Source organism: Clytia hemisphaerica, unplaced genomic scaffold (genome assembly GCF_902728285.1).
Source record: "Clytia hemisphaerica strain Z4C2 unplaced genomic scaffold, Clytia hemisphaerica genome assembly, whole genome shotgun sequence".
NCBI classification, from domain to species: domain Eukaryota; kingdom Metazoa; phylum Cnidaria; class Hydrozoa; order Leptothecata; family Clytiidae; genus Clytia; species Clytia hemisphaerica.
In genome coordinates, this window is record NW_027104525.1 from 592,835 (window position 1) to 717,410 (window position 124,576).

The 124,576-nt window shown below is 35.0% G+C and overlaps 6 protein-coding genes, 2 long non-coding RNA genes and 1 pseudogene across 8 annotated transcripts; 6 read left to right on the plus strand and 3 right to left on the minus strand.

Annotated features, from left to right (window-relative positions):
* Positions 1-12,746: 12,746 nt before the first annotated feature.
* On the plus strand, positions 12,747-23,657 carry LOC136821984 (counting factor associated protein D-like; annotated as a pseudogene).
* A 9,772-nt stretch (positions 23,658-33,429) lies between these two features.
* Positions 33,430-34,347, plus strand: LOC136822031 (adhesive plaque matrix protein-like). The gene has a single exon (XM_067078251.1). The coding sequence runs from the start codon at positions 33,430-33,432 to the stop codon at positions 34,345-34,347; it is 918 nt and encodes a 305-aa protein (XP_066934352.1).
* Positions 34,348-45,604: 11,257 nt separating this feature from the next.
* LOC136822000 (T-box protein VegT-like) lies at positions 45,605-51,504 on the plus strand. The gene is made up of 7 exons (XM_067078218.1): positions 45,605-46,360; positions 47,743-48,067; positions 48,781-49,048; positions 49,280-49,426; positions 50,122-50,189; positions 50,667-50,725; positions 51,092-51,504. The coding sequence occupies exons 1-7, from the start codon at positions 45,889-45,891 to the stop codon at positions 51,454-51,456; spliced, it is 1,704 nt and encodes a 567-aa protein (XP_066934319.1). The 5' UTR covers positions 45,605-45,888; the 3' UTR covers positions 51,457-51,504.
* A 7,238-nt stretch (positions 51,505-58,742) lies between these two features.
* LOC136821998 (uncharacterized protein DDB_G0284459-like) lies at positions 58,743-74,054 on the plus strand. Its single transcript, XM_067078215.1, has 14 exons — positions 58,743-59,058; positions 62,674-64,758; positions 65,895-65,963; positions 66,470-66,523; positions 66,720-66,884; positions 67,517-67,570; positions 67,946-68,065; positions 68,382-68,444; positions 69,259-69,441; positions 69,726-69,920; positions 70,602-70,722; positions 71,464-71,594; positions 73,330-73,614; positions 73,965-74,054. The coding sequence occupies exons 1-13, from the start codon at positions 58,992-58,994 to the stop codon at positions 73,596-73,598; spliced, it is 3,576 nt and encodes a 1,191-aa protein (XP_066934316.1). The 5' UTR covers positions 58,743-58,991; the 3' UTR covers positions 73,599-73,614; positions 73,965-74,054.
* LOC136822032 (uncharacterized) lies at positions 73,948-87,865 on the plus strand. The gene is made up of 11 exons (XM_067078252.1): positions 73,948-74,137; positions 74,626-74,760; positions 75,577-75,751; positions 76,072-76,299; positions 76,677-76,846; positions 77,459-77,556; positions 77,783-78,000; positions 78,724-78,902; positions 83,124-83,261; positions 83,944-86,283; positions 87,095-87,865. The coding sequence occupies exons 1-11, from the start codon at positions 73,948-73,950 to the stop codon at positions 87,169-87,171; spliced, it is 3,948 nt and encodes a 1,315-aa protein (XP_066934353.1). The 3' UTR covers positions 87,172-87,865.
* Positions 87,866-88,385: 520 nt separating this feature from the next.
* LOC136821999 (L-gulonolactone oxidase-like) lies at positions 88,386-95,590 on the minus strand. Its single transcript, XM_067078216.1, has 5 exons — positions 94,925-95,590; positions 93,482-93,812; positions 91,860-92,366; positions 90,245-90,666; positions 88,386-89,416 (listed from the first exon to the last, which is right to left on the minus strand). Exons 1-5 carry the CDS (start codon positions 94,949-94,951, stop codon positions 88,925-88,927), a joined length of 1,779 nt encoding a protein of 592 aa, XP_066934317.1. The 5' UTR covers positions 94,952-95,590; the 3' UTR covers positions 88,386-88,924.
* A 6,694-nt stretch (positions 95,591-102,284) lies between these two features.
* On the plus strand, positions 102,285-109,027 carry LOC136822017 (uncharacterized). The gene is made up of 4 exons (XR_010848839.1): positions 102,285-102,653; positions 105,642-105,781; positions 106,071-106,324; positions 107,801-109,027. It is a non-coding gene; the product is annotated as an uncharacterized lncRNA (long non-coding RNA).
* Positions 109,028-110,385: 1,358 nt separating this feature from the next.
* On the minus strand, positions 110,386-116,184 carry LOC136821997 (origin recognition complex subunit 5-like). Its single transcript, XM_067078214.1, has 5 exons — positions 115,919-116,184; positions 114,148-114,636; positions 113,406-113,595; positions 111,981-112,184; positions 110,386-110,922 (listed from the first exon to the last, which is right to left on the minus strand). Exons 1-5 carry the CDS (start codon positions 116,120-116,122, stop codon positions 110,672-110,674), a joined length of 1,338 nt encoding a protein of 445 aa, XP_066934315.1. The 5' UTR covers positions 116,123-116,184; the 3' UTR covers positions 110,386-110,671.
* Positions 116,185-116,419: 235 nt separating this feature from the next.
* LOC136821990 (uncharacterized) lies at positions 116,420-119,693 on the minus strand. Its single transcript, XR_010848837.1, has 2 exons — positions 119,014-119,693; positions 116,420-118,529 (listed from the first exon to the last, which is right to left on the minus strand). It is a non-coding gene; the product is annotated as an uncharacterized lncRNA (long non-coding RNA).
* Positions 119,694-124,576: the final 4,883 nt, after the last annotated feature.

The following is a 124,576-nucleotide window of genomic DNA, read 5'->3' on the forward strand; positions in this document are numbered from 1 at the left end:
TAAGTAATTGATAATGTGCTTATAAAAAAATATCGAATTTGGCCAGTTTTTCTATATAAACACGCCAAGCAACCAAAATTTCATGTCGAGACACACATATTCTTTAAAAGTATGCCCTCCTGAGCAAAAAAAACATCTATCTCATAAAAAAATTGAGTAATTTGACTAAGAACATTGATGTATGCTTATTAATAGTGATTTTTATAGATAAACATGCGTTTTTTGAGCCAACAAAACTTGTTTGCAAAAATCTGCTTAAGCCATCTTTTACCTACGATGGTACCCTACTTTCATGCAAAAAGTCAGAAAAAATTAACGACCTAATTTTTCACAAAGTCCAAAAAACCCATTTTTTAGCTGTTTTTGGCCCAATTTTGCCCAATTTTGTTTTTTTTTTGAAAATCGGGCTCCGTCACATTCGAGGGTTTATTGTTATGCATCTTTGTGCAAAAAAACAGAAAAAACTAACAAGCTAATCATGAGGAAAGCTAATAACGAACGAACGAACGAACGAACGAACGAACGAACGAACGAACGAACGAACGAACGAACGAACGAACGAACGAACGAACGAACGAACGAACGAACGAACGAACGAACGAACGAACGAACGAACGAACGAACGAACGAACGAACGAACGAACGAACGAACGAACGAACGAACGAACGAACGAACGAACGAACGAACGAACGAACGAACGAACGAACGAACGAACGAACGAACGAACGAACGAACGAACGAACGAACGAACGAACGAACGAACGAACGAACGAACGAACGAACGAACGAACGAACGAACGAACGAACGAACGAACGAACGAACGAACGAACGAACGAACGAACGAACGAACGAACGAACGAACGAACGAACGAACGACGAACGAACGAACGAACGAACGAACGACGAACGAACGAACGAACGAACGAACGAAGGTTAATTTATAGGACCTCCACCGGGGTAGGTCCAAAAATCTAATAAAGAAAATCCAGAGAAAAGCAGTTGCTATCTAACAGACACGGACGTATGGAAAAAAGTTTATTTATAAAACTTACAGGTAAGTCCGAAAATTCCCAATGATTTCAGGAATTATTAATTATTTCATAAATATTTATTATTTATAATTATCATATACTTGTTATACCATTGAATAATTTCTGATAAACCACTCCTATTGGATTTATTAACCCTCAGTGATGTTTATTCAACTCAATAACCAACTTTTACCTATTGAATATATGCTTATTATTATATACCTGTAAAAAAAAACAACCATTGAATACTTCCTTATATATCACAGCCACGGTAGATTTTTTTTTTCTTTAGATTTTGCTTTCAAATTCGTTTTTGCCTCTTGATATAGTCGAACGTCCAATTGTAGACCCCCAGATATTTACCCAATGAACAAATGTGCCAAATTTCAACCAAATCCGACCATTTTGGAGGCCTGAAGGCTGCTTCAAAGCTTTAGCCTCGTTTTGGCAAAAAACTCGTCCCCAGGCCCCAAAAATCTAAATTTTTGAAAAATGCAAAAAGCACCCCCAGATATTCACCCAAGAAACAAGTGTGCAAAATTTTAGCCAAATCGAACAATTTTTGAAGTCTCCAAGCTGCCCCAAAGTTTTAGCCTCGTTTTGGCGAAAAACTCGTCCCCAGGCCCCAAAAATCATAATTTTCAAAAAATGAAAAAAAACCCACCAGATATTCACCCGAGGAACAAGTGTGCAAAATTTCAGCCAGATCGAACAATTTTTGAAGTCTCCAGGCTGCCCCAAAATTTTAGCCTCGTTTTGGCGAAAAACTCGTCCCAGGCCCCAAAAATCAAAATTTTTGAAAAATGAAAAAAACACCCCCAGATATTCACCCAAGGAACAAGTGTGCAAAATTTCAGCCAAATCGAACAATTTTTGAAGTCTCCAGGCTGCCCCAAAGTTTTAGCCTCGTTTTGGCGAAAACTCATCCCCAGGCCCCAAAAATCAAAAATTTTGAAAAATGAAAAAAACTCCCCCAGATATTCACCCAAGGAACAAGTGTGCCAAATTTCAGCCAAATGGAACAATTTTTGAAGTCTCCAGGCTGCCCCAAAATTTTGGGACATACACACACACACATTCTCAGATTCTAACTCAACTGAAGTTGAGAATAAACATATATTCAATAGGTTTTTGTTGGTTTTAGAATAATTAATCATCGGTGATGTAGAGCCACCTGACCCCGATAATGTAGTAAAGTCAGCGAATGTAGGTTTCTCATTTGTTATCATTATAGCCCTAACGATAGTTCAACTTCATAAATAAAAAGTTGTTTCAAAGGCATAGTGTTACATATTACCATATGAACATATAAACGGCTGGACATCCATCTTCTTGTCCTTTAACAACGTTGAAACTTCGACAAAAGTCTCTGTTGTTCTACTCTTCTCAGGTCTTTTATCTATATCATAACAAAGATAACAGAGGCAAAATCATCGTCAGCTTGTCAAAACTCCGACTAATATTTCTAAATTTTGACTTAAAAGTGTCTAATAATTTTAGAGAGTGTCACATTCTAATTTCGATATTCTTATGACACGGTCTCTCAACTTTGGCAAGCTAAAGTCATAAAAAAAATTATCGGAGTGACAAAAGTGATTCAAAAGTATGCACCATAGTATAAGAAAGCCGCGGCTTTCTTATACTATGTATACACGCACTTGAAATTCTGCATTTCAGAGTTGAAAATGTTGATAAAATAAACTTGTGAAAAAATTCGAAAATAATTTTTTTGTGCATTAGGATTAATGTTCAAGCTCTATCAATCTTTTTACCTAAATAATTCAAAGAAATAAAATTATGACGGAATATTGTCGGATTTTTCATACCAATTTTGATATAAAGGCGACAACGAAGCTCGCTTCAAAGAGACAATAAAAGATAGATGTCCAGTCGTTTATATGTTTATATGTTCATGATATTACTTATTAATTATAGACATTAAAATTGAACTTGAATTAACTTTTTCCAGTGCAAATTCGAATCGAAGTTGATTGCATACAACCCGAATTGAGACATATTTTGAATGAATCTTCTGTAAATCAAAATCTATTGGTATTAAAGTTATTGTTACTCCTAATGAACCAAGAAAATGGGGGAACAGATTTCATTTCAAAATTTATTGCTCTGAGTTAGATATTTTGACTTTCATTTTATATATTTTCAAGCAAGTTATCATGTGTCATATCCTCTGTGAAATGCTAACATCATACGGTTTAGAACAACACTAGCCAAAAAACTATCCCATAGACAGATATAAGTTAAGTTCTGGCCATCCAACCAGTCCAAGCATGATTCAACATTTTAGCATGTTTACTGCCACATCAATTCTCAGCAGGGCAAAGTCTGCTAAAAAGATGAGATAAAACTAGTGGAAACTATAGCGTGCATTATTGAACTCAACCAAGACAGAATAGAATAATGAATTTTTACTCTGCTCATGACTCGATTCCAATTAGCAATAAATAACCTTTTGATAACTTAATATCAGACTTGCGAGAGTTATTAACCTTGTGATAACCAACTCTGCTATTCTTTACGATCGTCAACTAGGAGGGGGTTTATCTAAAGAATCCTGCATTACTAAAAATAGACAAAAAGAACGACAAATTTCATAAAATACGACATATTTCACCATCCACAACCCCGACCGAAAGCGAAAGTACCGCGATTCATTCCCTTTCGTTTATCACGGGAATTAACTACATGTGGTCTAAAAGAACGTCAAATTACGCATGCGTGTTACAATGCAGGATACTTTAGAGGAACAGACTGTAGATAAAAACATACTTTCTCACTTTCTTATATTCATTATTTAGTATTTTTTTAATATTGCTTATCGTTTTTAGCTGGGACGTTGCCACATCTAACTCCAATCCTTTAACGCCTTGTATCTCTTAGTCATTTTCCATCGTATTGATTAACTTATCCCTATTCCGTAGCCAGTAGCAGTAGTTATACCCCGGTCATTATTCTTTAGAGCAACTATCCCGTATTTGTTTAATTGTTTGATGTTAATTAGTTTTGAGTTATTCTAGTGATATTTTATATATTTACTACTCCTGGACATTCTGCAATTCCAAGTCATACTCTTGTGTCACTCTTACATCCCTCATCAATCGTATTTACTCTACTAATTACCTAGATCCAACAGCCTACCTAATGTCTTAGTCTGGTCGTACTTTATTTTACTGTCCATGGAGGAATTAGTTCTATTAGTTGCTATCAATAGTTATATCAATTTTATAGTATTTTATAGCTTAATCTAAATTCAAACTTTGGTTTTACACCGGTCTTGCACAAGTCACTAGTACTACGTTCACTCAGTCTACTTTTGCCAAGCTCATACTACTCTACAACGATATTTGATCGAACATACTTGCCTTTACCAACTCTTAGCCTTCTAGTCTCTAGTTACAACCGGTCTCAGTATTTTTAATGAACATCATATTTTTTATACGCTACATATATATATTTATCATACTCAATTTCCAGGTGAAGAGCCAATTGTAAAACTTTGGAGAAATTTTTTTTCCGAAAATCAGGCTCCGTCACATTTTGGGCATTGTCATTTTGCATCATTGTGCAAAAAATCAGAAAAAACTAATGAGCCAATCCCGAGAAAAGCTGGCAACAGACGAACGAACGAACGAACGAACGAACGAACGAACGAACGAACGAACGAACGAACGAACGAACGAACGAACGAACGAACGAACGAACGAACGAACGAACGAACGAACGAACGAACGAACGAACGAACGAACGAACGAACGAACAGGCGGACGGACGGACGGACGGACGGACATGGGTTAATTTAAAGGACCTCCACCGGGGTACCCGGAGGTAGGTCCAAAAAGTCCTGAACATGACCCAAACTGGTCCATGCATGTTTTGGGTGTGCTTGGGTCAAGTGTTTTCAGAGACGAAAATCCAGAATTTTGTTGCCCAAACATGGCCGCCTGAACATCAATTTTTGGGTCAAAAAAATGTTTTTATTTATCAACAAGGTTTTTTTTCTTGAAAGTTCAAAAACTTTCAAACATTTGAGACTTGCCAGAGATAGGTATGTTCCTTTTACCAAAATATCTCAGATATTTTACAGTATTCAAGAAATCATCCAAATACAGGGGATGTGTGAGAATTTTTTTTTGTTGATTTATTGAATCAAAATTTTGGAAATTTGGGCGAAGATAGCCAAATTTTATTCTCAAGTAGTATGATTTCTTTAAATCTTTAAGTTTGCACAGGATCTTTTTAACTAGAAACAGTCTTAAAATACTTAGTTTTTTACAATCAAATCAATACACGCTTTTTTATAAGAATAACTTCTATAAGAATATAAGGGTGAGTTTTCGGAGTTAGAACAATAGGCCTATTGTTAGAAAAATAGAAAAATAAGAATAATGCTCACCCTCAGCCAAAGTATACACTATTCTTATAAAAATAAGCGTGTACTTTGGAAATAGATTTGAGCCTATAAAATGATGACGTTGCAATAAACTTTTTACACGTGTGAGAAGCCCGTGAGAAGTCACCAGTGACTTATCGAAGCACTAAATGAAGTTTTTGGTACCAAAGCTCAAGGCTCATTTTTTCTTTTCCATATACAATTGCTAAATTAAGAAGCATTCATCGAAAAATGGCAAGCAAATAAGAATATAACTATTACTAATTAGGATGTCATGTTGAATAATTAAAATTGTCAGCATTAAAACTGTACTAAAGTTCCTTCGGATATACCTTTACTGATCGTATCTAGCGCCCTTCTAACGCCCAACTGCGCCTTCCACGCTCCACTGGGCAGCAACTTAGCAATTGCTGTCCAGCTCTCCTAAACTTTAGTGTTGTTTCGGCAGCGATCGGCGGCGGACCTGCTCAGGACATAGGTTTGTAAGTATCCTTTTCATATTTGTAGCACGATTGTAGAGCGTTGTCATTATTAAATATTAGTTTATTGTAACTGCATAGTACCCCGTTCCTGTCTGCAAATAGGATTAGGTTCTACTCCCCTAGGTTCCTTTAGCCCGCCCCTTTCGTAGTCTAGGCTCACTCACCCACTGCGTCTTATTCGTCTGCTAGGCCAGCACTCGGATAAGGCTCCAGTACAAAACGATTTAAACGATTTATTGATGCATAATTATTTTAAGTATGCGTTAGTTTTTCTTTTTATTGTTTTGATGCTTGAGTTTTTTATAATTCAACATGACATTCTAATTAGCAAAATGCCACCTAAAGTGAATGGACTTTAGAAATGGAAATTTGTCGTTCTTTTTGAAATTTTTGTTTTATTTAATGTTGCGTTTCTCGTCCTCATATTGATTAAATTTTCTTTTTTCGTCTTTTTTGTCATTCTATAAGTATTTACAAATTTTGTGTTCTGCTGTGCGAGTGTGGCTCGACGGATAGCGCGCTGGATTTCTGATCAGAGATTCTTTCATTTGGTGGTTCGAATCCCGGTCGGGTCGATATTTGGAGAAAGTTTGAAATATCAAATTCATAGAAAAGCTAGTAGAAATCAGAAAACAAGTCTCAGAAAGTCAGAAAATAGAAAAGGAGATAGAGAGATAGGAAGTAGAAAAACAGAAGGGAGATGTTCGGTTGACGGTCAATTTCCATCACCTTCCGCAATATACAATTCTCAGACTGGTATATACTATGAAAAAGCCCTTGCTTGCCTACACTACTCGCTACAAGATTACATTGGGTTCAACCGAGGGTTATATCTCAATCTGTATGTAAGGAACTTAACTTTAAATGTTTTGTGGCACCAGAACAACATACTTTGCACATCTCCTATCTATCACGACGGAGGATGCCAATTTTGAGAGGGCCTTTGTAAAAGAGGGACACCTAGATTTAGCTGGGAAACTAGGGGGTCAATTAACAAGGAGAATGGTGTCTTTGATCAACTTAATCATATACAAATATGTTCAGTCTGTTTTTAAGTATAAATATGTATATACAACCCAAACACGTGTATCATGTTATTAAAACACTAGTTATATTGTCAAGTATATTGCAATATTGTGAGATCGTTGGCTTGCGACTAATCATTTGTACTTTCATCACTTAAGTAGTGCCTAGAGTGAGTTACCTTAAAACAGATTTTCTAAAATTCATTGCAAAGAGAGGTAGGTATATAGGGAAATAAGTAAATACAGGCAGTTTAACCTTACAACAACCACTTCTCTCCCTCCTGCCAAGGGCAAGAGTCCAGCTCCTAGAACAAATAAGGCACATGTCTCAAAATGGGATACATATCTAAAAGGGGATCCCAAATTTCGGGGGTCTTTGTAGGGGCTACCAAGAATTTCTTATAAACTGGAGGGGATGGGAATATATAGGGGTTCAATAAGAAAGGGGGGGTCGGCAATTTTGGTCAACTTGATGATATATACAGCCTCTTTTAAGTGAAATATGAACCTTCGAATACATAGTAAAGAATAAAAATACAAGTTGTATTTTTATATTGTGAAATTATTGGCTTGTAGTTGTATACATTTTGCTATGTAGTGCATAGAGCTAGTTCCCTTCTAAACAGACTACTTACAAACAAGTGTTTTGTCTTTCCAATACTGTTAAATCTCAGTTAGTTTGAAAGAAATGTACCAAGCACAATAAACTCCCTTTTTTTTTCTTCTCCTAATAGGCTCTCATCTCTTTGCTTGCAAGGCTATCAACTTTTTAGAATTTTCTTTGTAGCCAATTTTACTTCTGTAGCTAAGCTCCTCCATCATGGTCATAGCTCTCTTCTTATTTCTCAAGAAGTTTTAGAATATCTTACCATGGGGCTTACCTTCCTCTGCTCTTATAATGGGGAATCCCTTAAGCTGAGCCCTATTGTGCCCTCACTTTCCTAGCTTTGTCTACTGACATGCCTTTTTGGGTACAGCGCGATAGAGGAAACTATTTTGGTCAAAGCGGCGAAATAACCCCAAATGCTCGAGCAGCACCGCGGTCAAAGTGAAAAGTTCTCTTATAAAAAATATCAAAATCTACGATTAAAAGAAAATTATTTGCCTTTCGATATCAACCACTGCTGCCACTTTTTGTTTGTACTTCTAGTCTTAGTGCATAACGAATCAAGCGCTCCGATTGGTTTAGAACGAAAACAATCGATCGACCGCAGACATTTCAATAGAAACAAACGATTCTATAGCTTAGGTTTCAATAGATGAATAGTGCATTTCTTATGCTCTTCTCAATCCTCTTGTTGCTAAGGTTGTCGTTGTTGCTAAGGTTGTCGTTGTTGTTGTTGTTGTTGTTGTTGTTGTTGTTGTTGTTGGCAAAGTTGTCGTTGAAACATCAGTGATGGCAGACCGCGATCGCGGCAGTGAAAAGGAAACATAGATCTTTGAGTTCTCTTTTTCAACAAAATGTTCGTCTCCAAAATCAGTCGAGTCGTAAATTTGACAGGAGTACTTGTTGTTGATGCTCAATGTTTCGACCACAACTGTACATTTTCTAAACGTTCGTAAGCAATACGTGAAGCACTTTAATTGGTTACTCGCAATTATGGTTGATTTCGGAGTAAATGAGGAGACGATAGAATGACCATTTTTCTCCAATTCAAATATTCCGGGGGAGTGATGTCCCATGGTGAAAAGAAATAGCTGAATAATTAACACATATGTTAAAACGATAGCTGGATTCATTTCAACTCCAGGATTAAGATCAATTTTAAACCAAGTATTCGGATTTACAACTCGATTATAAACGCGAGTTATTTCACCAGACTCAGTGTCATAAAAATTATTTGAAACCAAAGTTCAACCAGAAGTAGAGTCTTGTATGTAGTAATTAATTTTATCCAAGTTAAAATAATAAGGAAAAATCTTTATTTATACTGCTAATGAGTAATATAATCTCATGAAATATTCAAAGATTTATAATACCGTAAATTAAAGAAAGGAAGAAAAAATCACTTCGGAAGAGATCCCGGATATTTGGTTAGATATTTATTTACTGAGTATAGAAGGAATTTTCTTTAAGGAAGTTTGAACCACTTTATTTGGATATAATTTTAAAACTGTATTCTCTAATAAATAGTAAAATTATGATAAACATCTCTCTTCTTGTTTTTATCGAAAAAATCTTGGATATCAAAAGTCGGAAAAGCATAGCCAAACTTCACCTCTGTCTTTGTTTTTGTGTGATAAAACTTAGCTCTTGATACCATTATTGTGGCTGAATAATGTGATGAAGAGTGTTTATATAATATATTATCAATAGCAAAATTTGATTAAAGTTAAGATCCGGGAAGTGAAAAGAATAATGCCGGAATGGAGTATTGCGATCAATGTGAATGAAGCTCTGAAGTCTTTGACGATCGACAAATCATTATCTAAATAATAAGTCTAAGTAAATAATTTTTTTTTTCAAAGTAATTAGGAAAATCATTAAAAAAAAGAAAAACATTCGAACGTTAGATTCTGGGAGTGTATTATGTAAATAGTCAAAAGGTTCACATAAAACACTCACATAATTGAACGTTTGAATGTTTTTCTTTTTTTAATGATTTTCTTAATTATTTTGAGTCACAAAATTTATTCATAAAATCGGCAATAGATTCTTTGATAAACAACAAGAGCGACACAAAAAAATCAAACTTCGAAAGCAAAATTTGAAAAAAAACTCAATAATGGCTGTTTTTGCCAACAGGTGTATAATAATAAGCAGATATTCAATAGGTTTTTATTGGTTATTGGATTTATTAACTCTCGGTGATGTACAGCCAACTGACCTCGAGAATGTATTTCATTATCATTATAGTCCTAACGATAGTTCAATTTATAAAAAGTTGTTTCATAGCATATTGTTACATATTACGCTGATATTACTTATCATTTATAGACATAAAATTTCAACTTAAATTAATTGACTTGAAGTCCATTTCAAAATTTATTGCTCAGAGTTAGATATTTTGACAAACATATTTGGGGTTAGTTGGCCTAAGTCCCTACTCTCGTCTTCATAACTCGACATAAAAAGTTTGTCAAATTATATTAAACTTGTTGTACTTTCATAACATGAAAATACTGCCTGAGTAATGATTAACGACGTGTCACAACAGGCCCGCTGGGAATCAAGCCCAATCAAAAAATTTCCCTAGGCTTGGAACAATAGAGTTTCTATCCCCATCAATGCCATTGGGACTTTAGTAGAACATTTTATCCCCGTTGTAGAAAAAAGTTCCAGCGGTGCTGTGAGGCGTTGTCAAAACAACATTTTCAACCTACAAATTTGAAAACAACTTTCTTGTCTCTTCTTCTCGTCCTTTCTTTTACTTTTCCTCATTTCTAGCACAATAAAATTTATATCTTTAGGCGAAAATAAAAAAATGTAGTGTTTTCGGAATGCGGGTGAAAGAAAAAATCTCTCATGCGACCGGGCGGAAAAATCTTTTTGTTGCTATTTTTGATAAATTATAATTAAGCAAGATCATTGAAATAGAACTTTAAAGATAACTTTTATATACAAACAGTATGAAGTAAGCCCTGAATATTAATGTATCAACTACCAACATACAAAACTTGAATTACAAGCGGGAATATCTAACCAAACGACGTTTGATAGCTTGAACAGTCAACTTGATTTTCTTTATGATGAAGCATATAGATGAACCCATAGTCTGCGGCCGGGTCAGAAAAAGAATTTTTTCCACCCGGACGGTTTCCGAAAACACTAAATTTTTTTATCTTCGCCTTATTAAACCTTTGTTAGCATATATTTCTAAAGCATAAATTTCACAGAACAATTCTGGGGGTTAAAAAATCTAAAAAATCCCATTTTCAGTATAACAAAATGCATTTTAGAAAATTGTTTTGCTACAAAATATTTCTAAAATTTGCAGTTATAATTAATCAAATTGAAAAAATAGCAACATTTCACTATTATTGGATTTAAAGGCATAGAAAAAGTAAAGTATACCAAAAGTAATGAAACTAACCCCTGGGAAAAGATTTTGGGAGTTCAAAATTTCGTTGAAAACATTCAATGTTTTTTTAAATGCAATTTATCTACATCTGATTCAAACATTCTCGGATTAGTAAATCTCAATAACAAAATTTTACCTATCCGCTTATTATGCTACGGGGATAAGAATGGCAGGAAATAATCAAAATCGGCTTGATAACAAATATGTTATTTTGAGAATGAAAAACTGGAACCAAACATCTAGACAGGAGAAAAAGATAGTCACAGCTAGATTAAGGAAGGACTTTCTGTTGGAAAGGAAAGCCTTCGATAAAATAATGATACACGCTTTTAAGAAAATTAAGAATATGCTAAGAATGGAATAATTGAAATAATAGTAACCTATAGAATCTTATTTGGCAACATAGCCTAAGAATGCCCTTTTTAGAGCATTTTTTAACTGTAAATTGTCAATTATCCCCCAGAGGCTCAAATTTTTACAGAAAATGTCATTTTATGCTTCTGAGAATTTCATGTAAAATTTAGAAAATAAACTATACCGTTAAGAATAGTTTACGAAGATTTTCCTCAAAAAGTTAAAAATATTCATGATGAAATGGAAAAACACCATTCTTATAAAAGATAATTGTTTTTCAAAATAAACAGGAGATATTTTATACACCTTTCCCGAATTGTTATTTAGGCTTTTTGACTTTTTTGTTTGAATGTTTGAATGTTTCTATTTAGAGCTTCATAAAATTGTATGTTGCAAAACTAAACAAATAAAAAAAGAATTATGAAAAAAGCACTTCCGGTTCTTGAGTTATTTTGATTTGAAATTTCTTTATAAACAATAGAATTACATGGAAACGAGGCCGGGCTGTATGTTTTAGTTTTTATAAGGGATTTCACCTTGAACAAAAACAGTCATAAAAATTGATAGAAAAAAGCTTTTGAGCTCAAATTTTCAGCATGCACTTGTCTTTATAGGAGGAATACAGATATATAGTTTTCAATATAGTTTGAAGACCTTCGAAAAAAAACAAACAATTCGGGAAAGGTGTATTAACGCAATATGTAGACGAAGAGAAATATTGATATTTAACTTTCTATTTTTTACTCCTGGAAAGGACGCTGTGAGCAGGACGGATAACCCAGAAGTGGTGAACGATAAGGGAAATCAGTGTATTAAGTTTTGGCATTTGTTTATTGGCTAACCACTCCTATACAAATAATTTTGGGGATAAAATATTTCCCAACCGAATTCAGAAATAGTAGAAATAAAGTAAAAAAAAAATAGAGGGGACAAATTTTAGTTTATACAAACTAAATCCCGTAACAATAATTGTATTATCATATAACGTCTATACTACTGTATTACACGCATTATAAACGACACCAGTCTACGAAATAATGGTTTCTATCTTGTATAGAATGGATAGACGCGACACAATCATAAGAAACGAACTAACGGCCTGGTCTCAAGTTTGCCAAATATTTCTCATGTGTATGTTATGAGGAACAGAACTTAAAATATCGGCTCGAATACATGTAGGTAGGCCAGAACAATAAGAAATTTGAATACAACTTTTGGTCCACTTTTTCTTGAAATAAGTTTTAATAATTGCTTTTTAACAACTAAATCCGATTTTCCTGGATTTTTTAACTTTCCCGAAATCGTCGGTTAAATAAAAGAATCAAACATGCCGAATTATAATTAATGAATCGAACGTTGGAAATCAATCAACCATAACAAAAATAGCGCCTCACAAAAAATATTTGACCAGAGTTTAGAAATCACACGGTTTGTTTACTTTGTTCAAAAATGTTCGAAGAACAGTTTTAAACAGTTGAAACTGTAAAAAAGAAAGCTTTTTAAAAAAAATTAGGCAAATTTAAGTCCTTATGACGTCATCATATGTTTCGCTATTTGACAAGTTTACGGAATGGAGATAATGATTGTGCTGAACAGCACCGAAACGAGGCTACTCAAGATGGCGGCGAAAGGAATGGTGGAAAGCAAGGAAAATTTCAAACTTTGTGCTCGTTTGCAATCAAGAAGACATTCAAGTGGTTGTTCTTTTTCTTTCTAACTGGTAAGTTTTTGTACAACGTATTGGCCATAAAAAAGAAAACCATAGCAGAAAAAGAAATTTTTTTCCATGAGAGAAGACTAATAGTAGAGATAGCAGACAAGAAATGGCCAAGCCACCTCATTGAAGACTATGTGAAATCCAATGAAAAATCTTTCAGATCTTACTGCTTTGTTCACCTTTAAGATGGTCATACAGACAAGGCAGCAAGACTCAATTTCTCAACCATTTTCTATTTTCAAGCAGTAGTATTCCTAACTGGACAGTACATCCTAGCCGGGAAACTGATCAACAACGATATTTTTCCACCAAGAGAACAACAAGGATATTTCTATACGAAACAACGCCGAAACGTTAATTCCAATACGTCAAATGAAGGTCAAGGAATTCAAAAACTACAATTTCCATCGACTTATCATGTCTTTGGGGTATTGAAACTACCGTATGGGAACATCAATGAACCTTTTGAAGCATGGTACTCGAGAGATGAGAAGATGAGCAGAATAGATTATTATGGAGGTTTGTTTGAATACTTTTTTATCAAATACCTTATTTCTTAGGCTGGTAAAGAGATCTTCGGTAGCTTGAAAAGTTTCACCGAAAGTTTCAATGATCTTCTGAAAAATTGAGTTTTCATGAACATTAGAGAGTTTATGCATGGCTATGTGAGTTATCATATATTGATCTGTTAATACCCTGACTATAACTGAGGACGATGGTTAATCAAAGTTATTTCACCGTCCACGATCTTACCCCTTAAGATTCTAATCTACGACTCCTCCTTATGATCAACTCACCGCTTGATCTTTGAATTTCTGTGTTGTTTTTTAAGGTTTTCGGGACTATTTAGGCATTTTTTCATTTTTCAGAACCTTATAAGATTGTTTTGAATCTTTTGAGATTTTGGAGTGGATTGTTACTCGCTTTTAAACAAAAAAAAACCCAGTAAACTGGAAACATCCAAATAAACAAAACAGTTTATTACTTGGATATCCAGACTATGTTTCAGATGCAAAAAAGAAAATACATAAAAGAAAAAAAAATACATTAACAGGGTTTTAAATTTTATGAAAAAATAATCCGTTGAAAGCTTTTTCTCTCCAAAAATAACTTAAATCATTCTTCAATCAGTGATCGTAACTGGAATATTAAAATTAGAATATACCGAAAACAACATCATTATTCTTTTTGAGAACAGATGTAAAAACGTTTGTTTTCACATAAGAAATTCACGCGAAGAAAAATGAGGCACGTGTCATGGTGCTTTGTACTCGTATGTAACCAAAGGAAAAAGGAACCCATGAGTTATTAGGCGTAGGGCGTAGGGCGTAGGGCGTTAAGCATTAGGCGGGTCACATTCATGGAGTTTGCTTTGCTTTTGATAGGGCTGGCGAATTCTTAGCTATCCCATTGTATTGATTAGTGTGAATATGTACTTGAGGCGGCGAATCGAATAATTTTTATGTTTTTTTATAAGAACATCAAAATATTTTGAAGCATTCCGATGTTCAAACATATTCTTATCTTCATCATTTTGAGAGTAATTTGGCAATCTTCCCAAAAAAATTAGGTGTTTTAGAGCCCCCAAAGGATTAAGATGTTCTTAACTTGTTCTTAATATTACTGTCGTGGAAGCATTGTGTGTTCCTATATAGATCGCTCTTATAAAAAACGTGTAGGGGTGCTAACAATGTTTAGTGGGGTGACAAATTTATACTATGTTTGAATTCGAAAGGGATGGATAGGACTTACCAGCGAGAAGATTTATCCAGTTATGGATTCGGTGCAAAAGTCATCCCAGAATTTTCAGAAAAAAGAAAAAGATATTCCGTGGTTGTTTACATCACGTAGGGACCAGAAAGTTTCCAATCAAAGCACAAAGTATTATTCCAAATGAAAACGCATTTAAAGTAAGTATCTAAATTTAGTACGCATTCTTTATAATAAAAACATCCCGAATTTTTTACTGAATTGTCTTTATTTTTGAGTTTTAAATCTAAAATTTTTTTTAAAATATTCTTAATTTCATCATTTTGCCAGGATTTTTGTGCAGTTTCATACGAAATTGGGTGTTTTAGGGTCCATAAGGCCTTAAAATGCTCTTAACTTGTTCTTAATATTTTGGCCATGAAAGCCTTATGTTCTTATATAGTTTGTTTTCATAAAAAACGTGTAATTTTTTCTTTCAAAACTCCTTTTCGATTTCTCTATAATGATTTTGAAAGCAGGTATGTGAAAGAGGTTCCCAACCATTGACCATTAAACTGAAAATCAGGATAATTTCCTTAAAGTAATAACACTGGCTCGACGAGTATCTAGGAAGCCAGTGTAACACTTGAAGATTCTTATTCCACACTTCATCAATGTAGCCGCCAGGAGCGCTAGTTGACACGTCTTATTGAAATAGAGAATTTAATCTTCAAAATTCCAATTTTTCACGTTTACAGTTTAGCGGAAAATGCACATTCAACAAAACAATACCTTGCTATAAATGGAAACACACTTTCAAAGTTTTAACAAAAATCAACAGTTACACCCTTTACACCACAAGAGACCAACCGACCATCCCTCTCCGATATGATATGATGGGTTATGATACATTATTGGCATCTTACTATGATAAATACATCTTAATGTATACCAAATTTGAACCATGGAAATTCGATTTCTCAGTCTTCGAAATACCCTCCGGTAAGTTACATTACATCACAGACCCGGTAGGATCCTTCCCTGTTGAAAATCTTTCCAAAATATCGTCCCAGTGGGAAGTTTTTGTCCCCGCTGAAAATATTCAAAAACCACCTAAATGCAAAAAACTGTTTTTAGTGTACTTTCGACGACCTGATACAAGGGATTCCGGTGCAGGAACCATTCAGTTCCCAGCTGGCTCACAAGGTTGTTTCTACGTTCATCTAACGTTATATGGACATTGATACTACCAGTCCACAAATGTTGATATTTTTTTATACTGGTTGATTTTCAGAGCTCTCAATGATGATGGGTTTATTTGGAAAAATAAAGTGTAAAAAAAAAAAAATCTTTGAGTTTTTTTACCTTTTACTAGACGTCCACTGTTTCGATCTGAGCGGCGAGTCAGAAGCTAGTGAAACGACTGTATCTAGCTTCAATCCAATGCTTGAATTCATGTCAACTCATGCCCTATCCAGTGAACCGATAAACAACGACAATACAACAAAGGGGACATCAGATGTTGTAAAACCAAAAGACGATTTAAAGGATCTGATAACGAATTCAGCGGGCGTTGGCGGGAGTGGTGTTAACCATTTTGAATTTGTGGTTGAGAAGATTTTTACAGATTACAAGAACCTTTTTCAGAAGGAATATAAGAATGAGAAGGAACATGTTAAAAGGAAAGATATATTCAGACATAATTTGAGGTAAGCATGCTTCTTTTGATTGAATAAATGAAAAATATGCCTCTAAATAACGGATACGATCGAGGAAACGGGTCATTGCCCGCTAATTAGAAGTGTTCGCCTTTTAGAGACTTATGATCTAGGACCTTAGACTAATAAGGCCATGTGTCGTAAACATAATATTTCAATCTTAAGTACTATTCTAGAGGTACTAGAACATAGAAGAATGAGGTTCACTCAAGGCTACCATCGTCTTTTCTGGTATGTTTTGATATCAAAACACTATTTCAGGATGCGTGCATTCATTCTATCATTCTGTTGAAAAGCTCCGAGCCTTCTAACATAATCGGGGACATGAAACTTGGTACTCTAATATATGTTTACTCTTTATTATCAAAGCAAATGAATCGTTTCATTCTTCGTTTCTTCTCAATTTCTCTACTGTTATAGGTACATTAATCACAAGAATCGGCAAAATTTGACATATAAGTTACATCTGAACCATTTCGCGGATATCACAGACGAAGAAATGAAACAGTACAGAGGTCTTCTCAACGAGAGTTATGTTGATCATAAAGCTGAACCTTTCAAAGCACCTCAAATCAATTATCACGGCATTGCAGTGCCTAAATCCTTAGATTGGCGAAAATATGGTATGCCAGCTACTGGCCATCTCTAACAGATTAACACTCCTTTGCAGAGGTCTATGATTCAGCCTAAGAACAACTTGTCACTCTTTAAACTGTTTACCTTTTAAATAAATAGCAAATCTTCTTTCAAATGGAATAAAAAAGACATCAGTCGTCCCTACAGTAGATTTCACGGACGAGACCTAAAATCTTTTGAGGTCCGTGAAATCCCAAAAGTATGAAAGTATAATGAACTTACGACTTCACGTTTAAAGGTGCCATATCGGAGGTGAGTAGCCAGGGTATATGTGGATCATGTTATGCATATGCAGTGACAGGAGCTGTCGAAGCTGGCCATTTCATAAAGGTAGGTTGTCGGATGATAGAATGTGTGTGCCCTGAAAAATGAAATCTTGATTTAAGATTTATGTTGAGGGTGCTTACCCATGACAAATGTCCTTGAAGGTATTTAGTGGTTTTCATAAATCTAATTCTTCCTTTTTTTATGTTCTACAGGCATTGATTGGATATCTCATGAATAGTAATTAAAAGGACTAGTATTCTTGAATTCCGTCTGAGAGGCCTGAGTTCGATACCTATTCCATGTCAATGCACCTCCTCTTAAATTACACCTTTAAACCAGCTACCAGAACGAATGCATTTTTATATAGATTTAGAATTTTGTCGTATTTTATTGAATTTAAGAGTTGTCCAGTAAAATTTGACAGAATAATGAATTCTCACAGCAAATAATATTCTAACATGTTTAAGCATCAAATAGTGTCGCTAATATTGCCGAAATTTGACCAAAGTCTTACTTGGACTTTTCTTGAAAAAATCTGAATATTTGGGGTGGAGGATATAACATTTATTTTGGAAATTTACCCCCCATAGAGCAGGTCCAACTCCGCGAACAAACATTATACATGACTCGCACCCCCCCCGCCTGAGGGGGGAGCTACAAAATTTGTCATATAAGAGGTGGGAGCTGCTTGTTTTTCCCGACAGGCGGGGGGGAGCTCTATCTTGGGGGGGGGGACTGCATTAGTTTATGTAACTCTGGGGGCTAAATAACACTTCCTAAATATTTTTCTTTACTGTTGGTTTTTAATTTCTCTAAACCTTTATGTTTTCATGCAAAGTGTGATCTGATCCTAAAAAATGCAAAAATGAAGACATTCTATTGCATTCTCTAAAAGTGCACACACATGTAAATAGAGCTTTGTGAATGCCATAAAATTTTTCCCCTATACTGGGACCTAAAATTTTATCAGGCTGGGGGGGACCTTGTTCTCAGGGGGGACCTAAATTTGGCGGGGGGACCTAGAACCCCAGTCGGAGCCATGTTAGTTGACCCCCTGAACACTCAAAATTACCCTCAAACGGAACAAAATTACCCCCTAACAGAGATGTTTAACCCCCGGACAAGGAAAATTTGCAGATTTTTCTCTACACCGGAAACTATATCCTCCACCCCCCCCATGTACGAACATTTTCTGGAAGAGCCTCTTTCAACATCATCATTATTCTTTAGACGGGGAAACGTATCAAATTATCAGAACAGCAAATAGTAGATTGTTCATGGGGGTTCGGTAATCGTGGTTGTAAAGGGGGATATCCTTACCGTGCCATGCAATGGAGCATTCAACACGGTGGAATTGCAACAAGTGAAAGTTATGGAAAATATCTAGCTCAGGTAAGTTCACCACTTGGGGAGGGAGATATAACCGAAGGCTAGAGGCAAATCACTTACGTAGGATTTGAAGCCACTTAAACTTCCACTTATATTACAGGGGTGTCTCACAGCCCCGGTGAAACTTTTTCCTACAGAAGGGATAAAAATTGTGATTGAAATCTTTTTAGGGATAAAAATTCTATTACTCCAAGGTAAAATAATTCCATAGGGATGGTTTTGGAACATTGAATTTCGAATGGGGACGAAATCAAAGTCAATTTCTCAGTGGGGCTGAAATTCTAGGGTATTTTTCCAACCGGGGACAAAACTTTTGCCAAATTTTATAGTGGGGCTGGGGCCCCCAGTGGGTCTGTGACACAGAGGTGTTATATTGAACTGCCCATGTTGTTTTCACGCAGATGCTATTTTGAAAGCATACATCTCGGATTTTAACGGATATCATATAAGTTGATGCTTTCACCATATACAAGCAAAAGATTCCATTGTCTTTCTTTTTCTTCAATTAATGCTCAATTTTTTTGGAAGAATGGAGTCGTGTAAAGTAGACTTTAGAAAGAGAGAGAGAGGAAAAAATAATCTTTTGCCTGAACCCTCAGAAGAGAAAAAAGTTTCCGCAGTCTCATAACCATATGGCACAGGTTTCGAAAAAAAAAACACAAATAGGTACTCCTGGATATCTCCTAAGGAATTCTGTTTTGATAATGAGGAAACGCTTTTTGAGTTTTGTACCATCAGTTACAGATATCAATTATTTAGGTTTTTGGAGATTTACCTCTTCGGTAAACAGCATTTAAAAGACCAGTATTCTTGATTTCCGACCGAGAGGCCTAAGTTTAATCATGTCATTATAAAAAACCCCGGTCTGGCAATGTATTGTTTTACCTTTTTGTTGAATTTTCTTTTGTTACAAACAAAAGACAAGTTACGATCTGCATACTTTCTGATCACGTTACCAAAATCTCCTCTGGGGATTGGTCTATTTTCTAATCACATGATCAAAAAGTCTATAAAATAAATCGATTTAGGTACGTAAGCTCCATCCAAAGATTTATTATACACTGGATAAACGACTCATAAAACGATGGAGAGCGATCATTGTATTTTTATTGTTTCAGAAAACAATTGATGTTCAAGCTTTGTCCGCAAAGGACAACTGTCATGGTGGCTCGAAGATGTCTGATTTAAAAAAATGTTTATCAGTCTTATTTTAAAAAAGTTCTCTAGCTCTTTCTTTTTGTACATTTGCAGAAAAAAAGTTTGAAAGTAAGGCTAACATACCAAGCTGGATACATTTGTGAAATCTGGTGTGAGAAAATCATCATTAGACAAGAAATTCAGACAAAATGCTTATAGTGACACGAAATTTTCAATTGGAAATATCTTTCCAAAACTGTCCCTAGAAGAGCTGAAATTAGCATACATAAGACTTGAGTGTCTTGGCTCCACTGCGGTATGAAAATCCTTTGGAGGCACGTGGTGGCAAGGTGGTTTTTATGAGGTTGAAGTTTGAAAATTTCCGGTGTCAACATTCAATTACTTATACACAACACGTCTTTTGCATCTTTCTCACAGCTTGAAACGTCACAACGACTTATAATTATCAATTAAGTGGAAGAATCTGACTCTCACAGGAAAGTTTTAAGTCTCTTTTGGGAATTGGATGAGTGGTTTTCGATAAGAAATGCAATAAAAATGCTTCGAAAAATCATTTAATGAGGGAAGGAGAGTGAACAATAATATCATTACTGCGGACATAGCTAGTACACAAGAAATCGGCAAAAATCTGTTACTTGTATATCCAGTGTATAATAAATCCTTGCTCCATCTTTTAACAATAAAAAGAGACAAAAGCTTTCCAGACCAGTGTTTTTATAATGACTATGGTTCAATACCCGCCACGTCAATACTTTTCAGTTGGCACATCAATACACTTTTTCACCCGGGTTACCCGGTATGTCATTTGAGGAAGAGAATTGGGTATCAACTCTGACACGAGTTTATTTGCTGCAAATGTGACCTTCACATGTAATGTCTATCCATTTTATTCAAAAATAATCCCACAAAATATTACTTTTTCAATCCAGGAAGGTTATTGTCATTTCGGGAACGTGACACACGGAGCAAAAGTTGAAGGATATTATAACGTGACTAAAGGGAATGTCACGCTAACTCAAACACGCTCTTGCTTTGTATGGTCCTGTAACCGTTCTCATAAACACACGCCCGAAATCATTCAAATTCTACGATAATGGAGTTTACTACGACAAAGAATGTGGTACGTAATATCTTTGTAGCTCAAACTGGTACACAGTTCCTTAGGTCCCATTTTTAAAGGTCAAGCTCATTCCCAGTTCCTTAAAGTCTGTCTCAAAATAATTTGCAGCTGAGACAAAAATGGGTTGTAACTTTTGATAGAATTCGAATTAAGTTATGATTTTGTGCTCATTGAAAAGATATTTGTGAGTGGAATATTATCAAGCAAAAATAAATTTGAAAAAAAAAGAAAAATGAAAATGAAAAATGAAGAAGTTGATTTTTTTCTTCTTCTTTTTTTATTTTCATTTTTCTTTATTTTTCAATTTTTTTTTACAGCTATTTTTTGCCTCAGCTGCAAATTATTTTGAGACAGACTTTTTAGTTCGCATATTTATGATTCTATACTCTTTTTCCTCTATGTGTGAATTTCACCAATATTCAACCTCGCTTTTGCTATCGAAATTTTGTACATATAATGATGCATTCCCTCGTATTACTGTTTTTCCAAATATTTTTAGATGACCGTTTGGATCATGCAGCACTGGTAGTTGGATATGGGAACTTCTGATACAGGTGAAAGTTACTGGTTAATTAAGAATTCATGGTCAGTTTCTTGGGGACATAAAGGTTTTATGAAGATTGCTATGCGGAATGATAATTGTGGTGTCACTCAAAAACCTGTCGTTGTTAAAGTCAAGTGAAAGAAAAATTACTAGTGGAACAATCGAAACTCATGGTGAATACCCAAAAGCATGACCTTTCAAAATGATGATTTTGATACCCAGAGTGGGTACTTGGGCAAAAAGTTCCCTTGCGGGTACCTTTTTGGGGGAAGTTTGGGAAGAATAGTTATTAATTTTTGAGAAAATTTGTCTCACGTAGCATTTTTAGAACCTCAATGGACCACCCCACCCCATCGCTTCGGCAAAGTAATTCCCCCCCGGGTTGCGATGTCACTCAAAAATCAGTCAAAAGAAAGGAAATTTGTGGAAAGATCACAATTCGTGATCCATATCTAAAGTAGTATTGCTTCATAAAAATTATCTATCTAAAAGATAACTGTGACAACACTTAAAAACCGTTCTTGTCAAAGTCAAATATACCGGAAATTTCTGGACTGATTTAAACCCTTTCCGTGCCGATGTCGGCATATGCCGACATGAGCATTTTCAATCTCCTTGCCATTGTCGGGATTTACCGACATACGAAGTTTCGACCTATTTGCCGAAAATTTATCATTTTTTACAAAATTTTTGTATTAGGTGGTTTGAAATGAAAAAAATGAATCGTTACAAACTTTTCTATGTTGAAAAATAACTATTCTACAATGTTTAACTCAAAATTATAGTCCTTGGCTAATACTTCATATATTATTCAGAAAATTAAGTCACAATCGCTACTTTTTGCCCATGTCTTTTTTTCCCGTGGCAAATAGGTTGAACCTTAAAAAATACGCATGGCAGTTAAAGGGTTAAAGAACACTATAATCAAGAATGTCCTTGCTGAAAAGTTTCTGGAATGATCGAATTTTGGTTCTTGGAGAAATTTCCGGGCTAATCGAATTGGTAAAACCTATGCTCCGGTGAGGCTTATTTTGTTCTCCTAAAACTCATAAGATATACAAAGACTCATTCTTCCATATTCAACATAAACATAAACAGATATGGAAAGAATTACAAAATAAAGGATTAGTAAAACATCATTTTATATGTATTGACCATACGTTCGAAACAGATAAAAAATACCGGAGAGAAAGAAGAAAAAAACATCTAAAAATATTTCACTGCCGTTTGATGTTGTTTTTTCTCGAATTTTTTTCTCTTCAAGCTGCTTACGACATTTTTCCTACCTAGCCAACTCGCTAAAGAAAGTTTGTCACACATCGAATGTCATAGATGAGAGCACAATTCGTGTAGGAGTGAGAAAAAGACCAGGAGTGAAAAACCATTGTATTAATTTAATCTCAAAAAATTGAAGATTAAAATCACTTACTCAACTTCATTGTAGTTGGAAAAAGGTTTGCGAAAGTGTTTCTTAATTGACAAGAGTACTGGTGACAAACTTCTAACCTTCCCGAATAAAAAGATTTGGAAATAGTCCCCTTGTTCGTATTCTTTTCCAAAATATCATATATTTTGACACTACACTTACCCACCTACCCACGTAAAAGGTTACCGAAAATCTTTTAAAGCAGTCCATGCAAAAACTCAGAAAAAGTCCTCTTAAGTTGTCTTTGGTTCATGGTGCAGTAATCGAGCAATCGACATAAAAAATAATTTACCTCAAATTTAGATTTTCTGAATTTCGAGGGTCACTTTTATCGATATTTGCTCCGTGTTTTACACACATGGAACTCAAAATAAGAACTCGAACCCAGTCCCTTAGTATGATTTTTTTATGATTCTGTTGGAGCTCAGCTCGCTTTTATATGAATAGCTATGATAGCTCTCACAAAAGTAATAACGTCCATTAGTAGAATCATAAAGTAGTGCAAGTGGCTGTGGGTATATGAGATTGACAAGAATATTGACGTTTTTAATAAGATGTTTTTAATTTTTTTTAGGTAGATACTTATTTTGCCATTTTTGTAAATTGTAAATAATGACAAATATTTGATGAAAAAAATTATTTGTCTTGACTATTATTTTATTTGAAGAACACAGCTGTATATGTGGCTTAGAATTAGGCCTTTAAAATCTCACCTTTGCAAAGCAGAGAAAATTTAGCTAAAGTTAAGTAAATTTCGGCGAAAAATCGACCCTTACGTATTGTATTTTACTAATTTTTTTTGTCTGTTTCAAAGCAAGAAATGGTCAGATTTTCCAGAATTTCACCTAAAAAGCTTCATGTTTTACACTAGCTGGAAGCGCTAAATTTTAAGCAAATTAATAGGGTCAAATTAGTGATAATTGGGTTGGTTTAAAGCAAAACAACTTCAATTTTGTCCTAAAAGAACAATTTGAGACTAAAAAATGCCAAAAAAATAAGAACAGGTGAGCCTTCAGATTCTGATTAAGAAAGGGTGTATGAGGATGAGAGAAATGGGAAATATCTTCTTTGTTCACAATGGATGTTCTTTTTTATTGTATGCTGATTGGATTTCCAAAATATCATGAACCGTAGGAGTGAGATATTGGCCAGAAGTGAAAAGCATTATTGCACTATGTTTGAAAGAAAGCAAAAGTTTAACAGTGGGTAGAAAAACGTTTACGAAAGCAGCTTCAAATTCACATGCATATTAACGAAGTGTTGAGTACCAAGGCGGGAATTGGGATGTACCGCCTTTAAGGGTGCCCTTTTGACCATCAAAACCCCGCCAAAGGCGGTAATTTTGATTCGTGACCCAAAAAATTTCCAACTCGGACACAAGAACTACAAACAACAACAAAGGTACATTCTTAAACGGCTGAATAACCACAAACTCTAACAAAAAGACGGTTGGATTTGTATAAAGGTCCTATCATCTTCATCAAAGACAATTATTATAGTGAAGTAAATCGGTAAAATCACGACGACGAACGAAAATTTAACAGGCTAGTGAGTCCCAACCAATCAAATTTCGTACTTGCACTAGTCTATTACACTTTTCGTCCGTCGCCGTGATTATCCTGGTATGCTTAACCTCATTAGTATACAGGTTTGAAGGAATTTTGGTAGCGGCCTATATAAAGATGTGCGTGTCTTGACGGAGAATTAATAGCTCTATTTTGAGGGGATATTGATAATTCAAATCTTACATGGGGTTTACACTGGCAGCCAACGAGGACGTGCTACCATTGGAGTGTAAAAATTGGACCCTGTCAGAAAACAATTTTAGCAAAATTTAAACCCGATAAGATCAAAAATCTTTCTACACCTTTCAGCAACTTAAAATGTGGCGGGAATGGAAAAAGTCGACCCTGTCAGATACATCGAAATTTAGTGTATTTATAATCCTGTTAAATATTTTCAAACTATGAAAAGGTGACCCAGACCCCGTTTTGCCTGAGTGCTCCCCGGTAACATATGCTCAAAAGAAAAGACCTTTACTTAGATACATTAAGGTCTAAAAGTACACCAGACGGTTCAATCAGTAATCGTAGGAGTGAAAGGAAAAAAAAGTATATCCTAGGAAAATAAAATAGTCGGATAATGATAAGTTAAAGTTTTTTTTGAATGAGTTTTTTTTTTGATTTTTTCCGAAAGACAAAAATGGTAACATTGGAAAGCTTTTTTCGTATTCCATTCGGTTTATGCCCCTTCAAATAATTTGGGAAAGCGGGTTATGGCCAAAAGTCTTGAACTTAGTATTTTGAACTGTTTCGGATACATATATGCGTCTTTGGGGTCTAAGGGTTAAAAGGGTTCTTAAATTTGTGTTGGCAGTAATTTTTAAAGATTTTAATTTTAAGAAGTATAACTTATTCGTCTCACCAAAAAGCGGGAGAGCTCCAAGTCGCAGAATTTTCCCAAAAAATCCAATCTTTAAAAATCGGAAAATCCGATTTTATCGGAATTTTTTTCTCTTGGGAAATCAGGGAAATCGGGAAATTTTTCGTCCCGATTTGCCGAAATGAGGAAACTTTCCGAAACTTTCCTTTCCGTTTTTCCAAAGAAGCTTACCAAAATTTTGTGAAATTAGGAGTACTCAACAATGAAAATAAAATTGGACTCTCTAAATAAATTCTTGTTCTATTAAAATTTCTAATAAAGCCAGTCAGCAGAAGTGATTCACTCATTTGTTCTTTAGAGTGCAAAGATAATGGTTCCACACTTCTGCCGCAAGCCATAACAATGGTGATCGGTAACGAGGTGTTATTAGTCATGTTCCCTTTAAACAAATAATTAAATTGGCCTCGCTTGACTTTATTGCGAAAAAGAAGAATCCCCTCGACTAAATTCTCTTTTTCCGAGTCGAAAATATATACAAACCACGCAAACCATATCAGTGAGTAACTAAAATATAAATGTTTTTAAGGTACCACCAACGACTTTGCAATAAATTACATCATTTTAAGATATTTTGAATTTTTTGAATTTTTTGTGGGAGATTTATGTTTAAGCTTCCTCATGCAGTGTCCAGTAGAAGTTGATTTTTCCCTTGAAAAATAGTACACGCTTTTTTTTATATAAGAATAGTGTACTTTGGCTGAGGGTGAGCATTATTCTTATTTTTCTATTGTTCTAAACAATAGACCTATTGTTCTAACTCTGAAATCTCACCCTAATATTCTTATAGAAGTTATTCTTGTTTGCAAACAAGCCGATATTTTAAAACCAATTTCGACTGTTTTTATGAAAGTTGGGGTCGTTTGTAGTAACAAAGTTTATCAATTACCTTAAAAGAAGAAATTTTGGCGAATGAGCCAATTCACCAATTTTGGTGCAATTTGGTGGAATTTATTTTGGCGATTTGATAAAATAACTAAATTTGGCCTATAAATCTTAATTAGGCGGGAAGAAATTTTGGCGAATTTGGCGAAATTTTTTTCCGCTAAATTACTTCTCTTAACGTAGATTTTTGGTATTAAAGTGTTGGTGCTCCAGATAAAAAATGAGCTTATTACACAGCAAAAATCATTGATCTCTTTGGGCTGAATTTTAAGCAGATGGAAAGCTCAAACTGGTGAGAAAAGGGTACAAAGCATAAGATTAAGATCATAAAACCAATTTAAGATTAAAAGTGCTATCGAGTTAAAAATGTAAAAATCGGCAGAGCATAAGTGTAAATGGCAATCTGAAATTCTAGACTACAGAATTTGATTTTTATATTCCATAATATTTAAACAAAAAATCATAATAATTAATAGATTTTAATCTCGAATTTTCAAAATAATTACTGTTAATCGTACATAGTCAAAGAGATATCTTTAGAGTTGATAAAATCGTGACTGTATCGTTTTCTTGTTGCTGATAGCAACAGATTCGCGATAGGCAGCACAAAAGTGCGCGTGTAAAAAAACACGAAATAAATGTCATTGTTTGCAACCCCTATTTTTGAGCATTCAGCTAAGTTTAAGAGGAGCCAAGGGATTGTTGTGACCGAATATATAATATAGAGTCCGATTATTTTGTATGGTTTTTGTCGGATGAAATAATCGGTTTTTGAATTTCTCAAATCATACAACACTTTGATTACCGCGAAGATAGCCACGAAATGAGGCGCCGCTTCAAGCCAAAACCACCATGTTACAATATACACCAAATGGTCAAATGGTTTATAATATGCAGCATTTCCTTGAAAGACTATAGGGAAGGAGACAAGAAATACGACTGTTGCCAACAGACCCATTTGTTTGGTTGACGATGTTTGACGTTTGATTACAGACCAGCCTACAACACATTCTTTGAGCTGGCGGCAAACCTCCAATACAGACAATACGGTCAAACAGTTCAGAATGCCAGCACATGTTAACCAAATAACAAGCAGCGCTTTTAATACATGATTTGGAATATCCCAACGCGTGCGCGTCTGAAGTGCAAACCAAGCGACTGTCAAGCTGACTTGGATAAAAGAGCTCAGTGACAGGAAAACGATGTAAAATGATATGCTGTCCTCTGTACGGTTCCAGATGCGAAAACGTCGATAACACGCGCATGCGCATAGTATCCAAATAATGACAAAAAGAGCAGATAAAAAGTTGATTGTGTCTTTTGATAGATCAACATCCATCATGTTGGAGGAAATTCGAATCAAAAGATTGAAGTTCCCAACCTTCCTCGTTGGCTGTTTACGGTAGAACTGACAAAAATATTGTTGCCGATTGCTCTTAAGTATCTCTCTTCATCTCCTCTTTTTTTCTCTCTTCTTTTCCATAGGAAGAGTATCAAATCCTCAACAACAAATTATTAGAAGATACGTTTTGTTGTAAGAACCGGAAAGTTTAGCCTGTGCTCTATGGTTCTCATCATTGTTGCAATATTTAAGGCTAAAATTGTCTTTAATTTTCTTTGTTTAAGAGTTTAAGGTCTGCATTTCCGATTCGTTCTAGGCGTGATACGTACTTTGATTTTGATAGAAGTTAATGACCCTTAATGTTCAAAACAAAACAGCTCAATATAGAGAAGTAAGTATTCCAGTTGTGTTGGTTAAGTGTAGGAAATGAATAATTGATCTTCCTTTTCCCTATCTCACACATATTCATTATCTTCATCACAACGGATCTGGTAAAAGGCATTTCCCACTTTTCGAAAAAAAAAAAAACCACTTCTTAATCCTTAATGAACATAATGTGCACGCTTTTTTTTATTAGAACCTGTCTGAGGCTCGAATGTTCCCATTCTTCCCCGTTAAGAAATGAAAGACATACATCTTGTTAATTCGAAGTCGAACGGGGAATCTTATATGTTCGAATTACAGAGAGTATTTCATGAGGAATTCTTCTGGACGGGATTAAAACAATAAGTTCGAACTTTTTTTAGAAAGATTCCCAGGAAAGATTCAAATAATAGAAGTTCGAATAAGCGGGAGTTAACTGTGTGCCTACTTTAGTCCGTAAGCTAAGCCCCCCCCCCAAAAAAAAACTAATATTATTTGTTCATTCACGTATGAACTTTTAAGGGGTTTAAAGAATGTATTCTTAAAATCTTGGGCATCTTAACCTTTTTCTTCGTGATCTTATAAAATGATAAATAAAAAAGGTGTATAAACTGGTATAAAGAGTACTAAAAAAGGTTCGCGCTAATGCGTGAGTGGATCCTTTGCACTGCGCGCGTAAATGTATCGGAAGAAATTGGATTAAAGACGGATGGTGATTGGACCTACCAGTGGATACCCCTTAAAACCTACAACAAAAAAGGTACCCCCTATATCCTGATAGAGAAAACAGTAAGGGCTGAAACTTTTTCTGGTGAGTCTAGGCTACCTATGAATTTCTTCCCTGGGTATGGTATTTTGTAAAAGCTGCTAAGAAATTTTTTTTTACTTGGTGAAAAAATGCAATCTTAGCGATTTACCCCTTAAAACCTACAAAATGGTTTTCTTGAATAACTTTTTATAAAATAATCGTTTTGGTCTCAAATTTTGAACAGTGATTCACTGGAAAAGTTACTAATGCTACAATTAGATCAATGGTACCTAAATATTTTCAAAACTGTACGTTAAAATCAAATTAACCTTAAAACCTACACTAACACACCTTAAAACCTACAAACATTGACCCCTTGCTCACAACTTACTGAAACTGTAAAATTGCAATTCAGGTGCTGAACCGTGATTCAATTGATCAAATACTTGCTAGAAATCCATTCCCAAAACAATATTTGTATTTTTCAGGATTTCATACCCATAATACGATTGCGCCTGTTTATTTATCAAAAACGGCTTTGAAGGGTCAAAATTTTTATTGACTTCATTTTTGATGAATGTTACTAATGTTTTTCTAAATCTCCATCAAATTTGTGACATTTTGGTATGCAAATTGACCATGTTTTGAGAAAGTCGATTTTCAGATTTTATTGGCCACTACCAGCCTTACGATTTCTTTGGGGTGCAACCATGGAGAAGAAAATGATTTTTTTCGTACCTACAATAAGTATAGGTACCTAAAAAGTATCGGTTTTGTGACCTTAAATTCATTTGTGTAATCTCTAGGTCCAAAAAATATGATTTTTTGAAGGGATTTTGGTATAATTTTCAATAACTTCGAATTTTATGACAATTTGTGATAATTAAAATTTTTTAAATTAGGTACTTTATGAAAGTAGCTATATTAGAGTCTGTAAAAAAAGTGAATTATTGGCCCAGCGCGCAGCGGAATGGGCCCTTAAAATGCAACTGGTTGAAAAGATTTGACTTTGTCGGGGCCTGTGCGCGCAATTATCAATTGACGACTCCAAACTAAAAATCAGATTTTATGACTTTCTATTGTGCACATGCGTAAGAAAAACCACATATAATTAATAGTTCCGAGTGATAAAAATCTTTCTTGCGCAAAATACCTTATTACACAAATATTACTAGGGAAGTATTCAACGGCCTTGAAATACACTCTTCTCGAGATGCATAAAGTTATTGTTGTCTTCGTTTTCAAACAGATTTCATTGCTATAAAATTACATATTCACAATGATAATTGTGTTATTTACACCTCATGAGACATTTTGAATTTCAAGTAATTTTGTTTTAGAGTTAATGTTTGCCTTTTGGGAATTTAAATTGGTTTAAATGTATAATTTCATAGCAATGAAATCTGTTTGAAAACGAGGACAACAATAAATTTACGCATCTCGAGAAGAGTGTATTAACACGCCAAAAATTAACACGAATTTTAGTGCTTTTTCAAGGACACCACGGCTGGTTTTAATTAAGGGGCGTTTTTATTAACACGAAATTTTTCAATTCGTGTTAATAAAATGACTAGTAATATTCGTGTATTAAGGTATTTTGCGCAAGAAAGATTTGAACATATCACTCGGAGCTATTAATTATATGTGGTTTTTCTTACGCATGTGCACAATAGAAAGTCATAAAATTTGATTTTTAGTTTGGACTCGTCAATTGATAATTGCGCACACAGGCCCTGACAAATACTTAATTAACTTTAAAGAAGTAAAATAATTTAATTCTTTATCGTTCGCCCGACTGGAGTTGCTCCACACATCAAAAAAATTTACGCGACTATGCAACGAAAAAATATGTTGACACTACCAAACACTGCTGGATCTTTACACCGCTTAAGCTTTTCTTGTACAATATTGAATTAAGTTTGGAGGTTAAGAGAGGTCAAAACCCAACTTTGAAGGTTTTAAGGGGTATGTGGTTTTAAGAGGTATCCACTCGTAGGTCCAAAAAGATTACCGTTAACAGTTGAGAAAAAATACCCGGGTTGAGAGATGATCCTGCATCAAATTCTGCAAGGTTTTGCAAGAAAATATTTGCCATAATGGTAACTGGCTACACAAATTACGAGAAAGGTTCCCCGGGGGGTGGGGGTACTTCCCTTGTCGACCGACGGGGGTGCTCCGCTGAGTTTCGAAAAAATGGACCCTACGTGGGACTCGAAATTTGCGAAAAAAGAGACCCTGAATGGAACTGAAATTCCAAAATGTTCTCAAATGTTCTACTTTTTCATCTTGCCCTAGTAACCCCCCCCCCCCGGGAAAGGTTCTTACCGAGAAAAAAAGTATGAATTATTTGCAACAGAATATTTTAATACTCCCTTGGTCATTTTTAAACTTTTTCCGGCCATATTTTGGTTGTATTTTGCTAAATTCTGTTCAAAACAATTTTTGATCAGGTAAAACAAATTTCATCTTCCTATTTGAAGTTTTTTTGAAATGGACTTTTAATACATTCTTCTTTTCGAAGTCCCAGGCCATAGGAACACTTTTAACCTAGGTGTCGGGTTTGCTTCGTCCAAAAAGAAAGTCCCAAAGCTAAGTATAGATTTTTGGCGTTTTGGGGTTAACCAGTTTACTGGCTTTAACACCCCTGTGTCACAGACCGCTGGCAGCCTCACTGGAAAATTTCGTCCCCGGCTGGAAAATACCCTGGAATTTCAGTCGTCCCACTGGGGAATTTGACTTTGATTTCATCCCCATTCGAGATCCAATGTTTTAAAATTGCACTCCAAAACCATTCCCACTGGATTTTTTAACCTTGGGACAATAAAATTTCCATCCCCATTGAGTGTTCAATAAGAATTTTTAATCCCCACTGAGGAAAAAGCTGTGAGACAGAGGTTTTATATACCGAGGGTTGCAAAGTTTCATGTACAACCGAAATTTTATGTTCAACGGAAACTTTATGTTACTTAGGTTCAATCGAATGGGTCAATTTTGCAGGCCAAAATTACATTATGAAGGGCACATTATCTAAGTCAAATATTATATAATAATTTTCCCCGAAAAGCTATAATAATATCGAAATAGCTTTTACACGTGGTCCTGTAAAAATAAATTTGTGGTTTCCTCAAGCCCTTTTTAGTACTTCTTTTCAAGGGCATAAAAGGCACTAAAAATCAGGATTTTGTGGCTTTCTACGCAAACTTTGTAATCTGACGCTTAGGGTTGTTCTTAACCTTGTAATAAGCTTTGGCAAAATTCAAACCTTGCTTTCTTATGATTCATCAAAAACAAAGCATATCGTATGACGTATGACAAAAGTAGGACGTTGCGTGAGCTAGAGGTGGATCCGTCTTAGTTTCAAAATGACCGACTGTTACATAACTTTCAGAATGGCTTGTTTTTTATTCCGTTGAAAAATTAAGAAAAGAAGGAGAAAAAGAAGACGATTATGAAGAGTGATAAAGATTGCCCCTTTAAGATAACAATTTTATTCTGTTGTATTTTATCATTTGCTATCTAAACTCCAACAAACAGAGAAGAACTGCAATATCGTAATTAAAAACAACTGTGATTTTCTTTTCCATTTTATTGCAAACTTTGAAATTTGAACTCTTAAAAATATTGTTGTTCTTTTGTACTCTGATAATTCGAAATATCAGTTTTTCGATGCTTTTTATTCGAGTTTCTTTGGGACCAAAATTATCTGTCATAAATTTCAAAACTTCCCCAATATAGCTGAAAACTTAACACGCTATCCTGGAGTACAGATTCAGAAATTATGGAAAATTATGGAAATTAAAAAGTTTTTTACAAAGTTTTTTATAGTAAAACACCCCCTTTCCACAGACCCACTGGGAACCCTTCCCACTGGAAAATTTTCGCAAAATATCGTCCCTGGTGGAAAATTATCCTCCAATTTTTGTCCCCACTAAAATAAATAAATAAACCAATCCTCGCCACAAAATATCATGCCATTTTTCTCATTCCCACTGAATTTTCTGACTTGAAAACAAAAGAATTTGAATCCCCAGTCATAAAACAATGGGAATATCAATCCCCATCGAGTTTCGGTACGTCATCATTTTTACCCCTACTGGCTGAAATAATCCAACCAGGTCTGTAAGAAGGAGCTGTAGTAAAACCATCTTTTCGAACACATCATGGTGTCACAGACCGGGTGGGACCCCCACCTTGCTTTATACCCTACAATTTGAGCCTTAACTCTGCCAGCAGACTCTCCCAACTCCGACAAACAAATTCACAAAACTATCATACACAAGGCTATCATAACCAAATAACATAACCAGATCCACAAAACCCATCAACCATCAACACACCACCAAAAGATTAACCTAAACAGTCCATTCAACAAAAATGTTCACCAATAAACATCAACTCCACCTTAGAGATTCACCTAAACTGTTAATTCCACCTAACCATATCACCTCAACCAAAAGTTTCAAAAAAACCATCAGCTTCACACAAAGATTCTCAATAAAATTATTTAATTTACCAAAAAATTCACCTAAAAACCTTAGCTCCACAAAAAAAATCATTAAAACCATCAACTTTAAACGAAAAGTTTTATCAAGACCATCAACTCCACCAAAAGATTCAACAAAACCTTCTACTCCATCAAAACATTCACCAAAACCATCAACTCCATGAAAACATTCACCAAAACATTCACCAAAACAATTTACTCAACCAAAACATTAACCAAAACCATCTACTCCACCAAAACATTAACGAAAACCATCTACTCCACCAAAAAATTTACCAAAACCATCAACTCCACCAAAACATTCACCAAAACTATCTACTCCACCAAAACATTCACCAAAACCATAAACTCCACCAAAAGATCTACCAAAACCATCAGTTGCACAAACGTTTCAACAAAACCATCTACTCCACCAAAAGATTCAACAAAACCATCAGCTACACCAAAATATTCACCAAAGCCATTTACTCAACCTAAATATTCACCAAAACCATCAACTCTACCAAAACATTCACCAAAACCATCAACTCCACCAAAACATTCACCTAAACAATTTACTCCACCAAAACACTCACCAAAACCATCTACTCCACCAAAACATTCACCAAAACCATCAACTCCACCAAAAGATTTACCAAAACCATCAGTTGCACTAAACGTTTCACCAAATTTACTCCACCAAAAAATTTACCAAAACCATCAACTCCACCAAAACATTTACCGAAACCATCAACTCCACCAAAACATTCACCAAAACCACCAGATCCACCAAAAGATTTACCAAACCATCAACTCCACCAAAATATTCACCAAAACAATTTACTCCACCAAAACATTCACCAAAACCATCAACTCCACGAAAACATTCACCAAAACCACCAGATCCACCAAAAATTTACCAAAACCATCAACTCCACCAAAACATTCACCAAAACAATTTACACTATCGAAACATTCACCAAAACCATCTACTCCACCAAAACATTCACCAGAACCATCAACTCAACGAAAAGATTTACCAAAACCATCACTTGCACCAAACGTTTCACCAAATCCATCTACTCCACCAAAACATTGACCAAAACCATCTACTCCACCAAAACATTAACCAAAAACATCTACTCCACCAAAAAATTCACCAAAACCATCTTCTCCACCAAAACATTCACCAAAACCATCTTCTCCACCAAAACATTCACCAAAACCATCTACTCCACCAAAACATTCACCAGAACCAAAAGATTTACCAAACCATCAACTCCACCAAAATATTCACCAAAACAATTTACTCCACCAAAACATTCACCAAAACCATCAACTCCATGAAAACATTCACCAAAACATTCACCAAAACAATTTACTCAACCAAAACATTAACCAAAACCATCTACTCCACCAAAACATTAACGAAAACCATCTACTCCACCAAAAAATTTACCAAAACCATCAACTCCACCAAAACATTCACCAAAACTATCTACTCCACCAAAACATTCACCAATGGTCGACGTGCGGCCCTTAAGGGTAGGATTTTTGGACTTTGGAAAGTGCACTGTAAGGGTTGATTTGTGAGCAAGTGGGAAAAAGTGCACTGTAAAGGTGTAAAATTTAAGAAAATACCAAATTTGGGAAATTTCAAAAGATTATGCAAGAAGAAAGGAGGAAGAAAAACAAGCAAACTTCCTTCCGTCTACTTCTTTTTCGAAATTTTTTCTCGAAAACTTGTGAACGAAAAATAAATTCCGAGTTAGCTAACCCGAAAAGGTTTTTTCGAAAAAGAGAGAGATTTTCGAGTTAACCCTAACTCGAAAATCTTTTTTCGAAAATGAAAAATCGAGTTTGAGTCGAGTGACGTCATAATTTGCACTTTTATGGCGTCATAATTTAGCTAACTCTAAAATTCCAAACTCGAAAATTCCAAACTCGAAAATTGCTAACTAGAAGTTTTCTAACTCGAAGATTCCGGGCCGCTTTAAAGTTCGGGCAAGAATTGCTATTTTAGCACTCTCACTATCTTTCATAGAATATTTCGATTCTGGAGGGGTTCGGTGGCTTCTAGGCTTTATTCCAAGCCTTATTTGAGCAAATTTGAGCTTTTAAATCCTGAGATCCTAAGGTTCTAAATCTTAAGTCTAATGTAAAAACTAAGAGTTAAAACTCTACTTTCCAAACGTACTTTAACGCGCTTTGAAATCATTTGTGGTGCCGAGAAGATAAAATTCGAAATAAAAACCTTTAACTTGATGCAATAAATGTCATTCCTTCTTTAAAATACCCTCTATAATCTTACTAGTGTTCCAAGATTACTAAATATCTAAAAACATTGGTAATGTGGTTTGGATTCTTCTCAGTTTTCATAATCGTGGGGATTTCCAAACTAAGGTTTTAAAAATAATAAGCAACATGTTGAATGGACCTACCTGAAATACATAGTCGGAAACATGCTGAATGAAGATGAAAATGTTCGAAGTAAAAAGAAAAGATAACATCATAGCATAGGGATACGTAAGCTTGAAAAACATGATAAAGCTTGTTTCACATTGGCTTTCCGATGTTTTAGAGGTAAGGAGTCATGCTAAGTTTTGGGCACAAACAAAAATAATCTTTTCTTTCATGTAAAGATAAATCTACCTCTTTAAAGCTTCCATAAATCCAAAACTTGAACCAAATTTGGCTAAAACTTTTTTCTTTTAAAAAATCTTGAGGTCTTACATTTTAAGTATTATAATTTCGCACCACTGTGTAAAAATCAGAGAAAACAAATGAAGCAATTTCACAAGAAATCGAAAAACCACTTTTTGGCCCAAATTTGCCCCCAAATTTTGTTTTCAAATCAGGCTCCGTCACCTTTTGGGTACTGTCATTTTTCACCACTATGCAAAAATCAGAAAAAAATAATAGTCCAATCCCGAGAAAAGCTAGTACCAGGCGAACGAACGGAAGAACGAACATATGTTAAATTAAAAGACCTCCGAGGTAGGTCAAAAAATATACAGCAGATTACTTATTATGCAAACGTTGATTCTGGATTATCATTAAGGCAAAACATGTAAAGGCAAAACGTTTAAAGGTATATCGTATTTATCTAAATATAATCAAAATTAGTTTTTTGGAAAGAATACCTTCTAGTGAACATAAAATATTATTACGAAAAAGTCTAAAATCCTTTTTAAGAGGTCTATTAGCCAAAATTGGTATTTTTAAATTTTGCCTGTAATGTGCTGGGCACTGCGCGTACCCCAAGCTCCTCCAACCTTCGACAGGCAAAAATTGAAAATGTCAATTTTGGCCAATAAACTTTTTTTTAACGAATTTCAAACGTTTTCATAATAATATTTTATGTTCACTGGAAGGTATTCTTTCCAAAAAACTAAAATTTTTTGAATTTTGGCAAATTTTTATTTTTCGATGACGTCCTGATATTTTCATTTTCAGATGTAAGTTGTGACCTTTTTCGTTATCAGTTTTTTATGCTCTTTCGAATGGAACAAAAAATTTTCAATTTTGACGACTTTTTATTTTGGTTACCATAGTAACCAATGATGTCAGTTTCCATGGCAACGGGTGGTCACACCCGGTTCCACCTTTCAGATTTTGATATTCTACATTCAAGGAACGATATTCAATCATTAAATCCCTTTGCACAAGCTGCTGCACACGGGAAGACATAGTGGCCTCTACTATTATAAGCATTTACTTTATAAGAATCAAATCAATAACTCTTGATAGACGGTGATATACCCTTCGCTCGGTAATCAGTTCTTACAAAGTAAACAAGGGATGACACACAATATGGGCATATTTATTTTTCTTATAACCCTTCAGTTATTAGTTCTTAAGAATAAAACAACTATTGTTCTTAAATTGGTTAATTTTTTTAGCGATTTCGAGCCTCGCTGTTCTTATGAAATTGTTTCATCAAGGCTTGATGTAAAGTAGATTTCAGATTAGCTTCCATCTCTACTTCTTGTTTTTCCTATGCAGTTTAAACTTTAGGCGAAATTTTCGACTTCGGGTCGTCTTGTTTCTTTTATTACCTTGTGAAGTGAGAATAAAATTGTTGTCGTCCCTAGGATTGATCACGTAATGATTATTAAAATTTCGAAATTTCAAATTTATTTGGCACCTAAGAGTAACTCATTTTTGAGAACGCTTTTAAATTCTCAAATCTAAAATGTAAAACTTAAATATTTCTCCGTGGTGGCTTTACTGTTTCTATAACAAGAAACTTTAAATTGATGAATTAAAGTTATAAGCGCAGCCTCGGGTGAAACAAGGCATGTCCCAAATATATTTTGCGTGACGCGCACCGCTTCCCATTATTCATTAACTTTCATATATAGCTCAAAAGAATCGTATTAACGAGAGGATTTTGAAAAGTGCTGGGTCAAAAATTTACAACAAGCCAATCTCAAGATATCGGCCAAAAACTGATTTTGACGTTATAAAATACATCGAAAAAAAACGTCAAAAAGACAATTTAAATGACGTCATTATTGAAAAAAGGCGATAATTCCGATTAAATTACTACAATCAAAGCAAAATTTTGACTGGAGATGTAAATTATCGACTTTAAAATATTTCATAAAAAAAAATTGAAAAATTCATGATGACGTCAGCATTTTTTGACGTATTTTAATTTTTCCCGACAACAAATGACGTCATTCAAATTTTCTGAAAATTTTTTAACAAATATTTCAGAATCATTAATTTACAACTCCAGTCAAAATTTGGTGTTGATTGCATTATTAAAATTGAAGTTATCGCTGTTTTTCAATAATAACGTCATTTGAATCTTACTTTTGACGTATTTTTTCGATGTATTTTATAACGTCAAAATCAATTTTTGACCGATATCTTGAGATTGGCTTAATGCAAATTTTTGGCCCTGCACTTTTCGAAATCCGCTCGTTGATATGATTCTTTTGAGCTATATATGAACGTTAAGGAATAATTGGAAGCGGTGCGCGTCACGCAAAATATATTTGGGACATGCCTTGTTTCACCCGAGGCCGCGTCCTCATGTATTCAAGGCTTTATTTATGTTACTGGTGGATGCTATCAGTAAGCATGAAAAAGCTGAAAATACGACAGGGAACGAAGGCCCCAAACACTCAATGATTTGATTTAAGCTCCCTCACGATTATGAATCGATTTTGAGTGTAGACCCCAATCCCAAATTAGCTCCCAAATAAGGGTGCTAGTCCTATGACTGATGCAGTCTGAGATGAATTTAATGCCTGAGACACATTTTGGATACTAGTAAACCAACGCTTCCAACTATATTAGAGGAAGTGAGATTGTGAAAAAGAGTCAATTTTTATTGTCTGACCACTTTCCAAATATTGGATCCGTTGAAAAAGTCTGTTCTTGTACCCCGATGACCGCATCAATACCATCAGAGCTGATGGAATTTCCCAGTTTGATAGAGAGTACGAACATTGTAGGTAGAAAATATAAGAGGTGTACTAATGTATAGTCGTTTATAGTATCTGCAGTGGGCCTTTTGGTTTCCCGATGTTACTTCATAGGGTCGTTAAGAGATGCAAGAGCTCCCTTGGTTTGGATTCTTCTCAGTTTTCATAATCGTGGGGATTTGTAGAAATTATTTTTTCGATCCCCCATCTACATTAAGAAATGGATGAATGGTGTTACAAAAAGCTTATTAGGGGATGAACCAGATATCAAGGGTCCTTGAAAGTACAACTGTACCAAAAGAAAAAAAGGGTAGTCTAAAGGTTGACTCTTTTAGGTCTATGGTGTTTCGTTTTATGCCCATATGTATATTAACAGAGTTACTTTGAGAAGGGTGCGGTTCTTCATCACGCAGGACTGCCATTCGCTACGGAGACGATCATTGTGCAAAGTGTGCTGTAGAAACGTGTCACATAGCTTTGGGTACACGGAGACCAGCTGGGGACGCTACAAAACGCCATCTCCAACAGATACTACTCCTCTGCAGCACCTCGACCCCAGTAAGGGCTTGTACAGTAAAATTGAGCATTATTAGTTGCAGTGTTTTCAAAGCCTGTAAACCTTTTCGATTCGATGTATCTTGTTTACCGCCTGATCTACCTACAATCTGCGTCATATAGATCGAGAATATTAGTTATTTCCTCGTTTTTCGAAATTTGAAGTTCAGGCGAGAAAGTCGTGTGAATATCTGTTAACCCTATTCAACCTAGGGCTTTCAGGGGCGGTTCAGAATTAGGGGGGGGAGGCTTTTCCGGTACCAACCCTTAACTTTTGATCTAGTGGGTCTTATAAGTTGTGGATGAAAAGAGATGGTTGCACGTTTATTTTTTCTTTTGTAAAAAATAATTTCATTTCCCACAGCAAATCTTTTGTATTTCCTGATTTGCCTATCCTCGCTCTTTTGTTCTCTCATACATGCCCTCGACCCATGTATTAGTGGATTAGAAAATGCGTGAAAAATACAAAAGATTCAACGATTTTTCTCCTGTGTTGCTTTGGGAAATACAATATTTCTCTGAAAAGAAAAAATTAATGTGCAACCACCATCTCATCAGCCAGTTTGAGTTCCCTTACACTTTTAACAAAAAAATGTCGTTATAAAGTTGTGAATTTATTCTATCAAGAGTAATTAGCAATTTAATTACAAAAAAAGGCGTTATGAACTTTAAAAATATGTTAATGTAATGATATGTTACCTTCTTCAACCAACAAAAAATGCTAAGTTTCAATGGGTAATTAACCTTTTTCTTTCGAAAAAGTCTGTCTGTCTGTCAGCAAAAAAAACAAAGTTTTGAGAAGATTTCGAGAAATTCAATTTTAACTTACAGCCGCTATCACGGGAAAGCAAAGACCGGCCCAATTGTAAAACTGTATTTCGAAAAGTTACATACCCAAGAATTTTATGGCATGACTGAAATCTTCAAATAGTGGCATATTTTTTTCTACGCCAGTAAGTCTTAATTTGTGCTAGGATCCTGACTGACTGGGGACGCAGTAAATACACCTATTAAACCTCAGCAGTACGGTCAATTTAAATAAACATTTAGTTTCATTATGTAAAGTACACGTATATATTATGTTATAGTACCTATACGCATATACGCATATACCTATACGCAGACCAGTTTGTAAAATACCAACAAGTCACTTGAAATTTTTCGCTGACGTAATATTTAAGAATGCAAGCAATCCCAAATGTCTCAGATAAAATAAACCGATTTATGTCTTAGAAACCTGGACACTGAAAATCAGATACTGTTAGTACAGTAGCGTAGACAAGGGGGCGCAAAATTTGTGTAAGAGAGCATTTTCATGACTATGAATAGATAATTACAGTGTCAAAAAATCGGTTCTCCTACACAAAGTTTGCACCCCTCCTGTCTACACGCTACTGTAGTACTTGAAATTAGAAGATGAAGATCGCTTCTCGGATTCACATTCGTAATGTCGAAATAAGAAACCGGCTTGAAGTTACCTTTCATTGTTAGTTGGCGTTAGATAAGATGTCTCTCTTGGTTCGACCATATGGTCATATGTCATCCTTGATAATCTCGTCAAAGTGGCTTCAGGGACGACTTCCTAAAGCCCAGACTGCATGAAATGTGTAAAAGACCTTCAACAAGGTGGAAAGACCAGATAGATATTGGGCTCAACAGTTCAACTTGAAAAACATGGGCAGTTTTGGTTTAAGCTTCTTCTCCTTCTCCTTCTCTAAGTCATTTCATGAGAGCACCCGTGTTATACACATTTTATATAAGAACATCCAAAATTCTCGAAGCCTTTGGATGTTCTTAAAAGTTTTGGAGTTTTAAGCCATGTTCTTAACATTTTCTTATTTTTACCATTTTTGAGTTTTTTTTTATCCATTTTCCTAAGAAATTGGGTGTTTTCGAGTCCACTTAACATGTACCTAATATTTTGGCCATCATCAAAGCCTTATGTCCTGGCAATTTAAGGGAAGATTCTAGTTGTCATCAACGATCCTGTTGTTTTGTTTCCGCAGAAATTCTAAGTCCCGAATAGCGTGGATATTAAATTTACAGACCAGAATAATCACATGTAGTATAACCTCCAATCAGGTCTTCGTGCTCCACGCATTCCACACATGCGCTCTAAAGGGAATGGTTCTGCAAGAAGACCTGCAAAGGTTCTCGGGTTTTCTTTGATGGCTGACACTCTGAAATTTCAGAGTACTTTTCACGATTCAATCGCGGGCATTCGCATAAAATTTAATGATTTGCTCGGGCTGTCTTTGGGTGCGTGGGCTAAACAAAGCCAATTCTACTGCGACCGTGGCATTCTTGCTCCGAAGCAAATCCAAAATGGCGCCTGAAATTCACGTTTTGGCTCTTGGTCAATGTTTTTATTTTTTTTTATTTTTTTTTTTTTTTAATTTAGATTGCACTGCGGGCCCTTGCACAATCCTCAAACTTACGTCATGAGTTTATTCTGGTCTGTAAACTTAATACCCATGCTCTTCGGGACTTAGAATTTCTGCGGAAAAAAAACAACAGGATCGTTGATGACAACTAGAATTTTCCCAATTTAAGGGGCCTGTCCATCTAGCAACCATGCAAGAATTGAAGTTGGAATGGCGGATTTGCATCAGTAGACATTGTCAATAAACAACACTTCGAGCCTTTCATTTGTCGCTGACCATGGTGCTGTATGTCCATTTTTGAAGAAGTAGCGCTTGGTCAATTCAAGATCATTTTGGAAGAAACAGCGCCTTGTACGCATAGCAAACAAACATTCGACTATTGCTGAGCCTTCATACCGATTCGGCTTGTTGTTACTCTTTCACTAGCCTATCATTACGTTGCGTGCTCGACGACAAAATTTAAGGAAAAGCGTGGTATGTTAAGGAAAACTAAATCCCCTGGCTCCGCAAGAGAATCTACAAAGGTTAGAAGACTACTTTGAACTTTCGCATCCAGATTTGTGATGAATATTAAAAGAGCTTTGGAGCGAGGTGATTGGGTAAAGAAAACCAATCGCATCAAAACAAACGTCAATCATAAACATCTACATTAGAACACATTGAGATCACCACATCTATTTAGAGCAAAGCGTGGTGTGCGGAGAATGGAATAAACGTTTTTTTTTATTATTAGAACCCAGTTTATAAGAACATTGAGGCTGAAATTCGTCGAAAAATTAAGAACATCTTAAGAACATGCCCAGCCTCAACCTGACAAGAAACTACAATTGTTTCCTCTTTTCAAGCAGTTTTAACTGAACTTAGTGATGAATTTTCTAAAATCGAGAGTCAAATATTGTCCAAATTTTACCAATATTAAGTGCTCTTTATTTTGCATGATATTGTCGATTTAGAGTAGTCTTAAAAATTAAGAACGCATTTAAGAACATTTTAGGCTGAAAATTTCTAAACAAATAAGCACATCCAGGTTCAGCCAAATTTTAGGTGTTCTAATAAAAAAAAAACGTGTAAACCGTTCAGTATTGAGATAAAATATCAATGGTAAAATGGAATAAAGCATTACATCAGAAAATACTGATCTAAAAAACAAAAACAAACTTATTTTTAAATATGTGACCTTCGCACGTTAAAAATGAGAAATATTTTAGGCTATCAAGATGTTCCGTTCCCTCTTTAATATTGGAGGCTCTCAATATTAGCAGATCCTTAGATTTGGATGTGCTTATTTTTTACCGCGATTTTAAATCATATGCAGTACAGTATGCAGTGTATGCTAGTGAGTCCCAATAAAGACGAAATGCATACACATGCTCTGTCACCCAAATATCCTGAAAGAAGATAGTTGGACAGAATTCTTATTTCTTCACATATATATCAACGTTATTGAAATTGATTCACGTAAAGATGGTGACCATCAGATCATTATCTTGAAAATACACGCTTGTATTTTTATAAGAACCAGTAAATTTTGGCTGAGCCTGAGATTGCTCTTAAATTTATATTGTTTTGACGGCCTAAAACTGAGGCTCGTGTTCTTAAATAAAATTGTCCTTATAGTTAAATGAACATGTACATAGAATCATTCAGAATCTGTGTACACGTTTTTTATAAGAACAAACTCTATAAAAACATAAGGCTTCGAAGGCCAAAATGTTAAGAACAAGTTAAGAACATTTTAAGGCTTTGGAGACTCTAGAAAATCGAATTTCATAGGAAAATAGACAAAAATACTAAAAAAATGGCGAAAATAAGACCATGTTAAGAACATTTTTATGCTTTAAACTTAAAAAGTTAAGAGCATCCCCAGGCTTCAAAAATTATGGATGTTCTTATAAAAAAAAAGTGAAATAAAGTATACAAACAATTGTTAAGGGATAATATAAAGGGATATTATAAACCACAATTTGTTCCTTCAATCATTACTTTCTACTATGTCCGGATTAGTTGTCAAACATGCTAGACTGCCTTGAAAATTGACAGAGTTTGCTGTTATTTTTAGGTGAAAATTGAAAATAAAAAAATTATCGCAAATCTAAAAAAATATCCTTCTTACGTTATTCTTAAAATTAAAAGAGAGTTCATTTAATTTTTATGAAATTGGGGAGTTTTTACGCGTTAATGAAAGCTGGGGATAAAAATATGACACCTTGTAATGGCGTAGGTGTGATGGGAAAAACAAAAATATGTTTTGATTTAATATTATGAAGGCCGGCATCACACATTATAACGTAAGCAGATGGGAAATCCGACTTCATTACAATCCAGATACACGTTTTTTTTTTATATAAGAAACACGTTTATAAGGAACTCGAGGCTGAAAATGGTCCAAAAAATAGGGAATTGTTTAGGAACTGCTCAGGCTGAGAATAAGAAAACAAGTTTTAAGGAACAGTAAGAGATGGTTTTCCAAACTTAGCAGCTATGTAAATAAAAAAATCGATAAGGAACTTTGAGGCTTAAATTCTCTGTAAAAATAATATAAGGAACTCCAGGCTCAGAGCAAAGTTGAGGTTCCTTATAAAAAAGAAAACGTGTATTCTGATCTTTCTAACTTTCTGTTACGCGCCTTTTGATAAAAACAAAACTATAAAAACATAAGGCTTCCTTCGCCAAAATATTAAGAACAAGTTAAGAACATTTTAAGGCTTTGCGGTCTTTAAAACACCCTAATTTCTTAGAAAATTGTACAAAAATTCAGAGAATGGTCTCAGTTATAAATTTAATGCGTGTCCAAATTTTCAGTGATTTATCGCACATCATCATCATCAGATTTTGGCTGAAAACCCATTTTTGATGACATCATAAATCAAAAAATTGCATATCTCAAAAACTAGTCAACCAAACTTCATGAAATTTTCACCAACAGCACAAGGAGTGTTCAAGTTTAAAAATTTTCAAAGATTTTTGATTCTTTTGGTGTTTTTAGGAGGGGTCTGCATTCTAGGGGACGTTTATTAGTTAATTTATGACCAAAATCACTCTAATAAATTAAAAAGGAAACCGCTTTCGCACATTTAAGCACAATATATAGAACTGTTGTTAATTGTTCGCCATTTCTGAAAAATGAGTTGCTTTGAGTCTTTTAATCTCTTAATTTGAAACCCGTGTAATTTGTCAATTTGTCAGTGAATAAAGTAGTGAATAAAGTAGACGAAACGTTTTGACTCAAAATTTGAAAGAGACTGCAGCTGATTATTTGGAGGAGCACCGATAGACAAATTGGTCGAAAGCCAGCCCTTTACACCCTAAAATCAGAACTTTTTTGGCCATAAATCGAAAATCGGAAATCCAAATTTAAAATGAAAAGTTTTTGTGCTTGGCTACTTATTCCAAAAATGTGGAGCACCAAAAGGCCAATTTTGAAAGATTTTCTCCCCGGTTTACCCCAATTTTGGACGACTCGCCACGCTACTGTAAAATACTCATTATATTTGAAGACGAGCGTTAGGTAAACACCGGAAAAGAAAGATTAAATTTCGAAAATATTAAATAATTTACTGGACAGCTTGGATAAAAACTGGAATTAAAACAAGAAAAATTCCATTAGAGTTAAAAAAAACACAAAAAAACAAAGAAAATCTGAGAACAATAACATTCTCATAAAAATAAGTAAAAAAAAGGTTTAAAAACATTACGAAGTCCTTTTCACTCTACAAAAAAATCGAAAGAAAAATATTCAGGACAATTGGAAGGCGTTAACCATCAAAAAATATTGATGAAATGATATCAGTTAAAATGTATCTAATGTAGGCCGTATTTCCACACCAAAGGTGCAATCCCTTTGTTCTCAATTCTTTCTGTTGTGGTATAGAACCTTTCTATATCAGAATAATATTTTCATTTCATTAAAAAAAAACTCCGATTCAATCCCTATTTTTACCTTATATATTATTTTTCATCATTTCTCACGTTGGACTTGGGGTGTTTAGTCAGTCAGCACCTCCTCAAAGAACAAGCGACGAGCTGAGAAAGATTTTAACGGTAGTAAAAAAAAGAAAAATAGTAGGCAACAAGTGAGGAAAATATTCGCGTGAAATCACATCAAGAAATAAAATTTTTTCGCTAAACGCGTGTGTGTATATACCCAACACCCAACAGAGTGTAAGTGTGAGTCTTTCACTTTCGAATAAAATACTTTTGAAAAGAAAAACGTGTTGGAATTGACTACACATACGTCAATAGTAATTTTCTTTCTTCTCAACAATGAGTGATTCATGGTGTGATCCTCGTCATCAACCAGCAAGCGACTTTGTTGGCACCATACATTACACTAGTGAAGACAACAGCAACACTCCATCGTCAACAACATCACCAGATATCACATCCACACATGATCAACTATCACTGCAACAAAATACAGTATCTGTAGCATCACCACCAGCAAGCTCCGGTAAAGCTACCACCGCCAACAATATTGGTGACAAACCTACACCACCATCAGAAAGCAATACCATCACATATCATGAAACAAACCAATCGGAACCTAACACATCACATTTTTTAACAAATTCACTCAATAACAATGTTCAGTACCCAAATTATTTCTATCCATCAACTAATGGACTGGGACCAAATTCAACTGATGGGAATTTGAGCGTCACCAATGAACCAACAACCAATCAACACCCAGTGACGTCACATCACCCGCATCAACAACCAAAAGAAATAAATGAAGGTCAGTACAGTTTCATAATATGATTTTTAACCATTTGACCCTTTCCGTGCCAATGTCCAGCAAATTTGTCATTGCGGAATTTCTTAAAAAAAGCCCACGGCATGTATATAGCATTACGAAGAATTAGAATCACAATCACAAACGTCCAAAAACGGATAAGCTTCACTATTGTATTTGATTTCTACTATGTCTGAATCAGTCGTCTAGCTTGGTAGACTACATATTCTTCCAATTAAAACAACTGTCTCGCCTCAAAAAGTTTTTGTCATCTTTTGCCAATTTTTTTATTGCTGTTGACATGGAATTGGTTGAGAGGTGGGCCGAACGTACAGAATATCTGAATATATTGTGTAGTTTTTATGGTATGCAAATAAAAAGAACGCCTACCTGTGGACTGGCCAACACTTTTGTTTTTATATTGCTATTGTACGGTTCAGTAGAGGGTTGCCCACTTAAGTAAGGCTTGTTCAAATCAGGATCGAAGATGATTTATAATTGGAAATTTTCGTGTTTACTGTTGAGTGTTAGATGTTCTAATTGATGCATCATGCCTATAATGAGAAGATAGACAATTGTCGAGGTGGATAAGAATAAGCTAAGGTCAAAAATTATTTTAAAAAGAGAGAAACGATGCTGTCATCTTTTATTACTGTATTTGTATTTTGCTGCGAAATCATCTCTTAATAAGACGATTAGCTAAAACAATTTACAATTAAATATCTTGATTAATAGTATTCTTAAATAATTATAAAAGGCCAAATATAACGTAATTCGTTGATGAAATTTCAATCTCGTCTAGCTGCACCAGATGTTAGAGAGTCTAAAGAAATTAAATTTACGCTATTATAAATAGTCTTAAGATATGCAAACTCATATTATCCCGTAACAGTCATCGTATTATCGTGTAACACCTATATATTATTGTACAGCGCTTGACGTCCTTATCATCAACTGCTTCAATAGTACGCCTCTATCTCGCAGCCCCGGTGGAACTTCTTCCCAAAGCGGGTTAAAAAATTATATTGTGTTCAGGTCAAAAAAATCAGTGGGGATGGTTTCGGAGTGTAATATTTTTCAATTTAACTTCAAGGAAGGATACGAAAAACAGGTATTTTTCCCAGCAGGGACGAAATTTTAGCCAAGTTTCTCAGTGAGTAGAGGTCCATAGATTTATAAAGGCGGAAGGGCTAGATGTCGTACTTTTGCTGAAAAGTGTGTCGTGGTTAGGTGGGAAATCCTACCTAGGTCACGTGACATTACAATGGAATTTCAGCGCTTGACCAATCAGAAGCCTCGGGGGTTTTCGAAAACAATTTTCTTTCGATTTTCAATTATTTTGCTTGAAAAAGCTTAAAGCACGTCTTTTATTTTCATACATGCAGGTTATCTGGATACAGCTTACAACAACTACAGCACAAACAACAACAGCAACGACCACCCACAACTTAATAAATATGATCGATACGCCCTCTGGTCGGAGAGCGGGGCCACCCAAAACCCGTCCAACAATTTCAATACACCCTTACTACCACCACCCTACCCACCATCTCATTTCGGATATCAAAAATTCTGGCCATCATCTCGATTTAATAGGCGGACAGTGGTTACACCGAAGGATTCACCAATCAAAATGACACTGGAGAATAAAGCAATGATCGAGAGGTTTGATAAATATTGCACGGAGATGATCATCACCAAGACTGGAAGGTATAACACTTTCTTTTAAAAAGAACATGAAAAAAAGTCTTTTTAAGTCGTTCTGAAGTTTTAGAGTTTTAAGCCTAGAAATGTTCTTAACATATTCTTATTTAACTCAAGAAATAGCCTGTTTTAGAGTCCACAAAGTTTTAAAATGTTTTTAACTTGTTCTTGACATCTTAGCCATTGAAGCGTAATGTTCTTATATAGTTTGTTCTTGAAACAAAAACATGTATCATAATATTTTTGTGAAACCCAAGGAGGAATCGGGCTTCTTTCTTTAGTCGTGGTGAAGGGTTGATTTTGTAAAGTCTTTGATTTACACGTTTAACATTACCAAAATACCAAAATTTGATTCTTATATTTTCAAAAATATTTCGAGTGAAATTAACCAAATCTTGACTACAGATAAACCATATACCTCCAAACTACAACCTCTATAATTCGAATGTCTCCATAACTCGAACAAGTTAACTATGCCTTTATAAACCTTACTCCATAACTCAGAATTTTCTAAACCTGAACAAATTTGTACTCCCCGCGAGTGTTGGAGTTATAGGGGATCCACTGTATGGAGGATCTCTCAAAATCTTTTAAGTAAATATTATTTTGCTTTTTTAATGAAACTAAGAAATTGCAGCCAAACACTAGAAATTGGTTGTAGAAAAAGTGGCTAGATTGTGAATACTTGATAATTAATAATTCATTTATTGAAATTTTAGGCGAATGTTTCCTTCGCCACAGATCACACTGCAAGGTTTGGAATCAACACAAAAATATTTCGTCCTTTTTGACGTCACACCTGCTGATGACAACCGTTATAAATTCCATCATTTCAATTGGGTGATCGCCGGAAAAGCCGAACCTTTACCACCTGTCCGCTTTTATATCCATCCAGAATCACCTTTGACCGGTGCACAATGGATGAAACAACAAATTACTTTTCAAAAAGTCAAATTGACCAACAATACTTGTGATCAGCATGGGCATGTAAGGTTCTTTAAATACACGCTTTTTCACAAGAACCTTTTGGGGATTTAAGCCTTAGAATGTTCTAACATGTTCTTATTTTCATCATTTTGTGCAATTTCATAACAAATTGAGTGTTTTAGAGTCTGCGAAACGCCTTAAAATGTTTTTAACTTTTTCTTAATATTTTGGCCGTAGAACAATAGTTCTTAAAAGCATGTATATTGATAGGGTATATTTTATAATTTTTAGCTCATTTTGAACTCAATGCACCGATATCAACCTCGTATTCATGTGGTACAAGCGACTGACATTTATCAATTACAATACCAAACATTTCACACTTATGCGTTTCCGGAATGTCAGTTCATCGCTGTTACCGCATATCAAAATTCACAGGTAAGCGAGATGATAATAATGATGTTTTTGTTTACCGTAAAAGCTCTCAATTTCCAACTTGAGTTTAAAGATATTTTTGTTTCTGATATAGAAAGATATAGAAAGAAGGCGCACCTCTATGCTGACATAGCAGAATAAACCGATGAACAAAATTTTTGCTCGTATGGCGGTGAAGGGATAAAAACTTGTTCTTTCTCTGCTTAAAAATGCTGCGTAAGCAGATTGAAGGAGAAAAATGATGCCTTTTAAAGTGAATAAGACATTTTTGACATATTTGACAGTTTTCTGTTACGAATTTTTCTGGCGGGATAAAAAATCCCAACCGAATCATTGATTTCAACACCACTTGATCACGAAAAAAAATCGCAACGGAAAACTACAAAATATTCTCTTTAAAGGGGCATAAAAGTACTGACGAAATTTGTAAACAACATAAACTGCATACGGTGCAGCGGGATACAAACTAAAAACAAATGTCACATGTCAAAATAAAAATTCAAAACAAATATGGCTGATTTTAATTGTTTCAATTGTTTTACAAGTTTGTTTTGGACACGTGATTTTAATTGTTCTCTTTAATAACACCTGGTTTACCCAATATTTACACTTTACTGCTTTAATGTTCCTTTAAACTTCATTAAAGTTCATTCGTCGACTTTGAACCACAGTATAATAATTTCTCTATCATTTTCTAGATAACACAATTGAAGATTGAACATAACCCGTTCGCAAAAGGTTTTCGAAAGCAAGAAAAAGACAAAAGGTATGTTTACCAACTCCTTGAACAAGGGACACCTTCAACGCTTCAATTGCCAAGAAAGAGGGCCAAAAAAAATGATTAATTTCAATTCGACCTCTGATATGCTAAAAAAGTGAAGGTTGAACACTTTAGATTTACCAGATTAGGTGTATGAGAGCCAATAATTTCATCATTGATTTTAAAAGTGTGAGACGATGAAAAATTCTTGAAAAATTTCTATTGTTTCTACTAGAAGTAGGATCGACTTGAATACATCCCTGGTCATACTTTCAGTCATTGGAGGAATCAATAACGAATTTATTAATAACCCATAAGGACGGGAAATGTCTTATTTTCAATTTGAAAATTTAGTAGTTTGGTGGATGAACATCAAAATTTGGAGTGAATCCCAGCAAGGAAATGATATAGTAAATATAGTAATTGCTATATCATTTCCCTGATCCCAGCAATAACTTTACCTGATTCCTTTCTTTATTTTAGTAAATCACACGAAGAGGACAGACCATCAAATGGCAAAGAAAAGCGAATGGAAGACACAGGTAAGACATTAGGGATCCACTCCTACGTTTCTTCAACAAGCAATCGACTATTGTGGAAAGTTTTAAGACTAATATTAAAAAGCACTCCATGTGAATATCTTATTGTTCAAAATTTGAGTGACATTTCATGACCTAGAAACTTATAGATTCATTAAAATCGATTAAAATCAACTTTTAAGTTGATTTTGAAAGACAAAGTAAAATCGCGGAAACTTTTTCGATTCGTAATTTACACATACTAATTTGCGAGTTTCCACCAAAAAAAGTTAGATCTAAGAGATCGTTTTCTAGCCACTTTTTTCGACCTCAGCAGCGGGACTATAGGGGAGCATATCATTCTATCATATTTTTTTCTTACACTTACAGATTTTAAAAAGCCATATTGCTTCGATCCGAAATTCGCTTCCGAACGAAAATCATTGAACCATTATGACGCATCCATTGGCCGATGGAATTATCTAGATCAACAAATGAACCAATCAGGATACACGAATCGACCTATTGCTCCAATCGATTGTTGTAACAGCCAATCAAAATACGAATACAGATATCCTGCACCAATGAACACATACAACGACTTCGAAAAAACACAACAACATTTTCAAAACAATGAACTAATGAAATCATACATGGATTACAACCAGACGGAAACAGTACCACGTGCTATACCGTTCATGCCCGAGTATCCTTCGTCGACGGATTTTAAAGTTAACGGACCTTCTTTTATCTAAAGGGCTACATACATACATCCATACATACATACACTGCACAATATATTCATAGAGGTATAAAGAAAAACAGGAGTTGAATGTGTCGGTAATTGGTCGTTAAAGTCTTTTGATTTCTTTTATAAAATGTATCAAAAGAAATTCTAAGCTCGCCCGATGAAATAAGACTTTTTAGTAGAACTCAAGTTTGCTATGAACATTCTAATAATCAGTATTGAAGATTCTCGCCTTTTAATATACGAAAATTAGATAAAAATTCGTCCACGAAGCAAGTTTATGTTCCATTTCGCTATCCGTTCAATTTTGTTTTGAAAAGATATTTTCTCAAGCCAGAAAATGAAAAGTTCTTTATAAGCACACACGATTTCAGACTCAATCTGTAGACATAAAGTCGCTGGAGAATTTTGGAGGAAAGTATCAAGCAATAGAGTTCACCTTAAGGAAAACATTGATCGAAAAATCTTATCATTTGATGAAGGATTGCCAAGTTTACAGGCCTTTTTTTAGTCCAAATATTTTCTTACACTGATGTCAGAAACAATGAATCTCGTCTCATCTAATTTCTAACGCTTAAATGAGCCAATAGGATTTCACCTATGGATAAAAGAGCTCATTAAAAATGCACGATATATGAGATTATGAGCATGCATACATCGTAACTTTTTTAATCGTAGGGCGAGCTTGGTTACAATAGCATACTTCTCCTGTTTCTTTATACCTCCATGATATATTGTCAGACAATATTGATGATATATTGCTGAGTGCAAAGGTGTCCGCAATATGTTGTCAGCTCGATTTGCAATTTCCCAACAAGAATGTTTAGAAACGTTTTTGCAACCCTACCTGTAGTCTAGCATGCTAGACGACTTAACTCAGTAAAAAATAGGAAGTAGAAAACTTGACAGGAGCTTCAATATAGTTTATTTTAACCATATCCCGACATAAAAATTTCCCGCTTTCAACAAAAACGTTATAAACGACTGGATTCCCAGTCTACCCTACCTGGGACTCATGATGAAGGTGAAAAAAATTTACCCTGACCAGCGGTACATTCCCGTACCCCCCCCCCCTCCTCTGGGCAGTGTAGTGTCTGCTGAAAAAGAAAAAAACAGGATATTATGAGCCCTGTGGGAGTCTTTATTGATGTGTAAATATCATTTTCGAGTTTAATGGAATGCACTCATTGTAAATAAAAATCTTTATTTTCTAATTTTTGTTACTTATTAATTTCCGTTGGGCTAAAAAGTCTTTTGTTTTTGCATCCTCGTTTGAAAAAGCGCCAAGCCTTTTTTAACACATGAAGTGCTTAACTTTTATCGCACGAAGAAAAAACTAAAGGCAGTTTTTATTGTAACAACCATAATACTAAGTGGGCTAAAAGTGTGAAAATCTAAAAAGTCTAAAGCACCTTCAAAACAATTTAGGGGGATAAACTGGAGTTTTTACAAGATAGACAAATGCTAAACTTTGCAGAACAGCATTAATATATTCTTTATTATTATAGCGTTTAAAAATTAAAAGTTCTATCTGAAAAAAAACCCGAGGTCCCAAGTGCAAAGTCTCAAGGGTCCCGAATTAAAATATATCCAAATTCTATCTAAAAAAATGTTTCCCAAACCCGAAGTCCCGAGGTCTCGAATTGAAATTTATCAAATTCCTCAGAGCATTTATACAAACCTAAAGTCCCGAGGTCCCGAGGTCCCGAAGTCCTGAATTGAAATTTATCAAAATTCTATTAGAAAAACATTTTTTACACAAACCTAAAGTCCCGAGGTCCCGAAGTCCTGAATTGAAATTTATCAAAATTCTATCGAAATAAAAAAAATGTTACACCGTCCCGAGGTCCCGAATTGAAGTATGTCAATATTTTTTTTCAGAAATCTAATATTTCAGGACTTCGGGACTTTCCGTTAGGGTAATTCTTTTTCTGACTGAACTTTGATAAATTTTCTATTCGGGACTTACGTACCGTGAAAAGCACAGCTCAAAATCATATATTTACGCTGTGCCGACGAATCGAGATTCTATTCATCGCGCAATCAGCGAAGACAAAAGTAACCATGACGACCATCCAAGATCTTGGATGAGCGTCATAGTCGATATTTTTATTCCCGTCGTTGAAAACACAACTTACAAAAAGTCATCAATGCTTTGTAAAAAGAGTCAGTGATAGAGAATCATAACATAAAGTCTGTCTATTATTTCGATTCAATTAAATTGACATTTCCATAATTAAAAGTTTAGTAATTACTGTTATACATTTGGGGATCATGTAAAAGATTTCTTTCGAAATAAAGTCATTTCAACTACACTTGGAGGTTTCTGGGGAATTCGTAAATAGTAAACTGCATACTGATACAGTCTGCTAGACATTAATATGGTAATATTTGCTCTTCATCTTTGATTTTTTCTACAGTGATTAGATTGACACATGCGCGATAAAATTTCTATTATTTGTCTTCAGAGGTTACTATTTTCTTTGAAAACTTAACCTCTGATACTCAGGGTAGGACTTACGGGCTTCGGGTTGTTGTATTTTTTTTTACAGAAATTTGTTATATTTCAATTTGCGACGGAACTCAGGACTTCGGGACTTTTGGTTGGCGTAAATTTTTTTTTAACATAAATTTGATTATTTCAATTCGAGACCTCGGGACTTTAGTAGTGTAAAAAATTTTTCTGATAGAATTTTGACAAATTTCAATTTGGGACTTATTCGGGACTTAAATATCTAAACTAATTCTTTGATTTTGTTCTGTTAAATACACATTAGAAATCATGGCAGACTTTGTAAAAACTCCAGCTTATCCGCAATTTAGAACGCCCTTCCCTAGCGGTTTGCATGATGGCGTGATTTTCCAGTTTTGGTCTTTTTCCGTCCCCTTAATCTCTTTATTGCATAATAACTGGGCATGAAAGGAAATATTCCTAGCGAATTTCGATTTAGCACTAAAACATGAATTTTCAAAATCAAATCTATTTTAACAAAACTACAACACTGTTTGATATTTATTAAAACATACAGTAAACTAAACAAAATTGACCCCTCTAATAATCCGAGCAGACCCTGATTAGTGATTAACAGTACCAAGGTCTGGGTTCCGTTTCCATATTACGATGAATATTAAAAATGAGCTTTAGATAAGCACAGCGATTGACTCAAGATAAAAAATAGCGCCTATAATCTGCAGTCAATCAAAACATCCTTCATGTTTTCAAGACATCAAAACCTTAGAACCTTAGAACCCAGCCGTTTCACTTTCATTTCCATGATTCCTTTCGACCGTGGAATAGACTATAAATCGGCCGTACAATGTTGTCCACGTTCACTACAATCAACCTCATAAATGTTGACACTTTTTAGAAATTCAGAACATTTCTAAAGCAATCCCCCTCCCCTTGTCTACAAAGCTGAAGTATCGTCAATCTTTCACTAGAACTAACTCCAGCCGCTTTGTAGACAGGGGAAGGGTTTTCTTGGTCTTCAGCCAGTGCTATTTAAGAAAAGTGCCCAAATATTATGAACAGTATATCCCTAGAAGAGAACGTGGTGGCTAGTTAAAATACTGGTGTTTATAAGGGGTTTCCCAAAAATGAAATATATCCAGATATATATCAAAATATGCGAGTTTTGCGTTGGAAATAAGTTTATTTGAAACATTTTTTGTCAAAAAGATAGAGATAAACTAAATAAAGATAAACAGATTTTTTAAATGTAAATGAACATACGTACATAGGAAAAATCATTGATTTAAAGAGGTTCAATCAATTTTTCAACACAACAATAAACGAAAAATCCAGGGTAGTTCAAGATCATTGCTTAGTTCTAAAGTACTTTTGATCCCAAAGTCCACCATTCTGCAATTTGAGCTGAATAATGATCTGGTAGGGAGGGGGATATGTACAGGTTTTCAGGCACGACGCAACGGGTACGGCAGGTACGGCGGCGGCCGCCGTACCAGATTTTTACAAAAATACCCGAAGTTTTCCTCTTCGTCGGTAAAATCGCTATGAAATTGCTTAAATTTCCTCATTCGCCGTACCAGATATAAAAAGCTTCCGTCGTGCCTGAGTTTGACAAGTTTGACGGTGTGACGGTATTAGCCTTTTCTGCCGTCGGTGTTTCAGTCTTTGAAGGAAAAAGTGACAATATTTTTATGTCAAACTTGCCATGTGTCACAAAATATGGATTGAGCAAATTTTGTCGGTGCTCCGTCGGTATTTCGGTGTTCTCTGATCAAGATAAAGAATTGAATCATTATCATTAGAGTCATTATTATTTCACAGATTTTCAGCGAGCTAGATTATTAAGTAAAACATCAGTGGAAACCATGCCAGTCTTCCAAGCGCCCACACCGTGGTTACCCAAGAAATTGAAAGAGCCTTTCAAGTGGTTCTGCACTGCGTAAGGTGTCGGTATAAACGAGCTGCAGTGTTCAAGTGGTAAGCGAAAATATCTTTTCCATTCGGGGGCGGAAGAATGGTTCTCTGATGGATTTATAGGTACCAATTGCTGTGTAGTAAAGAACCTATGGTTTGTGGTTGTCAAAGAACGAATGGTTGCTTCGATTGATTCTTCGTCAGTACTTTCTGGTTGCAAATGTGTGTCTTCTGCGACCTCAACCTTTGCGCTGGAAGAAGCGATCAAAGGATTTGTATTGCTCGCGAGTGGTATATCTTCTTTCAATATTTCACCTTTAAGAGCATTGGATTTAGTTGCTTCGAAGTCTTCTTCTGAAGCGCCTGGTGATTCCTTTTCATTGGAATTTGTAGTGCGTGGTGATTCCTTTTCTGATGATTGGTTTTCATTAGATTCTCCATTTTTCCCTCTTTCGGATTCATCTTTGGGTGATTCCTTCTCAAAGTAGGATTTCTCTGGAGGTTCTTCTACACCATCTGGGGATTCCCTGATCATTTCAACGTCAGTAAAATTCTCTTTCCGTTCATCAGTTTCACTTAAACCTTTAATAAAGTTCTCTGCTTCCTCAGTGACATCAGTTATCTCATCCATTACGTTTCCCGATCGGTTACCGTTATTGAAAATATCCGATTCCACACTTCCATTATATTCTGATCGGGTTGTATTAGTGTCAATAACAGATTCCCGCTCACTGATGTTACTCTCAACACAGATATCCGATCGGGTCTGCTTCATCCCGATTCCAGAATCTTCTTCACTGTGGAGATTTTCATCCATTCCGTACACAAATCGACTTCCTTCACATAAAGTTTCAAAATTTCCTTCAGTAGGACTACAAATTAAATCCTTGTCGTTGATCAAACGACTTAGATGATCTAACCGATACGACGAGATGAGATTCGATAGAAGACCAAGTGTTAATTCTTCAGGTTTTTCCTCAATTTCTTCAATTTCTTGAAGTTTCTCGAAATTCGCCATCCATCCAAACTGTCAGTTAGCGTATAAATATCGATTCAGTTTAAAAAACTTAAACGTAAATTATTTACCATTTAATCCCAAGTGCTTTTCCGCCCTTTCTTTTATAAGAAAATTTCCAAGATTCCTATTTGAAGACGCTAAATTAAACCATTGATTGGCTTCAAAAATTGTATTGTGCAATATGAGTTCAATACGCTATGTCATACAGTCGAAATCTAAGAGTGAAGAGTTTACGAAGTAAAAAAGCAAAATCCAATTACTTTTTGCTTAAAACCACAAGGAAAACTAAGAAAAATATTTATGCTATTTGAAGAATCTTTATTCATTTCGACGGTTATTCACAAATGAAGATGGTATTCGATTCATGTAGGATTAATTGAGAATGTTGTTGAATGAAAAGTATTCAGATCGGAAATTTGTGTATAAATGATCAATAATTGATTTGAATAAACTATATGGAGACTAAGTTGCCATGGAGATGGGAAAACAAAACTCGATGGGAGGTTTAGTTTAGCTTGATCCACATTTGAGACTCTGCATCAGGGAGAGGGGGCGTCTGATTTCCGAAATACCGAAGAATTTTGTCGTTATTCAGGCCGAAAATGTTTTAGTTTAATTACCTTTTTTTTTTTTGAGCCATTTTGAAAAAAATTCAAGAATGAAATCTCCTCCATTTACCTAGATTTCGACGTAAAAGTAGGCCGATACCGAACCAATTTTAGGATTCCGAAATAACGAATAGATCTTGTAAGATCGCCGCAATTCCAAAGTAAAAACGGTCGAGTTCGGCAATACCGAAATCTAGTAAGGCCCCAACTACATTGATAAATTACGTGTAACACGTGGGACCCTTTCAAGGAGTTAAGAATGTCGATCCAAATTTCGAAGCAAAGATTTCATTGCTCTGTGATACTAAACTTTTTACCAAAATAAATTTTGAATGTTGTCAATGCTTCCACAATCATGGTCGTAATATTTGAGAACAAAAGGGAAATTCCTACGAAATCTTCTAACCACAAACCCTTTGGAAGCGCTCTAAATTAGGTTGGAAGGGTAAATCTGAGTTTTAACGCTAGACTTAAGACGCCCAAGTAAAATGGAATGGGGGCATGGTGCTGAACAGGAAGTGTGTATCTTTCTGTCAAAATATTTAACAGAATGCAAAATTTTAACTGACAGGGTCAAATGTCCCTCATCTTCACCTTTTTTTAAGATAACTTGAGAAAAATATTAGATTTTTCATCTGACAGGGTTCAAAATCCCTCTGTCCGGGTCCAATTTTCGTTTGACTAAGTTAAATTTTTGGCTGAAATTTAATACACGTGAGATTCAGTTTTTCTAACTGCAGTGTTGCGGCATTCCTGTCGGCCGTCAAGTTTAGTTCCCGCAGAGGGCATTGGCTTTTCTTAAGCCCCATCTAATCTGATCCAATCTTTTTTTTTTTTGAGAAAAAATATGATCGTGTCATACCATTGATATTAAAATAGATGATTTTTATGATTTTGATACTGTATCATTTTCATTGTAAGTTTTGGTAATAAAAAAGGTCTACTAGCCGCTCAAGTTGTATTTTAGATTACTACTACTTTAGGAACGTTTAATGGGTGTTCACGTTTGTTCGTTAGTGTTTGTAGTACACTACACCTAAGGTCTAAACGAATTAAACTATTAACTAACATATAACTGACCCCCTGTTTGAAATAAGCTAAACTAATTAATCGAACGTTTTGTAACTAATCAAGACGGGGGTAAAATCATTTTCATGCCGAACTGTTAACCAGAACGGTTCAATTCATTCAATTAAGTGGAATTTTTGTTTGCGAAACAAATTTTTTTTGTGAAAAGTACTCTTGATAGGTTCTTGATAATTCTGCATGATTTTTTTTGTGGAACGCGGCCGTTCGAAAGTTCGAATTTTTTTTTCTCGAAAACTACAATCAAAGACGAGACAAACATAAACATTTTTGATATTATATTTTTTGATAACATGTTTTTGTTATTTTCTGGAACAATTTAAATTTTTTGCAATGGTTTCTTATTTTGGAAAATTTTGGAGAAATTTTTAAGAAAATGAATGAATTCACTTATTATGATTGTTGAATTTTCTTAAATTTTTCGTAATAATTCATTTTGGAGGAATATGGCACACGACAATCTGGCCACTGTTCTTCTGGTGGTTGCTTTTATATGTGTCGTCAGTGTTACAGGTAAGTGTTTCTAGGGGCAGGGTATAATAACATATGTTCTTAGTAGTGCCATAAACATAAACCCAAAGGAGTCACAATCTTTCCTTACGATTAACAACTATTTATTTCCCCATGTTGTAAATTATCCAAAAGAAATCTAACCATACTAGCAATTAGCTGTCGCTATGAATGCCCCGCTGATAGCAGATATTAGCCCAGAGGAATTTAGCCATGAAGAGAGCAAGGGAATCATAATCAGACTGTAAATTGGTGAAATGAGTCTTCATAGAAAGTGCTCAATGTTACTAGAGCTGTTTAAAGTTAAGAAACACGAGCCGATGCGGTTAAAATTTCCTCAATAAGATCCATACATAACGAAAGTGTTAATCTACACTTTCTGATGCAAAGTGACCTGAATAAAACCATTACTGTACAGGTTTCGCAACATGTTAAGAACTAGAATGATATCAAAGTTGATTTTCTTCAATCACCAGATAAAAATATTTTGAAAACCCATACATAAGAATGTGTACTGTGAAACTGAAAGTGCTTCCCTCCCATAAAGAAAACATAATGCAGATTAAAGAATTCCAAAATGAAATTGAATGCATTCATTTGATTTGAAATTTAAAAAGTAAGTAACTTTGGACTGGTGGCATACTGTAGATATAATCTATTTGTATCAAAGGTTACTGAAAATTATCTGAAAAACTTTAACAATGTTTATACGTGTTTTCTGCAAAAAGTTTCAGTTAGCTTGAATAAAATTTCTTCATGGTTACTAAAGATATAAATTTGATACACGTTTTTTTTTTTTATAAGGAACACGTTTATAAGGAACTCGAGGCTGAAAATGGTTCAAAAAATAAGGAATTGTTAAGGAACTGCTCAGGCTGAGAATAAGTGAATTTGAAAATAATGTACCTTATTGGGACTAATTTGACCAAATTTTGATCTTTCAAGGGGCAAAAAGTTCAAAATTTCCTATGTAGTAAGGAACTTTGAGACTGAAATTCTCTGTAAAAATAAGGAACTCCAGGCTCAGAGCGAAGTTATGTTAAGGTTCCTTATAAAAAAAAAAACGTGTAGTTGCTCTCAAAATTGGCAGTTGAATCAGATAATTTTAATAAAGGTATTAATTTTCAGGGATTAAATTTGTCGGATTTCACAGCCTTTGTTCTTATTTACAAAAGACCATAAAATAAAATTCTAAGAAAATCTGAAAAGGGGCCTTCAGCAAAAATTGGTCACCATGAAAATATTAAAATAACATCTAATCCGCCACTGTACACAATTTTTTTCTATCGCTGTAATCCACTTCCACTTCCCTGGCAAGCAAGAAAGCGTAGATTCTTCAACGAAATGACTGTTATTTCAGACACCGTGTCCTGTTGTAACCACCGTCAACATGGTTAAAAACTTTTCACTTCACAGGTGGGTACAACATTGTGTTTGTATTTTATGGGAATTCTGGTTCTAAAAAGTCAAAAAGTTTGTTCAGTTTTGATTTGAGCAAAGTACGATCCTACGTTTAACATCAACACGGTACAGTGTGCAGTGGTGGTATTAGTAGAGAGTGTCCAGTGTTCGAGTCTGTTCATAATATGTGACAAAACAATTCAAATTGAAATTACTCCAATAGTGTGTGTAATAATAAGCTTTTCTTAGAAGCTTGAAATGTTTTGTCCCAGTCTGGAATTCAGGTAACTAAAGCTGAAAATCTTTGGCGTACATAGATAGACATCAAAGTACCGTTCTGGCACAGTGGCATAAACATCGTGCTTTATAAATTGTACATACTTTTTCATACGCTTATGTATTTTGTACTGTACTGACGATGACGATAGTCGAAAAGCTTTTACAATAAATTGAACAAATTTTTGTTTTCTTGATTTTTATCGAACATTACTTTGCATGGCATTAATCATTCATCATGGCATAAACATCATTTTCAAAGTTTGCTAAAACTTCAATATTGGCGTAAAAAATTATTCACAAAATAGCATCAAATATATACTCCATAATCCATCGTTTTTTCGGCTTTTGTTCCGCTTCTGTTTACATTTTTCTGCTCGCTGCTTCGCTGCTCCCCATGCTCAACCATTTTTTTGCTGTAACACTGTGCTTCAAATGTCCACGAGAATTAATCAGTTCACTGTTAGTCATAGTATATTCTCATCGGCATGTCTCTCTCACTAAATCTTCTGTAAGAAACTCAATGTTGGTATCATCAGTTTTTAGCACGTTTTGGCGTGGATTACTCTTTGAAAAATTACTTTCGGCGCATGCAATATCCATATATAGGGTACTGGGTTCAGTAGGGTTTCGGTAGAGCAGCGTATAAAACTGTCCAGACACTGTCAGACTGTGTGTAAAACACACTGTCATTCATTGTACATTGATATTGAAGATGTCATCCATTTCTGACGACAATCGTATAAGGTTTGATTGATCCAATATCAGTAGTTTGATAGTTATTCATTCAGTAGCAAACAATGTCCCTCAACTAAATCCAGTTTTAGTTTTGAGCAACTACGTTAAAAAGATATTAACCAAGCAAAAATCTTGTGAGCTGTTTGTTGTTTGTGAAACCTTTAAACTGTGAAGACTGGCAGTGCAAACGGGTGCAAACGGGACTTTCGATTTCTCGCTTTCACAAGTGCTCTGTGTAAAATGCACGAAAGTTAAAAAAAATATCACGAAAAAAATCTGAAGAAACAACATGAACATGAATCTGAATCATGAATATTTTTCTGGCGAGCAAGTCCGCTACGTGAAGCAACAAAAGCCCCTGCGGGGCAATTATCCATTAACCTTCATCATACCATACACGTTTTTTTTATTAGAACCCAGTTTATAAGAACATTGAGGCTGAAATTCGTCAAAAAATTAAGAACATCGTAAGAACTAACATGCCCATCCTCAGTTTGGAAAACAATGACAAGAAACTACAATTATTTTCTCTTTTCAAGCAGTTTTAACCCAACTCAGGCATGAATTTTCTAAAATCGAGAGTCAGATATTGTCCAAATTGTACCAATTTTAAGTGCTCTTTACTTTGCATGATATTATCAATTTAGAGTAGTCTGAAAAATTAAGAACGCATTTAAGAACATTTTAGGCTGAAAATTGCTAAAAAAATAAGCACATCCAGGCTCAGCCAAATTTTAGGTGTTCTAATAAAAAAAAACGTGTAAAGAGGATTGGATCATGTTTACAAGGGTTAAGTGGCGTCAAATATGTGCTCTTCGTGAATAGAAAAGTACGACGAGTGGACTTTTGCTATTATGAACTTTTGTAAATTCGAATCTTTCTATTATTCTAGCAAATCCTCACTGAGAAAGTCATAAAAATGCCTTGTTTAATTCGAATCTCTCTTTACGAATTAGATATTCCCTTTGAAGTCTAATATAACCAACCATTGCTTGGAATTCATAATCTGCCAATAACTTTATTTATAATTGCAACAATCTTAATTATGTAACGCCATTTGACCCTCTTAAACTTGAACCCGGTCCCTTTTGACAAAAGAGAAGGGGCGGATGGATAGAACAAACGAGAACTTTTATATGACTACAAAAATACACACAATGAAAATTGTTCTACTGTGATAATTTTCCAATCATTTTTCCGTAGGTTCCATTCACCGGAACAACCAACAAAACAAACAGACACTAGCCTCACTGACTACTGCTAAACGACAAAACATGCCGGACTGGGATATCCATTTCACAAATGACAATAAAAACGACGCTGACTTTATTCAAAGCGCACCTACCAGCGAGGATATAAACTCTTTACGAAGCGCTGTGCATAACTATAAAAACATTGACAAAATAGTACAACCATTCCTAAACGAAGGTTTCGGAAAAGCAGACAAACCCGATTTAAAGCATCAGATTAATCGGGTTTTGAAAAGAGATAGCGGTGATATGAGTGACGATTATGCAGCTATAAAGAGAGGACAATTCAACGAGAATACGATTGTCGGAATTCTGAAAGATTTGAATCTTGTTAATCGTAAAAGTGAACGGGGAAACAAAAATGAAAAGTCAGATTCTTCAACTTCCGAAAATGGAAAATCGGAATCTGAAAATGAAAAGTCGGATTCCGAAAAAGGAAAATCGGATCTTAAAAGTGGAAAATCGGATTCTGAAAATGGAAAATTGGATCCCGAAAGTGGAAGATCGGATTTTAAAAGTGAAAAATCGGATTCTGAAAATGGAAAATCAGAATCCGAAAATGGAAAATCGGATTCGAGGAAAGAAGAATCAGAAGATAAGAGAATCGAAATGAAAATACGAAAAAATAAGAAAGAGGAGGAAGAGCGGCGTAAAAATAAGGAAGAAAAAAATTCGAAATTTCAACAGGACGAGGAATCGCATGAGGAAGACAAAGGCTTCAATAAAGAAAAAGAAGAATCAAATAAACAAGGCGATGTATTAGATAAAGCAGAAAACGACGATAAAAAAGCGAAACAAAAACACGAGAAAAACGAGAAAGATTTCACTTCTGAAAAAGAGTCGGTCAAAAGTGTTGACAAGGATTCTGACAGGAAAGATAAGGAAGATGACAGAAATGAAAAGGGAAAGAAATTTCAAAAGGAAGATAAAGACTCTGGTGATTCCCACAAAGAAACTAAGGATGAAAATATTAAGGAGAAAGAGTCAAACACAGGGAGTGAAGAACCTAAAAAAATGAAATATAAAAACGATAAGGAGAAAGAAGAAAAGGAATTTTCCGGTAAAGATTCAGAGAAGTCTTCGGAAGATGAAGAGAGGAAAAGGTTGGATAGTAAAGAAGAACAGAGTTTGGATGGTAAAAAAGAACATCACAAAACACAGACTGTCAAAGTTCACCCAGTAGCCTTTGATTCCCTGGAAGGCGAAGGTGAGAAAAATGGTGATTCCTTGAAAGATGAAAAACAGAATAAAAAGATTTCCTCGAACGGAGAAAAAACAAAGGAAGATGAGAAACGAATTGAAAAAGTGAAGAATAAAAGCAAAGAAAAAGAAGACGAAATCCCGTTTTTGAAGCCCGATCAACCAACCGGATGGCAGAAATTGATCACAGTTGGAAATGGCGCACACGTCCAACAAAAATTCGCGAAAGATAGTGGCGAAAAGGAGGACAAAAGTGACGAAAAGAAGGCACCCACGCTCTCTGATAACGAACGAGATGAAGAAAAACAGCGATTGATTCATGAGAGTAGGAGACAAAGCGATAAAGAAAATGTTAAAGAGCAAGGGAAAGGCGAATCCCAGAAAAGACCAAAATTAGCTCATTCATCTCTTGGGGAGGATAGTAAAGGATCTAAAGGGAAACATGAAAGTCCTGATGAGGTTTTAGGCGGTCAAACGCTTGTCTCTGTGAATCATGAAAGTAATGGTGATTCCTTGAAAGATCATTCAGCTAATAATGAAGATTCCCTTGAAAGTGAAAAGACATTTAACAAACAAGATGATGATCAAGAATTAGAGAAAAGTTCACGTATTGTTTTGCGACAATTGAAACAATTACAGTCATTAGCTCAATCAGCAAATCCCGACCCGAAGAAAATTGACGTAAGCGCTTTACACCCGGCCACGTTACGGATTTTGAAAAAACTTGACGAGACGCAGCAACATGAAAAACAACTTAACAGCTCAGGGTTGACAGCTAAAATGAAAGAATACGAACATAAACATCATCACCGTCAGACTCCACAAACTGAAGAAGAAGGTAACCCAGCTGGCACACGACGTTGTTTCAACGTTCATCTAACGTTTTATGGACGTTGTGAACGTTAAATAAACGTTGAAACAACGTTGTGTGCCAGCTGGGAACACTATATTTCAATCTCGTGTGGATCTTTATGGGAAAGAGTGTCGAATCTGAGGGGAGAGGGGCTCAAAATTTATGACGAAGGGTGTTTCGTTTAGGAATACTCTTTACAAGGAAATCAAAACTTTCTGACATAAACTTAGAGCCCCTCTCCTCAGATCCGCGACAGGGAAAAATTGGAGTAGATGACTTTCCACTCAATGATAACTTCAACCTACTTTTAAAACAAAAAGTCTCAGGGTCAGTAACGATGAGCTAAAATAGGCTTTTCCAGAAATAGTTTGTGCCCCCCCCCTGTTGAGGATATCGGATATCCAGGGGGTTAAGGATTTCTTTTCAAAAGTGGATACCCAGGGGGTTAAATATCTACAAGGGAGCTGATATCCAGGGGGTAAAGTGTCTTTTCAAGTAAAAAATACGATATCCAGCGGTAAGCATCTTTATAAAAGAGGATATTCAGGGGGCTGAGCATATTTTTAAGAGTGGATATCCAGGTCTTTACTAATAAAGTAGGATATCCAGGGGGGGTTCGATACTTCGAAAAATCAATATCCTCAACAGTGGGGGTAAATTTTTTTTCTGGAAAAGCCTAATACATAACACAAAACTTTCACACCTTGACCTTACTTCGACCTAACATTTCCCAGACGAGGTTAGCAATCTTTTTTGTTTTTGCGCAGACTTGCTACAATTTTTCTTAGTAGCTTTACATTTTTCAACTTCAGACAAATATACGAGTTCAAATTATTCTTCAACACACTACTATGCCTCACCTAACGCAGCCTCATTAGAAAAACCAAGTCTGACTAGATTCTTCTACGAAGGGAGCACTTGAAATAAGTCGGAATTCGTCTTAGGTGCCTGTCTCGGATGATATCGTTCAATGTTGAATCAAAGAATTTGTTAATGAATGTTAGGCATCTAAACATTTACAGTACTTATGATATTCCTTAGTTGTAAACCTCGACTTGCCTCAGTTCTCATTTTAAAAAGATTTCAAAACTTGTAATAATTTCATTTGAATTTTATCATAGGACACAAGAAGTTAGAAGAGTCTAGTAAAATCGATGCTATTGCAAAATTTACCGCTAAGTGTGCGAACGGTAAGAGTATTGGCTTAACAAAAACAAGGTTAAATTCACAGATATCTTACAAAACACAAAATGAAGCTTCTCCGGCTCTTAGTGCTGTAGCGAAAAAAATGCGCCTTCTTAATTATGATTAAAGCGCCTTATAATTTTGCTTGCGCATGCCTTAAAACTTCGAGCTTACTGAACGTGTCAAAATACTTAACAATGAAAACCAAGGTATCTACTGCACTCTGCCATGATCTATAACTGTGACCTACTTTTAGCAAAAATTGCGCATTATTTTGCTCCCCCTTCCGTGGCTTGCAAAAGACAGAGACTACCACCAACTAGGCCGCTTGAATCAACTATAATCCTACTACCTGCAGTTTTGAAGAGTTCTTCGATTCAGACTAACTACCAGTCAGAACAAACGATTTGGAGAATCATTATAGCTTCACTCAAAACATTGTTAAAAGAATAAAGATGCAATACTTACTATAGGTTTTTGGAGCAAATTTGTTTCTCTTTTCTTTTGACAGGCGACAGATGCAGTATCCCAACAGAAGATGAAGTCAATGCCATGATTTGTGGAGGTGAGTTCTCTATAAGAAAATACAACCTGAAAGTTTCCACTTGTCGGCAGGGGTAGTATATTCCACAATTAAAAAAACTTTTTACAGAGCTCACAAATTTCAATAAAAAATACATAGCTGGTTCTTTCCAAACAAGAGATTTGTAGATTTCAAAAAACAGCTCCTTATAATGCTTTTGTTCTCTTTTTTCGTGCAGGTTGTGGATGGAATGGATGCAACATGGGATCAGCAGGGTGTGCGGGTGCTTCATCTGCAGCGCCACCACCACCCCCGCCTCCACCTCCTCCTCCCCCACCTCCACCTCCACCTCCACCGCCTCCTCCGCCTAAGATGCAACTACAGAGTATTGTTTGTATGCCATGTGAGTAAAATAAAAATGTTTCGACATTAAAATTTCAATTTTAATTTGTATATAAACACCCACTTTTCACAGACCCAGTGAAAAATTGGCCCAAATATCGTCCCGCTAAACATAATCAAATAAAGAAATATTCGCTGCAAAATATTGTGACATTTTTTCCATCCCACTGAATTTTCTAACTTGAAAACAATGGAATTCAAATACCCAGCCATAAAAAAACATGGGAGTGTCAATACTCTCCTCCCCATATTAAGTTTCAGTCCGCTATTCTTACCCATATTGACGGAAAAAATCCTAACGGGTCTGTGAAAAAGGGGTGTATGTAATGATTTCCATCACTTTGAGAGTAAAAGAAAGTTAAACTTTAACGATCACACGTGTTTTTTATAAGAGCACAAATATGTAAGAAGATAAGATTTGATGGCCAAAATAACTAAAAACATGTTAAGAGCATTCTAAGTCTTTGCAAACTCTAAAATACCCATTTTGGTGAAAATAAGAACATGTTAAGAGCATTCTAGGGTTAAAATTAAAAAATTCAAGAACAGTTGATGGCTTCAAAATTTTGGATGCCCTTATAAAAAAACTTATATTCTATTTCAACCACATTATCTCTTTTCTTCATGTTGCAGTACCAGACGGGACAGAAAATTGTGGAGCTTCTCAAGTGCAACAATGCGCACCAGGTTGGTTAAAAAATCAGTGATTCATTTGGATTGAAGTGTTGAAATGCTCATATCTAATTGAGCTGGATTTACAGTGGTCTCTAGCTAAACCAAACTTTTGCGATTCGAATCTTTCTATATTTCGAACTAATTTTGAGTTGAGCCCCTTCCCCGTCGCGGAGAACCTTTTGTGAAATACTTTCTATAATTTGAATTATTCTATACTTCGAACGAATAAGATTTCCTGTTTCGAGCTCAAAATAAGAAGGATTAATTATACATCTGAGTAGTAGCAAGTAGCGCGAGTTTGGGGTTTTTTGAATTTTTTGAATAACAATTTTTAAACCTATGTTTCTAAATTTAAATTTAAACATCTCCACTCTTGTTTTTCAACAGCTTGTGCAGCAAGCGGAAATTGCAACGGTCATTGCTCAGCATGTCCTGGATGTTCTGGTGCAACGCCCAAACCACCCAAACCTCCACCCATGAAATATAAATTAGTACCAGTATGCGATGGTAAGTGAATATTTTTATTGTAGTACATTTGGCAGATGTGATTCGTTGACTGAGGGCGTTGCAGTCGAGTCAACAACCTTTATCCAAGAATCAACACTTCGCTAGGATTTTTGAATTTCAAGGAGCGTAAATTTTCGGACTTTTTTTATTAGCTTTAATTACATATTATAAAAACTTCCTTGATCAAAACGCGATTGAAATCTTTTAAAAATAAGAGAAAAGAAGACTTTTATATGGCTACACCTTTTATGTAAGGTTAATCTTCTAAAACTCAATTCAACAACGGCATTCTCTTCGAAATTTCGTTCTTTATCAGATGGTGAAACAAATTGCAATAACCATGGTTCCACAGAAAGCAAATCCGAATGCAGTGAAGGAGGTACTACTAAGTAGTGTAGCATGAATTTAAGCATGTAAATAGCATGTTCAATACATAGGCCCAAAGCGGGACGGTCAATAAATATATGCTCCAAGAGCTTGAATCAAAACTTGAACCTTTTTTTCCTAGACAACAAAAAGTGAACCCAAAACGAAGCAATTTTAGATTTGCGCTACTTTGAAGATAGTTTCGTTTTTCTTGTTCAAAATCTGGCGGCGATTCCATATTTTTCTGTGCGAAAAGTGATGTAGAAAACGGCTTGAAATCCTCCATAACAGATTCAACTCTAGCCTTCAGGCTTATACTTTACTTGGTACCCGTCACCCTCATCAAGCTACCAGGCAATTTCTCTTATCCATTTACAATCACATTTGCAAAAAAATCTTTCGTTGTACAAAAAAACAAGAGATCACATTCCACGATTTATCACCAAACAATGCATCACACCTAGACACCTTAGACAGATCGCAACTAAAATATTGTAAACCAACCTCGATTAGGCTAGAACACAAACTACTGTGGGTCTCAATAATGCAGCTCCAAAATTATTTTTCTAATTTACTTCTCCGTGTTATATATTACCTTTATTTATCATTTCCCTACCATCAGCACTGCCCCTTAAGAGCACCGCATCTCATCTATGATTTTGAAAACTTTAAATAAGCGCCCTTACTTCTTATTGGAGACATTATGATGGTGGAATCGAGGACGAACATAGCATTGATACTTATATTGCACGAATAATACTTTGATAAAAGACAATTTTTACATTAATCTAATCTTTTTGAATTTTTTAATAATTCTTCTCTCATAGATGGAAGTGAAGCATGCGCACATCACCCAGTGGTAGCCGACGACGCCACCGCAGAACATGATATTGCATCATCCGCTGTCGGGACAGCTGCCGTTAACGCTCACGCAGCAGCCGCAGCGGCTGGTGGTGCACAAAGCGCCGCCGACCCAATGATCCCTTTGAGTTGTTTAGAAACATTAAAAAGTAAGTGCAGTAGACTCTTTCTAATTTGATTTTCAAGGGACAGCAGATTTTCAAGGGACAGCAGATTTTCAAGGGACAGCAGATTTTCAAGGGACAGCAGATTTCTAATTTCCAACCTGAGAAATTTTCAAAATAACAAAAGGTCGACACACCTTGAAAATACCCATTTCGCTTGTAAGCCCCCCCCCCCCCAACTCCAGACCAAATATAATATAAAAATCATGTGAAAAGGTACTGAACAGCATTATTGTATAATAAAAAAATTCCTTTCCTTTATATTTCAGTGTTGAACTTGCCAAAGGGTGATCGCGAAGGTTCATCAAAATGTTCGAAATTGTTAAGCAGCATACTGAGTAACCAAGCAGAAAGTACAGCAAAAACAATGAAAGTGTTGGGAAGTTTACTGAAAGATGATGGTTGCTCTTTGAGCGAAGGAGAAAAAGTTGTGGCTTCTAAGCTACTTGGCAAAATGATGAATGGTAAGTTCTTATATGCCTTTTCGACCGTAGTCGCGCGGTCAAAAGGAAACTTTCATTGCACATTTGAGTCTCCGAAAAAAAAATCAGATCAAAGCTTAGTCCAGGCAGATAATATAATTTCTAATCTGTTACTTTTGGATACGCTGTATACTCTGGCTTCATAAAGAATGCGACACATAAACTGGCAACGCTCTTTCAAAGTTCTTTTGGAATACCATCTACAATGTTGGACAAAATATTTGGCAAAAACTTTTGAGATAAAAAAAATCCCACCTTCAACCCCAAAAATCAATGTTGATAGGTCAGAAAAGCTTGCTATTGTTTACCAACTCTTATCAAACATTGAACTGGGGGTAAAAAGGGGTCTAGGCCCAAGTTATCCACCGGAAACAAGAAAAAGTGAGGTTTACCAATATATTATGTCCATTATTGTAGATGTCTGAATTGACGTTTTTTTAAGACTATACTTAACTTTTTGAGCTTAAGCTTAAAAATGTTCTTAACATGTTCTTATTTTCACCATTTTGTGAGGATTTTTGTCCATTTTCAAAAGAAATCGCAAAGCTTTAAAATGTTCTTAGCTTGTTCTTAATATTTTGGCTGTTGAAGCCTTATATGTTCTTATATACTTTGTTCTAATAAATAAAACGAATAATCCAATCACACTTCACCCCTTTCTAGGTGGTTGTTGTGGAAGTTGTGCGTTCCATAAAGGACGTCTTGATGAAGATGAAGATGGAAAATGTGCTGACGGTGCAGCTTTTGAAAAATATATCTCACTTGGTCCTGAACATTGTACACGGTATGAGAGGCTTCAATTTTTTTGAAATCCAAAATCCTTGTCGGAAGACTTGAAGTGCTATGAAGGGGATCAATATAACAAAAGACTTTTTCATAAATTAAGTCACGAACATCACTTGCCTCGTATTGCAAACAATTTCTATGGTGATCATATATCCCTTGAGACACTAAATGATTTTTTAATGAAAAGAAAGTAGTTTTTATAAAATCCGCTGGGAGTTAATGACCATGTCAACAATTTCAAAACGAGGCAAGTGATGTTCGTAACGTAATTTATGAAAAGGTCAATACTGACATGGTTTCTACATCCAGTCAACTCTCTGTAATAGCATACCGTCGCGAATCTAAAAATAGACATTGATTTTTAAGTTTGAATGAAATTCAATCCCATCACCCTTTGCGTTTATTACGCTTGCACGCAAATTACACTCAATTACAAAGAACAAGTAATAACTTTCACGACTTTTGAATTAAGACGAAAAGGATTGTGGGATTGAATTTCGGTCAAATGAGAAAAGTAATAATCATGACGTTTGCACGACGAAGCGCTATTCGAGTCTTTTTCAAATTCGAATAAATTTTTGTTTCCTTAAAGATCGAATTAGAGAGAGTCAAACGTAGTAAAATACGAGTGCACAAAGGGAATGGAATTTCGCCTGTAAACCATCCGGGTCGATCTGCTAAGTTCTTTTCATTTTGGATTTAAATTTCCTTATAATTTTAATGTTCGTTACATTTTCAGACGAGCAAAGATCAAGAAACTAGTTAAGAGGTTTATCACCAAACGTTCAACAATCGCGAATATAGGAGATTCCGATGATTCAACCTCACAAAAAGACAAGAGATCACACAGACATAAAATTCCTCTAAATGGTAAGTTTTGGTTTAGTTTAGTCAAAAAACATACGACTCACATTAAAATACACAGGTTTGATTCCGTGCTGCAAAAATCAATTGATCAAGCTCTGAACGTTGTTGAAAGCTCCACATATATTACCATATAAACATATTATTCGTGACGGTTTGTTTGAGAAATCCCACTAAATTTTCGGCTGTAATAAATAAATCCCGCCCGCTAAGCAACCCTAGCCCCCACCCCCGGTAGCTAAGGCACTGTATCAGAATTTTCAAAAAATTCTAACCTGGTAACAGTCTGTATTCTAAATGAGAAAGAATCCATAGAAATATGCATTAGAAAGATTTCACAACGCGCCGACGCATGAAAACTCTCAAATCACAAGCAAGGATTCATCACCGACTACACAAATAAACTGAAGCCATGCATGCTAAAAGTGACAGATTTACTTTGGAAAAGACACACACACCATATACACACGCAAATGATGCTGACGTTTTACGGTACATTTCCAAAAAAATTTCAAATTTTTAAATTTTACTTACGCCCTATTATTTACATTTTAGCAAGTTTATGTATCTACGCTTTTGAGGATAGGATAGTGTGACTATAAAAATCAAAGAGGTACAAAGGCTGATTTAATGTCGTTCTCAGTTAGTCAGAATCTAGAACCTAGAAAAACCTAACCGTCTACAACAGATCCGGGATACATATACTCGCTATTACCAGGAAAAAAAAGATCGAAAGCTAAATTATTATTTTATGTTGAAATTTAACTATGGATATTCAAAAGCTTTTGGCTGACTAAATTCTATCTTCAAATCTTCACTTTCTTTTCTTATAGATATCCAACCAAACAAACAGCGATATATTTATGAGACAAAGGGAAAACGATGACACGCCCATAACACAGAGATGTACCACCCATAAACAAAGCAGACTAATTGAAACTAAAATGCATTAATCTTTCCTGACCAAATTTTATGATTTATGATTGATTTTAACTTTGAACATTTTTTAAATTTAAATTGTATATAGAGATAATTTCTTATTTTTGACGAGTTTATATATGAAATTATTGAAAATTACGCAAAAATTGTTCAGAATAATTGTAGATCTGTAAAGTCGGTCTTCAAAAGATTCTGCAGTAGAGACAAAAATGAATATAATTTTGAAAGAGAGAGAATTGAATAGTGGTCGAGAGATATTGGAGTGGATTTGAAATAGTTTGGAAATGAAGATGAAAGACGAAGAAGAAATAAACAATCTCAGTTCTCCGCTTCAGATTATATTGAGACAGACTGTATTTAAAAAAAGTGATGATCATGATATGCGTCATTACAAGGTCATGGACGCAACGTTTCTTTCTTTTGCGACCCTTACAAAGGATTTCGAAAATCCAATACACCAAAGTACTCCGCGTGGATTTAGCAAGAAGAATTATTGCTTATATGTTAACAAGCCACATCTGAAAATGTGTCCGGGAAATGAGACCAATTGTACCACAGGGGCCCCGTCTACTGCAGACTAAATTTTTTTAAAGTAAATAGCGTTTTATGGTGATTAGAAGGTCACCCAACTTTTACTCCAAATTTTGGGCGCCTCACTTTAGACAGCTTTAGGAATTTAAGGATGTTGAATCCGATGTTGAATCCGACGTTAAATCTGCACTTCAAAATCTGTTTCTTAGAAAAAATCTTTTTGCACTGAATAACGCCTTTTAAATCTTTCTATAATGACACATTTTTACAGGACTCCATCGTGACATGTGGACCAATCTTAAAGAAACTGGTATCAAGGGTATGACGTCACTCAAATCGTTCCCAGATACGCCGTCTGTTTCCTTGACAACACAACGCTTCTCTACACCACGTGACACCGGTATGAAATATGGTCAGCGGTTATATGGTTATTTTGTACCACCGGAAACGGGAAATTATATTTTCGCAGTGTCGTGCACGAACGAATGTAATTTATTGCTGAGTAAATCAGAATTGGAGGAGAAAAGGATGTCATCTTAACACGTGATAAATCTGGGTAAGTGAGAACATTTCTAAAGTGTAGCCAAGTGAAATATAGATTGAATTTGTTGTGAATAGTTCTATTTACTCATCTCAGACGATTTTTCCGTCTCGGTTATAAAGGGGACTAATAAGAATCTTCGACCTTTCGCAAGCAAGAAAATATGATATCTTTTTTCTTGGAATGATAGATTGGATCTACCGCTTTCTTTGTTTTCACGCAAATATTTGATTCGAAATCAAAAGATGTCTTTACTTTTAATCCGGCGTTTGTGTGAAACCATGCGTGTCGCGGGTTACAGATGAGAAATAAGCCTATATTAATAAATATTGTGTCTTAATAGTTTTGATGTTTATCCTGTTTAGCCCCGAAGATGTGAGTTCAGATGGAATCCAATTGAAAGGAGGCTACACGTATTTTATTGAAGGGTTATCATATCACGAGAAAGATGACTCTCCGATGAAAGTTGGTGTTCGTTTACCTTCATCAAAAATACTCGCTCCCATACCCTCAACAATGCTCAAAACGACAAGAGGAGGTCAGTCTATAGTTTTCTCATTTATTTTCAATGTTTGTACAGTGAGTGGAGTTCTATAATTTCCTTAAATCGAACAAATTTGTGTTTCCTCGACATATCAAAATCATCAAAAATCTTAAATTTAGCAGAGTAAATAAAACTGACTCCACATTGATCCATGGCAAAATCATTTTTCGGGCTTCTTTTTTCCATTGACAAACAAACCAACTTCACCTAAGGGAAAATGTAAGTCATCGAGCTCTAAAATAAAGACTGGAATGTACACAACCATTATCATGTGATACACAGTACAGTTTTCCAGGAAAAATATCCACTACTTTGAAATGCGACCAGGACTTTGCTAAGGAGATACATTCCCAATATTTCTGATCTAAGCTTTAAATCGAATTTCATTTAACATACTACAGCTTATCATTCCCATCACCTCTAGATTAACAATTATCTGCTTATACACTATATTCTTTAAATTTGAATTGCTTTTATCACAGGTTTAGTAGACGAAGAATTTGACGAATTATCGACAGCCTCCATTTCAAGTTTATTCAATCGAGCTTCGTTTCCAAACTTCCCAACGAAATATCAATCACTGGATGATTTCAATTTGATTGAACAAGAGCCGAAAGGTTGGTTATTAGTCATTTATCAGCGAGATTATGTACACGCTTTTTTTTTAAGAATGGTGTAAATCTATTTCATCATAGATATTCTTGAATTTTTGGTCTAAATCATCCTGAAATACTCTTACAGTATTCTTAGATTAAGATGAAAACCAAGCCTAAATCTAGCATGTAATATATACCTTGCTAAACTTATTAGCATTGCTTGGGAGTAAATGGCAACATGACATTCTTAGTTTCAGTTGCCTAATTCTATGATGGCAATATTCTTACGAGATTCTTAAGTTTTTGGACATTTTCAATATGGACATTCTTATAAAAAAACAACAAAATTGGTTAGCTCTTGATTTCTATTGATCATGACTAACTGACGACTACAGTAAATCATCTCTACCCTCCTCGGTTTTGCGGGTTAAACTGCCGGAAATTTCAAATCGCTACAGTCAATCCGCCACTCCTAAAAGTTCAAATACATACACTCTACTATCGAGTTTAGCTGGGAACTTAAGTCAATTACCATTTCTAGCGACCGTAGTACAGTAGAGCATCCGGCTACGGTTCGCAAGGTTGTGGGTTCAACCCCCAGCCGGGTCATACCAAAGATTCCAAAAATGGTACTTGATGCCTCTCTGCTTAATGCTCAGCAACGAAGAGAAGGATCAAGGGTGAGTGGATAAATCCAGGGAGAAAGAGTGGCGCCCTCCCCTACCTTCCGGTAGAAAGCTATCGAAAGAGGAGCCTTCGGGTCGCCTCCGACTGCGGTTGCAGACTTACTACTACCATTTCTAAATCATACTCAAATCAAAATTTCTTATTTCATAGGTAACCATGGACATAGAACACGTGGGTATTACCTAGCAACGGAGACCGGAAAACATCAATTCTTCTCATCTTGCAGCAGTGGATGTAGAATGTATATAGGGAAAGATGACTCGTGTAACAAACGTACCATTCTGTTTGAGCACAATAACAAAAAAATCAAAAACAAAAGCAAAAGGTAATTCAATCAGATGGTTTAGAAAAGCCCACTATTGCGGTGAAAGGGTCTTTTTGGAAGCAAAAGATTTTTCTAGCTATTATGATGCCTTGCTACTGAACTGAACTACATACAAGCAGTGTTTTGTGTCATCTTGAGAATCCTGAAAAAAAAAAGATGAACGCTGAACATTTCCACAAACGACAAAAGCGTACATTCATAATTTAGACAAATTGTCAGAACTTACAATCCAGTACATGTAAACTTGAAATCTTTCTCCGTGAAACATACTAGCAAATTCTGTCTTCAATCCGCCTGATTTCTTTCTTTTAAAATCTTAGGTCAAAAATCAACCATTCGAGAATTAACAGAAATTCAACAACAGCTGAGAATAAGCCGTTGAGAAAGCACAAGATAACCGTCACATCCAAACGAATGCATAAACAACATGTTGTCATGCCTACAGTTGCTAAGAAACGTAATATGACAGTAACGAAGTCTTCGGCTAGGCATCCTCAAAAAATGATGACGCAGACAGGACAAACAAGAGAATTGAGGCCTGAGAACGAGTAAGTTCACTCGCGTAATTTATAAAAAAAAACATTTTACTTTAAAATGGGCGCCAAGTTCCCAACTTTCTAGAATTGCCCCCCCCCCACCCAGTATTCCCCACAATTTTGATCGACCCACTAAGCTACTGATTGAGACCTTCCGAAAGAAAACATGTAAAGGTTGCATTTCATTTTATCTAGTTGACAAAATTTGATTTAAAATTGACGTCAGAAAAATTAAAATTCATTAAAATGTAGGATTTTAGAGAAATATTATTATTTCACTGAAGCTTGCCATAATGTATGGCATGAAGCTTTGAGTATTTAATTTACTTAGTTCGTTTTATTCACTCAGTCAATACAAAATAAATGAATCTATATATTCACTATTTTAGGTTCGAAATGTCTAAGCCTGTCGATTTAGAGGCTGGTTTGTATTACTACATCGAAGCAGTTCATGCAAGCAAGGGCGAACAAATGGACGAGTTTCGTGTTGGCGTTGTACCGCCCAGTCTCAGAACACAATATCCAATCAAAAAAGACTTCTTACGACAATTTAAACCAAGTAAGATTTACACCATAAAGATCGAGCTACAAATTTTGCTCCCAGAGCTACTTCCACCAATTTATGATTTTACTGATACACCCCCGGTTACCCAAAGTAAAATTTTGCTTAAAAAATTCCGTCCCCGTTTGGAAAAATAGCCTAAAGTTTCAGCCCCACTGGGAAATTGACTTTGTTTTCATCCACCATAGAGAGCAAACAATCATTCCGTGATTTTGTGGTGATAATTTCAATGTCATTGTTAGGGCGTTAACAATTTTATGAGAGTTCTTTGCTTAGATTATTCAAATGTTTTTGGGAAACATTCGATAGTGATCTAATGATTTTGTTTAGAAAACTTGCACCCTGCAGTGAAAATCATCACACATAATTATTTTATGTTCATAACGATTGGTCAGGTAGACCGGGTAGATTTTGTGGATTCGATTGGGTTTGATTGGGTAATCAGATCTAGGCGGTAAGTTACTAGGAGCTGAGCACAGGGTGTGGCGCTCCACCTCAGCATTTTATCCTCCCAGGTCTAGTGCCAATATAAAAGGGGAAAGACTCACTCACTCCCAGCTCCTCCGACAGCCACTATACGGCTATACTTACTTACTTTACTTGCAATAGGTCAACATGGTATTGTGAGAGAATTGTGGAAGAATGTCAAAGGTGAAAATGTCAAAGATTTAAATTTAGCCAAAGGATTTCCAACGATGCCAGCAAAGGTATGTTTTGGTCGGGTTAAATTCAAATTCTAAATTTTTAAACGAACTTTATCGAACAGAAATAGTTGTGTGATTTTTATGTTCCCATCGAAATAGGATTCACTCTAAACCTCGAACTTCTGAAGTCTTTGACGTACTAGATCCCAAACATTTTGAGGCTTATTAGTCAAAAGGTAATCTGAAATATATCAAATAATATCAAAATACCTCTCATTTTGTGACACAGGTTGACTTATTGAATACATTTGAGATGCCTTCGGTCAATCGATATAATTTCGGACAACGTCTTCGTGGATACTTTGTAGCTCCGATGACTGGTGAATTCAGATTCCTGATGGCTTGCGATAAACGTTGTGAATTATGGATGTCGTCTACCGAACGTCCTGAACATAAAAAACAAATTTTGAAACTGGATAAAAGTACACCGAAACGAAAATTTGACTTGTAAGTAGAGTAAAATCTTGCTCATTCGAAATTCTATCATCCGAGCTTGTTTCCAGTCCCCGTTAAGGAGAAAACCTCATAAAATACTCCATATTTAGTTCGAATCTCTCTGTAATTCGAACAAATAACAAATTTTGAAACTGGATAAAAGTACACCAAAACGAAAATTTGACTTGTAAGTACAGTTAACCCTCGCTCAACTAAATCTCTCTGTAATTCGAACAAATAAGATTCCCCGTTCCAGTTGGAATTAGGGAGAGTCTGTATAATAACGATCTAATGTTATCCACTGTACCACAAATCTTGAAAATGAACATCTAACTTGTGTAGGTTTTCTCAACCTGGCTTATTACCTTAAGGGAACTAACGAGTAGGCCTTTTTGTACCTTCACTTTTTGCTAAAACTTTGACTGTTAAGTATTTGAATTGGGGAAGGTTCCACGGTTGACAGAGGAGTGGAAATTTCTGGAATTTTTCACGGAAACTTTAAATCTCAAAGAAATTTTTGTCGGAATAGACCATATCGGAGTTTTTAATTTTTTTTTAAAAAGCGATGCATTGTGGGATTGTTTCGAGTGTATCACAATAGAAATCTCTTAGGAATTCCTCGAGGGAATTCTTTCGTAATACACTCGAAACGATCCCACGATGAATCGCTTTTTTAGAAAAATCACAAACTCCGATAAGGTCTATTCTCAAATGTTTTACAATAATGTTTTCTAGATATCCTGAACAGCAAGTCAGTATTCCAATGCAATTGACAATCGGACAAGAATATTATATGGAAGCACTACATAAAGCCGGGACGGGTGTTGATCACTTAAGTGTTGGAGTGACGTTACCAAGTGGACGGAATGAATGGCCCATACCAAAGAAATATATACGATTCCGACCACATAAAGGTGAGATTATGAATTTTTGTAAAGACAAGTATCTTGGTTTAAAGAAGGGTAGATTTAATCAAGTTTCTCGAAGACTTTTGTTTATTTTAAGGCAAAAATGGAAAGATTTTATCAAAATTTTAGCTCGAAAAACCTTTTACAACATTGCAGTACACTTTTTCTCATTACGACCTTTACGTTGCACTTTCATCAGCTTAAAAGACGTGCCCTTTCAAGTCCTTTCACTAGTCGATGCTCCCTCACAAGTATCCTTTCTTATAATCCATCTCTGGCAAAATATCACGAGTAGCCAGTACGCGCTGGAAGCCTTCGGTTATAAAACCTTAAGGTGTTTGATACTGGTTTGTATATACCCCTCGAGATACAGTGCCATATTGTGTTGTTACAATAAAAAATTGATCTCGAAAGTCGTGTCAAATATAAGTGAATAGGTCACCGTGCAGCCATATGTATATTCGGAAATTATCAATTTAAGCCTTTAGGGCTAACTTTCCAGTTCAGCTGGTTTATTATGTGTCAACTAGCCTGTAGAGGTCCAAATTTTTGAGCCACTTGGCGGGAATATTTTATTCAATGATTGCAGTATCCAAATTATTGTATTTCATTTTCTAAATCTCAATATTAGACTATTATACTGCGTATATATCAGTATAATTTCGAAAGAAAAAAATCTATAAATATTTGCGTATCTTTTTGAGAATTTCATTTGAAAATGTTTGTCGACTATAACAATGGAATCGCTGTGAAAAAAAACTGGCCTTGATAATTTGTAAAATTTGTAAAAGTTTTTTCGTCGGATATAATAATCTTTGAATAAGGGGAAAACTGTGAAATCAAGAGAAATAGGCCGAAAAAGCTGACTTAAACTTACACGCTTTTTTTATAAGAATACACTTTATAAGAATGTCCATGATGAAAATGGCCAAAAAATTAAGAATAATGCTAAGAAAATCACCATCATGGAATTTGCTACTCAAGCTAAGAATGGCATTTTTAGATTATTTTTGATTATACATTGTCAATTACCCCCCAAGTAAGGTTCGCTCCTTTCACAAAAATGCCATTTATGCTCGAGACGTATTTACTAAATGTTTTAATCTAGTCTGAATAAGGATCTGATAAGGACCTAAGAATGCTGTAAGAATATTTTAGGATGATTTTCCCTAAAAAGTTAAGAATATCCATGATGAAATGGATTTACACCATTCTTACAAAAAAGCGTGTATTTTTATCGCTTCCTTGTTATTATTCAAGAAGCATGTATAACACTATAACCTGCTGAATTAAAAGAATAGCTCTTGTTATTTTTATAAGGAAAGGTACCGAGATCCTTTAAATTCTTTTACTCTGGAGGTGCAAAGAAATATGATATTAATTGAAAAATATAATTTTTTTTGAAAATATTTTTCGACTATATCAAAAGAATTGCTGTGAAAAAACTGGCCTTAATAATTCATGTCTTAATTTTCAGAATAATGCGAATCTATTTCCAACACCTTATTGAAAAGAATATATCTACTATTTTCATTTGACTGAAAAAAGCATAATTATTAGAAAGTCATCAAAATTGAAAAACGAAGAATTTGTCTCGCTGTTAATAACTGATTTCACATACAATAATAATTTCTTGGAGCCCTTCTATTGTGGGAATTGTTATTGAAATTTAAAGATACCCCGTCGCGTAGTATCCTATACAAAACGAACGAAGAAGTTATCCGAAATGACAATTTCTTGATGAAAACTTATTTTTGAAAATTGCGGACGTTTAAGGATTTGTTTTCAAACAAGTCGATATTGTTTGCTTAAACTGCAAGCTTTTTTTATATTGAAAGGACGCGGTTGTGGAAAAATCTTACAGAGAAAAGAAAAGGAAACAAATTTTTTAATCACAGCATTCAATTGAGCGCAATATAACAAATGACCTGATATAAAACATGTCCCTTTCAAATATTCATATATGAAAAAAAGGGATATTTGTGAAAAACTTTAAAAAACCTTGAAGAGTTGTTGTTGCAGCGGATAAGTTGCTTTTTTGAAAAATGGATGTTTGGGGACACACCTTCTTACTGTCACTATTTTTCTCACTTGCGGTGGGAGACAAGTCACGTGGTATTTTTCAATTAGAGAAAGAGAATTACGCCATTGTACCTTCAGTTACGCCAAAATTAAGAATGGTTACGAGTAGCCAATTAAAGTGCTTCACATATTGCTTACGATCTTTTACAAAATGTACAGTTGTGGTCGAAACATTGAGCATCAACAACAAGTACTCCTGTCAAATTTACGACTCGACTGATTTTGGAGACGAACATTTTGTTGAAAAAGAGAACTCAAAGATCTATGTTTCCTTTTCTGAACCATTAATTGTTGGAAACATTGAAGACAACGTTGAACCTGATGGTCAAGCATCTCCATTAGAGAGTTGTGAAATTGCCAAAGACAAAGATTTTAAAAGTGGTGTTTATCTCATCAAACATAGCAATGGAGAGTCGAGACATGAGTATTGTGATACCTCAGATACTGCGGATCAGTGGATTAACATTCAACATCGTTTATCGTCAAGTGGAGATGGAGCCTTCAATAAATATATGTATTGGCATAAAGCAGGACGATGGCGGGAAATGGCTTGGATTGACCAAACTCTTCACTCAAACAAACGGGAAATCAAACACTCTGGTTCGATTGGAGGTTCGCTTAAACGACGATCGATTCTTGTATGTGATTTTCAAAGGGTTTTATGTTGAAAACGAAACGAATAAATTTCGGTTGCATACTGGGAATTATTTGGAGGGGGATGCATGGCTTGGTGAATTATGGAAGTACCATGATGGGATGAAGTACTCAGTGCGCGACCAAGACTTCGATACTAAATCCGGTTCTTGTAGTCAAAGTTTTGGTAATTTTGGATGGTGGTATAAAGCGTGTATAGGAATCGATTTCAACAGTTTAAAATTCAAAAACGGTACCATGATTCAGTCGTTCAATGAAGGTGTAATGTTTATGAAGATTACTGACATAGCAACTTTGGACTGATGCAAGTTTGGGTGTCATATTTTGACCACGTGATCGTAGTTAAGAGACTTTGAACTGATTAAAGTACGGTGACTATGGAAAATTCTCCTTAAAAATTTATTTTTGCAAATTATGTCAGCAATTCGAAATCGCGTTTTATGAGACAAAATCTGGAAAAACAGCCCAGAAATTCCCGTACTACAGAATTTCGGCGAAATTTACCATACACATCCAAACTAATACGTAGACAATCCAGTTAAAAAGCAAACTAGATAAGAATAAACTTTGTTAGCATTTACGTTTTTTAATAAGAACATCCAAAATTTTGGATGCCTTCGGATGTTCTTAACTTTTTGAGTTTCAAGGTTAAAAATGTTCTTAAAATGTTCTTATTTTCACCATTTTGAGGGTATTCTCGTCTATTTTCTTAATAAATCGGGTCTTTCAGGGTCCTCAAAGCCTTAAAATGTTCTTAAATTGTTCTTAGTATTTTGGCCATGGAAGCCTTATGTTTTTATATAGTTTGTTCGTATATAAAAATAATGTTTATATTAAAACCCTTAAACTGAAGATTGTTTGAATAAAGACATGTAACTGTCAGTAGTGAAGAATGACATCACTGCTTCATCTATCATTATTAGCATATAAACAGATGTACATGTTTTCTTTTATATAAGCAATAACCTTTTTGAAGCATGGCTTGTATTATACTGCATTGTGTGTTAGAATAGAAAAAAAAGATAAATTGAAAAATATTTCAGGCTAGCGTATAATATGCTTTATGCTTAGGACATCTGCAACGAGCCTTCATATACTTTACAAGCGTAATGCTTATAAAAAAATATGTAGTCAAAAGTAATACCGTGTTGGAAAGATGTGATTTTAAGTGGGTGATCTCAAGGCATAAAACAATTCATTCAATTCGAAAATGGACATTTTTGCTACAGGAAAGAAGCTGAAACTTTGAGTATTGCTGTTTTCAAATTTTCACGTAGCGCGTTTGAATCATGCAATCAACTTTGTTTTAGTTTGTTCATTATGGACCTTCCCTCATCGAAAAATTGCAATTAACCAACTCTAATCCGATTTTAATAAACTTTTTATTGTAACTATTTTGCTCTTACTGATTTGAATTATTTTGATGGCAATTCATCAAAATATCAGAAAACATCTTTGAAAACTCAACTTGACAAATTTTATCTCTCATAGATCTGTTATCGACCCGCTTGAACGTGCCCTGTAATTATGAATACGAGCACCCCGCAACTTCAACCAGCGGAAATACTGCAACAAAGTCAACATTAACTTCAAGTGAAAGAGTCGTAGGCGATATCGAAGCACTTATGGGTAAGTAATTTAATAAATAGACTGATTCAGCAAAATAAAGTTAGGGACTATCTTCAAGCAAACCCCAAGCAGGCTGTATGTATTCTTAACTGACATAAATTTCGAATCAAAACAAACGAAACAAAAACAAACATAAAACTATGTGCAGGTCCAAACGGGAAATATCTTAAGACTTTGGGCTGTTTTTAAGGTGTTTTTAAATCATCCTGTACATATTCTTTCTACCATTTCTAAGTAAAATGGCTGATTGTGAGTGAAAATGACGTCACACTGAATCGGTCTATACCCTTAACTGCACCTTTCTCAAGTAGAAAAGTGCTAGAACCTTTAGAATTGGCAAATAAATTTGCAGCCTTAAGCTTTGCGCGGCTTTTAGAATTACGGACTAAACCTTGCACTTTTTTGTTTTCCCGTATCATATTTTTCGAAATCAACATGGCGTCCTCCAGCTTTTTGCCCCCCCCCTCTAATATGAGCTAAAATCCCCTATCTGGCCTTCCCCCCACATGTCTTTAAAATTTGTGCTCCATCCAATTGGGAAATCCCCGTAGCCGTATTGTATAAGGGTTGCGAAGTGATGATCCATCTAAGAGTTCAAACTTTACGCTTAATAGGGCTCAACCTTTGGGTAATTGAGTTGGCAGACTCAACCTAAGTATAATTATTTTTTTAATTTACTTAGGAGATGATGAAGACTTGAACATCCAGCCTGTAGAACACAAAAACCTGAATAACGGAGTTCAAAACAAACTTTTCAATTTCAACGAAAATGAAGGACAAGGCGAAAAGAATTTCGAACAAAAGGATACGTCTTCATTTCAAGAGGAACAAAATCTAAATTCGTACAATAATGGTGTTGAAAGCTTCGGTGGTAGCCAGGCTCAAGAACGTCAATACAGTGTAGAGCCCTTGCATGAAGATCGACAGCCGCAATTACGACAGAAAGTAGAATATTACGTCACTCGAAAGTTGCCCGATCAAGTGAATGAAAAAGCTGTAGCAAAAGTCAAAATTACACACTTAGAATTACCGTTCGGTCGCGCGGACGGAAAAATCGCTGATGACGCCTTGACTATTTTGGGACGCATGGATAAAAAACAAAGAAGTAAAATCAAAATTGTAAGAAGTAAAACTGGAGGTTTCACTTTGAGTGGATTACCGTCGGCTCTCTCGGAGAAAGAAGTTAGCCAAGTTGCCAAAGGACTTGCCTCAGTAATGGAGGAGAAAGAGAGTAAGGGAAAAAAAGAAAAGGCGAAAAATCTGAAGAATGAAAAAAATAAGGGATTTGCAGATCTGGAAAAGGAAGATTCGCAAAAACAACACGGAGCTGATGAGACGCCTGATGTCAATAAAAATGAAAAAGAAAAACAAAGTTCTGACGATTCACCCAAAGAAGATGGAAAGAATAACGAAAAAGAAGAAAAATCTGAAGAATATCAAACATCACCTGAACTAGAAACAGCTATTGAAAAGTTGAGGGAATCCGGTAAAGAGGAACACCCTGGGGAAACTGAGAAAGAGGAACACCCAGGGGAAGCTGGAAAGGAGGAGCATCCAGTGGAAACTGGGAAACAGGACCATCCAACTGATGGAGGGGTACAAGAGCCAGAACCAAATGGCGGACATGGAGAATATTTCAACCCAGCCTTGATTGCCATCAAAGAAAAGGAGGAACAAGTAAAAATGCAGGCAGCTGGAGGGGTACCCCTACCACCCATCACCGAGCACATCAATCCACTCCCTGAAGGACCACCACCAGATGCAGAACCTATAGACACTACCTCTCCGGTCAGCTCACTGGGTGATCAAGTAGAGGATTTGGAAAAGATGCCAGATCCAGTTCCTCCACCTAGACCGCATGCTTTCAACCCTGCCGTTATTGCTTTAGCACAGAAAGAAAAACAAGACGCTGGGTTAGCTCCTGCACCTCCTGCCACCGATGCCCTAGGCCATCATCATCATGATAATAAGGGGTTCAACCCTGCTCTTGAGGCAGGTCTAGAGCAATTGAAAGAAGAGAAAGATGCTCAAATAGAGCAAGGCGATTATCATGGACACAATGTAAACCCTGCTTTATTAGCAGAAGAATTGAGGATGAAAGATGAAGCAGAAGGCATCAAAACACACACTAAATTGACACCCGAACTCCAAAAAGAAGCAGCAGCAGAGATTGCTGAAGCAAATAAAGACCTGGATTCGCCACCAGTCAGTAGTCCACAACCAGAACCAGGCGAAGAGGACCCATTCCACCCAACCGAGGAATCGCTAGCTGGACACCAACATGGTCAAGCGGGGCAAAACATTGGAGAAAAAGGTTCCTCATCAACAGCTGGTCAAATGCAAGAGCTCCCCCAGAAGATTCCTTTATCAAACTCTATCTCCATCCCTGAAGTAGCACAGTCAGTTTCCTGGCATGGTGCCTCCTATCATCCATGGAATAAGGCTGCAGAAGCTGGTTTAATACAGGCTCATCAACCAGGTGGGGGCTCTCACTACGGAGTAGGGTTACCCGATCATGGACATGGTAGTTTGATCGGACCTTTAACACAGAAAGAACCACTTATCGAATCAGTAAGTGTTCTTGGAAATGCGTTGAATATACGACCTGATCATACAGGGCCTTCGCAAACTGAACGTGTGGGTAACCTTGCTACCACTTCACAACAATCTCCTTCAGGAAGCCTGGATACCTCCACACAGCAGCCTGCTTCAGCTGCACCGCAACCTGTGCAGTCCCATCACCAGCAAGGTAACGTTTACCTTGGCGGAGATAGTATCGGACAACCGGTTAGTGATACCATTCCCGGAAGCATCGTTGGTATAGGGAATGAGAAGCCTGTTATCCAGCCGGTTGGTGACTCCCATCTCCCTACAGACGTTAGTACGGATCAGTTACCACTGTCTAAAGAAGACAAATCATTGGAGATCAGTAGATTAAATGATAATGATATCTTAGATGTGGATTTAGAAGGGCTTAGCACAATGCAACAACAAAGTCTAGACCAAACTTCACATCTTCGTGGTAAGTAAATATTGTTATAATGGTACTAAAGATTTCACGTAATCAACTCAAGTTAATGACCTCGCATGGCTTATCAGTGGGGGGCGTACGGTTTTACGGAATTGCGGAAATCGACCCGGAATTTCGGAAATCAGGCAAAATTCTTTCGGTATTTCGGAATTCTGAAATTGTTTCGGTATCGGAAACCCGTGAATTTTTGCTTCGAAATTTCGGTATTATAAAGTTTTTATCCCCTTTTTTCGGAATTCATACATGAAAAATCAAAAATTAGTCAAAACGGGGGAAAAAACCCAAAAAATCGGTATCGGAATTGCAAGTATTTTTTTACGGAATTTCGGAAATTTTGGCAAAATTGTCCGGTATTTCGGAAATCGCAAACCCCGTACGCCCCCCCCCCCTTATCAGTGGGTTCTAGGCGGTCCTTAAGAATTCAGGTGGCCCCTGGTATTTAGATGGCCCTACTGGAAAAATATTCTAGATGGGCCCTAAAGTTGAAAATGTTGAAAACCCGAGAAAAAGTGAAACTTGAGAAATTGTATAGGTTTACCTTTAGAAAACATTTTCTTATGGTAAAAACAACACTTTTAAAAATACCTAATTATTAAAAAGCCAACAAAAAGAAAATCAATGGCCCCTAGCCAAAGACTACTTGTAGGTACCAGTTGCCTCGAGACCTTTTAGCCCCCCCAGGCTATGCCACCCGAATGACAATGGTATATTATTTAAGGGAAAATTTTCTTAGGTTTTTGATAAGCACTGCAAAGGTTGCTTCTTTTCACCATGATTTATTTTTCCAATTTTTTTTTCACAGATAAAATTGCAAAACCGAAGAATAATAGATCGAAGCTTCGCCGCAAACGCAACAAAATTACGTACCCAAAACGTTAGACACTCTTCTCTCTCATTAGCTGATTAATGATAATTTGAATATTAAATTGTCACTCACGATTACAGCAAAATAAAATGGGTAAGGGTACAGTGATTACGAACATCTGCTCAAGTTGGAAGGTATGGTTGTGACATACGTTTGAGGCATGGTAGAATAAACATTTGACATAAAAATTTGAATATGGGGGTGGTGGAGGATATAACGTTTTTTGGAAATTTATTCCCCGGACTGTAGTGAGTTTTGACCCCCCCCCGGACAACAGAGCTTACCTCCCGGACAACCATCAGTTGAGCCCTCCGGGCATTCACAATTACCCCGAAATAGAGCAAATTTGCCCCAAAACCAAGGCAAATTTTGCAGATTTTAAACTACCCCTGGGCAAAATATCTAATATATCCTCCACCCCCATATACAAAATTTTACTGGAAGAGCCCAATGGATTCGAATTTGTTGAATATTGTTAAAAGTTTGAGACTTGGCATTGCTATTGAATATCTTACTGTAATCATCAAGTAGTTTTAATTTTGTTCTACGATATATTATAATGTATTTGCGTATACAATACAGAGTTGTAATTTTGTGATTTATACAAGTTAAGGTACGTGAAATTTAGTGTAAATAATTATGCATTTAGATGAAATTAGTATAGTATACTTTTGAAATGAAATTAGAATATACAACTACAAAAGTCAATGAGATTTCCCGTTGTTGGTAAAAATTAAACCCTTTTCTTGAATCTAATGTTGGCAATACACTCATCCTCATTTCAAATCTTCACAATAAGTCAAATGTATCAAAACGTAAGCACCATGTTTTTCTGGTATACAAAATACTGTCCGAAATAGATCCGCACTGGTTAATAGCTTCCTTCTATACTCCAACGATTTTCTACTGTCCTGTCAACATTGCCTACGGGGCAAGGGGGTTTGAAGATTGAAGTCTAGGATTGTAACATAAAAGTGCTTAATTGTCCCATCCCATCGTCCCTCCCTAGCGTGCCACCCGATTGTCCAACTCTAGCTATTCAACCCAGTATTCCACCTCATTGTCTCACCTTACTAGCGTCCCGTTATATTAAAATATACTTTGAAGTAAGAAAGATGATGATATTAACCGGATTTGATTTGTAGAAATTGGCTCATAGCGTTTCCATTAAAATTTTCCTTTTTGGCGAAAGTGGAGGCTAATCATTGAAACGTTATAAATTTCCAACAATAGAATATGTATTTGCATTTGGTATACAATATACTGTTACAATATCATAAAATTTAAAATGTCTTTGAAAGCCCTATAAATCTTTTGAAATAAATGGCACCAAGACGTGTAAATAGTAAAACATTTAGTTAAGAATTAGTTTAGTGTAAAGAAAGATATTCAAATGCACTTATTTTTCCGCTAATTTGTTTCTCAAAATTCGTCCTAAAAAGTGAAGAAAAATGAAGAAAAACGAGTTTGATATACTCCCATTTGTTTTTTTTAAATCACAGTCCCAGTCAGTTATGTGTTTCAAAAAATTTGACCTGGAAAAACCTGTCAGATTAAACAAAATAAAGAAAAAAATAGAAGACACCGAAACGTCAAAAATAATGAATAAAATTAAATTTCTAGTTTTAACTTTTTTTACTAAAAAAATAGTCTATTCCTCTTACCCCATGAAAGATGAAATATTTCGTACTTGGAAATGCTATGTATAATTATTCAAGGCTAGCCGAGGTCTGTCGCCTCCGCAAGCAATTCAATTTTTTGTTCAAGCTACTTTTTAGAGTCAAGCTTAATAATATCACCAAGTTGTGCTTTCCAGTACTCGGTAAGAAAGACTTTTTGTGGATCATGTTTTGACCTCAACACGTTCCATTTGATCAAATTCGATTTGTTGAATGCCTCCATAATCTTCTTACTGTCATATTTGGTGCGACCGTATGTTTCCCCAACTTCGGGTAGAAATTTCCCCCAGTGGAAACAGATTCCCTTGATGTCCATTAAAGCATTCCAGAAATTGGCGAAATAAGCTGTTCGGTTTTTGTGCTGGGCATCATCAATGTTGTTGGCATACCAAAAAGGATCAACACGCACCATATTGCCCTGGTTGGACATACTAAGCCAAAAATCAGATTTCTTTGCACCATAAAACTCGATAGGTGTATTTGAAGCTTTCTTCCAACCATCTTGACCACCAAGCATCTTTGTTAATCTTCTCATGACTTCATCACTTTGGTCTATTGGCATCCAAACTTCCGTGAAGACCTGTGGACGACAAATAATAAAATATCTTCTAATCGCCGTATCAAGTAAAGACAGCGTCGAACCCGTTTTCAAACAATATGTTATTTTCTATAACAAAACACTTGATAAAGTGATCGCGGAACGCCTTGCTTGAGATCAAGAGAAATAAATTCATTGTTCAGAGTGTCGCGTGTCTAAGTTTTTGAGAATTCTTTTGTTGGTCAAAAACCTATTTCTGTTCTATGATCTTAACCTTAAAGCACTCAAAATTCTTAGCAACCCAGAGCTTGAGTTCGGATCTGTTGCAATGTTTATCTAATGAAAATCTGAGTGTTTATTTATTTTGTACCAACTACCAGCAAACATATTTGCTATCCCCAAGGCTGTCTATTTGCTTTATTGATGTGTAAAATATGTAAGCTCACGACAAGAGTTACTATCGTTTTTAGGACCAAAAATTTGGGAATTAATACCAGATGAGTATACTGTAGTATTTTTAAGGAAAGAGTAATCAATTGAAGTCTACATCATGCCCGTGCAGAAACTGCCGGAAATATATTGACGGTGTTGGGTTTTTGTAAACACCTAACAAAATGTGAATAAACTTTTATTAGCTGTCAGTTACTAGCTGTTCGATTTTGTTGTGATAATTCTTTTCCTGTAAGTCATGTTTTACACCAAGCTGGGACTGTGACTTTAGTGTATATCAACTTTTCCATTAGTGGACTGGGGTTGTAGAATCTTACCATTTCTATGATAGTGTCAACGACAAAAGTTTTAAAATTTGGACTGAATTTTAGTCTCGAGTTCTTATAAAATTGTTCTTATAAAAAAATAGTACAATCTTACCATTTTCATGGTGGTGTCCACAGGGACTTTATCATCTGTGGGTAAGGCTTTCCACCACAAGTCACAATAATGCGATTCTCCTTCATCGCCCAGTGGTACAAAAATCTTGAAAATATACCGAATGATGATGTCCAAAACACAATCCAGAATCAATTCAAGATCTTTAAATGGAATTGTATTCTTCTCCAAATTTAACAGAAAATCAATCAGTCGTAATCCTAACATGGCTTCATCTGGCTTCGTAGCTAATTCATTTACGTAGGAGTTGATATTTGCGAAGAACTCCTTGTGTGGAACACGACTACATTCCCAGGTTTGAACTCGATCAACTTGAGGGAACCATAAGGCACGGTAATACTCTTTTTCTTCGATGCTTTTCTGCAGTCTGTAGGTTTGCTTGGTCGGGTCTTTAACTGGTTTACCTGTAACCAAACATAAAATTACTGTAAAACTCCAAAGTAAACGTCTCCCTCGGTTATTTATTTTCGAAAAAGAAGTTTTAGACCCCCACCCCATTCTTATTAGACTCTTATTTAATTTTGAAAACATCTTCAGCTATAAAAAAAGATAATTTGCTCTAATTAGCTTGGTTTTAGTTACTTTATTTTGGGGGATTTTTAGAGGCATAATTTCCAGACCCCTGGCAAAAGGTACCCCATTTATTATATTTAGAAAAAAAATCGACCCCCTTTTATTCATACTACACCCCCCCCCTACTACTCAGGACCTCAGAGAAAACCATAGTCGTCTTCTACATTAACAGATATCAAATAAAATAAAATTGAACCCCCTTTTTATTCATACTACCCCCACTACTACTCCCACTACTACCCCAACTACTACTCAGGACCTCAGAGAAGACCACAGTCGTCTTCTACATTAACAGATATCAAATAAAATAAGAAACCCAGATGATACCCTTGTCAACTATCTACCTTACCGTGTAGTCAATAAAAAAAATTTATGGTGGGGTAAAAAAAAATTATGGTGGAATAAAAAATAATGAGTAATAACTTTAGCGAAAAATACTCTCGTGGAACTAAGAGAAAAAGGAACATTTTCTCGAACTACCTTAAGTGGATAAATTTTCGCGTGGATTAATTTTCGAGGTTTTCGCGAATTTTGGCCATTTTCGCGAAATTTAATCCAAGCCAAATTTTTAAAGGCATTTGATTCGCGAAAATTAGTCCACGCGAAATTATTTGGAATTTTACAATCGCAAAAATAAAAGTTCGCGAAATCAAAGAAAGAGATCACTTTCTAGAAAACATGTTACAATCAAAGCATATTACGAGTTCAACTCTTCATTTCAATGAAAAACTCTAGTAACCTCCTAAAAGTACTTTCTTAGAAGTTTTATGAAAGCTTTTGAGTGACTTTGTCTGCCTTTGTTCGATTAAAAAACGCATGTCTTTTCTAGTTACAATTTATTTAGTTGCGAAATTAAATAAAGAAGGTCATTTTTGCGAAATTTAACCCACGCGAAAATTTTAAAGACCCTTGATTCGCGAAATTTACCATCCACGCGAAATCTTTAAATTCTCGTCTCGCGAAAATTAATACACGCGAAAATTTATCCACTTAATACCTTTCCAAATGTATAAAATGGAATTACCTTGTGGTCCGATAGTAGAATCAGCAAATTTCTCATTTTTCTCAATCCCTTGCACCAAGAATCTTTTGGATACTTTGAAAGTGATATTGGTGACAACCCCAAACAAACCCATTGATACACCCACAGCTTTCCACAAATCAGTACCTCGTTTTGCATGTTGCACTGTTCCGGTCCCGTCCACAAACTCGATCATCTCAATAGCTTCACTGAATGCATAAGTTATACTGCCCCCTGCCGAGCCAGTCAGCATAAACCCACCAACCGTCTGCTGCGTGATTCCACCGAGGTCCGGTAAGGCATAACCCCAAGAATCGATTTGGTAATTAAAAGATGTTGAAATTGATGACTTGTCTTTGCCAGTAACAATATCGTCAGGGTTGATACCTAGAGAGCAACCACCACCGACTTTAACAAAAATGTGAGGGTCTACGTTTTGTTGTGTTCCTGTCTGGGATGTTTTTGTTTCTGTCTTGTTCGCCCCTGTTTTGCTTGTCACAATAGGGTCACCTAAAATGAAATTAATAAAAAGATAAAAAAGCCTTGTGATCTGTATTATGTAGGTACCACGCCGGTTGGGGTGCAAGGTTTGATGGGTCAAACGCCGAGAATTGAATTGTTTATTTGTACAGTTTTGCTATATCTATATCGAAAGATCGTTTTCTACTAAAAAAATAGCAACCACACATAATAGTCTGCAGTAGAATTTTGAGTCAACCTAGAAAAAGATTTTATAAAATCCTCCTTGGATCCTGCTTGGTCGAGCGATCAGTGTATCAAGCGACAGTGACCTGTGACGATGAACCGGAATATGGTGAAAGATTTTATATTGGACTGGCTGAACCCAAATTTAAGAAACGCTTCGCAAACCACAAGTCTTCATTCGCAAATGAGAAGTACGAAAAGGAGACAGAACTTTCTAAGGAAATTTGGAGGTTGAAACGTAAAAACCGACACCCAAAGATTACTTGGAAAACAATCCGTCGTTGTCCGCCCTTCAACCGTGCCTCGGTAAAATGTTCACTTTGTCTCAATGAAAAGTTTGAAATTGCAACATTCAACCAGCCCGACAAGCTGTTGAACTCCAGAAACGAACTGATTTCGAAATGCCGCCACGTGAACAAGTTCACGCTAAAACAACACGATTCGAAAGACTGACGTCAATTGTTGTCAAAAGAAGCCAGTACATTGTTCTTCGTAAACATTCAAAACGAACTTTAGTTTTTTTAAATTTTATTTTCAACTGATGATCGTCTCCCACGGCGTGAAACTATTAGTTTTGAAATAAAACTCATTAGCTTCATTCGACAATAGTATATATATGCTTCCGATTCCGATTGGTCAAGCACTCTTCTGATGAATGAGAGTTCAACTCAACAAGAAGTAAAAGGTTTCTATATACCGTTGGATCTACAATCTGACGTGAGCAGCATAGTCGGTTAAATATTTTCGGAATTTTAATCTGAAATATCAGAAGTGTTCTCATAAATGTTGAAGGTTATCTTTAGTCTTTAGGTAAATAAATTAGGCATATTAAAAGGTTTGAGCCTTGAAAATTTTAAAAACATCGGAAGATAAGTCAAAAATGAACTTTTTCCGATAAATAAAAAGTGTATAGGAATTACCTTTATCATCGACCAGCGTCATTTTACGATAATCACCACTCAGGACAATCATCAATACATTCTTATCACCTTCTTGTAATTGGTCACCAATGGCATCCGGAGCTGAATGGTTCGCACCAACTACTCTTAATTTCTTACCATCTTTCTTAGCTTCTGTAATCCTTGCTTGCAGTTCTTTCAAATTACTGACGATTTTCCATGATTCTTGCATCTTGACATTTGGAACTTGGTCACTGGGTATTGCATTTTCCTTTTGCGTAAAAGCCTGTTGGACGAGCGCAATTAGCTGGTCGTTGTTGCCAAATAAATTACTCAATGTTTTTTCGAGCTCCTAGAAAATAATTTCAGAATAATTTCATTTTATTAGTTTTGTATGCTCTAGCGGCAAATTAGTACTAGTAATCTCATGGTTATGAGGGAAATTCGGGATAAATTTCCCGAGGTCAATTTTGAAATTTTTTGAAATTTCCCGAGTGCAACGAGTGAGGGAAATTTATCCAGAATTTCACGAAAACAAGCATGGGATTCCTGGTTAATCTCATGGTTTGGGTTGAAATTCTAGCAATTCTGAGAGACGTCAATTTTACACTGGAAATCAATCTGAAACTTTAAAAAGAGGTCTGAAAAAAGTCATAGAAGCGCGATTCGAGTTTTAATTGAATAATATTCCATTTAATTAAGCCTTCGAAGTTAGTAAGAAATTTGAAAAAGGTGATGAATTTCCAAACGATGGAAATTTCACTTTCGCGGGAAATTACAAAATCTAGGAGGGAAATTACAAAAGCTAGAAGGGAAATTACAAGTTCGCGGGAAATTACAAATTAACGTAAGCTAAAACGTCAATCGAATTTCAATCAACCATGAGATTATGTCGCTTTATACTTAGATTCGATTAATTGCAGCCTTATTAAATTTCACGTTTTCGAAAATTTCTTTATTTTTTATCGCGAAAATAAACCTTATGAAAATACTGTAAAATAATGTAAAATTACTATTTTGGACGGATATTTTTGACTGATTCGCGTAAATTCAATCTAGAAAATTACGCAATTTATCTCCCTAAAATCAAAGAAGATTGCAAAGAAAAGAAAAATAAATTTACCCCCACTGCTGAGGATATTGATTTTTCGAAGTATCGAACCTCCTGGATATCCTAATTTATTCGTAGTAAAGACTCCCTGGATATCAACTCTTAAAAATATGTTCAACCCCCTGGATACCCTCTCTTATAAAGATGCTTACCCCTGGATATTGTATTTTTTAACTTGAAAAGACACTTTACCCCCTGCATATCCGCTTCCTGGTAGATGTTTTAAACCCCCTGCATATCTACTTTTGGACAAAAATTGTCAACCCCTGGATATCCGATATCCTCAAACAGGGGGCACGGACTATTTCTGGAAAAGCCCATTGCAAGAAAAGAAAAGAAAGTAAGTTAGTTACCTCTCCTTTGATATTTAGCAAACTCATGTCGATTCTTTAATGAATTTTCCAAAATATGAATTTCTCAATGTCCACCAATCTCTCGAAGGACTTATAGTGGAAAGGAGTCTTGTAAAACACTTGGAAATTATCATATGGCTTACAAAACAGACAACAATAGATACTTGTCTAGTTGCTTTGTCTGGTAAAACTTTTGAGGTTTGGATCCAAGTTTTAATAGACAATTCGACAATTATGTCAGCTAATTAGCATAACAATCAACAACGTCTAGATATTGCCAAAGGAAGATATTTTCAATATACAACAATAACACCAAAAACCCTGTAATCCACACAAAGAATAATAGCAATAATCATAAGCAAACTTTTTACATTTAGGTAATTTTTGCTAAGCCTCAGTTGTTATTCTTATATATTCTCGCGATTTGAATCTGAAAAGGTGTTACTACTACCTCCATTTTAAATCATGTTCATTTTAATAGCTATTCCAGAATTTGTACGCCAGATTGTCCTTAGTATTTGTGTTGGTTTGAGCTAAATCTGTGTCTCGTGTTCTTATTAAATTATTCTTATAAAAGCAAGCGGTATTATGGTACGGTAGTCTCCAGGCAGGCTTTAAATAATATTTGCCAAATAAACGTGTTTTTGATAAAATGTCTGCATATTTGCAAGATCTTACGATTTTTCACCTTATTTATCAAGTTCTCAAGGCTACAGAGTCGTGACATCATTGAAGTCTCTTCTTTTCGTATTATTAACCGCCACGTAGCTTGCTGAAGTAAAGCTAAATATTAATACTAGACTTAGACTACTCAAATTGTCCGCAGTGTAATCCATACACACTTTAATAATGCCTAAGTTAGGCTGATCTAATATGTATACAAATATAATGGATTTTAGTATGTGTGATCTGTAGCAAGTTAGTAAATGATGAAAGCTCTCACCATTTTAAGTGTGATTTCTGTCAAAATCACTTTCACAATGAGTGCAATCTACCTACTGTGATTAATAAACGAACAGTTGGTTCATGCCTTTCTTGCAACTTTTTACTCTTCTCGTTTCACGTTTTTTTTAAGAAACACGCTTTTAAGAAACACGAGGCTCAGAACAGGGGGGGGTCGGTACTAAAATGTCAGACATATATGAGTACTAAAAGGATTTTCAAGAATTTCTTGCATACCACCACCTATTTTTCGAAAATGTTATTTTAGTACACATGTACTAAAATTATTTTGAGTAATTTAACATAGATACCACCCATTTTCACGCCCTTTTACGAGTTTAAATTTACCAAAATGGGGTCATTGTTACAAACCTAGTCGAATTTAGCGCATCAATCTGCAAAATGATATAATTTTATTACTAAACTGTGCTAAACTGTACATAAAAATATTTTTAAAAAAATATTTAAAAAATAGGAAAAATTCTGAAAGATTTCTGAAGATTTTTTCGAAAATTCCTGAAAAAAAAATCAAATTTTTTCCAAAATTGTTAAAAAAATGCTCCATTTTGGCTGATTTTAGAACAAAATACTAAGATTTTTCAAATATTTCTTTAAGGGACCACCTTTTTGGTATTTTAGTACACATGGTACTAAAATTATTTTTGAGCTTTTTTGCATACCACCACGTCACTAAATGTCATGATGTCTGAAATTTTAGTACCGACCCCCCCCTGCTCAGAATGCCTAAAAACTAAGAAACATGCTGAGGCTGAGAATGAGAAAATAACATTTTTTAATTCGGTTTTTTTTAAGAACCTTCCAATCAAAACAAATGTTTTTTTTCTTTGAATGAAAAATAGGCTGATTATGTCAAAAAGTTTAGAAACATATGTAAGAAACATCTAAGGCTCAAAAGGCCGATTTCTTAAGAAACATTGAGGCTGCTTGGTAAAACCAGTTTCTTAAAAAAAACATGTAGCATCTGCTACGATTTAACTGCTGCGAATTTCAGGTTTAACTATTTTCATCCCCTCTTCTCAATACTATCAAAAAATTTGAATCAAACAATGATAATGTCATCAATGCTATTGGCTGTAACTATCTTGACAATTCAATCTAGCACACTTATTGATAACATATTCTTTAACCCTACAAAATTCAAACCCAGTAGTGGGAATCTCTTAGTTGGAATTTCAGATCATCTACCTCAATTCTTAGTACTTCAAAACTCCAAAATCAATAGTGCCCAAGAGCCCAGGAATTATAGAATGTTGAAAAGATTCAATAAAAACAATTTTACAGCAGATTTTCAACGGGTTGACCGGGATGAACTATTAGCGCTTGAACTTGCTGATCCTGACATTTCTTTTGAAAACTTTTAAATCAAATGAACACTCTTATAAATAGCCATGCTCCTTTGAAGAAACTTTCACGCAAACAAATCAAGAAAGGTAGTAAACCCTGGGTAACAAAAGACATTAAAATTGCAATACATATACGAGAGAATCTGGAAAATCTATGATGAGAGAAAAAAATATCATAGCTAAAACTGAACTGAAAAATCGCTTCAAATATTACAAAAACCAAATTGTGAAACTGATTTGCAGGAGTAAAAAACAATCATTATAAAAACTTTTTTCAATTCCAATATAAAAAACATTTGGAAAAGCAAAAGATGACACAAATCATCAACTATTTTCTTGAATGTCGACGGATTCATCACAACGGATCCATCACCTCAGATCCGAAATGCACAAGTGAGTGCAGGGGATAACCACCCTTGTCCTTCCAAAGCTGTCCAATTAAATCAAAGTCTGAAGTGAAATACCTTGGGGTAATTTTTGATGAAGGTTTAACATGGGAAAAGCATGCAAATTTATTACAGCAGAGAGCATACCTGGGGTTGAACAAGATCAAAAGGGTAGGCTCAACTTTGAATGACAACACAAAGCGATTATTGATCAATGCTTTGGTATATCCCCATTTAGGATACTGTGTCAATACATGGAGCAACACATTGTCTCACATTCGTAGGAAGTTTGAACCATTGTCCAGGCAGATAGACCGGGTCACGCCAATGAAAAACCATTTGATAAGGTAGCCAATTATAGTACTGCTCTTATGACTTTCAAAGCTTTTCAAAAAACATGCCCTTCTTATCTAATAATAATAATAACAATAATAATAATAATAATAATAATATTCTAATTCTAATATTTTTTCACTACGTATATCTTTAAGTCCTCTATACCAGAAATCCTTGACGAGACATCTTTGAAAGCGGAAAAATTTTTCAAACACGCAGATAAACAAACAATTTCTTTGCACAAATTTGAAAAATTTATCGGTGAGTAAAGAAATATCTCTTAACAAGTAAGATGAACCTATATCACTACCTCTAGGGCGTAAGCGGTCTCAATATCATGTTTATAAAATATTTTCAACATTTTATTTAATTACGATTTTCGACGATTTTAGTTTGATTTTCATGGATTGATAATCTCAGATCCACTCAGATTCTCACATCCTAAATCTAGCCTGAATATATTCAAAATTTCTCTCGTTATATCTAAGTTTTATCGAATCAAACCGGATTCTATTTGCTAAGTCTCACCTAAATTACTTTGGTTTTCCATGAGACGCCTTGGAAAGCGACAAATTTTTCAGAAATGCAAATAAAAGTTTTGCAAGACTTTGAAAAATTTCTCGGTAAGTAAAGGTGTATCTCTCTTATTAAGATATTTGCAAAATTGTTTACTAAGATATTCCATCGAGACTTAATATTAAATTTTTTCTTATTTTTTAGTTCTTGTTCTAATATTATAGTAGAAAAAGTGTACCTAATCTATCTTCGATAGAAGGAAAACTTTTATAAATAGTGCATAATCGAAACATTATCAAAATATATCTCAAATAATAATAATAATAATGTTTTACAGATTTCCAGGCCACCGTGCAAGCACATGGGCCTCTATAAATCGCTCATACATTGGTTTGGTTTATTACAAAGGTTAACTTCAAACAGATATGCAACAATAGTGACAGTTTCAATCATACTCAAACATTTTCTCTTTCCAAGCTAGACCGAGGTTTTCTTTAAACTCTTGTATTGTAGATGATTTAACTACTTTTTCAGGTAGGCTATTCCACTGTTCAATGCCCCGATAGTAAAGGGAGTTGCTCTGTGGTCCACGGACACCATCGTTCCCGAAAATTCTTACCAGTCAGAATTATGTGTCTCATTGGTCTTATTCGTGGTTCAATTTTAGGAACACACGATTTTCATAGTGATTTAAATGTTTAAAGATCTCAACCCATATCACTTACCGCACGCCTATATTTTAGACTTGGGATTCCAATTCTTTGTAGTCTGCTTTCATAACATAGTCGTCCACATGTTTCGACTGTTTTGTAGCGCGCCGCTGAACACCTTCTATAAGTTTTTTGTGTTTTTCAGTTTCGGTGACCAAATGACTTGGGCATATTCTAGGTGGGGCCTGACAAATGTATGTAAAGTTTACGGAATAATCAGGAGTGAGATACGTGAAGGTTCTTCTAATTAGACCAGCCATTGAGTTTGCCTTTTTACTTGGTTTGATATATGTTGGGTCGAATGAGAGATTTGGTCAAAGATAACTCCGAGATCCTTTTCGAATTGTACATGTTTCAGTAAATTTCCTCCGAGTGTGTATTGATGTACATGTTTAATTATATTCGGCTTACCTAACGTAGTACATGCATTTGTCGGGATGAAATTTTAAAAGCCACGTATCTGACCATTGCTGTAGTCGATCGATGTCCTCCTGGATTATAAGTGCATCTTCAATGGATTTACTTTATTGACAAGTTTAGTGTCGTCAGCAAATAGAAAGAGTTGTGATTTAATTGAATCTGGTAAATCGTTGATGTATAGAACGAAAAGGGTAGGCCCTAGGACACTACCTTGGGGTACTCCACTAAGAACTAATTGTTTTTCGGATTCAACTCCATTTACTTTAACTATCTGAAATCGATCCTTCAGGAAGTATCTGATCCATTCAAGCAACTTATTTCTTATTCCGTAGGCTTCTAATTTGATTAAGAGCCTTTGGTGGGGAACTGAGTCGAATGCCTTTGCAAAGTCAAAGTATACTGCGTCAACAGCTTTACCTTTAGCAATGTCTTCGGTCTTTACTATCCAAACGTTTTATTGTATGTGGTAAATGGTGGCGTCACACTTAAATGGGTGAAAATTACTCAAAAATATACTGAAAAATTGTGATTTTTCACATAATTCTCTTTTTGTTAAATTTGGCGCGGGATTTAATTTGGAGAATTGCCGAATTTGGAAATTTTGGCCAGGATTTAATTTGGCAAATTTAATCCCCGCCAAAATTTATCCACTTAAGGTAGTAAAGTACCAGCACCAATACTTAAAGCAAAACTTCCTAGCCTCCTTTCGTGTCAAATATCTTTCGATTGAATTGTTTTTTTTTTGCAAAAAATAATTTCACAGCTGACATGGGCAAAGATTGAAGTTTCTCAAGTTCAAAAATGGTGGTTATAGCATTGCTAGATAAAAAGCTGATTTTTTTCTTTTTCGTTTTTCATCTTCGTGTTTGAAAATTTTAGAAAAAATTTTATACGCATAATATTCCACTCTGGATTGCCTTTCCAAAACGTATATAATCGCTATCTAATTCGAAATCTATCAAAATAAATACGCAATTGAAAATTTACTGCCAGCTAATTTGAAATGTACTTTAATTGACCTCTTAACATGGTTGCAAGCTAAACAAAATATCTCTAAATGCAACTAAAACTGAATTATTATTGTTCCGAAGTAGGAACAAGAATTACTATTTTGAACTACTGGCATCTAAAGGTAAGTAGAGCAAATGGTATACTAGCAAAACTAAGACACTTTATGCCTTTAACGTTACTTAAAACAATCTATTATACAATAGTTCACTCACACCTATCCTATGCATCAATTGTATGGGGTCAAAGCGCCTATCTCAAAATTCTAGAATAAAAATGCCTCAGAATAATCATCCTCTTTTTGTCAACTTAGGAGTCCCAAAGCTTCAGAACTGGATACACGCTTTTTTAAAATAAGAATACACTTTATAAGAATGTCCATGATGAAAATGGCCAAAAAACTAAGAATGTGCTAAGAATATCACCATCATGGAATTTTGCTACAAGAGCTAAGAATGACATTTTAAGAGCATTTTCAATTATAAATTATCAATAATCCCCAAGTTAGGCCCAAGTTAGGCACACTACTTTTACAAAAGTGCCATTTTATGCTTGAGACGTATGTACTAAATGTTGAATCTATTATGAATTAGGATCCTAACCTAAGAATGTGCTGTAAGAATATTTTAGGATGATTTTCCCAAAAACGTTAAGAATATCCATGATGAAATGGATTTACACCATTCTTATAAAAAAAAGCGTGTATTCAAATGCAACATAACACTTGTACATGAATCTCTGAATAATCTTTCCTCCTATTGCTCTTCAAAATACCTTGAACTTTAAAACTATCGAAAAAAGTCAAAAATTCAAATTTTAAAAAGTTTGAAAAAAAGTAAAAGAAAATTCATAAAGTCAAAAAGTATTGTACACCTATTTTCAAGTGATTTACCCCTCGGTAATTTCCTGGCCTGCTTATTTTATTTATTTCATTCCCATTCCATGTTTTTGTATCCTTTCCTTAATCCACGCAAATAAACTTCTTTCAATTCAAATTCACAAAAATTTTCTTATGCTTTGAGATCACGTATACTTTAGTAAGATTTATTTTTACGAAAATTTTGGAAATCATATTTTTTAGCGTAACATGCTATTTTTGCGTTTAAGGCCCTTTTTTTTCCTTTTTTCAACAAATTTTGGGCTGGTTTGTCAAATTAAATCAACGTGACACTTTTCAAAACACTGATTCGCGAAAATGGGTCCAGGAAGCTTGGCGAATATTTTGGCTCACGATAATGAAGTTCTTAGCAAAAAGGATAACAAGTTTAAAAGTTTTTCTTCCTCATTTGTCATCCTTCCAAATATATTTTTAATGACAGTTTAAGGAGTACTAAAAATCTAACATTTTCTCGAAACTATCAGCTAAAAGGCATCTCAAAAAAATAGTTTTCAAATCTTTTTCAAAATAATAAAGAGTTGAAAAAAATGCATAAAAAGTAGATGATAACGCGACCGCTTCCGAATTTCTATTGATCAATCCACATGAAAAAGCATTTAAGAAAAAATTTCCCTTAGAAACGGGATGTTTTTAAAAACATGGGATGGAATTGAGATTATTCATTCGATTCAAATCGTGTGACCTATCGAATTTTCTTCGTTGAATCTTAAATGAATATTGAATGTAAAGAAAAAATATTTTTACGAAAAATTTAAAAGGAAAAAAAATTTAAACAAGAAGATGGGGTACCACGAAAAAGTTTTATTTTTGGGCTTCATATACCAAATAATAATTTGTGTTGAATGTAGAATTCAATCTTTTGGCACATACAAACACTATGAAATGGGCTTTGCTAACGTTGAGCTTTTCGAGCATTCTAAACTGGAAATTCAGCCATTTTTTGTAACAGAAGTTGAAAGTGCTATGGAATGTGCTGATGAATGTTTGATGGCTGATCCAAAGATAAATATGTGTCAAGGCTTCAATTTGTACACACGTGACCACCAAGCAACCAATAAGAGTAGTTGTGAATTATTGGCGAGACATCGATTTACATTACCGAGTACTTTGTTTGTCAGAAAAGCTGATTGGATGCATTATCAACCCGTGGTATTTTTCTTTTCTCTTGTTTTTTCTTTTCTTTTCTTTTCCTTTCTTTTTATTTCTAGTACTCACACACACAAAGAAATAACTGCTATTCCAAGTCAAACAAGTGATACTTTTATGGACCTACCTGTGTTATCAAACTAATCAATAAACATTGAAGCAATGAAGCACATAAGACATAACTGGTCAAAATAAAAACAAGCAACATGCTGAATGGACCTACCTAATGATTAACATCAGATGAAAAAAAGAAAAAAGTGACAATAATTGTACAAAAATTCAGAATGGAAAAAATAATGTAAAATGGTAAAAAGGAATTTCCCCAAATACGAAAATCACTTAAACCATTCAGCCCCAAAAAGCCTTTTAAGCTGTTTTTGGCCCAAATTTGCCCAAAAAAATTTTCCTTAAAAATCTGGCTCCGACACATTTTGGGCATTGCCATTTTGCATAATTGTGCAAAAAATCAGAAAAGAATTATGAGTCAACATTGAGAAAAGCTATATTTCTTATTTGGTTAAAGGGAATTTCCCCAAAATACGAAAATCCGTTTTTTAAGGCGAATAAGAATTTTCCAGGAAAAACCACTTCAGCTATTCTTTAGAGAATCTTGCCCTCCATCTTTGTACAAAAAATCAGAAAAAAGTAATGACAGGATTTTGCACAAAGTCCAAAAAACCCTATTTTTAGGCAGTTTTTGGCCCAAATTTGCCGAAAGATATTTTTTTCGAAAATCGGGCTCCGACACATTTTAGGCATTGCCATTTTGCATCATTGTGCAAAAAATCAGAAAAAAATAATGAGTCAACATTGAGAAAAGCTATATTTTCTTATTTGGTTAAAGGGAATTTCCCCCAAAATACGAAAATCCGTTTTTTAAGGCGAATAAGAATTTTCCGGGAAAAACCACTTCAGCCATTCTTTAGAGAATCTTGCCCTCCATCTTTGTACAAACAATCAGAAAAAAGTAATGACAGGATTTTGCACAAAGTCCAAAAAACCCTATTTTTAGGCAGTTTTTGGCCCAAATTTGCCCAAATAAATTTTTTCTCAAAAATCGGGCTCCGTCACGTTCTGGGCATTGCCATTTTGCATCATTGTGCAAAAAAATCAGAAAAAACTAATGAGCCAATCCTGAGAAAAGCTGGTAACAGACGAACAGACGAACGGACGAACGAACGAACGGACATGGGTTAATTTATAGAACCTCCACCGGGGCACCCGGAGGTAGGTCCAAAAATAAAGAAAGTTGAAAAGCATATCTATTGGGAGAAACTATCAACACTATTGAAAGAGATTTTTGAAAAAGAAATAAAAAAGCTATTAACGCTTTTATTTATAAAAATAATCCACTATCAGAAAAATGCATAGCTTTAATAAATAAGGTTGCCAGAAAACTCAAACCATCGCGCTCTACCGTGAGATTTTCTTCTTTTAGAAAAAATAATAATAAAAGTAATAATAATTTGGCTAAGAACATTGATCTATGCTTATAAATAGTGATTCTTATAGATAAAGATTCGTTTTTCAGCCAAAAAAATTATAAGTGTTTCAAGAAAACTCAAACTATCGCGCTCTAAGGTGACATTTTCTTTGTTTAGAAAAAATAATAATAAAATAATTATTTGGCTAAGAACATTGTTACAGCCAAAAAAATAATAAGTGTTTCTAGAAAACTCAAACGATTGCCCCCCACCGTGACATTTTCATCTTAAAAAAACTAACAAGTGATACTTTTATGGACCTACCTGGTTATGCATTTAACACATATATAATTGATATCTACGTGAGCGTGACCATTAAACAATCATTCAGAACACAAATAGTGACGATCTATTAAAATTAGTTGTTTGTTTCTTAATAAAAAAACGTTTTATAGAAACCAAAATTTCATGCTCTTGAATTAAAAAAGTTAATGATACAATTTTTTCAAGTCCAAAAAACCCGAATTTGCCCCAAAAAGAGCCAATCTCGAGGAAAGCTAATATCTAAGTAATTGATAATGTGCTTATGAATAAATATCAAATTTGGCCAGTTATTCTATAAAAAAACGCCAAGCAACCAAAATCTCATGTCTAAACACACAGATTCTTCAAAAGTAAGCCCTCATGAGCAAAAAAAACATCTATCTCATAAAAACATTGAGTAATTTAACTAAGAACATTGATGTATGCTTATTAATAGTGATTGTTATAAATAAACATGCGTTTTTTGAGCCAACAAAATTTTTTTGAAAAATCTGCTTGAGCCATCTTTTACCTATGATGAATCCCTACTTTCATGCAAAAAATCAGAAAAAATTAATGATCCAATTTTTCACAAAGTCCAAAAAAACCCGTTTGTTAGCCGTTTTTTGGCCCAAATTTGCCCAAAAAATTATTTTTTCGAAAATCGGGCTCCGTCACATTTTGGCCACTACCGTTTTGCACCTTTGTACCAAAAATCAAAAGATTCCTATGATTCAATCCTGAGAAAAGTTGGTAACAGACGAACGAACGAACGAACGAACGAACGAACGAACGAACGAACGAACGAACGAACGAACGAACGAACACAGGTTAATTTATAGGACCTCCACCCTACCGGCTGAGCCGAGTCCAATATCTTTTCTCGTAGCCCAATATTTTTCATATTGGATGAGACTGCGTCCAATACGCGCGTCGGATAATAATTGACAATATCTTTTTCACACCCTAATGTACGAAGTAAACAACAAGTGCTCTATTATAAAAAGGAATTTTCTTTCCGTAAACAATCTTCCTATTATTGTTGGAAAATTGCAAATCAAGCTGACAATATATTGCGGACACCTTTTCAATATATTGCCGGCACTCATATATTTTCAATATATTGGTCTGACGATACATTGTGTAGTGTATGTAGCCCTTAGGATTAAGACAATTTCGATGTCAATCGTACTCTACACGGAGACGAGGTTATACAATTCTTCAAGTTTAGTTTAAATATGTTCTTTTCTATTATCGTTTTTAGACTGTATGTGCAAATCCAGCACCGTGTGTGATCCAATTTAAAGAAAATCGTGAGGTGTGTACCGAGAGTGGAAAGTGATTCGGTAGATTGTATATGTCAACCATATTGGAGAGGAGACCACTGCAACGAAGAAGAAAAAGGTTAGATTTGGTCTACCGCTTATTGTTATTTTACAATGGTTGCTATTTTTTCGCCCTATTAGAGTTTTATAATGTTGATTCTTTAAAAAGTCCAATATTAAATACTCTTCTCCAAAGAAACACTGAAATATATCATTTAACATTCTTTAAAATTCGTTTAAAAAACTGAAATCATCAGCCCTAATGTACTTTTGTAAAACCTTGTGTCAACAAGTAGATTGGCCTCCTCAACATGAGCCCTACGACATTCTAAAAAAGCTAATTAAGGATCAATTTTTTTGTTCTGTAGAAGCTAAACATTACACTATCCAAAGTGGTGATGTGGAACTTGGTAGAAACGTTATTCGTCCACAAGAATACATCTCCATCTCAATGTGGGTGAAACTGGCGCAAGTTCAAACACCGAACATCGTATTGATAGACATCAAAGCTGCCAATTGGAGATTCATTGCCGAATGTATGGAAGATTCTTATGGAGGACAACAAATCATTTTTCAATTAACGAATCTTGACAGTGACCAGATACACGATCAAACTTATGTTGTAAGTTTATATTTAATAAATTTCTTTGATTTATTCAGACTGACTCCTTTCCTACCACACTTTTCTTCCTTAACCTGTTCTGATGTATAAGACCTTTAAATTTGGTATCTTTCAGTGAAGAGTAAAAAATCATTTTTAACAGTGGACTGACTTTCCACACCAATACGCTTTTCTTATAATTTGTTAAAAACGCGTACTGTATGTATTTTATTTCTAATACTACTTGCCCTTTCAAGGGTCTGGTGTAAAAATACAGGCTTTTTTAAGATTTCTTAAGAAATTGCCAAAATTGAGGGTGAAATATTCTTAGCATATTCCAACTTTTTTTAGACTTGATCTTTATACAAACACGACAAATTATAATTTGAGATTTTTGAGTGCACATTAGGAGCTAAAATTATATTTCTGCTTCACAGTTTCAATTTAGTCAAACAAAAAACCCAGTTTTTTCTGTTAACCAAAATACAAGATTACTGTATTCTTATCAAATCTGTGAAACTCACCCTAGAAGGTATTCTTAAGATATTCTTACGATTTGGCCAATTTTCGCCCTGATATTCTTATGGAAGTTATTCTTATTAAGCGTGTATAGACTATGCTTGTGTACCAAAAGTTTAAGGTACCCTGTCTCCCTGAAACGTAATTAAGGTTTGAATATGGGACTTACTATCGTAAACATTTATTTCTTCATGCTAACTAGTTAGTCGGAATAAGATTAACCTAGACAGCCATTTTGAAATAAATTAGTTTTTGCTAATATATTTGAAAACTCAAAGGGTTTCAAAATAAAGCAGGAATTTATTCAGCGAAACCAAGGAAACTAAATCAAAATGTATTCAAAGAATACTCAATAATTCTATATGTGCATTTGGGTTTGAATTGCATGAATTTTCAGGGCAGGATTCCAAATTTCCCATCAGTAAAATATTTTCAAGTATGAATCATTCATTATGTATATCCGCTAATGAGAAAGCTTGAAATACCCAAAAATCTCAATATATTTCGACTTTGATAAAAATCGTCTGTAAAAAATATTCATCGGCAATAATTTTTCATCGGTAAAAAGAAAAAACACTGGAAACAATTCATCGGCATAAAACTTCATCGATGATTTGAAACCAAGCGATCACCTTTTAAACGACGAATTTCCTACTGTACGAAATAAAACAAGTGATACTTTTATGGACCTACCTGTTCATAAAACGAATAATAAAAGTTTAATGAAGGCAATGTAGCAACAAAAACTGAATAAAATATTTTGCAAATTGGTGCCAAAAGTTTTCTTGTCTTTGTACAAAAACTAAGGTCCAAAAAACCCTATTTTTGGGCATTTTTCGGCGCAAAGATTTTTTATCATAAAATGAACTTTTTTCATATTCAGCATACTCCAGGAAACACACTCAAAGTACACTCCTTTAGACCTCCCGGTAGGTCCAAAAGAAGAAATTTAACAAAGAAAATACATTTTTCTTTTAGGCAGGAGGTTTGAAGGAGAGTCAATGGTCGTTGTTGGCTTGTTCTCCTTGATTTCCGTCTTGATAGAGGGAACGTGACATGTTTTTTCAACCAAGATGTATTATACCACTCAACCTTCCACGCCAATCAAACCTTCGCTGATCTTTACCTCAATGTTAACACAGTACCAATGACCACAAGCGTTCCAGATTCATCTTTAAAAATTCATATGAAGAATATCTGGTGGTGGCCCAAAACATTTTTCATCCCAGAAGAAATCCCTTCAATGTTTTCTCAAACTTGGTTCCCAAAAGGAACGAGCTTACTACCATGTAGGAAATAGTATTCCAAGTGTATCGGGAGATATCAAACATTAGTGACGAGTTGACTAAATAATCAAAATGTAATTAAACTCTCTCCCCCAAAGCCGAATGGGAGTTAAATAACCGCAGCGGCGAAGCAAAATTACATATGGAAAAAGATCCATACCAGACGTCAGACAATAATTGTTGGCTAACCCAAAGGCGGATCGTTAATTGCAGACGGCGGAAATGAATCATAACAAACTCAAGAAAATGTTTTGTCTCTTTAGATATAAAAACAAACTTCGAAGAGGCAAAAAAAAAAACAAAGACAATTTTAATAACTTGATACCTTATGCAACATTGAATTGAGAAAATGTTTTAGTTATGGCTTAGAATCTAAAACTTATTTGAAGGCTTCCATAAGTTTCATTAAAAAATACCATGTACGTTTAGTATTTGGTATTTAAATTTAAAACTTTTTTAAAATTTTACGATTTTTCAATTTTTTTACAAGCTATAGGAACACGCATCACTGTGACAATTATCAGAAAGATAAAGCAATGTAAATAGTTTTTTTTATCGTCAACTCTTTCAGTTCCGTACCAATCTTCGAAATGTACGATAGAGCGGTGGAAGTTTCAAATTCCCGCCACATTTTCAGGATTTTTCTCCTTTTTCTCTCAGGCACACCGGCAAAAATAATAATTTTTGTTTGAACAAAATTTTTCGCCCACCTCCAGTCCTGCTATTAATCCTTTGTGTAATAACAATGAGAGAGTTTCCTCAGGAATACACCTTTTCGACCGTAACCGCCAATTGCCGTGCGGGCATTTTTTTGTCCGTTTTACCACACTAAAACCGTCTTTTTTTCGCACCTACAGACATTAGAAAAAAGTGTAAAAGTAGGATTGGATCGAGTTTAGGGTGGTAAATTAAATAATAAAGTGGCATGCGCTGATCTAAGGCAAAAAAATTTCCCTGGAAGAGTCGAAGAAACACGCACCCATATATATTGTAATTATTCGTTAATTATTGAAAAGATGAATAAAAAGTAACAAAAAGATGGTTCCTTTCAAACTTGTTCCCCATGACTAGATATCATTAGCAATCCTCAGAGCCAGCCCGAACAGATGTCAGGATTAACAAAATACTTTGAACTTTAGATATATTGAAAAGAAAAGAAATTCGTCCAATGTGATGAAATTGACGGGAATTCTTCAGCGATTAAAGAAAATATTAAAGTGAAGAAAGTTTGACAGATATGGCGGTTTTGTTCCTAACCCAATTAATTTCTTTTGTATGCACCAACATCGTGCTATTGCGTAGGCCTTTAAAACTGCAATGATTTTATCCCCTTTTATCCAACAGTCACCAAATTAATGTCACCACAGAAATAGAGCCAGGGTTATAGTAATAGAAAAATAATATGAATCATGAATTTTGCCCTTATGAAGTGAATACAGTCGCTCTCGACACGCGACACTTCATTTTAATACATAAGGGCAAAATTCATGATTAATATCTGTGGTCACATGGCCAAACTTTCCGTTAGTGTAGTAGTTGGTGGATTCCAACACTAGCAATGTGGAGATGGATTTCTCCCTATTCATTGTCTCTGTCCAGTCACTAGACAAGAATTCACTTCCAGCTCTACCAAGTGGCAATTGAGTCCTCCGGTTCCAAATGGACCCGTAGCTCAATGGTTGAGCATGGCATGATTGTGAGTTCGAGTCTAGCCGGATCCTTTGGTTTTCCAACGGTTCTGGTGGCTGGTCAGAAAACAACATGAGAGCAACTGTATTCACTTCAATAGAATAATAGCAATTAGAATATAAAAATCAAATCTTACTTTCATCTCCAACAGCTTGACTTTCCAAACCTTTCTCAGTGTTCACAGGCTAGAGGAACCACCAATCAATGACCACCAGGAGTTCAAATTTCCATCAAAATGATCATTTCATTTAAAGCCAAATCACCAAGGAGGTCAATTCGTTTTTGTTTTTTTTTTACATATTTTATATTTTTTTAGAGCATCATCTAAAAAAACAAAGTATAAAATGAATCAAAGTTCGAGGGAAGATAACGAAATAAAAAATCATTCGCTCTAAGTTTGAATCAATGTTTAAATCTTAACAAATACCGTTGAAATAAAGAATATTCCGAGCACTATAATCTTTGAGTAAAATAATAAAACAAACTTTTAAAAATGGTAAGCAAAACAAGAATGAAAGCGAACGGATTAACGAATGATGCGCAAAAAATTGGGATGTTGATTCAAACCGTACACAAAAGCACAAAAAGTTCAAAAAGTAAAAAGTTTTGAATAAATATATTTTGAATGATATAATTATTTTTGGTAAATTCTATTACAGGAGCTCCTTGTCAAAATAAATGAATTAAAAAAACAGAATAAATCATCGAGAAACTTTAATATAAGATTTGAGACTGGAGAATATTTCTATTAGTTTTGCTTTCAAAAACGTAATCCTCAAAAAGCTGATTCCTAATACTCACGCGAGTTTGAGTGCGAGTTTAAACTTACCCCCCCCCCGCTCCTTCTTAAGGGAAAAAATATTTAAAATCTTCTTCAAGTATACTCATATAAATATTCTCCCATATCGAGGTCTAGTTGCTTAGCAATGGACAATGCAAAATCGAAGGATACCAAGCATTTATATTTAGGCGTGTCCACTTGGTCATCATTGGAAGTCTTTGCCAATAGTTGCAATGTTACCAGGCTGGAAAGTTGGGATAAAATGTTGGCGGAGGAACTGGCTCCACCTTCAACGATACTGTAAAAGATGGCCATTAGACGGTCCAGTTGAAATGGCTTGGGTCCTGGAAATAAAATTGATATAGGTTTAGAACTATGAAACATGGATGATCATTCTAAAAATGGCTTTTGAATCACCTAACTGCCAGCTTAATATGAACTTTGTTCCCAACTATTGACGCTCACTGAAGGCACTATGATTCACCGACGTTAATGTGAAGTGCTTTACAGCCTGGGATACAATACTATATCATAAACAAGCACAGCGCATATTGGACCTACTTAATGATAAATATAGAATGGAAATATAAAAGGAAGTAAAATAAGAAACGTATAGGGACTGAAAAAATATATATGTCATCAAAATTCGACAAAAATACGAGAAATAGTTTATTTTAGCAGTTCTTGCAGGTTCTTGAGAATTAGTTTTCAGGCAAGGCAAAATCCAAACAAAGATTTATAAAATAAATGTATGATATTTTGAGTTGCAATGATCCATTGTTTCAATTAGTTTGTTACATAATAATTTTACAAACAAAAAGTTTTGTTTCATACGGCGAACATTATTTATGATAATTAAGCAAGTTTAGCACACAAACTCAGAGTGTTTATTAATGTTTTTGACAATACTTTTAGAGTTCCATATTCAGACTTTGTTGAAAAGTATTGTTGATCATTATCTTACATTTCTACACAAATGCTTTTGTGTGAAAAAACAAAGAAATATTAGGAAAAAGTCCAATGAAAATCTGCAAAAACGGCGATTACCGGCATATTTCCGACAATTTCCGGCCTGGGAAAAAAATGTTCTCCAAATTCCGACTCGGTGGACATTGCTAATGCGCATCTTTGTGCAAAATATCAGAAAAAACTAATGATGAAATCTCGAGAAAATGCCAAACAACGGCTTTTCCGGCCTATTTCCGGCGTTTTCAGCAGGAAAAATATTTTTTCGAAAATCGGGCTTCGTCACATTTTGGGCATTATCATTTAGCATCATTGTGCAAAAAATCAGAAGAATCAAATGAGCCAATTCTGAGAAAAGCTTGCATCAGACGATCGGACGGGAGGCCACAGGTTAAAAGGACCTCCGAGGTAGGGCCAAAAAAGATAAGACTATTACCTAGAAACTTCTTGTCTAAGTTCTTAGCAGCTTTAGCCGAAGCTTTTGCTCTTTTTGACATTCTGCCAGCAGTTTTCTTGGTGAAAAACCTACGATCGGTGTTTGCAGGATTGTAAGATGCAAAGTATGCAGCCAGTAACATATATTTTGAATAGTACGGTAGTTCAACTTGATTCTTGATTTTAGTCTCGTCTGCAGGTGTTACTAGAAATTGAGAAACGAATATGTCATAAGATCTTAAATACTTCCATTTATCTTTCATTCAGTCTTTTCATCCCTCAATTCATTCTTTGTCTTCTTTACTATATTGCACCCCTGTCGGACCTGTCGGGCAGTGAAATTTTGAAGGTATCAGATATTTTACTTTCAGAACTCAGGGTCGCCGTTCAACGTAATTCCCACCATTTTCTTACTTAGTATTTCTAAACAAAAGAAAGAACAAATCCCGAACGCCCCTGCCGTACGTACGGGCACAAATTTGATAAATTTATTGTAAATATTATATCACAGCATGCAAGGTGCACCACCTTTCTATTGTCAAATAAAACAACATCTTTAAAAGTAGAGTAAATTTGACACTAATATTAGTCAGTACAAAGGCTTGGAAGGGTATTTTTAGTCGGTTGGCAGGTATTCTGTCAGCAATTTCCCTTGCCAAGAGTGGCTGATCTGAGGGTGGTTCAGTATATTCTATGGCGGATAATGTTTGTTTTAGCAATACTTAAGAAATGAAGACTCTCTGTCCTAAATTTTGAACCCCCTCAGATCCACGTTAAAGCCTCATAAACTTTACACAAAAGATAAAGGAGAATGGGCTATTCCAGAAAAAGATTTTAACCCCCTTTGTTGAGGAGGTCTTTTTTGGGAAAGGAGTCCACCCTGGATTATGTTTCATTTTTTTAGGACCCCTTTAGATTTTTTTGTCTTTTTTTGAAGCACCCTGGATTTTCCAACTTATTTTACTTATTTTTACTGACCTGGATTTTTATCCTTGAAAATTCAGACCCCCCCTGGATTTTTTATTTTCCAGACCACCCTGGACGTCAGACCTCCTCAACATCATCATCATCCTTCGACCGTTAGGTCGGAAATACCGAGTATCTCTCTCTCCACAGCTCACGGTCTGACATAACTGTTTTCAGTTCTTCTAACTCGAGCCCTGTTTCCCGCCTCAAATTGTCGAGGAAAGTTCGCTTCCTTGAGTGTCTAGGACCAGTAGGGCACCACAATAAGATATCTGAAATGATTTCAGATTTTGCTCTGAAACAATGGCCGGAGAAGGTTAGCCTCCTGGAAGAAAGAACAGAAGAGATTCTAGGGAGACCTTGGTAGATTTGGGCGAGGTTGGGATGATCTCTCCAATCCTCAACATAGAGGGTACAGACCATTTCTGGAATAGCCCAATATATTTAAAAAACATCATACGTAAACTGTGCTGTTCTTTTTCAGCCATTTCCAATTTTTTCCATTGTTCACTTGACACCTGACGCAGGTACACTGTTTTGACAGCTTTCCGTAGATGCGGGGCAATATTCTGCCACAGTTTGTTGATCTCAGTGGCTTTGATACGACCAGATTCAATAGGTTCGCAGTATTTTTCAAAATTGATCATTGCCTGAAATAATTTTGAAAGAAACTTTGTCATGCCCAATATGGAGTTCAGATGAACAGTTTTACCACCTTCCCTTGGAAATAGCCTATAATTTTATTAGGCTGCTCTGGGCTGCTATCTGAGAATACGTACAAATTTTTTCCAGCCTAAGAAAACGAAAACGACTGAAACCACTTTTAAAAGTCGAAATGATGGAATCCCCATTTTATGGTCGAGAAGTTATTTTGCTCTTAGCTCGAAAAAGCATACGGGAAAATCGGGTCGGGGCTCAATTATGCTTAGCAAAATCTCATTTTCAGATTTAATTTTTATGTTTATTTATATGCTTAGACTTCGTTTTGTTGATTTTCTTTGGGTTTATGGAAGTTTCGAATTTTTAATTTGGAACATTGATTCGGCTCAAAAATGTAATTTGGCGCCGCAGTCTAAAATCTGAGAAAGCTAAAACAGCTTTAAAAGTAACCCTAAAAATGCTTGTTTCTTTCTTTTCTTTTCTGTTTGAGCCTAAGTATGCTTACAAACGTTATTCTTACAAAAAAAGAGAGTGTATCTTACCAAGTGTCTCAACTCGTTTGTTTCCCTACAAGCTAAATAAAATACATCCACAACAGTCTGACAATATCGTTTATAAATCTCTTCTCCATAACTCTTTGGTGCATCCAATGCCATTATATTAACAATCTCACTTTTGGTGTAGTCTGGAAAATGTATCGTGATTGGTAAAATAAAACCATTTGAGAGAAAGAATTTCTCAAGAACAATATCAGTGATGAATATTACACAAATATTAAGTCCAGTCAATTCTCCTAACCGCATAAAAGCTGGAAGCAAATGTGACTCCATATTGGTTCGTAATCGTTCGGCTTTATCCAATATAATGTAAAACGTTTTGTTTGAATTCAAATCTGACAGTTTTAACAGACGACAAAACTCCATCATGCTTTGACATGTTTTACTGAGCGGATAACCTGCATCTTTGAGAATTTTATGGTATAAATGACGACAGGTAAAGTGTTCAATACAATTGATGTAGGAGTGACATATCTAAATGGAATAGAAAAACAACAGGCTTTCAAAAAATAAAGCTTTTGTATTTAAATTTTAGGACATAAAAAATTCTAAAATATAGAAAATCTAAACTTTTATAATATAAAATAATAAAATAAAATTCTTGGATTGGATTTTGTTGTTGCAACCCGAACAATAAATATCTCTTGAGTTTTTTATTTTTCTAAAAAAGCGATGCATTGTGGGATTGTTTCGAGGGTATTACCATTGAGTTTCAAGCCGAAGGCTAGAGGTCAATCTCCTTGGTAGGATTTGAAGCCAACAAATCCTACCAAAGTTGCGCGGCCTTGAGCGACCCGCCTGGTTTTTACACAAATGACAGATTGAAACTAAAATTTACCGCTTAATTTCGAAAAATATATCACTCGAAAACAAAGGAATTGCTAGATTCAATCCGTCATCAAAAATACGGCGCATATTTTAAGGCTTCAATTTTTCTTGCCTGAGAAAGGTTAGAGATTGACCTCTATAGCCTTCGGCTTGAAACTCAATGGGTATTACAACAGAAACCTCTTAGGAACTCCTCGAGGGAATTCTATTGTAATACGTAAAAAATGCTAATGTCTGCCTTGGTTTGCCATTACAACATATGGTTATTGTAGGTTACAGAAGCCCTTCCTACAGGTACTTGCTATCGTGAAGTCAGTCAATTCTCTGTTATTCGAACTTCTATTATTCGAATAGTGTAATTCGAAAAAAAACATTGGTCCCCTCAACAGGTGGAAATTCGTCTAAAATACTTTCCTTTAATGCTTTATCCAAATCTTTTGGTAATTCGAAAAGAACCCTTGGTCCCAAGAGGATCAAATTCAGAGAGACTCAAATATCAATAAGTATAATCGGGAAATGTAATAAGCTAGTGAATTTCAGTCAATCAGGTTTCTTCGAAAGATATATTTTCCGTTCACGTTCACGAATAATTGATTGTAATGAAAAATAGACACCCCTTTTTTGTGACATTTTTAGTGTAAGTCACATATCTATTCATAACTTGAGAACAGTATGTGGCTTACAGTTAAGATTAGTTCCATGGTTAAGCTGAGGAAATTTTCTTTCATTCATGAATAATTGTTGGTACTGAATCTCACTAATATCAACTTGTGTGTAGAGAGTGCTCGATAAATTAGTAGATACAATATCTATGTTTCAAACTCAGAATTCATGGTATTCACTGATGATTGGTGCCTGAGCACCATGAAACTCTGAGTTTGAAGCATAGATATTGTGTCTCTTTGTTATAATATCAACTTATACATACCTGTAAACGATCCACCATTGTTTTGACCACGTGACTCTTCCCAGAGCCTGTATTTCCGTAAAGGAATAAGGAATTTGTTGTAGCAGGTGTATCTTCATTGGTCATATAACATAAAAGTTTCTGAATAACGTTTTCACGACATGGGCATAACTTATTCAGAATGTCGATGCTTTCCTCCTCTGTCATTGATATATCCATTTTCATCAATCAAAACTTTTTTCAATTTTTTGTTCTTTTTTTTCTTTTTTTTCTTGTTGTTATCTACTGAAAGAGAAATATTAGACGCAGTTATTGAACAAGGGGAACCGATTTTTATCAAATAGATATTGAAAAATTCAAAAACTTGAAAAGACAATTGTTGTCTAGTTTTTAACCAGTTGAATAAAAAAGGTAAAACTAACTATTCATAAGAAATGTCTACATCAAATTTCTAGCCTGATTATGCCACTTTTCCATAGCTAAGAGAGCTTTCTTTTTATAGGAAAATCGCCCCGAAAATCGTTATAATCATTGACACCAAAGTTTATATTACACAAAAAGAAAATGCTCAACAAAAAATATAATACACTCTTTCAAAATTAAACCTAGCATTCGCTGCTTTGGGAGTCTCATAGTATCCTCCCATAAAAAATAAAGCAACTAAAATATTATGAAAAAGTTAGTGTTAGATAGTTATTTTTATGTACAAATTTGTAAAAACATAAAAATACTAGTGACTACAAAGTGATTTGGTAAAATAGCATTTTCAATAAACATAAAAGCTGGATGATGCCACTGATTTCTACTACTTGACTGGATCAGGCTTCACATATAAAAGGAAGTGTTCGGTTCTAGAGCTTCTTTTTTATAAGAACAAACTATATAAGAACATTAGGCTTCGATGGCCAAAATCTTAAAAACAAGTTAAGAACATTCTAAGGCTTTGCGGACTCTAAAACACACAATTTCTTAGGAAAACGGACCAAAATACTCAGAAACTCGTTAAATAAGAACATGTTAAGAACATTTTTAAGCTTAAAACTCAAAAAGTTAAGAACATCAAGGCTTCAAAAATTTTGGATGTTCTTATAAAAAAAACGTGTAGTCCATTTCAGCCTGGCATTTATTAACAGCGTGGTCGAATATTTTGAAATTCAAAAGTTTGAAAATCTAGTGTAAACATTATTGAATAACATGACAGAGTAGTCAGACCATAAAAACTTAACACTTTCGTGGGAATTCTACTAACTAACAGAAATTACCTAGCGTGTATAGGAATATTTACCCACATTGTTTAGGCCTGGCGAAGGGCGAATTTTGCCGGTCCAAGGCACGAAAAAATTACAATTCTCCGTTCGAAAAGTTCGGTTCGCCGCCTCAAGTAAATATTTACGCTAATCAATACACTGCACTTGCTAAGAAATCGCCGGCCTAGAATCTAGAAATCGGCAGAATTCATTTTTCATTCGCCAGCCTACCAAAAACAAAGCAAAACTCTTGGCTGGGTATGAAAATAAAGAAACGAATAAAAACAACTTAGGCTGTGATCACGAGTGAGCAGGCATAGCATCCGATTAAATTGAAAGTAAGTTTGTCTTGATTCAAACCAGTTCAAACAGCCGCTGCTTAAGACAGTGGTGTGTCAGAAATATGATATGATCATGTCTATATGTATGATATTGGAATAAAACTAAAATTAAACTAGAGAAGTGATAAAAACTAATTTAACATAACTATATCATCATCGTCGTCAGCCAAGCTTGTCCATTTAAAATTTGTATACATGGATATGAAGGGACTCTGTGTCAAACAAAGAAAAAACTGACTTAAAAAGTCCAAAGTAATTCCTTCTTCGAATTTATTATCGAAAATATCTCTAATGCGTAACAGATTGACAACTTTATGTTGATTTTCCAATTCTTTGAATCTTGTTCGCTCAGCTTCAGAATCAACAGGAATGCCACCATCATCTTTAACAGGGAATTTGACAACTTTTTTTCCTGTAGTTCTGTCAAAAAAATAACTGAGTAACAGCTCTCCATCTATGCGCAGTTGATTCAAGAATGGAAATGAATTGACATAAGACCACTCAATGCGGCTGTTATCATTCAAAATAAAGAACAACTACTTCCTCTTTGTTAGTGAAAGTACACTCATCTAGTGAAATCCTTTGTAGCAAAGCAAATGCAGCTGGTGGTAAGGGTTTCATGGAGCATGCAAGCAAGATTATGGGTTTGAATAATGTCAACAAGTTCCGCAAAATTTTATTTAAATGATGATAAGAAAGAGTGTCAAAAATACCCATGAAATGATCAAAATAATTTTTTATCATGAATGTATACTGAGCTTCCACTTTGGGGAAACATTTACTATATGAAAGCTCATACAAGAATTTATCAAAACTTTTAGCAACTATTTCTTTGAGTACTCAATCCGTCGAACAATTTCATTTTCATCGAAACCATTATTAACATTATCATCATTCTCAAGTGGATTTTCTCGATATGCAACAAGCTTCAAAAGAAATTCTGGTGTGACTCTTTCTTTATCTTCTTCATTGATAGGAATTTGTTTGAGATCATCAGCAATATATTCTAAGTAGGTGTTTGGGTCTTCATTAATTGACAAATAACTGAAAAAAGAGAAATGTTGTAGAAGATTGTAACATATTCCCTGGCAAATTATGTCAACTTTTCATTAGAACTGACAAAGTATTTACGAATCCTACAGGAATAAGTAAGTACAAAAAATCAGTCCTGTTGACATCAGTTACACTGCTCTCAACACACCTGTCAGCTGCTTTACAAGCCTACTTTTTTCAACATATTATATTTAACAAACAAGGTTACTATGCGTACTCGTATAAAATTGATTTCCCCAAATTATGACTTATATCATGTTTTACTGAAATAGTATACACACATTGCACGAGAGACTGCTGACCAAGCAAACATAAACGCTGAAGACAAAATGGCCTTAATGGGAGAGACTGTAGAATTCATCCATTTTATAAAGAGAAAATTTTTAAGGTAAGTAATGACTAACTTGTCGTTCGAAAAATCAATGTGAAAATTGATAAAAATATAAGTAAATCTTTTAAACGTTTGTTAACTTACCGGCATTGCTTAATAATGGCATTCCAGTCACATATGGGATCAGCTACTTGTGCAAAATACAAAGTTCTTTCTTCCACTGAGTAAGGGTGGTGAATGACAGCCGAAACAAATTCATGGTCAAGCTTCTTCTTTCCTTTATAATAACCATCAATATTTACTGTATTCATGAGAAAATAAATCGGTTCTCATAAACCTCATAGCAATACCAGTGGTTGATCCATGTGTTTGAACTATGGTCAACATCGACCGGTGGGAATATATCAAGTCCAGATGTTGAAAGTGCCAAGCTTTTCATGATGAACTCAATTATTAATTTATCTTTAGCAGTATTTGCATTCTCCAATGTACGATAGTTATATGCCATATGTGAGAAATGAGACAGAATGGACTTGCATAAATGAAGAAAAATTTGAAAGTTCTTGTAAGAGCAAGTAGTGTAGCAATCCATTGCTGTTTTGATGAGGAACTGCTGCATCTTCTTTTGCATGAAATTCAAGGCCATATTTTCTTTAAAATGCATTTTAAGGATTTTTGATGCTTTTGCCAAGTTGATGCATGATTGCAAATCCAATAAATCAATAATCTTTATCAAACAATCTTCATTTAAATCTTCAAGTGTTTTGGTATCCATCATATTTTATTGTCTTTATATTATACTATTTATTATAGAAAAACAGTTTTTCTAAAAAGATGAAAAGAAAAGAAAAGTATATGGAGATATAATAGAGTATAATGGACAAGGTTATTATTTAAAGGTATCGAAGTTTGTGATATTATAGACTCATTGCATAATTCATAGGGTCAGCCCAGGTCTAGGTCCAAGGCAAAAAAATAGGTCCCCCCAAATATTAAAAGTTTTTTCAGCAGCCCCCAGTCCTATACCTAGTATAAAATATTTGTTGATTTAAAATATAGTTTAAAAAAAATTACATCTCTATTCTTTTGCCATCCTCGAAATCTTAACAGTTTTTAAGATGTAATAAGGCCCCTATTCAAAACATATCTTTTGACTGATTAAAATTAGTTTGGAATAAAGAAAAACCTTCTGGAAAATTCTTTTTTTTTCAAGTAATTTTGCAATCATTTGAATTGAAGACTCCACCCTAGCACTGAAGGGCAAGAAAAGGACTTAGAACAAGAATTTTTTGGATTCTGACACTTCAATATTTTGTATAACCAAAATAAAATGATAGCTTTTTTATCAATTTGAAATTTTGACCTAGATGTTAATTTTCTCATGGAATTCATGTTTTGAACTTGAATGTTGACATGTGAAATTTTCAAACTTCAACCTCAAAAAACCAACCTTGCCACTATGTGCCTCCAAAAGATTTTCATACCACAGTGAAGCCAAGACACCCAAGTTTAATTTACATCAATTTTAGCTGTTTTGTTTATTTTGGACAATTTTCAGAGTACAAATTTTAAAAAAATTTCAATTTTTTCTCTACTTTTAGTCATTTTTGCCACTTTTTAAGGTGAAAATTGGAAAATTTTTCAATATTTATTTTCTGACAGGATCCCCTAATTTAACACAACACACAGTAGTATGGCATAAACATACCCCAAACATTTTTGGGTTGTTCTCTTGCCAAAATAGCGAATTCTTTTGGCCCATAAATTAATGTACGAGCCAAATTCAGGCCACAAAACTTTTGGATTTTCATCATCCATGTTCCGGATAACATTTTTTCAAATTCGAAATTGTTAAGTGGCCTGAAAAAGTTTGGAACATACCAACATTTTTAAACAAATGTAAACCAACATTTATGTCTGACAGGGTCTACTTTTTAAACTCTAGCGGTATGTCCCATCGGACAGTGCCACACCAGGCCAATGTGGCGTGGGATGGATGGCAGTGTTGGAGCAAATTTTGTTCATATTCTCTTTTGGTTTTTGAAAGTCCTGCCAAGATAGTTAGCGCCACAAAGATAACTTAATAATCCGGATGGCATAGAATACGATGTTTTGTGAAGGAAATAATTTGTTTTCATTGATTCTAGGCTTAAAAAATACTTAAATACATCAAAATTAAAGAGGCTTGCCACTTAGAAAATGCAATCTTATGAAAACTTTGCCTTGCCAGGGGTGGTTTTTGTGGCTAACGGACACTTCAAATGTACCCAGTGTTGAATAACTACTTAAAATTTAGGGTTAAAATTTTTTACACATAACATGGCTATAGTACCTCTGCTTTCAACACACAAATGTTTGAAACAAGTTGCTTTCCTTGGGTTTAATACAAACTATTCTTCTTTTCAGTGTGACAAATGGACAATTGACTACCTTATTGGAACTAATTTTTGCGAGAATTAATTCTATTAATTTTTTTATGGTTTGTTGGGAAAACCGCGAAAATTTGAACCAGCGAAATACAATTTTTTCCATTTTTATCAAAAATTTTGAAAAATCTCATGGAAAATGAAAGAAATATGTCCAAAAAAGGGCCAAACCGCAAAAATTAAAACCTGCAAAATGCAATTTTTGCAATTTTTCTTTTGACCGCAAACGTTCCCGTGAAAATTGGTTCCAATAAGATGGGCATGCATTACTAACAAAATAGTTAGCGCCACAAAGATAACTTGATAATGGATAGCCATAATTTTTTTCTGGCACGGTAAACCTTAAGGGATCTTCTCAAAAATATAATCGATTTTCGATTATTAAGTTCGATTAATGATTCGACTATTTAATCGAATAGCTGCCGTCGTTTAGTCGAATAGCTTCGACTATTTAATCTCCTATATTCGATTATTTAATCTCCTTTATTCGATTATTTAATCCTTGTATTCGATTAATTAATCCTTTTTCGCTTATATCTTAGGGATCCTCTCAAAAATACCGAATTTCGGTAAAATGGTTTTCGGTTAAATTCGGCTGTTTGTTTTGGACAATTTTCCTACCCACGCAAGTGAAAGAGAATAAAAAATCTAAAAAATGATATATATAAAAAAGTACAGGTTGTAATCCAATTTTTATCGCTATTTTTTGCCTTGAAGTTATATTTTTTTCAAATGCTGTACTGTAACGTCAATTTTAACTTCACGTTTCAATGGAAGCGCATTTCGAAAAAGAAATCCCTTTATTTTACAAATCCACCGCCACTATCTACTCTTCTCTTTAGCATTTTTTACCTCCAAAATAAATAAACTTACTGGTCTCCTTGGGAGTTTTTGATATCCAAAAATGAATCACCATTAATAAAAACAAAGTTAGATAAATAAAGTCTCCCATCGAAACTGAATTTTGAAGGGAGGAAGTCTGTAGTGAAACACTGAAGCAAAACAAAGCATTCCATTTCCATACATACATACCTCTTACAACCATATCTCAATGTAATAAATTTTATAACTTTCTGTTTTCAAAGTCTTTTCAAAATATGAATAAAATCACAATATTTTAGGTTTAATTTTTAGAAAATGTTTTCTTCTCAAAACCAAACTCACAAATGAATTCAATGTTTGATTGCAACATTTTCGAATTTTTCGAATGCGTGACGCAATTTGATTGGCAAAAAATAGAACTCGCGCGAAAAACAATGCAACGACTTCATTTTTTAGATGACAAAAAGTGCAATCATCTGCGCGATGATTCGATGATTCTGGATGTAAAATTCGAATCCATTTTTGCAAACAGAATAATAGAGCATGACGTAATTTGTAAGAAATTTTGTCTCGATAACCTCATAACTACGGAACTTATCCTTAGAGGCAATCGAGCAAGAACAATAGAAAAAATCTTTATTTAGCTCTATAGAAAAATTGCAAAATAGAAACTCGCTTAAATTCACAATGCTGATTTTTTACCCCAAAACGAAACTTTTCTATTTTGTAAATCTTTCTTCCATTTCCCCAGACGTAAAATACAGAGTACTTTCGTTTTCCCCCCAAACTTGCGAGGGAAAAATGTTAAGACCACGTGTTGTCCTCGCGGATTTTCCTAGTGTAATTTATTTGTGTGATGTCATAATGTTATTGTTCTCTTCTCAGATTATTACTGACGGCACTTCAATCGCTTACGGGATTGGACAATGGTTGACAATAGATCGTGACGTATACAACAATTGGATATGACGCGACAAATGAAAGTTCATTATTGGGTGGCTTGATAACACTCGTTATTTCTTTATTTTTCTAATATATTTTGTTTTTTTGTTTTAGAAGAATGATTATGGTAAAAAGTAAGGTTTTATACTATTATTTTTAAATTTGATATTTTAAATGCCTATTTTAAAGAAAAATTTGTAATAGGGCGGAAAGAATAAAAACGCCTTTGTTTTGAACGCCCGACCGCCAAAATACCGGGATTCTGGGACTTCTTTTAAGACGGGGGTTAGACATGAAAACAAAAAACTAAGTAGAATCGACTTTTTCAAACTTAAAAAATACAATGTAAAATATTTTTGTAATCAAAAATTATATTTAACAAATATATTGAAAAGTAATAATTCGTTACCGTGAGAGGTCCTAAAGCCGACACCACTGCCTAATTCCGACCCCCCAAATAACTGTTATGAAAAAAATTCTATGTTTACAAACATTCCCTCTCCAAGTTGAACGATAAACTATTGCTAGAACTCTTGAAACAAAACATCTAACAAGATAGCTGCAATGTCAAGATGTCAATTAATGTAATTAAAAAGTGTGAGTTGTAAAAATAATTACCTTTTATTCTGGATCAGTTTAAAACGATAACAGTTTTGTAATAAAAGTGACTTGTGCGGGAAAAATACGAAACAACTTGGGCTGGTTTCCATCAAGAAACAAACAGACTAAATTGCAAAAATGGCGCGAAGTTGGATGAAAAGGGCGGATGCGGTAGCACTTAATTTGAATAACAAACATCAAATCAATGAGGCGGCAACTATCAACGCCCTCTTTACCACCCATAAGTCTGGATGTTTATTTATGGAAGGCCCGCAATCAAGCCAAGTGCCAGTGTAAAGTAATAAAAACCAGGCTTGATTACGTAACGTTTCAAAATGAGCACGCTCGTACACAGACCTCTTTTATATTTTCGTGTGCTTTGGAAAATCAAAACATTTCATTACTTTTTATGATGCTGTTACTCCTGTTGTCATTTATGACGTTGTGCATATTGCAATAAAAAATATGTTTTGTTATAAGAAGCAATTATTGTTATTTGGTTCAATTGGTTCAGTGTATCAAATCTCTCAGTTTAGTTGACACTTTGGTATCTTCGTTGCGTCACAGCGAAAGGTTTGTTTTTATTTTAGTTTGTATCTTTGAAAGACCCCATCGGATTTAAACAGTGGTGTCGGATTTAGGACCTCTCATGGTATGAGCAAAGATAACTTGTACGGAAAAGAAAGTCTTCATTCTTTGACCCCCGGATTTTTCATCGCATAATTTCTACAGGAAATCGAAAGTAATTTCATTCGGCTTGTGATGTTTGAGAGCTTTGATGTTGGGAAGCTGCCACTGCTGTTATGGTGTCCATTCCAGCCAAGCCATATTTTAATTCATCTACAGAAATCCCCGCTTGAAAAATCAAAAATAGACGTGGTCGAGTTTTACTAAAACTTTGCCAAATTAAAACGCGC

Bases quoted from the DNA above. Each gene is read 5' to 3' on its own strand.
- LOC136822031 (XM_067078251.1), top strand. From the start codon at position 33,430: ATGAAAACATTCACCAAAACATTCACCAAAACAATTTACTCAACCAAA.
- LOC136822000 (XM_067078218.1), top strand. From the start codon at position 45,889: ATGAGTGATTCATGGTGTGATCCTCGTCATCAACCAGCAAGCGACTTT. The intron at 46,361-47,742 runs GTCAGTACAGTT...TCATACATGCAG, and splicing joins ACCAAAAGAAATAAATGAAG to GTTATCTGGATACAGCTTAC. The intron at 48,068-48,780 runs GTATAACACTTT...TTGAAATTTTAG, and splicing joins ATCATCACCAAGACTGGAAG to GCGAATGTTTCCTTCGCCAC.
- LOC136821998 (XM_067078215.1), top strand. From the start codon at position 58,992: ATGGCACACGACAATCTGGCCACTGTTCTTCTGGTGGTTGCTTTTATA. The intron at 66,524-66,719 runs GTGAGTTCTCTA...TTTTTCGTGCAG, and splicing joins CAATGCCATGATTTGTGGAG to GTTGTGGATGGAATGGATGC. The intron at 68,066-68,381 runs GTAAGTGAATAT...GTTCTTTATCAG, and splicing joins ATTAGTACCAGTATGCGATG to ATGGTGAAACAAATTGCAAT.
- LOC136822032 (XM_067078252.1), top strand. From the start codon at position 73,948: ATGTTTATCCTGTTTAGCCCCGAAGATGTGAGTTCAGATGGAATCCAA. The intron at 74,138-74,625 runs GTCAGTCTATAG...CTTTTATCACAG, and splicing joins GCTCAAAACGACAAGAGGAG to GTTTAGTAGACGAAGAATTT. The intron at 78,001-78,723 runs GTAAGTAGAGTA...AATGTTTTCTAG, and splicing joins CCGAAACGAAAATTTGACTT to ATATCCTGAACAGCAAGTCA.
- LOC136821999 (XM_067078216.1), bottom strand. From the start codon at position 94,951: ATGAGTTTGCTAAATATCAAAGGAGAG. The intron at 90,667-91,859 runs GTAATTCCATTT...GTTTGGTTACAG, and splicing joins TTCTACTATCGGACCACAAG to GTAAACCAGTTAAAGACCCG. The intron at 89,417-90,244 runs GTAAGATTGTAC...TGTCGTCCACAG, and splicing joins TGGACACCACCATGAAAATG to GTCTTCACGGAAGTTTGGAT.
- LOC136821997 (XM_067078214.1), bottom strand. From the start codon at position 116,122: ATGAAAATGGATATATCAATGACAGAGGAGGAAAGCATCGACATTCTG. The intron at 112,185-113,405 runs GTATGATGTTTT...CTCAATTTCTAG, and splicing joins AAAAGAACAGCACAGTTTAC to TAACACCTGCAGACGAGACT. The intron at 110,923-111,980 runs GTAATAGTCTTA...TTTTATTTCCAG, and splicing joins CTTAGACAAGAAGTTTCTAG to GACCCAAGCCATTTCAACTG.